The 144,179-nt window shown below is 47.6% G+C and overlaps 1 protein-coding gene and 1 long non-coding RNA gene across 4 annotated transcripts; one reads left to right on the top strand and one right to left on the bottom strand.

Moving 5' to 3' along the window:
• The first annotated feature begins 38,738 nt into the window (after positions 1 to 38,738).
• LOC139276360 (pannexin-3-like) lies at positions 38,739 to 118,060 on the top strand. 3 transcript variants are annotated; one of them, XM_070894217.1, is made up of 5 exons: positions 38,739 to 38,919; positions 65,591 to 65,730; positions 99,305 to 99,522; positions 111,521 to 112,212; positions 117,920 to 118,060. In XM_070894217.1, the coding sequence occupies exons 1-5, from the start codon at positions 38,739 to 38,741 to the stop codon at positions 117,985 to 117,987; spliced, it is 1,299 nt and encodes a 432-aa protein (XP_070750318.1). In that variant the 3' UTR covers positions 117,988 to 118,060. The 3 variants fall into 3 exon arrangements, 1 of the variants encoding a protein (XP_070750318.1); XR_011595916.1 differs by lacking the exons at positions 38,739 to 38,919; positions 65,591 to 65,730; positions 99,305 to 99,522; positions 111,521 to 112,212 and adding an exon at positions 114,311 to 114,442; XR_011595915.1 differs by lacking the exons at positions 38,739 to 38,919; positions 65,591 to 65,730; positions 99,305 to 99,522; positions 111,521 to 112,212 and adding an exon at positions 114,311 to 114,438.
• Positions 104,915 to 114,199, bottom strand: LOC139276361 (uncharacterized). The gene is made up of 2 exons (XR_011595917.1): positions 113,361 to 114,199; positions 104,915 to 108,865 (listed from the first exon to the last, which is right to left on the bottom strand). It is a non-coding gene; the product is annotated as an uncharacterized lncRNA (long non-coding RNA).
• Positions 118,061 to 144,179: the final 26,119 nt, after the last annotated feature.

Raw genomic sequence — 144,179 nt, forward strand, 5'->3', positions numbered from 1 at the left:
GTGTAACTGATCAATCACCAACATGCTGTGTCACTGATCAATCACCAATATGCTGTGTCACGGATCAATCACCAACATGCTGTGTCACTGATCAATCACCAACATGCTGTGTCACTGATCAATCACCAACATGCTGTGTCAGGGATCAATCACCAACACACTGTGTCACTGATCTATCACCAAAATGCTGTCTCACTTATCAATCACCAACATGCTGTGTCATGAATCAATCACCAACATGCTGTGTCAGGGATCAATCACCAACATACTGTGTTACTGAACAATCACCAACATGCTGCGTCACTGATCAATCACCAACTTGCTGTGTCACTGATCAACCACCAACATGTTGTGTCACTGATCAATCACCAAAATGCGGTGTCACTGATCAATCACCAAAATACTGTGTCACTGATCAATCACCAACATGCTGTGTCAGGGATCAATCACCAACATGCTGTGTCACTGATCAATCACCAACATGCTGTGTCACTGATCAATCACCAATATGCTGTGTCACGGATCAATCACCAAAATGCTGTCTCACTGATCAATCACCAACATGCTGTGTCATGAATCAATCACCAATATGCTGTGTCAGGAATCAATCACCAACATGCTGTGTCACTGATCAATCACCAACATGCTGTGTCAGGGATCAATCACCAAATTCCTGTGTCACTGATCAATCACCAACATGCTGTGTCAGGGGTCAATCACCAACATGCTGTGTCAGGGATCAATCACCAACTTGATGTGTCACTGATCAATCACCAACATGCTGTGTCACTGATCAATCACCAACATGCTGTGTCAGGGGTCAATCACCAACATGCTGTGTCAGGGATCAATCACCAAAATGCTGTCTCACTGATCAATCACCAACATGCTTTGTCATGAATCAATCACCAATATGCTGTGTCAGGAATCAATCACCAACATGCTGTGTCACTGATCAATCACCAACATGCTGTGTCAGGGATCAATCACCAAATTGCTGTGTCACTGATCAATCACCAACATGCTGTGTCAGGGGTCAATCACCAACATGCTGTGTCAGGGATCAATCACCAACTTGATGTGTCACTGATCAATCACCAACATGCTGTGTCACTGATCAATCACCAACATGCTGTGTCAGGGATCAATCACCAACATACTGTGTCAGGGATCAATAACCAACATGCTGTGTCAGGGATCAATAACCAACATGCTGTGTCACTGATCAATCACCAACAAGCTATGTCACTGATCAATAACCAACATGCTGTTTCACTAATCAATAACCAACTTGCTGTGTCACTGATCAATCACCAAAATGCTGTGTCACTGATCAATCACCACCATGCTGTGTCAGGGATCAATCACCAACATACTGTGTCACTGATCAATCACCAACATGCTGTGTCATTGATCACTCACCAACATGCTGTGTCAGGGATCAATCACCAACATGCTTTGTCACTGATCAATCACCAACATGCTGTGTCACTGATCAATCACCAACATGCTGTGTCACTGATTAATCACCAACATGCTGTGTCACTGATTAATCAACAACATGCTGTGTCACTGATCAATCACCAACATGCTGTCTCACTGATCAATCACCAACATGCTGTGTTACTGATTAATCACCAACATGCTGTGTCACTGATTAATCAACAACATGCTGTGTCACTGATCAATCACCAACATGCTGTCTCACTGATCAATCAGCAACATGCTGTGTCAGGGATCAATCACCAAACGACTGTGTCACTGATCAATCACCAAAATGCTGTATCGGGGATCAATCACCAACATGCTCTGTCAGGGATCAATCAACAACTTGCTGTGTCACTGATCAATCACCTACATGCTGTGTCACTGATCAATCACCAACATGCTATGTCAGGGATCAATCACCAACATGCCGTGGCATTGACCAATCACCAACATGCTGTGTCACTGATCAATCACCAACATGCTGTGTCAGGAATCAATCACCAACATGCTGTTTCAGGGATCAATCACCAACATATTGTGTCACTGATCAATCACTAAAATGCTGTGTCACTGATCAATCACCAACATGCTGTGTCACTGAGCACCCTCCAACATGCTGTCTCACTGATCAATCACCAACATGCTGTGTCACTGATTAATCACCAACATGCTGTGTCACTGATTAATGAACAACATGCCGTGTCACTGAACAATCACCAACATGCTGTCGCACTGATCAATCAGCAACATGCTGTGTCAGGGATCAATCACCAACAGGCTGTGTCACTGATCAATCAACAACATGCTGTGTCACTGATCAATCACCAACATGCTGTATCGGGGATCAATCACCAACATGCTCTGTCAGGGATCAATCAACAACTTGCTGTGTCACTGATCAATCACCAACATGCTGTGTCACTGATCAATCACCAAAATGCTGCGTCAGGGATCAATCACCAACATGCTGTTTCACTGATCAATCACCAACATGCTGTGTCAGGGATCAATCACCCACATGGTGTGTCACTGATCAATCACCAACATGCTGTGTCACTGATCAATTACCAACATGCTGTGTCACTGATCAATCACCAACATGCCGTGGCATTGACCAATCACCAACATGCTGTGTCACTGATCAATCACCAACATGCTGTGTCAGGAATCAATCACCAACATGCTGTTTCAGGGATCAATCACCAACATACTGTGTCACTGATCAATCACTAAAATGCTGTGTCACTGATCAATCACCAACATGCTGTGTCACTGAGCACCCTCCAACATGCTGTGTCACTGATCAATCACTAAAATGCCCTGTCACTGATCAATCACCAACATGCTGTCTCACTGATCAATCACCAACATGCTGTGTCACTGATTAATCACCAACATGCTGTGTCACTGATTAATGAACAACATGCTGTGTCACTGATCAATCACCAACATGCTGTCGCACTGATCAATCAGCAACATGCTGTGTCAGGGATCAATCACCAACAGGCTGTGTTACTGATCAATCACCAACATGCTGTGTCACTGATCAATCACCAACATGCTGTATCGGGGATCAATCACCAACATGCTCTGTCAGGGATCAATTACCAACATGCTGTGTCACTGATCAATCACCAACATGCCGTGGCATTGACCAATCACCAACTTGCTGTGTCATTGATCAACCACCAACTTACTGTGTCACTGATCAATCACCAAAATGCTGTGTCACTGATCAATCACCAAAATACTGTGTCACTGATCAATCACCAACTTCCTGTGTCACTGATCACCCTCCAACATGCTGTGTCACTGATCAATCACTAAAATTCTGTGTCACTGATCAATCACCAAAATGCTGTGTCACTGATCAATCACCACCATGCTGTGTCAGGGATCAATAACCAACATGCTGTGTCAGGGATCAATAACCAACATGCTGTGTCACTGATCAATCACCAACAAGCTATGTCACTGATCAATAACCAACTTGCTGTGTCACTGATCAATCACCAAAATGCTGTGTCAGCAATCAATCACCAACATACTGTGTCAGGGATCAATAAACAACATGCTGTGTCAGGGATCAATCACCAACATGCTGTGTCACTGATCAATCACCAACATGCTGTGTCAGGAATCAATCACCAACATGCTGTTTCAGGGATCAATCACCAACATGCTGTGTCACTGATCAATCACTAAAATGCTGTGTCACTTATCAATCACCAACATGCTGTGTCACTGAGCACCCTCCAACATGCTGTGTCACTGATCAATCACTAAAATGCCCTGTCACTGATCAATCACCAACATGCTGTCTCACTGATCAATCACCAACATGCTGTGTCACTGATTAATCACCAACATGCTGTGTCACTGATTAATGAACAACATGCTGTGTCACTGATCAATCACCAACATGCTGTCGCACTGATCAATCAGCAACATGCTGTGTCAGGGATCAATCACCAACAGGCTGTGTCACTGATCAATCACCAACATGCTGTGTCACTGATCAATCACCAACATGCTGTATCGGGGATCAATCACCAACATGCTCTGTCAGGGATCAATTACCAACATGCTGTGTCACTGATCAATCACCAACATGCCGTGGCATTGACCAATCACCAACTTGCTGTGTCATTGATCAACCACCAACATGCTGTGTCACTGATCAATCACCAAAATGCTGTGTCACTGATCAATCACTAAATTACTGTGTCACTGATCAATCACCAACATGCTGTGTCACTGATCAATAACCAACTTGCTGTGTCACTGATCAATCACCAATATGCTGTGTCACGGATCAATCACCAAAATGCTGTCTCACTGATCAATCACCAACATGCTGTGTCATGAATCAATCACCAATATGCTGTGTCAGGAATCAATCACCAACATGCTGTGTCACTGATCAATCACCAACATGCTGTGTCAGGGATCAATCACCAACTTGCTGTGTCACTGATCAATCACCAATATGCTGTGTCAGGGGTCAATCACCAACATGCTGTGTCACTGATCAATCACCAACATGCTGTGTCACTGATCAATCACCAACATGCAGTGTCACTGATCAATCACCAATATGCTGTGTCAGGGATCAATCACCAATATGCTGTGTCAGGGATCAATCACCAACATGCTGTTTCACTGATCAATCACCAACATGCTGCGTCACTGACCAATCACCAACATGCAGTGTCACTGATCAATCACCAACATGCTGTGTCAGGGATCAATCACCAACTTGATGTGTCACTGATCAATCACTAACATGTTGTGTCACTGATCAATCACCAACATGCTGTGTCAGGGATCAATCATCAACGTGCTGTGTCACTGATCAATAACCAACATGCTGTGTCAGGGATCAATCACCAACATGCTGTGTCACTGATCAATCACCAACATGCTGTGTCAGGGATCAATCACCAACATGCTGTTTCACTGATCAATCACCAAAATGCTGTGTCACTGATCAATCACCAAAATGCTGTGTCACTGATCAATCACCAACATGCTATGTCACTGATCAATCACCAACATGCAGTGTCACTGATCAATCACCAACATGCTGTGTCACTGATCAATCACCAACATGCTGTGTCAGGGATCAATCACCAACACACTGTGTCACTGATCTATCACCAAAATGCTGTCTCACTTATCAATCACCAACATGCTGTGTCATGAATCAATCACCAACATGCTGTGTCAGGGATCAATCACCAACATACTGTGTTACTGAACAATCACCAACATGCTGCATCACTGATCAATCACCAACTTGCTGTGTCACTGATCAACCACCAACATGCTGTGTCACTGATCAATCACCAAAATGCGGTGTCACTGATCAATCACCAAAATACTGTGTCACTGATCAATCACCAACATGCTGTGTCAGGGATCAATCACCAACATGCTGTGTCACTGATCAATCACCAACATGCTGTGTCACTGATCAATCACCAATATGCTGTGTCACGGATCAATCACCAAAATGCTGTCTCACTGATCAATCACCAACATGCTGTGTCATGAATCAATCACCAATATGCTTTGTCAGGAATCAATCACCAACATGCTGTGTCACTGATCAATCACCAACATGCTGTGTCAGGGATCAATCACCAAATTGCTGTGTCACTGATCAATCACCAACATGCTGTGTCAGGGGTCAATCACCAACATGCTGTGTCAGGGATCAATCACCAACTTGATGTGTCACTGATCAATCACCAACATGCTGTGTCACTGATCAATCACCAACATGCTGTGTCAGGGATCAATCACCAACATACTGTGTCAGGGATCAATAACCAACATGCTGTGTCAGGGATCAATAACCATCATGCTGTGTCACTGATCAATCACCAACAAGCTATGTCACTGATCAATAACCAACATGCTGTTTCACTGATCAATAACCAACTTGCTGTGTCACTGATCAATCACCAAAATGCTGTGTCACTGATCAATCACCAAAATGCTGTGTCACTGATCAATCACCACCATGCTGTGTCAGGGATCAATCACCAACATACTGTGTCAGGGATCAATAACCAACATGCTGTGTCAGGGATCAATCACCAACATGCTGTGTCACTGATCAATCACCAACATGCTGTGTCAGGGATTAATCACCAACATGCTGTGTCAGGGATCAATCACCAATATGCTGTGTCACTGATCAATCACCAACATGCTGTGTCACTGATCAATCACCAACATGCTGTGTCACTCATCAATCACCAACATGCTGTGTCACTGATCAATCACCAACATGCTGTGTCACTCATCAATCACCAACATGCTGTGTCACTGATCAATCACCAACATGCTGTGTCACTGATCAATCACCAACATGCTGTGTCACTGATCAATCACTAACATACTGTGTCACTAATCAATCACCAACACGTTATGTCACTGATCAATCACCAACTTGCTGTGTCATTGATCAACCACCAACATGCTGTGTCACTGATCAATCACCAAAATGCTGTGTCACTGATCAATCACCAAAATACTGTGTCACTGATCAATCACCAACATGCTGTTTCACTGATCAATCACTAACATGCTGCGTCACTGACCAATCACCAACATGCAGTGTCACTGATCAATCACCAACATGCTGTGTCAGGGATCAATCACCAACTTGATGTGTCACTGATCAATCACTAACATGTTGTGTCACTGATCAATCACCAACATGCTGTGTCAGGGATCAATCATCAACGTGCTGTGTCACTGATCAATAACCAACATGCTGTGTCAGGGATCAATCACCAACATGCTGTGTCACTGATCAATCACCAACATGCTGTGTCAGGGATCAATCACCAACATGCTGTTTCACTGATCAATCACCAAAATGCTGTGTCACTGATCAATCACCAAAATGCTGTGTCACTGATCAATCACCAACATGCTATGTCACTGATCAATCACCAACATGCAGTGTCACTGATCAATCACCAATATGCTGTGTCAGGGATTAATCACCAACATGCTGTGTCAGGGATCAATCACCAATATGCTGTGTCACTGATCAATCAACAACATGCTGTGTCACTGATCAATCACCAACATGCTGTGTCACTGATCAATCACCAACATGCTGTGTCAGGGATCAATCACCAACATGCTGTGTAACTGATCAATCACCAACATGCTGTGTCACTGATCAATCACCAACATGCTGTGTCAGGGATCAATCACCAACACACTGTGTCACTGATCTATCACCAAAATGCTGTCTCACTTATCAATCACCAACATGCTGTGTCATGAATCAATCACCAACATGCTGTGTCAGGGATCAATCACCAACATACTGTGTTACTGAACAATCACCAACATGCTGCGTCACTGATCAATCACCAACTTGCTGTGTCACTGATCAACCACCAACATGCTGTGTCACTGATCAATCACCAAAATGCGGTGTCACTGATCAATCACCAAAATACTGTGTCACTGATCAATCACCAACATGCTGTGTCAGGGATCAATCACCAACATGCTGTGTCACTGATCAATCACCAACATGCTGTGTCACTGATCAATCACTAATATGCTGTGTCACGGATCAATCACCAAAATGCTGTCTCACTGATCAATCACCAACATGCTGTGTCATGAATCAATCACCAATATGCTTTGTCAGGAATCAATCACCAACATGCTGTGTCACTGATCAATCACCAACATGCTGTGTCAGGGATCAATCACCAAATTGCTGTGTCACTGATCAATCACCAACATGCTGTGTCAGGGGTCAATCACCAATATGCTGTGTCAGGGATCAATCACCAACTTGATGTGTCACTGATCAATCACCAACATGCTGTGTCACTGATCAATCACCAACATGCTGTGTCAGGGATCAATCACCAACATACTGTGTCAGGGATCAATAACCAACATGCTGTGTCAGGGATCAATAACCATCATGCTGTGTCACTGATCAATCACCAACAAGCTATGTCACTGATCAATAACCAACATGCTGTTTCACTGATCAATAACCAACTTGCTGTGTCACTGATCAATCACCAAAATGCTGTGTCACTGATCAATCACCAAAATGCTGTGTCACTGATCAATCACCACCATGCTGTGTCAGGGATCAATCACCAACATACTGTGTCAGGGATCAATAACCAACATGCTGTGTCAGGGATCAATCACCAACATGCTGTGTCACTGATCAATCACCAACATGCTGTGTCAGGGATTAATCACCAACATGCTGTGTCAGGGATCAATCACCAATATGCTGTGTCACTGATCAATCACCAACATGCTGTGTCACTGATCAATCACCAACATGCTGTGTCACTCATCAATCACCAACATGCTGTGTCACTGATCAATCACCAACATGCTGTGTCACTCATCAATCACCAACATGCTGTGTCACTGATCAATCACCAACATGCTGTGTCACTGATCAATCACCAACATGCTGTGTCACTGATCAATCACTAACATACTGTGTCACTAATCAATCACCAACACGTTATGTCACTGATCAATCACCAACTTGCTGTGTCATTGATCAACCACCAACATGCTGTGTCACTGATCAATCACCAAAATGCTGTGTCACTGATCAATCACCAAAATACTGTGTCACTGATCAATCACCAACATGCTGTGTCACTGATCAATCACCAACATGCTGTGTCACTGATCAATCACCAATATGCTGTGTCACGGATCAATCACCAAAATGCTGTCTCACTGATCAATCACCAACATGCTGTGTCATGAATCAATCACCAATATGCTGTGTCAGGAATCAATCACCAACATGCTGTGTCACTGATCAATCACCAACATGCTGTGTCAGGGATCAATCACCAACTTGCTGTGTCACTGATCAATCACCAATATGCTGTGTCAGGGGTCAATCACCAACATGCTGTGTCACTGATCAATCACCAACATGCTGTGTCACTGATCAATCACCAACATGCAGTGTCACTGATCAATCACCAATATGCTGTGTCAGGGATCAATCACCAACATGCTGTTTCACTGATCAATCACGAACATGCTGCGTCACTGACCAATCACCAACATGCAGTGTCACTGATCAATCACCAACATGCTGTGTCAGGGATCAATCACCAACTTGATGTGTCACTGATCAATCACTAACATGTTGTGTCACTGATCAATCACCAACATGCTGTGTCAGGGATCAATCATCAACGTGCTGTGTCACTGATCAATAACCAACATGCTGTGTCAGGGATCAATCACCAACATGCTGTGTCACTGATCAATCACCAACATGCTGTGTCAGGGATCAATCACCAACATGCTGTTTCACTGATCAATCACCAAAATGCTGTGTCACTGATCAATCACCAAAATGCTGTGTCACTGATCAATCACCAACATGCTATGTCACTGATCAATCACCAACATGCAGTGTCACTGATCAATCACCAATATGCTGTGTCAGGGATTAATCACCAACATGCTGTGTCAGGGATCAATCACCAATATGCTGTGTCACTGATCAATCAACAACATGCTGTGTCACTGATCAATCACCAACATGCTGTGTCACTGATCAATCACCAACATGCTGTGTCAGGGATCAATCACCAACATGCTGTGTAACTGATCAATCACCAACATGCTGTGTCACTGATCAATCACCAATATGCTGTGTCACGGATCAATCACCAACATGCTGTGTCACTGATCAATCACCAACATGCTGTGTCACTGATCAATCACCAACATGCTGTGTTAGGGATCAATCACCAACACACTGTGTCACTGATCTATCACCAAAATGCTGTCTCACTTATCAATCACCAACATGCTGTGTCATGAATCAATCACCAACATGCTGTGTCAGGGATCAATCACCAACATACTGTGTTACTGAACAATCACCAACATGCTGTGTCACTGATCAATCACCAACTTGCTGTGTCACTGATCAACCACCAACATGCTGTGTCACTGATCAATCACCAAAATGCGGTGTCACTGATCAATCACCAAAATACTGTGTCACTGATCAATCACCAACATGCTGTGTCAGGGATCAATCACCAACATGCTGTGTCACTGATCAATCACCAACATGCTGTGTCACTGATCAATCACCAATATGCTGTGTCACGGATCAATCACCAAAATGCTGTCTCACTGATCAATCACCAACATGCTGTGTCATGAATCAATCACCAATATGCTTTGTCAGGAATCAATCACCAACATGCTGTGTCACTGATCAATCACCAACATGCTGTGTCAGGGATCAATCACCAAATTGCTGTGTCACTGATCAATCACCAACATGCTGTGTCAGGGGTCAATCACCAACATGCTGTGTCAGGGATCAATCACCAACTTGATGTGTCACTAACCAATCACGAACATGCTGTGTCACTGATCAATCACCAACATGCTGTGTCAGGGATCAATCACCAACATACTGTGTCAGGGATCAATAACCAACATGCTGTGTCAGGGATCAATAACCATCATGCTGTGTCACTGATCAATCACCAACAAGCTATGTCACTGATCAATAACCAACATGCTGTTTCACTGATCAATAACCAACTTGCTGTGTCACTGATCAATCACCAAAATGCTGTGTCACTGATCAATCACCAAAATGCTGTGTCACTGATCAATCACCACCATGCTATGTCAGGGATCAATCACCAACATACTGTGTCAGGGATCAATAACCAACATGCTGTGTCAGGGATCAATCACCAACATGCTGTGTCACTGATCAATCACCAACATGCTGTGTCAGGGATTAATCACCAACATGCTGTGTCAGGGATCAATCACCAATATGCTGTGTCACTGATCAATCACCAACATGCTGTGTCACTGATCAATCACCAACATGCTGTGTCACTCATCAATCACCAACATGCTGTGTCACTGATCAATCACCAACATGCTGTGTCACTGATCAATCACCAACATGCTGTGTCACTGATCAATCACTAACATACTGTGTCACTAATCAATCACCAACACGTTATGTCACTGATCAATCACCAACACGCTGTGTCGGGGATCAATCACCAACATGCTGTGTCACTGATCAACCACCAACATGCTGTGTCACTGATCAATCACCAAAATGCTGTGTCACTGATCAATCACCAACATGCTGTGTCAGGGTTCATTCACCAACAGACTGTGTCAGCGATCAATAACCAACATGCTGTTTCACTGATCAATCACCAACATGCTGTGTCAGGGATCAATCACCAACTTGCAGTGTCACTGATCAATCACCAAAATGCTGTGTTAGGGGTTAATCACCAACATGCTGTGTCATTGATGACTCACCAACATGCTGTGTCAGTGTTCAATCACCAACATGCTGTGTCACTGATCAATCAACAACATGCTGTCTCACTGATCACTCACCAACATGCTGTGTCAGTGTTCAATCACCAACATGCTGTGTCACTGATCAATCACCAACATGCTGTGTCAGGGATCAATCACCAACACGCTGTGTCACTGATCAATCACCAAAATGCTGTATCGGGGATCAATCACCAACATGCTCTGTCAGGGATCAATCAACAACTTGCTGTGTCACTGATCAATCACCAACATGCTGTGTCAGGGATCAATCACCAACATGCTGTGTCAGGGATCAATCACCAACATGCTGTGTCACTGATCAATCACCAACATGCTGTGTCATTGATCACTCACCAACATGCTGTGTCAGGGATCAATCACCAACATGCTGTGTCAGGGATCAATCACCAACATGCTGTTTCACTGATCAATCACCAACACGCTGTGTCAGGGATCAATGACCAACATGCTGTGTCACTGATCAATCACCAACATGCTGTTTCACTGATCAATCACCAACATGCTGTGTCAGGGATCAATCACCAACATGCTGTGTCAGGGATCAATCACCAACATGCTGTGTCACTGATCAATCACCAACATGCTGTGTCATTGATCACTCACCAACATGCTGTGTCAGGGATCAATCACCAACATGCTGTGTCAGGGATCAATCACCAACATGCTGTGTCACTGATCAATCACCAATATGCTGTGTCACTGATTAATCACCAACATGCTGTGTCACTGATTAATCAACAACATGCTGTGTCACTGATTAATCAACAACATGCTGTGTCACTGATCAATCACCAACATGCTGTCTCACTGATCAATCACCAACATGCTGTGTCACTGATTAATCAACAACATGCTGTGTCACTGATCAATCACCAACATGCTGTCTCACTGATCAATCAGCAACATGCTGTGTCAGGGATCAATCACCAAACGACTGTGTCACTGATCAATCACCAAAATGCTGTATCGGGGATCAATCACCAACATGCTGTGTCAGGGATCAATCAACAACTTGCTGTGTCACTGATCAATCACCAACATGCTGTGTCACTGATCAATCACCAACATGCTGTGTCAGGGATCAATCACCAACATGCTGTTTCAGGGATCAATCACCAACATATTGTGTCACTGATCAATCACTAAAATGCTGTGTCACTGATCAATCACCAACATGCTGTCTCACTGATCAATCACCAACATGCTGTGTCACTGATCAATCACCAACATGCTGTGTCACTGATTAATCACCAACATGCTGTGTCACTGATTAATGAACAACATGCTGTGTCACTGATCAATCACCAACATGCTGTCGCACTGATCAATCAGCAACATGCTGTGTCAGGGATCAATCACCAACAGGCTGTGTCACTGATCAATCACCAACATGCTGTGTCACTGATCAATCACCAACATGCTGTATCGGGGATCAATCACCAACATGCTCTGTCAGGGATCAATCAACAACTTGCTGTGTCACTGATCAATCACCAACATGCTATGTCACTGATCAATCACCAAAATGCTGTGTCAGGGATCAATCACCAACATGCTGTTTCACTGATCAATCACCAACACGCTGTGTCAGGGATCAATCACCCACATGCTGTGTCACTGATCAATCACCAACATGCTGTGTCACTGAGCAATTACCAACATGCTGTGTCACTGATCAATCACCAACATGCCGTGGCATTGACCAATCACCAACATGCTGTGTCACTGATCAATCACCAACATGCTGTGTTAGGGGTTAATCACCAACATGCTGTGTCATTGATGACTCACCAACATGCTGTGTCAGTGTTCAATCACCAACATGCTGTGTCACTGATCAATCAACAACATGCTGTCTCACTGATCACTCACCAACATGCTGTGTCAGTGTTCAATCACCAACATGCTGTGTCACTGATCAATCACCAACATGCTGTGTCAGGGATCAATCACCAACACGCTGTGTCACTGATCAATCACCAAAATGCTGTATCGGGGATCAATCACCAACATGCTCTGTCAGGGATCAATCAACAACTTGCTGTGTCACTGATCAATCACCAACATGCTGTGTCACTGATCAATCACCAACATGCTGTGTCAGGGATCAATCACCAACATGCTGTGTCAGGGATCAATCACCAACATGCTGTGTCACTGATCAATCACCAACATGCTGTGTCATTGATCACTCACCAACATGCTGTGTCAGGGATCAATCACCAACATGCTGTGTCAGGGATCAATCACCAACATGCTGTTTCACTGATCAATCACCAACACGCTGTGTCAGGGATCAATCACCAACATGCTGTGTCACTGATCAATCACCAACATGCTGTTTCACTGATCAATCACCAACATGCTGTGTCAAGGATCAATCACCAACATGCTGTGTCAGGGATCAATCACCAACATGCTGTGTCACTGATCAATCACCAACATGCTGTGTCATTGATCACTCACCAACATGCTGTGTCAGGGATCAATCACCAACATGCTGTGTCAGGGATCAATCACCAACATGCTGTGTCACTGATCAATCACCAATATGCTGTGTCACTGATTAATCACCAACATGCTGTGTCACTGATTAATCAACAACATGCTGTGTCACTGATCAATCACCAACATGCTGTCTCACTGATCAATCACCAACATGCTGTGTCACTGATTAATCAACAACATGCTGTGTCACTGATCAATCACCAACATGCTGTCTCACTGATCAATCAGCAACATGCTGTGTCAGGGATCAATCACCAAACGACTGTGTCACTGATCAATCACCAAAATGCTGTATCGGGGATCAATCACCAACATGCTGTGTCAGGGATCAATCAACAACTTGCTGTGTCACTGATCAATCACCAACATGCTGTGTCACTGATCAATCACCAACATGCTGTGTCAGGGATCAATCACCAACATGCTGTTTCAGGGATCAATCACCAACATATTGTGTCACTGATCAATCACTAAAATGCTGTGTCACTGATCAATCACCAACATGCTGTGTCACTGAGCACCCTCCAACATGCTGTCTCACTGATCAATCACCAACATGCTGTGTCACTGATTAATCACCAACATGCTGTGTCACTGATTAATGAACAACATGCTGTGTCACTGATCAATCACCAACATGCTGTCGCACTGATCAATCAGCAACATGCTGTGTCAGGGATCAATCACCAACAGGCTGTGTCACTGATCAATCACCAACATGCTGTGTCACTGATCAATCACCAACATGCTGTATCGGGGATCAATCACCAACATGCTCTGTCAGGGATCAATCAACAACTTGCTGTGTCACTGATCAATCACCACCATGCTATGTCACTGATCAATCACCAAAATGCTGTGTCAGGGATCAATCACCAACATGCTGTTTCACTGATCAATCACCAACACGCTGTGTCAGGGATCAATCACCCACATGCTGTGTCACTGATCAATCACCAACATGCTGTGTCACTGAGCAATTACCAACATGCTGTGTCACTGATCAATCACCAACATGCCGTGGCATTGACCAATCACCAACATGCTGTGTCACTGATCAATCACCAACATGCTGTGTCAGGAATCAATCACCAACATGCTGTTTCAGGGATCAATCACCAACATACTGTGTCACTAATCAATCACTAAAATGCTGTGTCACTGATCAATCACCAACATGCTGTGTCACTGAGCACCCTCCAACATGCTGTGTATCTGATCAATCACTAAAATGCCGTGTCACTGATCAATCACCAAAATGCTGTGTCACTGATCAATCCCCAACTTCCTGTGTCACTGATCACCCTCCAACATGCTGTGTCACTGATCAATCACTAAAATTCTGTGTCACTGATCAATCACTAAAATGCTGTGTCACTGATCAATCACCAACAAGCTATGTCACTGATCAATAACCAACTTGCTGTGTCACTGATCAATCACCAAAATGCTGTGTCAGCAATCAATCACCAACATACTGTGTCAGGGATCAATAAACAACATGCTGTGTCAGGGATCAATCACCAACATGCTGTGTCACTGATCAATCACCAACATGCTGTGTCAGGAATCAATCACCAACATGCTGTTTCAGGGATCAATCACCACATGCTGTGTCACTGATCAATCACTAAAATGCTGTGTCACTTATCAATCACCAACATGCTGTGTCACTGAGCACCCTCCAACATGCTGTGTCACTGATCAATCACTAAAATGCCCTGTCACTGATCAATCACCAACATGCTGTCTCACTGATCAATCACCAACATGCTGTGTCACTGATTAATCACCAACATGCTGTGTCACTGATTAATGAACAACATGCTGTGTCACTGATCAATCACCAACATGCTGTCGCACTGATCAATCAGCAACATGCTGTGTCAGGGATCAATCACCAACAGGCTGTGTCACTGATCAATCACCAACATGCTGTGTCACTGATCAATCACCAACATGCTGTATCGGGGATCAATCACCAACATGCTCTGTCAGGGATCAATTACCAACATGCTGTGTCACTGATCAATCACCAACATGCCGTGGCATTGACCAATCACCAACTTGCTGTGTCATTGATCAACCACCAACATGCTGTGTCACTGATCAATCACCAAAATGCTGTGTCACTGATCAATCACCAAAATACTGTGTCACTGATCAATCACCAACATGCTGTGTCAGGGATCAATCACCAACATGCTGTGTCACTGATCAATCACCAACATGCTGTGTCACTGATCAATCACCAATATGCTGTGTCACGGATCAATCACCAAAATGCTGTCTCACTGATCAATCACCAACATGCTGTGTCATGAATCAATCACCAATATGCTGTGTCACGGATCAATCACCAACATGCTGTGTCACTGATCAATCACCAACATGCTGTATCGGGGATCAATCACCAACATGCTCTGTCAGGGATCAATTACCAACATGCTGTGTCACTGATCAATCACCAACATGCCGTGGCATTGACCAATCACCAACTTGCTGTGTCATTGATCAACCACCAACATGCTGTGTCACTGATCAATCACCAAAATGCTGTGTCACTGATCAATCACCAAAATACTGTGTCACTGATCAATCACCAACATGCTGTGTCAGGGATCAATCACCAACATGCTGTGTCACTGATCAATCACCAACATGCTGTGTCACTGATCAATCACCAATATGCTGTGTCACGGATCAATCACCAAAATGCTGTCTCACTGATCAATCACCAACATGCTGTGTCACTGATCAATCACCAATATGCTGTGTCACGGATCAATCACCAACATGCTGTGTCACTGATCAATCACCAACATGCTGTGTCACTGATCAATCACCAACATGCTGTGTCAGGGATCAATCACCAACACACTGTGTCACTGATCTATCACCAAAATGCTGTCTCACTGATCAATCACCAACATGCTGTGTCATGAATCAATCACCAACATGCTGTGTCAGGGATCAATCACCAACATACTGTGTTACTGAACAATCACCAACATGCTGCGTCACTGATCAATCACCAACTTGCTGTGTCACTGATCAACCACCAACATGCTGTGTCACTGATCAATCACCAAAATGCGGTGTCACTGATCAATCACCAAAATACTGTGTCACTGATCAATCACCAACATGCTGTGTCAGGGATCAATCACCAACATGCTGTGTCACTGATCAATCACCAACATGCTGTGTCACTGATCAATCACCAATATGCTGTGTCACGGATCAATCACCAAAATGCTGTCTCACTGATCAATCACCAACATGCTGTGTCATGAATCAATCACCAATATGCTGTGTCAGGAATCAATCACCAACATGCTGTGTCACTGATCAATCACCAACATGCTGTGTCAGGGATCAATCACCAAATTGCTGTGTCAGGGATCAATCACCAACTTGATGTGTCACTGATCAATCACCAACATGCTGTGTCACTGATCAATCACCAACATGCTGTGTCAGGGATCAATCACCAACTTGCTGTGTCACTGATCAATCACCAACATGCTGTGTCAGGGATCAATCACCAACATGCTGTGTCACTGATCAATCACCAACATGCTGTGTCAGGGATCAATCTCCAACATGCTGTGTCACTGATCAATCACCAAAATGCTGTGTCACTGATCAATCACCAAAATGCTGTGTCACTGATCAATCACCAACATGCTGTGTCAGGGATCAATCACCAACATACTTTGTCAGGGATCAATAACCAACATGCTGTTTCACTGATCAATCACCAACATGCTGTGTCAGGGATCAATCACCAACTTACTGTGTCACTGATCAATCACCAACATGCTGTGTCAGGGATCAATCACCAACATGCTGTGTCATTCTACTTTCTTATGTCTTCCTGCATAGGTTCCCATCCCCCTGCCATATTAGTTTAACTCCTCCACAACAGCACTAGCAAACGCTCCTCCTGGGACATTGGTTCCGGTCCTGGCCAGGTGCAGACTGTCCGGTTTCTACTGGTCGCACCTCCCCCAAAACCGGTTCCAATGTCCCAGGAATTTGAATCCCTCCCTGCTGCATCACTCCTCAAGCCACGTGTTCAGCTGACCTGTCCTACGATTCCTACCCTGACTAGCACGTGGCACTGGTAGCAATACTGAGATTACTACTTTTGAAGTCCTACTTTTTAATTTAGCTTGTAGGACCTCATCCTTTTTTTACCTATATCGTTGGTACCTAGATGCACCACGGCAACTGGTTGTTCACTCTCCCTTTTCAGAATGCCCTGCACCCGCTCCGAGACATCCTTGACCCTTGTACCAGGGAGGCAATATACCATCCTGGAGTCTCGGTTGTGGCCGCAGAAACGTTTATCTATTCCCCTTACAATTGAATCCCCTATCACTATCGCTCTCGCGCTCTTTTTCCTGCCCTCCTGTGCAGCAGAGCCACCCACGGTGCCATGAACTTGACTGCTGCTGCCCTCCCCTGATGAGTCATCCCCCTCAACAGTACCCAAAGCGGTGTATCTGTTTTGCAGGGGGATGACCGCAGGGGACCCCTGCACTACCTTTCTTGCACTGCTCTTCCTGTTGGTCATCCATTCCCTATCTGGTTGTGCACTCTTTTCCTGCGGTAAGATCAACTCACTAAACGTGCTATTCACGTCATTCTCAACATCGTGCATGCTCCAGAGTGAATCCACCTGCAGCTACAGCGCCGCAATGCTGTCCGTCAGGAGCTGCAGCCGGACACACTGCCTGCACACGTAGTCGTCAGGAAAACTGAAAGCGTCCCTGACTTCCCACATAGTACAGGAGGAGCATAACATGTGTCTGAGCTCTCCTGCCATGACTTAACCCCGAGATAAACTGAATTTGGCAACAACAAGGCTAAAAGATTACTTACTGATAAAGAAAAGAAAAAGAAAAACTACTTACCAATCACCAGCCAATCACTTACCCCCTTGGCTGTGACGTCACCTTTCGATTTCTTTCTACTTCTTTTTAGCCTTCTATCCCTGCTGCTCGCACACGTCCTCTCTGACTCAGTGGGCCTCCTGTAGGCCTCACCGACGTCCCCGGAGTCCCTGCTGCTCGCACTCCCACCTCTCCGACTCACTGGGCCTCTTGTAGGCCTCACCTACGTTCCCGGACTCCCTGCTGCTCGCACTCCCACCTCTCCGACTCACTGGGCCTCTTGTAGGCCTCACCTACGTCCCCGGACTCCCTGCTGCTCGCACACGTCCTCTCCGACGCGCTGGCCTCCTGTAGGCCTCACCGACGTCCCCGGAGTCCCTGCTGCTCGCACTCTGGAATGCACTGCCTGAAAGGGTGGTGGAGGCAGACTCAAACACAGCTTTCAAAAGGGAGCTGGATAGGAACCCTAAATAATTTTTTTTACAGGGCTACGGGGAAAGAGTGAGGAGTGGGGCTAGCTGAGGTGCTCTTGCAGAGAACTGGCATGATCTCGATGGGCTGAATGGCCTTCTTCCGTGCCATAACTATTCTATTTCATGATTCTATCCCTTTAAATAACGCTTCTGGAGCCAGCTACTGGCTGCTTCTCTTTGTCGCTGTCTGGTCGAGGCGATAAAATAGACTGACGTCACGATCTGCCTGACATTGAAGTCCACGGTGGTCCCTCGCACCAGCGGTGCAGCGAGGGGGACGGCTGGATTCACTTCACCGCAGCGCTACTGCATCTGCGCCCCATTACCGCCCTCTGCAGGCGCTAACGGGAGGTGCAAACCAACTGAATTTCCCCCCTTTGTATCTGTCTTTACAGAAGAAGACACAAAAAACATTCCAGAAATAGTGGGGAACCAAGGTTCTAGTGAGAATGAGGAACTTAAAGAAATTAATAAACACTACTGGAGAAATTAATGGGACTAAAATCCGACAAAACCCCCTGAACCTGATGGCGTGCATCCTCGGGTTTTAAAAGTAGTGGCTGCAGAGATAGTGGATGCATTGATTTTGATATTCCAAAATGTCCTAGATTCTAGAACGGTCCCTGTGGATTGGAAGGTAGCAAATGTAACTCTGCAATTCGAGAAAAGAGGGAGAGAGAAAACAGGGTATGAGAGACTGTTAGCCTGACATCAGTAATAGGAAAAGTGCTAGAATCCATTATTATGGACATGGTAACAGGGCAAATGGAAGATTATATTGTGCCGAAAATTCCGGCCTCGCTGGGTGCCTACAGAGTGCGCATGGACCCGGCGAGGCCTCGCAAAAGCCGGTTCTCGGGGCGCGGTGCGCTTGTGCCAAAAACCGGCTTTTCCGATCTGTCAAGTTTACTCTGGACAGATCCTCCGCCGCCCCAGGAGAAGGACAACCGCGTGGGAGAGATCGGGCAATTTGACCAACTCATACCCAGCAAACGTCCTTCAAACTCTTACATAGAAACATAGAAAATAGCTTAGCTTACTTTTGCCAGCATAAGAATTTTAAACATATAAAAATAAAATGTAATCATACATTTTTATGTTAAAAACCCTGTCCATTAAGGTAAGTTTATTTTTAACCCTATTAAAACATATTTTAAAAAATGCCAAAAAATATTTTTTTTTCTAAAACATTTAATTAACTTTAATTTCAATTCATTTTAAATACGTGAGGTCTATTTTTATTATGTTGTGTTTTATATTTTAGGGGGTTATTCTCATTGATATTAATCATGGCTCCACGTGACTCCAGCATTTCCGTATGTACAGGGCGTCATCTCCCCGTGCGTCGGTGTATCTCCCTGTGCGCCGTGTATCTCCCTGTGCGCCGTGTATCTCCCCGTGCGCCGTGTGTCTCCCCGTGTGCCATTTATCCCCCAGTGCGTTGTGTATCCACCGTGCACTGTGTATCTCCCCATGCGCTGTGTGTCTCCCCGTGCACTGTGTATCTCCCCTTGTGCTGTGTGTCTCCCCGTGCACTGTGTATCTCCCCGTGCGTTGTGTATCTCTCCGTGCGTTGTGTATCTCCCCATGCACTGTGTATCTTCCCGTGCGCCATGTATCTCCCCTTGCATTGTGTATCTCCCTGTGCACTGCGTGTCTCCCCGTGCGCTGTGTAGATCTCTTAATTTTCAATGAAATGCGAACTCCGGTTGTAGTTTTAATGTAATTTTATTCTGGCAGCTGCAACAAGCTCTTGGCTTTAAGCCAGGCCTTTGTCATTCTGAGACCACATGGCCAAAATGGCTGTTCTTATACCTGGCTCAGTTTACAGAAAAGAACGCGCCTTCTTTGACCTTATTGGCTCAATTGATATACTGTTAACCTTTAATTGGCTCGCTACCAAAAGTCCTAAAATGTCAAGTTGATTGATGACTTAATGCAACATGCTCCCACTCACGTAGCAACTCTGACTGGGAAGTCTGTGAATTCTCGCAGCCTGTCTGAATGCAGCCTGTTTGAATTCTCTATCAATCCCCCCTTTGATTCGTTCACAAACTGAATCATAAAACATCAGGTATCACTAGTTAAACATTCTACAAAATAATTTCATACATGTTAATAGAGTTGCCTTCTAAAATTTGTTGATGTGTTTCGCCACATGTCCGGACTAGTAGCTTCCACACAAATTTACACCAACCCGAATTCCATCGTGGCCACAATGGAAGTCTGGTTTTAGTAGGTTAATTAACCTTATTCCAATTTAATCCAAATCAATATCTTAATTCAACCAGTAAACAACCTTCCCTTAAGCATAACATACCCCTGTGCCACGTACAGACGGTCTGCTGGGACCTGCAAGGTGTCTCACCTGCGGGACAGCAGCTACAGTCGCCTGGTCGCAACAACAGTTAATCAACATAAACAAACAATATAAAAGTAAAATAATTACAACAAATAGAATTAAACCTTCCACCAATGAAGTTCCTATTAAACCTAGCCATTCAGTGGCTCCGCTCCACAAAGTGAATGATGGGGGTTGCTTAAGTTTTTCTACATCCTTTTGGATATGTTCCATTAAGTGGGTCATTTCTTCGGAGGTATCTGGGATATATGTGTAACACTCAGTTCCGAGTAGGGCGCAAGTACCTCTCTTTTCAGCCAGGATGTAATCAAGGGCCAGTCTATTCTGTAGGGCTACTGTGCGGATTGCTACCATTTCTGCATTGATTTTAACTAGGGCCTCTGAGGTATCATTGGCTACCCGTTCCACAACGGATGCCATGTTAATGGATTCCCTTGCCAGTCTGGCGGTCCCATACCTGGGGATCAGAATGGCAAAGAACCTCTCTGTTTCTGTGATACTCTCTTAGGACAGTGTAAATGTTCTGACAGTGACTTTATATGATACATATATGGCACAATATAGGCTAAATAGCAGGATCCCGTCCAATTCTGGGACAACCAAGGGTAGGCCTTGTGGCCACACACCCAATAGGTGCCATTATAGGCAATGAATGTTATCTGTTTCTTTGGGGCCTGTCCAGGCTTTTCCATCTGTTTTATTCAGAATCCCCGTTACGTTAAGAATTCCCACATCAGCCCAGTTTGGACGATTCCGTGGCTTGATTACATTTTAATTCCGGGAGCAGTTACTATACCCCATATTTTGGCCTCCTTTGATGTTTCTAATCAGACAGACCGATTCCCCCGGTCTTCCTATTCCCGTTGTATTAGTGATAACAAAAACTGGGGGCCGTTTGGAATTATTGTACCATGGTTGGTATCCCCCTTCAAAGGTAGTCAGATTGTAACCTGCTGACTTCCATTTACGTGCCCAGTTTTCCGTATCCTGAAACGCATTGCCTGTTTTGTTTTGATTAATTATCCACTCAGCCATTTCCGAGACATTCAAGGGAACTGGCCTCAAGGGAATCCCTCCCTTTGAGTGAATAGGAATATGCGCACATACCCAACAACTAGAAATGTTACCTTGTTTGTCATAAATGTATGACATATATAAAAAGGTATTTACATATAATTCCCTTGCTATCCTACTATTTCCCTTTGGTGCAGAGGGTCGGCTAGTAAGAAGTAGGCCTATGCCGAGAATACCTACAATCAGTAATACAGTAAATTTATACATTTTGGTAAAAAGTAATTGTCCTTATTAGATTTCAGCTTCAGTTACAGGTGCTCGTTTAACGTGTGAAGCGTGGATCCAGGCTTTCTTTCCTTGGACTTTAACAGCTGCCTGGGTGGTCAATAACACTTGGTAAGGTCCCTCCCACTTGGCACCCAAAGGTTCTTTATGTAACTTTTTCACATACACCCAGACTCCCGGGATGATGTCGTGTCCTCCTTCGGGTGGATTACCCCAAGTTGCCGATACCTGTCGGGAAACAGAACTAATGGCATTGGTTAGGTTCTGATAGTATGATAACAAAGTGTCACTCATTAAGTGAACATCAGCTTTCCGTAAATCAATAGTTCCTGGCAGCGACATGGGTCTTCCTGTTATAATTTCAAATGGGCTTAGACCTGTAGTTCTGTTCGGGGTTGCCCTAATACTACATAGCACTATTGGTAGTGCCTGGGGCCATGGTGTTCCTTCTTGGTGATATTTGGCAAGCCGTTGTTTCAGAGTTCGATTCATTCGTTCTACTTGTCCTGATGATTGTGGATGATAAGGGCAGTGTAAATCCCACGTAATGTTCAGTAATCTACAGACTTCTTGACAGACAGCACCTGTGAAGTGTGTTCCCTGATCTGAGTCAATGCTACTCGGGACTCCCCATCGGGGAATGTAATCCTTACACAAGACCTTTGCAGTGTGATTGGCTGTGGCTCTTTTAGTTGGGACAGCTTCTACCCATCTAGAGAATCTGTCGACCATGACAAGAATGTTAGTGTATCCTTGGCATGAAGGAAGAGATATATAATCAATCTGCAGATGCTGGAATGGTCCGACAGGGGCAGAGGACCTCAGTTGGGGCATTACCGTGATAGGTCCAGAATTATTTTTCTGGCAGACCACACAGTGGTCTGCCATCAGCTGGGCATGTTTTTTAAATCCCCGATCCCACCAACTTTTCTGGAACCGTGCCGTCATCTGTTGTGAGGCCAAGTGTCCCCATGAGTGGATCTGTTGGGCTAAAAAAGGCATAAGTGCTTGTGGCGCGACTGGTTTGTCGGTAATTCTTTGTCTCCAGACACCATCTTCACATAGCTTAATTCCTGCCTCAATCCATGTCCATTTTTCCTCTCAGGAGCACTCGTCTTGCATTGTTTGAAGGTCTTGTGTCAGAGTCCTGAGTGCTTTCAATCTGCATATCTGTGTTGGTTCTTCTGGGGGAGTGCCCTGTGAGGCGGCATCTTTAGCTGTCTGGTCGGCTAGGGCATTTCCCTGTGCTTCCAAGGTATTTTCCTTGGTATGGGCCTTACACTTCAGGATGGACACTTCCTGAGGTAATTGTATGGCCTCTAGTAAGTCTCGGACTTCTTTTCCATTTCGGATAGGTGTACCAGCAGCAGTGAGGAATCCTCTTTTCCGCCATAGCAGGCTCCATCTGGAGTAGGCCACAATCATTCTTATCTTTAGCCCATATCGGGTGTTCCTTCAATTCTTCTTTCTTCAAAGTTCGAATTGACCATGTCACCCGACCATCCTCAAAATGCAACGATGAATCTACTTGGATTAGAACGTCCATTCCCAAAAGGAATTGATCTACTGGGCCTATCCAGACCGGCGTGGTTAGTTCATGTGGACCCAGCCCTATAAGTACCGGTGTTGTCCTTTTAATTTCCATTTTATGGCCTCCAACTACATAGGCTGTACGTACCCTACCATCCAACGGCAAAAATCTCCATATTGTAGTGGTAAGCATGTTAATTCCGCCCCTGTGTCTAAAAGACAGTCCACATCCTTATCGCCCACCCTCACAGTTATATATAGCCCATCTCCCCTCTGTTGTATTAGTGCGAGGAGAGGGGCCAGGGTGGGCTCTAATCGTTTTTTGCTATCCCAAGTAACTCCTTCTGTTGTTGTATTGTCAGTCGCTTAAATGCTTCTAAAAGGTCGTTATCTTATGACAAGCCTGATTTGTTGGCTGAATTGTATCCCTGGCTGCGTCCTCTTCCCCGGCCGCGACCTTGCTGTTTTGCCCTGCACGTCTTGGCCCAGTGACCTTCTTTCCCACAATAATGACATTTTCCGGGTAATTTTCCTAATAACTGTTTATCGGAATTCTCGGATTTCCATCCCATAGCCTGCACAGTTTGAACTTTAGCTCCCATATCCCGATCTAATTGGTTACATCGATCCACCAATGCTGCAAAGGTAGTTCCTCTACCTTCCCAGTCCGGTAACACTACCTTAAGCATTTTGGACAGTTCTGGCTTTAGACCTGCCACGAAAGCTGCTTTCATGGGTCCAAACACTTGTTCATCCATTTCCTCATCCGTATTATTCATACCCGAATGTTCTAGCCACGTGCATCTAAACCGCTCGTCATACTCCAGGACCTCCTCTGTTCCTTTCTGTTGGCAGGCTGCAATTTTTCCCCAGTCTGTCTTAGCTGGACTGAAGGCTTGCAGCCAGTGTTTAATCGCCTCCCACCCTGCATTTAATTCTTGCTCATCCTGCCCCAAAACTTCTTCTACCTTTTCGTGCAATTTTCTTCCTTGTGTTTTTGGCACCATTATGGTCAAAATTTGCACTCCGTCCCAGGGATGAAGTTGATATATATTTCTTAAGCGGTCCAATTGGTCCCACGTTTTCAATCCCCCTTTCTTTGGATTGGGCAATTCCTTGGACCATTTATCAATTTTCTCTGGGTTTGCCGGATCATGAAATAAGTATTCTGCATACACCCTTTTCCTCGTTTTTTTGGTTCCGTCCTCATCCGCAGTCTCTTCTGATTTGACTACAACTCATCTTTTTTTAAACGGGGCAAAGCGCACCCCTAATTCTTCATCCTCTGACCCTGTATCGTCGGAGGATTCAGAATCCGTATCTATTCCTCAGTCGTGTCCTCGGGTTTCCGCTTTTAATTTATCCAGACATAGGTACCCTGGGAATTGACCAATACATTTTCCTTTTCCTATTACTGTCTCTTGACCTAATGATTTTTTCCATTCTTTAATTTCACCTTTAAGATCTTTAACTTCCGCTTCCGACTTTTCAAGTTCAAGTCTTTTCTGTCGCAGCTGTGCACAAACAGCTTGCAATTGGTCCTTTGTACTGGTCAGTTCTCGATCATGTTGGGAACGCATTATAATTTCATTCCACTTTCGGATCTGTCCCATAATGGCTGGAGACCATGGGATTCGCTCTTTATTTTTCATACGGGTCGTTTTTCCCCAGACCCTTTTGATCTCGTCCAAGGACCATTGTCCTTTAGAGGTTCCGTACTTTTGTTCGATCTTAATACAGGTTTTAGAATAGTTGAATTTTTGCTCTATGTATTCTTTCAACTGTTCGAGGATTTCATCTATCGAAACCTCAGGTGGTGCCTGCCCACCTTTAACAGTTGAAGGCAATTCTTTGCTCTTATCTCCTGCTGCCATAATACTTATTTCTTTACTGGGGTCTCGAGTCATAGGCTTTCCAGCCGATCAGTGGGTCGGTGATTAATTAACAAACACACCGCCGAAGTTAGACGTCTATGGGACCTCGAACCGATTACCAACCAGAGGGCTCACAAACCGGGGGCTTTCGGAATCACGTAGAAGGAGAGACGAATTTAGACTTTTGACCGAGGACTTTTCTAAAGAGGAATCCTTACCTCAGTATGTAGGTCCGATGTCCAAAATTCAGTTTCTTCCCTCAGCGATCATGTTCGTGACGCCAAAATTGTTAGATCTCTTAATTTTCAATGAAATGCGAACTCCGGTTGTAGTTTTAATGTAATTTTATTCTGGCAGCTGCAACAAGTTCTTGGCTTTAAGCCAGGCCTTTGTCCTTCTGAGAACACATGGCCAAAATGGCTGTTCTTATACCTGGCTCAGTTTACAGAAAAGAACGCACCTTCTTTGAACTTATTGGCTCAACTGATATACTGTTAACCTTTAATTGGCTCGCTACCAAAGATCCTAAAATGTCAAGTTGATTGATGACTTAATGCAACATGCTCCCACTCACGTAGCAACGCTGACTGGGAAGTCTGTGAATTCTCATAGCCTGTCTGAATGCAGCCTGTTTGAATTCTCTATCACGTTATGTGTCTCCCCGTGCGCTGTGTATCTCCCCATGCATTGTGTATCTCCCTGTGCACTGTGTATCTCCCCGTGCGGCGTGTATCTCCCCATGCGTTGTGTATCCCCCCGTGCGCTGTGTATCTCCCCATGCACTGTGTATCTCCCTGTGCACTGCGCATTGAATGAAGGCCTCCGACCGCAATCGAAGGCGCCTCCGTGACCACCAGGTATTTTTGCAAAATGTTTTTGGGTCGGAGGCATTCGTCCGAAGGAAGCCTCTGACCGCAATTTTCTCCCCATTATGATTGGGCAGAGACAATTATGAAAGGGAAATCGTGCTTGACAAATCTGTGAAGAGTTTTTTGAGGTTGTAATTAGCAGGATAGATAAGGGGGAACTGGTGGATGTAGTATATTTGGGGATTTTCAGAAAGCATTTGATAAGGTGCCACATAAGAGATGATTATACAAAATTAGGGCTCATGGGATTGGGGGTAATATACCAGCATGGATTGAGGATTGGTTAATGGACAGAAAACAGAGAGTAGGAATAAACGGGTCATTTTTGGGCCAGCATGCTGTAGCTAGTGGGGTGCCGCGAGGATCAATGCTTAGGCCTCAGCTATTCACAATCTATATCAATGATTTAGAGGAGGGGGCTGAGTGTAATGCATCCGAGTTTGCTCACGTTACAAAGCTTGGTGGAAAAATCAGTTGTCAGGAGGATGCAAAGTGAGTGACCAAGAACATGGCAGATGGAATATAATGTGGAGAAATGTGAAGTTATCCACTTTGGAAGGAAACATAGAAAGGCAGATTATTGTTTAAATGGTGAGAGATTGGGAAATGTTGGTGTTCAGAGGGACCTGGGTGTCCTTGTACACCAATCACTGAAAGTTAACATGCAGATACAGCAAGCAATTAGGAAAGCAAATGGTATGTTGGCCTTTATTACAAGAGGATTTGAGTATAAGAATAAAGACGTCTTACTGTAATTATACAGGGCCCTGGTGAGACCGCACCTGGAGTATTGTGTACAGTTTTGGTCTCCTTACCTCAGGAAGGATATACTTGCCATAGAGGGAGTGCAACGAAGGTTCACCAGACTGATTCCTGGGATGGGGCGATTATCCAATGAGGAGAGATTGAGTAGACTAGGCCGATATTCTCCAGAGTTTAGAGGAATGAGGTGATCTCATTGAACAATCCAAAATTCTCAGGGCTTGACAGGGTAGTTGCCAAGAGGATGTTTCCCCTGGAAACCTGATTGGAGGGATTCAAACATGGAATTGCGGGAAAGATGGACACTATTTTGGGAGGCGACAACATGTTTAAGGACATTGGAGAGGAAATGGAGGATGGAGATGGGGCGGTAGTTTGCAAGGTCGGAGGAGTCAAGGGTTTTTTTTTAGGAGAGGGGTAATGACGGCAGATTTGAGGGAGGCAGTACCTGAGGAAAGAGAACAGTTAACAATGTCAGCTAACATGGGAGCCAGTTTGGAGTTCCACATGGGGATAAGGTCTAGGGAGCAGGAAGTGGGTCTCATGGACAGGATGAGAGCAGAGAGATCACGAGGCGAGATCGGAGAGAAACTGGAGAAAGATGCGCGTTCATGGCTCGGGCAGGGGGGAACCCGGTGGGCGAGGGGAAGGAAGGGAAGAGGCAGAGGCAGCTGATCAGACGGTCTCAATCTTAGAGACAAAGAGGTCCATGAGCTCCTCACACTTATTGTCGGAGGCGAGGGTGGAGGAGACAGGGGAGAGGGGCTTAAGAAGATGGTTAGCAGTAGAGAATAGAAGCCGGGGTTTATTTTTGCATTCCTGAATGATTCTGGAACAGTGATCAATTTTGGCAGATGAGAGCAGACCCGATAATGCTTTATCTGGTGTTGAATGATTAAACCAGTTGCCTGACATATCCATTGAAGTCTGCGCCCCTTGGACTGAAGGGAGCGAAGATGAGGGCCATACCAGGGGGGATGGTCAAGGTGAGAGAGAGGAATGGTTTTAATAAGGACTAGGTGGTGAGGGCGTGCTTGAACAGATCAGTAGCTGCAGAAATGTCGTGGTGAATGGTAGGTCAAAGGCTGGTCAGTTTGAAACATAGAAACATAGAAAATAGGTGCAGGAGTAGGCCATTCGGCCCTTCGAGCCTACACCGCCATTCAATAAGATCATGGCTGATCATTCCCTCGGTAGCCCTTTCCTGCTTTCTCTCCATACCCCTTGATCCCTTTAGCCGTAAGGGCCATATCTAACTCCCTCTTGAATATATCCAATGAACTGGCATCAACAACTCTCTGCGATCGGGAATTCCACAGGTTGGGGAGTTTACATGGAGGGAAAGATTAAGGGAGGATAGGAAGCTGGTGAACTCAGAGCGAGAACATGATGAATTGAGATGGAGGTAGAAATCACCGAGGATGAGAAGTCGCTCGGTGCTGAGGCTGAGGGAGGAAAGCAGTGAAGATATTGCAATGATAAAAACCCATATGGATTGTATCTGAACTCAGCTCCCAACATCCTTCTGTTCTGGTGTTGTGGTAGAATCGCTCACCACTGCCACTTTTATTCTCTTGCTATTTCTCCTGAAAATATTATAACCAGGAATAGTGGCCCTGAAATTCCGGTCAGAGGCTTCCCGCGGGCAATTGCCTCCGACCAGAGAATTTTTCCGAAAGTACCTGGTGGTCCCGGAGGTGCCCCGGATTCTGGTGATGTCATGTATGTACTTTTGGGATCACTAGCCACTAGATGGCGTCACTGTTGGAGGCCAGACATTTTGTATATTAATCACTTTGGGCCTGAATAAAGCAGAGCCAAGGTCATACCTCTTGGAGTTAAACAGTACTCAGTCTAACAGTTATTGTATACACAACATTTGGTGACGAGGCAACAAGAACCTTTGCATACAGAAATGAGCACAATTGGATTGTTGGAGCAATTTTTGGAAGGAGAAGATTGGGCAGACTTTGTGAGCCGTTTGAGCCAGTTCTTCATGGCCAACAAAATGGAGGAGGTCGGCGACGCAGATCGGCACCGGGCAGTGTTCCTCACGGTTTGTGGTCCAAAAATTTATGGTCTGATAAAGAATCTACTCCTGCCTTTGAGTCCAACAGAGAAGACATATGATGAATTGTGTACACTGGTACAGGACCACCTTAAGCCAGACGAAGGCATTATCATCTCGAGATACAGATTTTACACGCACGTTCGCTCAGAGGGCCAGAATGCGGTCGAATTCGTTGCCGACCTGAGACGTCTAACAGGACTGTGTAAGTTCGGGGCTGTGTTGGCAGACATGCTGCGGGACTTCTTTGTAATCGGCATCAACCACGAGGTGATCCTGCGTAAACTACTGGCGGTGGAGACGTTGGACTTGAACAGGACCATCACGATCGCTCAGTCATGCATGACGACGGATAGAAGTCTAAAGCAGATATCAGTGAAAAATCAAAACTCGGCAAGTACTGTAAATGTGATTGATTCGGCGTTCGGCAGAGCATCACATGGCAGGGCCTACCCGACTGCGTACGCAAAACCTGTGGCTGCCCAAAGTCCGCCAGCGGGAATGCATCCGATTTCTCCCTGTTTGCGTTGTGGGGAAAATCACCGGCACCAGCAGTGCCGATTTAAGCAATATAGTTGCAAAGGGTGTCTGAGAGTGGGGCATCTCCAGCGCAAGTGTCCGCAGATGAGCAAGCGTGCTGCGACACACCACATGGGGGATGATGGTCAGACTAACGTGGATCCTGATACGCAATCAAGATACCAGAGGAGGAAGTTTATGGACTGTACTCATTCCTAACTAAGAGCAAACCGATAATGATCAACGTGAAATTTAATGGGGTGCTGGTATCGATGGAACTGGACACAGGAGCGAGTCAATCGATAATGAGCCAAAGGACATTCGACAAGCTGTGGGATACTAAGGCTGTGAGGCACAGGCTGCATCCAGTCAATGCCAAGTTGTGCACATACACCAAAGAACACAATGGTGATCGGCAGTGCCACAATTAAAGTGTCATATGACAGTGCGGTTCACGAGTTACCGCTATGGATTGTCCCAGGCAATGGCCCAACGTTGTTCGGCAGGAACTGGCTTGAAAAAATCAGATGCGACTGGAACGACATCAAGGCGTTGTCATTGGAGGAAAATATATGTGCCCAAGTACTGAGCAAGTTCCCCTCGCTGTTCGAACCAGGCATCGGCAACTTCACGGGAGCCAAGGTACAGATCCACGTGGATTTGGATGCAAGACGCGTCCATCATAAAGCTCGGGCAGTTCCGTATATGATGAGGGAGAAGGTCGAAATCAAACTGGACAGACTCCAGCGTGAAGGGATCATATCACCAGTTGATTTTAATGAATGGGCTCGCCCCATTGCTCCTGTGCTGAAAAGTGATGGCACAGTCAGGATCTGTGAGGACTACAAGGCTACGATCAACAGGGTTTCGAAACAGGATCAGTACCTGTTACCGAAGGCTGATGACTTGATTGCAACGTCAGGCGGGGGGAAGTCGTTCACCAAACTGGACTTGACGTTGGCCTACATGACACAGGAGCTGGTCGAGACATTGAAGAGACTTATGTGCATTAACACATATAAAGAACTGTTTATTTATCATAGGTGCCCTTTTGGAATTCGCTCGGCTGCAGGAATATTTCAGAGGAACATGGAGAGTCCGTTCCCAGAACCGTCGTGTTCCAAGATGACATCCTGATCACAGGTCGCGACTCCGAGGAACATCTGAACAACCTGGAAGAGGGTCTACATCATCTGGACAAAGTGGGACTCAGACTGAAACGCTCGACGTGCGTCTTCATGGCACCAGAGGTCGAATTCCTGGGGAGGAAAATTGCTGCTGATGGCATCAGGCCCACGGCATCAGGCAAAAACCAAGGCCATCAAGAATGCACCCAAGCCGCAGAATATGATGGAGCTGCGGTCGTTCCTGGTTCTACTCAACTACTTCGGTAACTTCCTACCTAAATTGAGCACCTTATTAGAACCACTGCACATGCTGCTAAGAAAAGGTGACAACTGGATGTGGGGTGCGTCTCAAGACAGAGCTTTTGAGAAAGTCATTAATCTGCTTTGCTCTAATATGCTGCTGGTACATTATGACCCATATAAACGTTCAGTATTGGCCTGTGATGCTTCGTCATATGGAATTGGTTGCATACTCCAACAAACTAATGAGTCGGGTAAACTTCAACCAGTCGCATATGCTTCAAAAGTTTGTCGAAAGTGGAAAGAGACCACATCATGGTAGAGAAAGAAGCACTAGCCTGTGTGTATGGGATTAAAAAGATGCATCAGTACCTGTTTGGTCTTCGGTTTGAACTGGAGACAGATCACAAGTCGCTCATTTCACTGTTCTCCGAAAACAAAGGTATCAATACCAATGCTTCATCCCGCATCCGGAGGTGGGCGCTGACATTATCCGCTTATGATTATGTAATTCGCCATAGACCTGGCACCGGAAATTGTGTCGATGCTTTGAGCCGTCTACCGTTGCCCACACCGGAGGTGGAAACACCACAACTGGCAGACCTATTGTTAGTTATGGATGCTTTTGAGAATGAAGGAATCCCTGTCACGGCTCAACATGTTATGACCTGGACCAGCCAGGACCCAATTTTATCGGTGGTGAAGTTGTATCCTCAAAGGTGATTGGTCTGCCATACCCAAGCAAATGTGTGAGGAGACCAAACCTTACATTCGTCGCAAAGACAAACTGTCTATTCAGTCAGATTGTATACTGTGGGGAAATCGTGTTGTTATGCCCATGAAAGGGAGAGAGAAATTTGTACGTCAGCCACATAGCACACATCCCGGCATTGCAATGATGAAAGCCATTGCCAGGTCTCATGTCTGGTGGCTGGGAATTGACTCTGAGCTGGAATCATGTGTGCATCAGTGCAACACTTGCATGCAGCTCAGCAAAGCACCAGCGGAATCACCGCTGAGTCTGTGGTCATGGCCGTCTAAACCATGGTCCAGTATCCACATAGACTTTGCAGGTCCCTTCCTGGGGAAAATGTTGTTAGTTGTGGTGGATGCCGATTCAAAGTGGATAGAGTGTATAATCATGTCATCCAGCACATCCACAGCTACCATTGAGAATTTCCGTGTCATGTTCACGACACATGATCTGCCTGACATCGTTGTTAGCGACAACGGATCGTGCTTCACCAGTCAGGAGTTTCAAAAGTTCATGAAACTCAATGGTACCAAACATGTAAGGTCAGCACTATTCAAACCTGCATCCGATGGGCAAGCAGAACGTGCTGTCCAAATCATAAAGCAGAGTAAGAAGCGAGTAACCCAGGGGTCACTGCAGACCCACCTGTCATGCATACTGCTTAGATACAGGACAAGACCATACATGCTTACAGGGGTCTCGCTTGCTGAACTAATAATGAAGAGAGGTCTGAAGACCAAGCTATCTCTTGTACACCCTGACTTGAATAATCATGTTGAATATAGAAGACAAAGTCAGCAAGGGTATCACGATCGCGCAGCTGTGTCACACGATATTTCGGTAAATGATCCTGTATATGTTCTGAATAATGGTCAGGGTCCCAAGTGGATCGCTGGTACTGTCATGGCCAAGGAGGGCAACAGAGTATTTATTGTCAAGCTCAAAAATGGGCAAACATGCAGGAAACATGGATCAGACAAAGCTGCGGCACACAGATGAACCGGAACAGTCGGAGGAAGAGACAAGCGACGACCAACCAACCTACCCCCAGTCATCAGAGGACTCAGTGGTCATCAGTGAATCGGGACTTTCAATCACTGACATGCTCAATGAAAATGGACTTTCAATCCTTGACATGGCCATTGCCACTCAAACCAGGTCAGCCACCCAGCCACCAATCACAACAGACTCTGAACACTCACCCAAGGCTGGAGTTGAACTGAGACGGTCAACCCGGGAGCGTAAAACACCAGGCCGTCTCAATTTGAAAAAGACTGTGTTAATATCTCAGAGGGGGGTATTGTCATGTGTATATACTTTCGGGATCACTAGCCACTAGATGGCGTCACTGTTGGAGGTCATTGGGCTGCACACCAAGTATAAAAGGCCAGCCATTTTGTACATTAGTCACTTTGGGCCTTAATAAAGCAGAGCCAAGGTCATAACTTGGAGTTAAACAGTACTCAGTCTAACAGTTATTGCATACACTACAGGTGGGGAGGCCTTCTCTTCCCGCGATGCGGAGCGCGCTCCCGTCCTCCAGGTTCTCACGCAGAAGGTGCAGTCACGTGTGACTGCTCAGCCAATCAGGTACAGTATTCCACAGCTTTCATAGAAACATAGAAAATAGGTGCAGGAGTAGGCCATTCGGCCCTTTGAGCCTGCACCGCCATTCAATAAGATCATGGCTGATCATTCCCTCAGTACCCCTTTCCTGCTTTCTCTCCATACCCCTTGATACCTTTAGCCATGAGGGCCATATCTAACTTCCTCTTGAATATATCCAATGAACTGGCCTCAACAACTCTCTCATTAATAGCACTAGCAACTCTGTATCTACCAGTTCTCATTGCTATTAATTGAGAAAAAACCCAAACACAATAACACCAATTAAAAAATAAAAAACACACCTGACATAAAGTTAATCAATATCTCAGAGAAAAAAAATTCAGAATTTTTAAAAAGTTTTTTTAATTATGGTTTAAAATAAATTTAACATAGTGGGCAGGATTTTAAAAATAAAATGTGTATTTTTAATTTTATTTTTTATGTTTTAAGTGTGTTTTAAGACTCTTAATCCTGTAACAGTAGGCTATGCGCCTGCTTTTATCATGCGCAAGAGTTTTGAGGACATTTTCTGGACAAGATATGGGTAAATCCCGCAATCTTGCCCATGCAAATGTCCTCGCTCCCGAGATACGTTGGATCTGTCAAGCTCCAGCTTGATGGATTGGAAAAGCCGGTTTACAGCGCATGAGCATTGTGCACTGAAAACCAGCTTTTGCAATGCCTTCCCGGGTGCGTACACACCCCGTGCACACCTCGTGCACGCTCCGTACAGGCCCCGTACACGCTCCATTCACGCCCCGTACACATGCCATACACAGTCCGTACACACCCCGTACACAGTCCGTATACACCCCGTACACACCCCGTACACGCTCTGTACACACTACGTACACGCCCCGTACATGCTCTGTACACTCCCTGTACACACCCCGTACACATGCCGTACACATTCCGTACACACCCCGTACACTCTCCGTACACACCCCGTACACTCTCCGTACACACCCTGTACACACCATGTACACACCCCGTACACACTACATACACGCCTCGTACATGCTCCGTACACGCTCCGTACACGCTCCATTCACGCCCCGTACACGTCCCGTACACATGCCATACACAGTCCGTACACACCCCGTACACAGTCCGTATACACCCCGTACATGCTCTGTACACGCCCTGTACACACTACGTACACGCCCCGTACATGCTCTGTACACTCCCTGTACACGCCCCGTACACATTCCGTACACACCCCGTACACACCCCGTACACTCTCCGTACACACCCCGTACACACTACGTACACTCTCCGTACACACCCCGTACACACCACGTACACACCCCGTACACACTACATACACGCCTCGTACATGCTCCGTACACGCCCCGTACACATTCCGTACACGCCCCGTACACGTCCCGTACACATGCCATACACAGTCCGTACACACCCCGTACACAGTCCGTATACACCCCGTACATGCTCTGTACACGCCCTGTACACACTACGTACACGCCCCGTACATGCTCTGTACACTCCCTGTACACGCCCCGTACACATTACGTACACACCCCGTACACACCCCGTACACTCTCCGTACACACCCCGTACACACTACGTACACACCCCGTACACACCACGTACACACCACGTACACACCCCGTACACACTACATACACGCCTCGTACATGCTCCGTACACATTCCGTACATGCCCCGTACACGCCCCGTACACAGTCCGTACACGCCCCGTACACAGTCCGTACACACTCAATACACACTCCGTACACACCGTACATATCCCGTACACACTTCGTACACACCCAGTACACACCCCGTACACACCCAGTACACACATCCCATACACACACCGTACACACCCCTTACACACCCTGTACAGTCCCCATACACACTCAGTACACACTCCGTACACACCCCGTACACGCTCCGTACACACCCCGTACCCACCCCGTACACGTCCCGTACACGCTCCGTACATGCCCCGTACACGCTATGTACATGCTCCGTACACGCCCCGTACACACTCCGTATGGACTCGGGGAGGCCGGGATTTCTGGGCCAATAAGTTGGCAGTTCACTGTCTCTGTTACAGCCACTATATCCGATCCCTCCATTATTAATGATTCTACAACTCCAACTTTATTTTGAATGCTTTGTGCAATCATGTACATATCCTGTAGTCCTGACTCCAATTATTTGGAAATTTGATCCTTATCCTTTTTCCTGGTTTTCTCATTTAATTGTAATATGCCTTGCCAGTTATATATTTAGCTCTCACTATCTTATAGCCTCTTTATTTCTCTTTCTGGTCCTCTGACATTTTCTCATTATGACTGCCTCTGTTAATCCTGCACGCCCTCGTCAGTCTCTGCTACTCTTTGCTCACTCTCTGCCTATCAGTTTAAATCCTTCCCTCTTGCTCTGCACAAACACTCCTTAAGGCCATTTGGGTCAAGGCGAGTCCCATCCCCTTCATCTAATCTTTCCATGGTCCAGTCATCACTTCCTTTTCATTCTATTATGATCCTTTCTGTAAGACATGTATGGAATGCAGTATAGGCCATTCAGCACCCGGAGCCTGTTCCACTAGTCAGTTCAATCATGGCTGATCTGTATCTTAACTCAATTTACCTGTCTTGGTTCCCTATCCCTTAATACACCAGCCTAACAAAAATTTATCAATCTCAGTTTCAAAATTTTCAATTGACCCCCAGCCTCAACAGCTTTTTGGGGGAAGAGAGTTCCAGATTCCCACAGCCCTTTGTCCTGACATCACCCCTGAGCGGCCTGGCTCTCATTTTAAGGTCCTGTCCCTTGTTCTGGACTCCCCCCACCAGAGAATATATTTTCTCTCTACCCCATCAACTTCTTTAATCATCTTAAACACCTCGATTAGATCGCCCCTCAATCTTCTGTATTCAAGGGACCACAGTGCAAACTGCCATCAAAATTTAACTCTTTTAGGCCCCGGTATCATTCTGGTGAATCTGCACTGCTGCCCTCCAAGGCCGATATATTCTTCCTGAGGGGCGGGGCCCTGGACTGAACAAACGCCTCTAAATGGGATCAAAGCAGAGCATTATATCGCTGGACCATAACTTCCACCCAATGTTCTCTGCGAGTGCGCTTTGTTCTGTGCGATCCCGTTACATTTCTGCAAGGGAACAATTCCGATTACTGCGTGGCCGTGTGACCACACACCTCAGGGCGACACCCCTTTGTATTCCAGCCCCCGGAGATAAAGACCAACATTCCATCAGCCTTTCATTATTTGTTGTACCCGTTCACTAGCGTTTAGTGATTTATGTCTTAGGATCCCTGAATCTCTCTGCTTTGCCACAGTTTCATTTCTCATCATTTAGAAAATACTCTAATCTAGCTTAGGTCCAAAGTGGATGAGCTGACACTTCCTCACATTTGAACTCCATCTGCCACCGCTTTGTCCACTCCCTTAGTCCATCAATGTCCCTCTGGAACTTGGTGCTTCCATTTACATTATTTACTGAAACACCTAACTCAGTGTCAGCAAACTTGGATAAACGGCTCGCTATTCCTTCATCCAAGTCCTTTATAAACATAGTGAAGAGCTGGGATCTTGTCCACATGGAAAGAGCTCGTCCCAGTTTCGTGGGATCTAAATCTGGGACCTCAGACATTGCTTGGGAAAGCAATGCAGAATCTCCGAGTGCAGTTCTGATGAAGGCTTCACGGGGAAACCATCACTCCTCCGCTCTCCCCACAGATGTTGCCTGATCTGTTCAATGTTTCCAGCATTTTTTATTTTTCTTTCAGACTTCCAGCATCTGCAATATCCTGCGTTTTGCAGTGGATGATCCCTTGCAATACATTTGGTGTCCTTAATTCTCCAATTTCTCAGTGGATCTGCCTTCAATTCTACCCGCACACAAACTGCTTTGATGTGGTGATGCGTGCAGCCTACGGGCAGAAACAAGCTGGTTTAATTTTGTGAAGGTTGTACTTACCCTGAGCTGTGTGTGGAACAGGAGGCTGGGTCGCTCCATAAATAGCTGCCTCGCTCCATATTGCCTCAGAGATTTGCAGTGAAGCCTGTAATCTGACAGTGTTACTCTGTGTTTAGGGCTGGGTTGGTCTGGTTAAGATTACGTAGCTTCTGGGCAACAAGAAATGTGGCATCTGTCTCTCCTTCTCATTTACTGTAGTCGGTTCCACTATATCACAGGGTCTCTGGTTGCTGGCACAGTGAAGTTTGTTATTAGTCCTGGCCCAGCCCCTGCTCCTATATAATTTCCCAGCACGGCTAGTTCCATCAGCCCAATCGCTTTGCTGCTCCCTATTTTATTTTAAACAAAACTGACTGAACGAGTGTCGTTCTCGTTTTGTGAGTGCCTCTGGCCCTTTATTGCTGTATTTAAGTTTTGCAGCGCTCTGCCTGGCTCTCTGTGTCTCGATTGCTTTTCCCACTCTCAGTCATAATGTCTATTGCCAGTATAGCAACTGAATTTATTTTATCTGATTCTCTGATCCGGGAACCGAAGGATTCAAGGGCCAAGGGCTTGCGCCTGGAGCTGGCCACGGACCGAATGATCAAGTTTATCTCCGTGGGACTCCCTCTTCTCCTGGTCTCCGCAGCACTGGCAAAGGAGATCTCTCTCAGTGAGTCTCAATCCGTTGGCTTTCACAAATGGATCACTGATTGATGGATAATGGCTAGCTAATGGGCATTAATGATTAGCTAATGGATAATTAATGCATTGTTAATAATCTATGAATAATGGTTAGTTAAGGATTGGTTCTGGTTGTTTAATGCATTGTTTATGCTTGGTTGATGCTTATTGCGTGCTGAATGCTTACTTAATGTATATTTAATCGTCAGTTAATGCGTTTTAATGGTTAGCTAATAGCTGCTTAATGGAACATGAGAAACTAGGAATGTAGGAATTAGGTCATTTAATCGATTTCACATTCATCACAGGTAGTCCCTCGGAATCGAGGAAGACTTGCTTTCACTCCTGAAGTGAGTTCTTTGGTGGCTGGACAGTCCAATACGAGAGCTACAGACCCTGTCACAGGTGGGACAGATAGTCGTTGAGGGGAAGGGAGGGTGGGACTGGTTTGCCACACACTCTTTCCGCTGCCTGCGCTTGATTTCTGCATGCACTCGGCGATGAGACTCGAGGTGCTCAGCGCCCTCCCAGATGCACTTCCTCCACTTAGGGCGATCTTGGGCCAGGGACTCCCAGGTGTCGGTGGGGATGTTGTACTTTATCAGGGAGGCTTTGAGGGTGTCCTTGTAACGTTTCCGCTGCCCACCTTTGGCTCATTTGCCATGAAGGAGTTCCAAGTAGAGCACTTCCTTTGGGAGTCTCGTGTCTGACATGCGAACAATGTGGCCTGCCCAGCGGAGCTGGTCGAGTGTGGTCAGTGCTTCAATGCTGGGGATGTTGGCCTGAATGAGGATGCTGATGTTGGTGCGCCTTTCCTCCCAGGGGATTTGTAGGATCTTGCGGTATTTCTCTAGCAACTTGAGGTGTCTACTGTACATGGTCCATGTCTCTGAGCCATACAGGAGGGCGGGTATTACTACAGACCTGTAGACCATGAGCTTGGTGGCAGTTTTGAGGGCCTGGTCTTCAAACACTCTTTTCCTCAGGCAGCCGAAGGCTGTACTGGCGCACTGGAGGCGGTGTTGGATCTCGTCGTCGATGCCTGCTCTTGTTGATAGGAGGCTCCTGAGATAGGGGAAATGGTCCACGGTGTCCGGGGCTGCGCCATGGATATTGATGACTGGGGGGCAGTGTTGTGCGGTGAGGACAGGCTGGTGAAGGACCTTTGTCTTACGGATCTTGTTTAGCGTAAGGCCCATGTTTTCGTATGCCTCAGTAAATACGTTGACTAAGTCCTGGAGTTCAGCCTCTGTGTGCGCAGACGCAGGCGTTGTCCGTGTACTGTAGCTCGACGACAGAGGTTGGGGTGGTCTTGGATCTGGCCTGGAGACGGTGCAGGTTGAACAGGTTCCCACTGATTCTGTAGTTTAGTTCCACTCCAGTGGGGAGCTTGTTGAGTGTGAGATGGAGCATGGTGGCGAAAAAGATTGAGAAGAGGGTTGAGGCGATGATGCAGCCCTGTTTGACCCCGGTCTGGATGTGGATTGGGTCTGTGATGGATCTGTTGGTAAGGATCACAGCCTGCATGTCGTCGTGGAGCAGGCGGAGGATGGTGATGAACTTTTGGGGGCATCCGAAACGGAGGACACTCCATAGACCCTCGCGTTTGACAGTGTCAAAGGCCTTTGTAAGGTCGAAGAAGGCCATGTATAAGGGCTGCATTTTTCCTGCAGCTGTCACGCTGCAAAAATCATGTCCATTGTGCCCCGTAGGGGACGAAATCCGCACTGTGACTCCGGGAGGAGCTCCTCGGCCACAGGGAAGAAGATGGTTGAGGAGGACTCTAGCGACGACTTTCCCAGTGGCTGATAACAGGGAGAATCCTCTGTAGTTGCTGCAGTCGGACTTGTCGCCTTTTTTAAAGATGGTCACGATCACTGCATCCCTGAGATCCCCTGGCATTCTCTCCTCCCTCCAGATGAGAGGGATGAGGTGGTGTTTATTCAGTCTGCCTTTCTAGTTCCTGGGATGTGCTTATTCTCCCTGTTGAGACAATGTTCATAAAGGTATTTCATTTGTCCATAATTAAGGTTTTCTTGTATTATCCCACCCCCATGTTCATTTCAAGCTTTCCCCTTATACGAACAGGAGTAGGCCATTCAGCCCATCAAGTGTGATCTGCACCTCGAGTCCTTTGTCCCATATCCCTCAATACCCTCGCACAACAAAACATTATCGATCTCAGTTCGGAAAATTTCAATTTCAATCTACAGCCTTTTGGGGGAGAATGTTCCAGATTCCTTTTACCCTTTGCGTGAAAATGTCCTTCCTGATTTCACTTCCAAATTGAATTTTAAGATTATGCCCTTTTGTTCTGGAGTCCCACCAGAGGAAATCATTCATCTGCCTTATCAAATCCCTTTATCATTTTAAATTATCTCGATTAAACCAGTGCTCAACCTTCTAACATCAAGGGTTACAAATCAAGTCACAATTTAACACTTTAATACCTGACATCATTCTGGTGAATCAGCGGTGCAGTCCTCCAGATGAGGTCTGACCAAGGATCTGTACAACTGAGGCATCACTTTCTCACCTTTGAAATCTAAGCTCCTTCATTTAACAACCAACATTCCATTAGCTTTTGCTCATTACTTTTTCATAAGGGCATAAGAAATAGAAGCAGGAGTCGGCCATTCGGCCCCTCGAGCCTGCTCCTCCATTCAATGAGATCATGGCTGATCTTCTGCCTCAACTCCACTTTCCCGCCCGATCCCCATATTCCCCCAATTCCCTTAGTGTCCAAAAATCTATTGATCTCATCCTTGCATCTACTCAACGACTGAGTATTCACAGCCCTCTGGGGAAGACAGTTCCAAAGATTCACAACCCTCTGAGTGAAGAAATTTCTCCACATCTGAGTTCTAAATGGCCTTTAATTATAATGTTTTTCTATTTTTCCCTGATGTGGCCTTAATCACTAATGCCCTATTACCGTTATTAAACTCTGTCCCTTCCTGACACAACCTGCTTGATTTTAATAAATCGTTACTCTGCTCTACAGCCTTGACTTTTCTCTTCAGACATTAATTTACCGTTTCCTGAACTCTCCCTCCCCCTTATTAGTTTACAGCCCTATCTACCCCCCTAGGTCACTGGTCCCAGCCCGGTTTAAGAGAAGCCCATCTCGACGGAACAGCTCTCTCTTTCCCCAGTACCCATGAAACGATATCCCTTTCTCCCACACTACTCTTTCAACCACGCATTTAATCTGTTTGTCCCTTTGCCAATTTGTGCGTGGCTCAGGTAGTAATCCAGAGATTATTACCTTTGAGGTTTTGCTTTTTAATTTGTACCCTAGCTCCTCAATTCCCTCAGCAGAAACTCATTCCTAGTTATACCAATGTCGTTGGTTCCTATGTGGACCACAACAGCTCGATCCTTCCCCTCTGTTATGTTCAGAATAAATCCACAGGACTGTATCGCAAGCTCAAACTGTTGTGATCTTGGTCTCTTTAGTCAGACTCCAGAGTGGAGAAGCAGCATGGTGACCCAGGATGTGCACAGGTGACCTTTAGGTCTCCCATAGGTGTGCCCCCTAGTGGCAAATCTTACATTTTGGTGAGGTTTACATACATAACATCACTCCCTCTCAAAGTCTTATGTACAAGTTATTTGCAAGTTGAGGCGATCTGGCGCCCTGCATCCCCGGGTCGATCGCCTGGGTTGAAGTCGTGACGTGGTGGGTTCATCCTCGTGGTTGACAGCGAGGTCAATTGTGTTAGTGGGTCACTGGGGGCCAGGTCCTTTCACAGTGGTTCCTGTTTATCTGTAGTTTGCCGTTTGGTCTGGTCCAAATGTTTTACTCGTTAGCTCGGTACATGGTTTCACAATCAAACGCTCCGTTTTCATCACATACACTACATTCCCCCCCTTGGCTAATGGGGTGCTAGCGGCCCAACTGGGACCCTGAACATGGTCTATATCACTTATTCTGATGTCGCGTGGAGGGGCCGTGCGGTTATGGTGCATTCTCTGCTGATGGCAAATGGAACACTCGGTTCTGAGTGATCCTGTCTGGTGACTGCGTAGCACCCAGGATAGCCAGGTCTACAGGGAGTCTACCATGACATGCATGGTGCTGGGTTTAGTGATTTGGGCTGCCTGCTCCTGGCTATTGTCACTGACCCTGAGGTCTAGCAAGCCCAGGATGGCCGCAATAGCCTTGAGACTTTCGGTAGTGGTGGGAGGCCTAGTGGTCCCCGTGGACCTTGGGCCGTAGTATGGGGGCCCCCGACCACCGACTGTGTGTAGCTGCCCTGCCTTACTTTGCAACGTTGGGATGGGTCTTTCGTCTCTGCGATGGATAGGTTGTGACATCCCATCAGCAGTTCATCTTTGGCAGGCGGTAACATGGGATCCTGGCTGGACCAGGTCCTAAGCTGGGGGGCCATTACAGTTGACCCCTCGCTTTTAGCACTTCCATGACCTAGAAACATAGAAACATAGAAAATAGGTGCAGGAGCAGGCCATTCAGCCCTTCTAGCCTGCACCGCCATTCAATGAGTTCATGGCTGAACATGAAACTTCAGTACCCACTTCCTGCTTTCACGCCATACCCCTTGATCCCCCGAGTAGTAAGGACTTCATCTAACTCCCTTTTGAATATATTTAGTGAATTGGCCTCAACTACTTCCTGTGGTAGAGAATTCCACAGGTTCACCACTCTCTGGGTGAAGAAGTTTCTCCTTATCTCGGTCCTAAATGGCTTACCCCTTATCCTTAGACTGTGACCCCTGGTTCTGGACTTCCCCAACATTGGGAACATTCTTCCTGCATCCAACCTGTCCAAACCCGTCAGAATTTTAAACGTTTCTATGAGGTCCCCTCTCACTCTTCTGAACTCCAGTGAATACAAGCCCAGTTGATCTAGTCTTTCTTGATAGGTCAGTCCCACCATCCCGGGAATCAGTCTGGTGAATCTTCGCTGCACTCCCTCAATAGCAAGAATGTCCTTCCTCAAGTTAGGAGACCAAAACTGTACACAATACTCCAGGTGTGGCCTCACCAAGGCCCTGTACAACTGTAGCAACACCTCCCTGCCCCTGTACTCAAATCCCCTCGCTATGAAGGCCAACATGCCATTTGCTTTCTTCACCGCCTGCTGTACCTGCATGCCAACCTTCAATGACTGATGTACCATGACACCCAGGTCTCGTTGCACCTTCCCTTTTCCTAATCTGTCACCATTTATATAATAGTCTGTCTCTCTGTTTTTACCACCAAAGTGGATAACCTCACATTTATCCACATTATACTTCATCTGCCACGCATTTGCCCACTCACCTAACCTATCCAAGTCACTCTGTAGCCTCATAGCATCCTCCTCGCAGCTCACACTGCCACCCAACTTAGTGTCATCCGCAAATTTGGAGATACTACATTTAATCCCCTCGTCTAAATCATTAATGTACAATGTAAACAGCTGGAGCCCCATCACAGAACCCTGTGGTACCCCACTAGTCACTGCCTGCCATTCCGAAAAGTACCCATTTACTCCTACTCTTTGCTTCCTGTCTGACAACCAGTTCTCAATCCACGTCAGTACACTACCCCCAATCCCATGTGCTTTAACTTTGCACATTAATCTCCTGTGTGGGACCTTGTCGAAAGCCTTCTGAAAGTCCAAATATACCACATCAACTGGTACTCCTTTGTCCACTTTATTGGAAACATCCTCAAAAAATTCCAGAAGATTTGTCAAGCATGATCTCCCTTTCACAAATCCATGCTGACTTGGACCTATCATGTCACCATTTTCCAAATGCGCTGCTATGACATCCTTAATAATTGATTCCATCATTTTACCCACTACTGAGGTCAGGCTGACCGGTCTATAATTCCCTGCTTTCTCTCTCCCTCCTTTTTTAAAAAGTGGGGTTACATTGGCTACCCTCCACTCGATAGGAACTGATCCAGAGTCAATGGAATGTTGGAAAATGACTGTCAATGCATCCGCTATTTCCAAGGCCACCTCCTTAAGTACTCTGGGATGCAGTCCATCAGGCCCTGGGGATTTATCGGCCTTCAATCCCATCAATTTCCCCAACACAATTTCCCGACTAATAAAGATTTCCCTCAGTTCCTCCTCCTTAATAGACCCTCTGACCACTTTTATATCCAGAAGGTTGTTTGTGTCCTCCTTCGTGAATACTGAACCAAAGTACTTGTTCAATTGGTCTGCCATTTCTTTGTTCCCCGTTATGACTTCCCCTGATTCTGACTGCAGGGGACCTACGTTTGTCTTTACTAACCTTTTTCTCTTTACATACCTATAGAAACTTTTGCAATCCGCCTTAATGTTCCCTGCAAGCTTCTTCTCGTACTCCATTTTCCCTGCCCTAATCAAACCCTTTTTCCTCCTCTGCTGAGTTCTAAATTTCTCCCAGTCCCCAGGTTCGCTATTTCTGGCCAATTTGTATGCCATTTCCTTGGCTTTAATACTATCCCTGATTTCCCTAGATAGCCACGGTTGAGCCACCTTCCCTTTTTTATTTTTACGCCAGACAGGAATGTACAATTGTTGTAATTCATCCATGCGGTCTCTAAATGTCTGCCATTGCCCATCCACAGTCAACCCCTTAAGTATCATTAGCCAATCTATCTTAGCCAATTCATGCCTCATACCTTCAAAGTTACCCTTCTTTAAGTTCTGGACCATGGTCTCTGAATTAACTGTTTCATTCTCCATCCTAATGCAGAATTCCACCATATTATGGTCACTCTTCCCCAAGGGGCCTCGCACAATGAGATTGCTAATTAATCCTCTCTCATTACACAACACCCAGTCTAAGATGGCCTCCCCCCTGGTTGGTTCCTCGACATATTGGTCTAGAAAACCATCCCTTATGCACTCCAGGAAATCCTCCTCCACCGTATTGCTTCCAGTTTGGCTAGCCCAATCTATGTGCATATTAAAGTCACCCATTATAACTGCTGCACCTTTATTGCATGCACTCCTAATTTCCTGTTTGATGCCCTCCCCAACATCACTACTACTGTTTGGAGGTCTGTACACAACTCCCACTAACGATTTTTGCCCTTTAGTGTTCTGCAGCTCTACCCATATAGATTCCACATCATCCAAGCTAATGTCTTTCCTAACTATTGCATTAATCTCCTCTTTAACCAGCAATGCTACCCCACCTCGAGTGTATCTGTAGGCCGTTTCCACCCCATTGGTAGACAACGGTAGCCAATTGAGGGCATTGGTGCTGTTCTCAGTGCCTGGCCGTGGCAGATCATGTCACAGTGCACAGTGTTGGACATTCTCGAACCAACGCATTGATAATGGTGCCTCTGCTCTCCCAAACTTGTGGGATGGGCAGCTTGTCTGACTCGAGCACATATTGGGACACTTTTTGGTACGTCTCTTTAGTCCCGTGAATACAGGCTGCTGCCTTGGTTAACTTATTGGATACACATTCATAGAAACATAGAAACATAGAAACATAGAAAATAGGTGCAGGAGTAGGCCAATCGGCCCTTCGAGCCTGCACCACCAATCAATAAGATCATGGCTGATCATTCCCTTAGTACCCCTTTCCTGCTTTCTCTCCATATCCCTTGATCACCTTAGCCGTAAGGGCCATATCTAACTCCCTCTTGAATATGTCCAATGAACTGGCATCAACAACTCTCTGCGGCAGGGAATTCCATAGGTTAACAACTCTCTGAGTGAAAAAGTTTCTCCTCATCTCAGTCCTAAATGGCCTACCCCTTATCCTAAGACTGTGTCCCCTGGTTCTGGACTTCACTAGTTTGGGGCTCGCCCACTACTTTTGCTTGCTGCACAACACGCCCGACCCCATGCAGTAACGCATCACTTGCTACGAATACTTTGTTAGATACATATATGACCGGTTGGTGTTCGCCCGCTAATTTGGCTTGTTGTAAGGTACTCCCGAACCTATATAATGGTACATCATTGGCCGCGAAAGGTTACATAGTGCAAACAACTTATTGGAATGCAGTGGGTTCCTGGCCTTCTCAGCGGCCGCCCCTTTTCCTTTGCCCCAAACCCAGTCGTCTACCTTGCTGGGCGACACATTCCTCCATTCCGTTGGGCAACCTCCTGTGGTCTGGGCACTCTCTCGTCCCATGGTCTGAACGCCCTCTCGTCCATGTCCGTGATGCCAACTGCCGTGATCGTCCCCCACTAGCATCGAGGAGACGCATTCGGATCGTTTCAGCCGGTGTCCCACTCTGCTTGGTCGACCTGGAGCCTCTTCCATCGTGGCGAAGAGGTCGTCAGCTTCGGGTGGTGGGTACCATGCCTGTACCGCTGCTCGGTTGACCTTCACCCGCTCATGGTCATGATAAGCGGCCTATGCCTCGGGGATCCGCAAATGGATCTGCACTTCGATGCCTGGTTCAGCTGAAGATGCAGGTTTTCTCTGCCTCTGAGAAGGGGAGACGTCATTCGCCGGAGAAGGTACGCTGAGGTCTTCCATCGAATCTTCCCCATCCACCTCCTGCCAAGCAGCGTTGGCCCATCACCTGAAACAATCCACAGTGGTAAATCCTGCACTGCTCCTTCATGGGATACTCTTATGTCCACACTACCAATAATTGGTATCAGTTCCTTGGTGTAGGTACACAGTTTTGCCTGAATCGGGATCAGCTTGGGCCGCTGTGCTTTGTTGCCCCACAGCCTCTTGAATGCCTTCTGGCTCATGACTGATTGACTCGCCCCCGTGTCTAGTTCCATGGAGACTGGAGTGCCATTAATGTTAATAGTTGAACTTATCGGAGGGCTTTTGGTGGTGAAGGTGTGCATTCCATATACTTCCTCTTCATCCTCAGGTTGAGTTGCCTCTCCTGCTCGTTCAGCGTGATCCTCGCTGGATCGGTCGTCCTCTCCTGATTCTGCCATGTGGTGAGTCACAGGTCGTTTGCACATTCGCTGGAGGTGCCTCATTGTTCCACAGCCCTTGCACACATAGGGCTTGAATCGACATTGATGGGCTCTATGACTGTCCCCGCAGTGCCAACATGGTGTTAATGGATACGCATTCACGCCCCACGGAGGACTCTGAGTCACTCTAGGCCTAGGTCTGGCCTCTGCAGTCGTGTGGGTCCTGCCCTGTACAGTTCTGCCTGCTGAAAACATTATTTTATGCACAGTACTTGCCGGTGAGCTTCGATTCTGTGAAGATATCTGTTTCGTGTTATCGCTCATGGATATGAAGGCCTGGGCTATCGTGATGGCCTTGCTCAGATCTAGGGATTCGGCAGACAGCAGTTTGCGAAGAATGTCCTCGTGGCCAATTCCAAGAACGAAAAAGTCCCGCAACATTTCCCCCAAAGATCCTGCAAATTTGCACTGTCCCGCAAGGCACCTTAGGTCGGCGACTAAACTCACCACGTTCTGGCCCTCGGAGCGATGGTGCGTGTAAACGTGGGACCTGACCATCAGGATGCTCTCCTTTGGCTTGAGGCGTTCCCAAACCAGTGTACACAGCTCTGTGTAAGACTTGTCCGTTGGTTTGCCGGTGCCAGCAAATTTTTGAGGAGGCCATATATCGAAGACCCGCATACGGTGAAGAGAATCGCCCTGCGCTTGATCGCCATCTTAGCCTTGTCCAATTCGTTGCCCACAAAGTACTGGTCGAGACGCTCAACGAAGGCTTCCCAATCATCACCCTCAGCAAATCTCTCAAGAATACCAACGGCAGCCATTACCACGTGAAAGTTCATGATCCGTTACTTGTTGCTAATTTGTTATGTTCAGAATAAATCCACGGGACTGTGTTGCAAGCTCAAACTGTTGTGACCTTGATCTCTTTATTCAGACTCCAGAGTGAGGAAGCAGCATGGTGAATCACTTTTTATACCTGCTTGCCCCAGAGTGCACAGGTGACTTTTAGGTCTCCCGCATGTGTGCCCCCTAGTGGCAAGTCTTACATTTTGGTGAGGTTTACATTCATTTGTAACACCCTCTTTCTCCACGTTCTTCTCCAGTCGCGAGGAGATGTCCTTAACTCTGGCACCGGGCAGGAAACACAGTCTTCTGAACCCCCAGTCGCAGCTGCAAAGAACAGTATCTATTCTCCTTGACTGTATTACCCTCGACCATTACCACATTCTATTTCACTCTCCCCACTTCAATCGACTTCTTTACCACGGTGCTGTGGTCCATTTACACATTCTTCCCGCAGTCTTTGTTCCCATCCACACCTCGCACAAGGGCAAAGGCCAAGGCTCCTCCAGCACTGCTCCTGGGGTCCCCTTACCTGCCTGAGTCATAGTCACACCCTACTGTCTGTCACCACTCAACAAATCTAAAGGTGTGACTGCTTCCTGGTTCAAAGTGTCAAGCTAACTCTCCCCCTCCCTGCTGCATCATAATGTCTGCAGCTCAGACCTCACGGTAACATTTTGAACTGTGGATGCAGTTACCCGAGGTCACGCTGCTCTCCACAAACTCCCACATGCTGCATATGTGTCGCACCCCCCTGCACGGCCATCTCTATCTAACTTGTTTAATATATTTCATTAATTATAGTTTTATGTAATTAAATCACTTGGTTTAATTTTAGTTCTTTTTTAACAAAATAATTTCACTGTTTCAAATTATTAATTTAATAAAGTATTAATGATAAGCTCCTAGTTTTAAATACTTACTGCCTCAAGCTTCGAGAAACTACTACAAGTGTTAAAGGGTAGAAAGGAGCACCTCTTTCCCTCTCTGCATTCAACTATCCACCATCTTAGTGACTGCCTCAAAAAATTCAACTGAATTAGTCAGCGATGACCGACCCTTCGCAATCCATGTCCACTCGCTTTGATCAGCTCAGTCACTCTGTCTCTGATGATAGCTTCGAGCAATGTCCCCACAACTAGCATTCAACTGACAGGTCTGTAATTTCCCGGTTTCTTCCTCACTCCTTTCTTCAATAATACATGGACATCACTCAGTTTTCAATTCAAAGACACAAGACAGGTTTGAAAAATTATTACCCACGAACGGGCAATTTCTTCACCTGTTTTAATACCCTCAGGTTGAATCCGGTTCTGGAGATTTGTCTGTCAGAAGCCTCACTATTTTCTCCATTACCTATTTGTTTACTTATATTAAATTAAATAGTTCCTCCCCTTGACTTATTTTCAGGTTACTTGCATTGCCGGTATTGTTCCCCATTCCTTCACTGTGGAAGTGGACACAAATCCCTCATTTAACAAGTCTGTTATTTCTTTATTGTCCATTGCACCTGTCCTAAATGGCCCCACATCCCCCTTAACACTTTTTCGATAAATATATTTAGAAAAACACCTCCTTATGTATTCTTTTGTTGCTTTTTATATAAAACATAAGAAATAGGAACAGGAGTGGGCCATACGGCCCCTCGAGCCTGCTCCGCCATTTAATACGTTCATGGCTGATCCGATCACGGATTCAGCTCCACTTCCCCGCCCGCTTCCCATAATCCCTTATCGTTTAAGAAACTGTCTATTTCTGTCTTAAATTTATTCAATGTCCCAGCTTCCACAGCTCTCTGAGGCAGCGAATTTCACAGATTTACAACCCTCTGAGAGAAGAAATTCCTTCTCATCTCAGTTTTAAATGGGTGGCCCTTTATTCTAAGATCATGCCCTCTAGTTCTAGTCTCCCCTATCAATGGAAACATCCTCTCTGCATCCACTCTGTCAAGCCCCCTCATAATCTTATACATTTTGATAAGATCACTCCTCATTCATCTGAATTCCAATGAGGAGAGGCCCAACCTACTCAACCTTTCCTCATAAGTCAATCCCCTCATCTCCGGAATCAACCTAGTGAACTTTCCCTGAACTGCCTCCAAAGCAAGTATATCCTTTCTTAAATATAGAAACCAAAACAGTATGCAGTATTCCAGGTGTGTTCTCACCAATACCCTGTATAACTGTAGCAAGACTTCCCTGCTTTTATACTCCATCCCCTTTGCACTAAAGGCCAAGATTCCATTGGCTTTCCTGATCACTTGCTGTACCTGCATACTAACCTTTCATGCACCAGGACCCCCAGGTCCCTCTGTACTGCGGCACTTTGCAATTTTTCTCCATTTAAATAATAACTTGCTCTTTGATTTTTTTTTGCCAAAGTGCATAACCTCACATTTTCCAACATTCTATTCCATCTGCCAAATTTTTGCCCACTCACTTAGCCTTTCGATTCCTTTTGCAGATTTTTTGTGTCTTCCTCACACATTGCTTTTCCTCCCATCTTTGTATCATCAGCAAACTTGACCACGTTACACTCGGCCCCTTCTTCCAAGTCGTTATCATCATAGGCAGTCCCTCGAAGCGAGGATGACTTGCTTCCAGGCCAAAAAGCGATGAGTTCACAGGTGTTTCAATGAAGCACCCAAACTACAAACTTAAGGGTGGAAGATGCCTGTGCGTGGATTTTTTTAACGTGTGGTGGCCGTTGCACACCAGCCACCACATGGGTTTGGCAGAGCTAGGTCTTGGTCCAGTGGCAAGGGTTACCCAAGACGACTGGAGACCTGCTCTGCTGCACGGACCTAGTGCGCACACATATCGCAGTGTGGGCTGGCCCGTGCTGCCCCTGGACCCCTGGCCCTGAATTCACGCCTCGCCTGGGCCCCGATCACATCCCTCCAGTCTCTCACAGCTCCTTCGCTCGATCTCGCCGCTCCTGCTGCATCTGCTCATGCTCCAATCACCGACTTGGACCTTGTTGACGTCACTCTTCGCTGTCATTGCCCTCCTGCGCCAGCTCGCGCTGCTCCCTGAAGTGGTACGCCGCCACGCTGTCCAGGGGCCGCCGCCCGCCGCTTCTTTTATGGCCGCGAGCTGCCGCTGATGGTCTCTAGCAGGTCGGGGCCGCCAGGCTGCGAGATACTCACACATACACTCACACAATGCAGCTCACATACACACACGCTCATACACACACACGCTCACACACACACACACTCACACACACAGTGCAGCTCATACAATGAGATCACACACACACACGCTCACACACACTCTCTCACACACACACTCTCACACACACACTCACACACACAGTGCAGCTCATACAATGAGATCACACACACACACTCACACACACAGTGCAGCTCATACAATGAGATCACACACACACACGCTCACACACACTCTCTCACACACACACTCTCACACACACACTCACACACACACACATGCTCACACACGCACACACACACGCTCACACACACTCTCTCACACACACACTCTCACACACACACTCACACACACACACATGCTCACACACGCACACACACACGCTCACACACACACTCACACACAGTGCAGCTCATACAGTGAGCTCACACACACACGCGCACACACACATGCTCACACACTCACACACACACACTCACATGCTCACACACACATGCTCACACACGCACACACACACTCACACACACTTTGAAGCTCACACACACAGTGCAGCTCATACAGTGAGCTCACACACATGCATGCACACACACACATGCTCACACACTCTCTCACACACACACACTCACATGCACACATGCTCACACACACGCACACACACTCTCTCACAAACACAGTGAAGCTCACACACATGCATGCACACACACACATGCTCACACACTCTCTCACACACACACACTCACACATGCTCACACACACGCACACACACACTCTCACAAACACAGTGAAGCTCACACACACAGTGCAACTCATACAGTGAAGCTCACACACACACGCTCACACACACACTGAAGCTCACACACACAGTGCAGCTCATACAGTGAGCTCACACACACGCACATGCTCACACACACTCTCTCACACACACAGTGAAGCTCACACACTCTGAATGAGATTCTAACCAGATATAGAGCAGCATAGTTCTAGGGCTCAGTGCAGGAGCTCAGTGTGGAGGCACAGTAATGGCAGCATCACCTCAGGCTGACGGGAAGGTGTAGTGTAAATCTGGAGCCAGCCTCACCGCAGAGCAAAGTCAATTTAGACTCACTTCCTGTCGGGAGGCCCCAGCTCCAGGTATCTAACAACAAGGGCTCAGTGCCAGTGACTGCTTTACCCCGAGGCCACCGTCGTGGTGTGAATGCGGCCCAGTGCTCCGCGGTTATAGCACCACACCGCACAGGAGGAGGCCATTGGGCCCACCGTGCCTGTGCCAGCTCTGTGAAAGAGCGATCCTATCAGTCCCACTCCCTGCTCACTCCCTGCTCGCTCCCCACAGCCCAGTAAAGGGTCGGTGTGCGTAGGGAGGGGGTGATGTCGTGGGCTGGGAAACACGTCTGATGACAGCGATATTTTTCTCCTTTGTCTGATGAGTTACCTGTAACAGTGTGTGTGGGTGGGGGGAGGGGGGTGGCAACGCTGGGGCAGGAGACTCAAAATCCTCCCTCTCCCCGCCACCTCTCACAAAGGGCCACACGGACTCACATATTGGCCACCCCTGTATATAGGGCATACCCTCAAAGTGAAACACATTTTTTATGCTGTGTGAAAGTATGGCTTAGAGTTGATACTGCACTTATGATTTTATAAAACACTGGGGTTCCAGCGCTCTGTCGCAATGGTACGAGAAGCGTGTGACGAACAGGGGCGGACATGATTGAGGACTTGCCGGATTTAACCTTCCTCCAGCAATGGTTCTGATCAGGGCGGGGGGAGGACGGGGCCATTGACAATCTCCCCAGGCTCGGAGGTCCACTCCCCGGACAGGACCAGTCCTGTGTACGATCAGAGCACTGGGAGGATGTTCCTGGCTTCCCCCCCCGAGGCTGAGACTGGCGGTGAGGAGCCCATCCCATCTCGGCGAAAACAAGGCTCACGGGGCAGTACAAGAGACCATCGGAAACACCACGAGGGAAACCGAGGAGGAGGTGGAAACGACCAGGCTCTTTCGGGGCTAACGTTCATCCATCAATCTCCCCCTCAAATCACACAGACACTGCAGGCAGAGACTCGCAAAACGGGAAGTGTTAAAAACAATTTGCCCATTTCAAACCTTCGACTTGCTGCCACGACAAATTTCCAGCTCACGTGTCATTTGCCCACTCAGCCTGTCTATGTCCTTTTACAGATTTTGTGTGTCCTCCACACACATTGCTTTTCCTCCCATCTTTGTATCGTCAGCAAACTTGGCTACATTACACTCAGTCCCTTCTTCCAAGTCATTAATATAGATTGTAAATAGTTGGGGTCCCAGCACTGATCCCTGCGGCACCCCACTAGTTACTGATTGCCAACCCGAGAATGAACCATTTATCCTTACTCTCTGTTCTCTGTTCGTTAGCCAATCCTCTATCCATGCTAATATATTACCCCCAACCCCGTGACCTTTTATCTTGTGCAGTAACCTTTTATGTGGCACCTTGTCAAATGCCTTCTGGAAGTCCAAATACACCACATCCACTGGTTCCCCTTTATCCACCCTGTTCGTTACATCCTCAAAGAATTCCAGCAAATTTGTCAAACATGACTTCCCCTCCATAAATCCATGCTGACTCTGCCTGACCGAATTTTGCTTTTCCAAATGTCCTGCTACTGCTTCTTTAATAATGGACTCCAACATTTTCCCAACCTCAGATGTTCAGCTAACTGGTCTATAGTTTCCTGCTTTTTGTCTGCTTCCTTTTTTGAATAGGGGCGTTACATTTGCAGTTTTCCAATCTGCTGGAGCTCCTCAGAATCCAGGGAATTTTGGTAAATTACAACCAATTTATAACTCCCGTAGTTCACTGGATTAGGGGCACAGTAACATAGTGGTTATATTACTGGACTAGTTATCCCGAGGTCTGGACTAATGATCCAGAGACATGAGTCCAAATCCCATGGCAGCTGGGGAATTTAAAGTCAGTTAATTAATCAATCTGGAATAAAAAGCTGGTATCAGTAATAGTGACCATAAAATTCCCGGATTGTTATAAAAACCCATCTGGTCCTTAATGTCCTTTCAGGAAGGAAATCTGCCGTCCTTACCCGGTGTGGCTTATATGTGACTCCAGACCCAAAGCAATGTGGTTGACTCTAAACTGCCCTCTGAAACGGCCCAGCGAGACACTCTGTTGTACCAATCTGCCACAAAGTATATTAAGAATAAAACCTGACGAAGTACCTGGCTTCGAACTAAGCACCGGACACGACATAGGCACACCCAGGCCAATCGGCCCTGCAATTGGTGCCAAAATTGGGAGAGCTGTCCCACAGACTAGTCAAGCAACAGCCTGACTAAGTCATGCTCACAGAATAATACCTTTTATCCAACATCCCAGACTCCTCCATCACCATCCCTGGGCTCAGTGCTGGGACCCCCAGCTCTTTACAATATACATTAATGATTTAGATGAAGGAATTAAGTGTAATATCTCCAAGTTTGCAGATGACACTAAACTGGGTGGCGGTGTGAGCTGTGAGGGGAATGCTAGGAGGCTGCAGGGTGACTTGGACAGGTTAGGTGACTGGGCAAATGCATGGCAGATGCAGTTTCATGTGGATAAATGTGAGGTTATCCACTTTGGGGGAAAAAACGCAGACAGAATATTATCTGAATGGTGGCAGATTAGGAAAAGGGGAGGTGCAACGAGACCTGGGTGTCATGGTTCATCAGTCATTGAAGGTTGGCATAGCGAGGGGATTTGAGTATAGGAGCAGGGAGGTCTTACTGCAGTTGTACAGGGCCTTGGTTAGGCCTCACCTGGAATATTGTGTTCAGTTTTGGTCTCCAAATCTGAGGAAGGACGTTCTTGCTATTGAGCGAGCGCAGCGAAGATTCACCAGACTGATTCCCGGGATGGCAGGACTGACATATGAGGAGAGACTGGATCAACTGGGCCTTTATACATTGGAGTTTAGAAGGATGAGAGGGGATCTCATAGAAACATATAAGATTCTCACAGGACGGGACAGGTTAGATGCGGGTAGAATGTTCCCGATGTTGGGGAAGTCCAGAACCAGGGGACACAGTCTTAGGATAAGGGGTAGGCCATTTAGGACTGAGATGAGGAGAAACTTCTACACTCAGAGAGTTGTTAACCTGTGGAATTCCCTGCCACAGAGAGTTGTTGATGCCAGTTCATTGGATATATTCAAGAAGGAGTTAGATATGGCCCTTATGGCTAAGGGGATCAAGGGGTATGGAGAAAAAGCAGGAAAGGGGTACTAAGGGAATGATCAGCCATGATCTTGTTGAATGGTGGTGCAGGCTCGAAGGGCCGAATGGCCTACTCCTGCACCTATTTTCTATGTTTATATGTTTCTATGTCCTGTCCCACCGGCAGGACAGACCCACCAGGGGTGACAGCAGAGTGGTATACAGTCAGGAGGGAGTGGCCCTGGGAGTCTTCAACATCGTCTCCGGACCACATGAATGCTCATGATTTTAGGTCAAGCATGGGCAAGGAACCTTCTGCTGATTACCACCTACCGCCCTCCCTCAGCTGGGGAATCAGAACTCCTCCATGTTGAACACCATTTGGGTGAAGCACTGAGGTAGCAAGGGCATAGAACCTACTCAGGGTGACTGACTGAGCTGGCCGAGTCCTGAAGGACATAGCTGCCAGACTGGGCCTGCAGCAGGTGGTGAGAGAACCAACACGAGGAAAAACCTACCTGTTGCAGATGCATCTGTCCATGAAAGTAGCATCATCATAGGCGGTCCCTCGTATCGAGGATGACTTGCTTCCATGCCAAAAAGCGATGAGTTCACAGGTGTTTCAATGAAGGACCCAATATTCCAGGTCCCGAACTACATGTTGAAGGGTGGAAGTTGCCTGCACGTAGATTTTTTTAACGCGTGCTGGCCATTTCACACCAGCCACCACACAGGCTTGACAGAGCTAGGTCTTGGTCCAGTGGCAAGGGTTAACCAAGATGACTGGAGACCAGCTCTGCTGCACAGACCTAGTGCGCACACATATCGCAGTGTGGGCTGGCCTGTGCTGCCCCTGGGCCCTGGGCTCTTCTGGGCCCTGAACTCGGCCTCTCCCGGGTCCCGATCACATCCCTCTACAATCTCTTGCCGCTCCTTCGCCCTGACCTTGCCGCTCCTGCTGTACCTGCCCACGCTCCAATCACCGACCTGGATCTTGGTGACGTCCCTCTTCACTGCCGTAGCTCTCCTGCTGCAGCAGGTGCTGCTCCCTGGAGTGGTCCCCGCAACACTGCTCCTTCCGCTCCCCGGCCTGCTCCGATGGTGCTCGCAGGCCGGGGGCCGCTCTGCCTGCTGGGCTAGGCCACCACGCTGCGGGGAGTGGAAGGAGCCCTTAGCATTCCCTTAGAGTGTCTTGTGTGTGCCTTTGCCCATATGACTGATGTCATGCATTATCATCATCATCGGCAGTCCCTCGGAATCGAGGAAGACTTGCTTCCACTCTAAAAGTGAGTTCTCAGGTGACTGAACAGTCTAATATGGGAATTAAAATCTCTGTCACAGGTGGGACAGTCAGAGGTTGGAGGAAAGGGAGAGTGGGACAGGTTTGCCACACGCTCCTTCCGCTGCCTGCGCTTGGTTTCTGCATGCTCTCGGTGACGAGACTCGAGGTGCTCAGCGCCCTCTCGGATGCTCTTCCTTCATTTTGGGTGGTCCTGGGCCAGGGACTCCCAGTTGTTGGTGGGGATGTTGCACTTTATCAAGGAGGCTTTAAGGTGTCCTTGTAACGTTTCCTCTGCCCACCTGGAGATCGCTTGCCATGTAGGAGTTCCGAGTAGAGCGCTGCTTTGGGAGTCTCGTGTCAGGCATGTGGACAATGTGACCCACCCAACAGAGCTGGTCGAGTGTGGTCACTGCTTCGATGCTGGGGATGTTGGCCTGATCGAGGACGCTAACATTGGTGTGTCTGTCCTCCTAGGGGATTTGCAGGATCTTGCAGAGACTGCATTGGTGGTATTTCTCCAGTGACTTGAGGTGTCTAATGTACATGGTCCATGTCTCTGAGTCATACAAGAGGGCAGATATTACTACAGCCCTGTACACCATGAGCTTGGTGCCAGATTTGAGGGCCTGATCCTCGAACACTCTTTTCCTCAGGTGATCGAAGGCTGCGCTGGTGCACTGGAGGCGGTGTTGGACCTCGTCGTTGATGTCTGCCCTTGCTGATAGTAGGCTCCCAAGATATGGAAAATGGTCCACGTTGTCCAAGGCCGCGCCGTGGATTTTGATGACCGGGGGGCGGTGCTGTGTAGCGGGGTCAGGTTGGTGGAGGAACTTTTCCTTATGGATGTTTAGTGTAAGGCCCATACTTTCATTTCCTTCGGTGAAGGTGTTAACAATGGCTTGGAGTTCGGCCTCTGAATGTGCGCAGACCCAAGTGTCACCCACGTACTGTAGTTCGACAACAGAGGATGGGACGACTTTGGACCGAGCCTGGAGGCGGTGAAGGTCGAACAGGTTCCCACTGGTTCTATAGTTTAGCTCCACTCCAGCGGGGAGCTTGCTGAGGGTGAGACGGAGCATTGCAGCAAAGAAGATCGAGAAGAGCGTTGGTGCGATGACATAGCCTTGCTTGACCCCGGTCCGAACATGGATTGGGTCTGTGGTGGATCCGTTGGTCATCGGATGTCATCGTGGAGCAGGCGGAGGATGGTGACAAACTTTTGGGACAGCCAAAACGGAGGAGGTCGCTCCATAGTCCCTCACAGTTGACAATGTCGAAGGCATTTGTGAGGTCAAAGAAGGCCATGTACAAGGGTTGGTGCTGTTCGCTGCATTTCTCTTGTAGTTGACGCACAGTGAAGATTGTGTCCATTGTGCCCCTCAGTGGACGGAATCCACATTGCGACTCTGGGAAGAGCTCTTCAGCCACAGGGAGAAGGCAATTGAGGAGAATTCTAGCAACGACTTTCCCAGTGGCTGACAGCAGGGTGATTCCTTGTAGTTACCGCATTCGGATTTGTCTCCTTTTTTGAAAATGGTCACAATTATGATCGTGTTCTAGGCACTTTGTCGGGAGCAGGGTACCACTTGAGTTGGTTTTTCCTACCCTCTCTGCCAATCACGCCTCCCCAGACGACTGTGTCCTTACCGACTCTGGCGTTGAAGTCGTCGAGGAGGATCAGTTTGTCATCCGTAGGGACGTGGGACAGGAATTGTTCGAGGCTGGAGTAGAATTCCTCCTTAGAAACATAGAAACATAGAAACATAGAAATTTACAGCGCAGAAGGAGGGCATTTCGGCCCATCGTGCCCACACCGGCCGACAAAGAGCCGCACGGCCCTTCATCAGCATCCCTGAAGGTTACATATAAACCTGTGAACACTGACGGAAAGGCAAAGAGCACCCAGCCCAACCAGTCCGCCTCACACAACTGCGACACCCCGATACTGAAACATTCTACACTCCACCTCAACCGGAGCCATGTGATCTCCTGGGAGAGGCAAAAAATCAGATGAAAACCCAGACAAATTTAGGGAGAAAAAATCTGGGAAAATTCCTCTCCGACCCATCCAGGCGATCGACACTAGTCCAGATCACCCTGACCATATTCGATTCCCTGCAGTACTTACCATTATATCTGCTCCGTCCAACAAAAGGTCATCCAGTCTAATCCCAATTACCAGCTCTAGGTCCGTAACCCTGCAGGTTACGGCACTTTAAATGCCTATCCAACCATCTCTTAAAAGTGGTGAGGGTTTCTGCATCCACCACTCTTCCAGGCAACAAGTTCCAGACCCACACAACCCTCTGCGTAAAGAAGGCCCCCCCCCCCGCAAATCCCCTCTAAACCTTCCACCAACCACCTTAAAACTATGTCCCCTCGTAATAGACCCCTCCACCAATGGAAATAGACCCTTACTATCTACTATGTCCAGCCAATCTAATCTGTCCTCATAACTAAGGTTCTCCATTCCAGGAAGCATCCTAGTAAATCCCCTCTGCACCGTCTCTAGTGCAATCACGTCCTTCCTATAATACGGCGACCAGAACTGCATGCAATACTCCAGCTGTGGCCTAACCAAAGTATTATACAATTTAAGCATAACATCCCTGCTCTTATATTCTATTCCTCGGCAATAAAGGCAAGCATTCCGTATGCCTTCTTAACCACCTTATCCACCTGGCCTGCTACTTTCAAGGATCTGTGGACAAGCACTCCATCTACACTATTAAGTGTTCATCTACACTATTAAGTGGCCTACCGCCTAATGTGTAAACCCTTTCCTTATTCATCATCATCATCACAGGCGGACCCTCGAACGGGGATGACTTGCTTCCACGAGAGTTCAATGATGTTTCAATGAAGGACCCGATGTTCCAGTCCTGAACTCCAATTGAGGGGGTGGAAGATGCCTGTGCGTGGATTTGTTTAACCTGTGGTGACCATTGCACACCAGCCATCGCACGGGCTTGACAGAGCTAGGCCTTTATCCAGTGGCAAGGGTTAACCAGGACGACTGGAGACCAGCTCTGCTGTATGGACCTAGTGCGCACACAGATCGCAGTGTGGGCTGGTCCGTGCTGCCCCTGGGCCCTCGGCTCTTTATGTTTACAGTGTCACTGACTCACACATACACACAGGAATCTCCCCCTGTGTTTACAGTGTTACTAACACAAAGAGACTGGGGGAACTGCCTTCCCAACATTTTGAATTTTCAGCAAATAAGCCTGAAACAGTACAGAGCAATGTCGCCCAGAGCAATTTCAATCACAATTATTTCAAGTTTTTAACACAATCTTCAGAGAGTTATTTACATGATCCGATCAGAAAGCAACTGCATCCAATGTAAATGTTTTATAAATCCAAGCCACACACAAGCAAGAAAGAGACAAAAACCGAGATACGGCGAGTCTTGCTTCTGTACAGAAAAGCCTCGGGCCGGGCCGAAGGAGTTGAGTGGCCCCATCGCAGCTCCAGCCGGACCGTCAATGCTTCAGCTCCTCACTGACAGCACTCCATGGGTTTCTTCCATTGAGCCAAATACTCGAGGACAAACTTTGACAGCAAATAACCAGCAGAACAGTTTCAGGATTCCATACAGGACAAAGGCACAAATAAACATCCCAATCGCACCTTGGCTGGTAGGACCAGCAGCTCCTGCCACCTTCAGAGCGACACTATTCCTGAGGCTGACAGCACAGATAGTGGTGAGCGGCCCGGGTCTGGTGGTGTCTGTGCCGGGGGGATTCCTGTGGTGGTCGCTCAGCCAGCTCGCGGTGATGTGCCCCTCGCACAGCACCGTCTGTTCCTGGTGCAGCATGAGACCTCCAGGACCACAGATTGGGCCCGCAGGTTGGGCATGGAGACGGTCCGGATATAGGGGCCCCCATGCCGCATGCCGGCGGATCAGAGAGGCGTTGCCGTGACTGTGGAGCCTCCTGCTCCGCCTGCGCCCGGCCCTGCCCTGCGCCACCTCCGCCCGGCCCTGCGCCCATCTGAAGGCGTACGCCAAGTGCCGCTGCCCTTGAACTGGTAGCGCCGCTCCACCGCGAAACGTCGTCCTGTCCATGGCAAAGTTGCAGCCCAGCAGCAGGTCTGGGCCCAGCTTGGAGCGCACGGACAGAGTCCGGGAGTTGGGGAGCTGCCCTCCGGCCGCTAGGATCCGAGGTGACCCACACGAGGCACACTGAGCAAACGTGCGGAGGTGGCCGGAAAACCAGGTGCCCCCTTTACCACCGTCCCGTGTGGGACGAAGCTGATCTGACAGTGCGGCTTCTCGGATGGATTCGGGGGCTTTCTGAAACCGGGGTGTGTGATGATTCTGGAAGGAAGGTGAAAGGGACAAGGTTGATTTCAGCAGCGATTACAGGCTGCAAGCTGCACTGGTCCGACGGAGATTCTTGTAACAATTGACCCTGCAGGACGCGTTGGTTGCCGGGGATGGGGCAAATCAGCACCATATACAATCTGTCGGCCCTGGTCGCCCTCTGCTCCCTCCCAGGACAGGCCTGGACAGGTTGTCGGACCTTGGCATTCTGGTGGAATGCTGGTTTGTGGAGGAAGCGGCTGCGAAGAGCTCTTTCCCCAGCTCCATTGCCCAGGAGCTCTGCCAAGTCTCGTACTGAAATGGGGAGGAGATGGAATTGCCCCAGGACCTGGCCCTGCCCTCGCACCCGAAGCCCAGCCTGTTTCTGGATGTTCTCGATTATTCCTTTCCTTATTAGCCCTCCCAAAGTGCATCACCTCACACTTCTCTAATTAAACTCCATTTGCCACTGCTCTGCTCACCTGACCAGTAGATTGATATCGTCCTGCAGCCCATGACTTTCCTCTTTGGTCGCGTCTGTAGCTTCCAGTGTTGGGGCGTACGCGCTGGAGACCGTAACGCACTGGTTCCGGGCTAGGGGGAGCCGAAGGGTCATGAGGCGACTGTTTATCCCGCAGGGGGAGTCTCTGAGATGGCCCACTAGCTCGTCTTTTAAGGCGAAGCTCACCCCATGGAGGTGACGTTCTGCTTCTGGTTTGCCTTTCCAGAAGAAAGTGTAACCACCATCTTATTCCTTGAGCTGGCCTTCCCCTGCCCACCGGGTCTCACTTACGGCGGAGAAGTCTATGTCGAAACGTCAAAGTTCCCGGGTTTTCCATGAGGGTCCTGATGTTCCAGGACCCGAACTTCATTTTGAAGGGTGGAAGATGCTTGTGCATGAGTTACATAAGAACACAAGAAATAGGACCAGGAGTAGGCCATAAGGCCCCTCGATCCTGCTCCACCATTTAATTCGATCATGGCTGATCCGATCATTGACTCAGGTTCTTTTAACGTGGGGTGGCCGTTGCTCACCAGCTACGACACGGGCTTAGCAGAGCGAGGTCTTGGTCCAGTGGCAAGGGGGTCTGAAATGACTGGAGACCAGGCTCTGCTGTATGTGCCTAGTTGCCTACGGTGGGGTATGAGCCATCAGCTCGGCACTGAGCAGCACCCTGCGGTGAAGGGGTGGGAGAACCAAGGTGTGATAAGGGGTGGGGATGAGAGACGCTGGGGCCCTGCTACATTTTAGTTTCTCGAGGGGTCGTGAGAGAAGTCAGAGTGGCCACCGCCATTACCCATTACCATTGCATGAGCCTGGAGCAGCTGGAGGGAGTTTTAAACATCAGCGTCTCCCTGACAACAGTGCCAGCGTGAGCATAGAGCAGCTCCCCCAGGGGCTGCAGCAGGGCTGCTGGAAGGCTGCTGACTTTCAGTGGGGGACACTGCAGATGGTCTAGCTGGTCGACCTTGAGGAGCTGGTGTCTGGAAGTGAGAAATCGAGTGACGGTGTTTCTTTTTCTTCTTCTTCACTCTCATCTCTTTCTTCTTGGTCAACCACTGGCTGGCTGCATTTCTTGGGTGTGAAATGAGGAAGGCACAGGGGTGGAGTTGTGGTGAGGGGATTGTGGGAACACAGAGGTGCATGCAAGGAGGATAACATACGAGGATACCAGCATCTTGTATCCTTTCAGCCCCACTGCTGGCCAAGGGCTCAGCCATGCCCTGCCAGGAATGGCCTGCCCCGCCTCCTCCACGTGTGTGAGCTGAAGCTCGGAGTGGGAGTTGTGCCTCGTGATTGGTGCAGATTGTTGGTGGGTGAGTGGTTGGGGATGGGGGGAGTTGTGTATTGAGAAGTGTGTGAGGCTAGTGGTGCAGTTGGTAGGAGACAGCTTTTGAAGATGCATTCACTGACCTTGACCACTGGTCTGAGGGCATGAAACCTCTTTGGACACTGGAGCCAGGTGGTGGGGGTGACACTGTTGGCAGTGATGGCCTCGGTGATACGTTCCACATCCTTCTTTCTGGAGAACTTCCTGACCCCTGTGTGTAGAGGACCAGTCTTGCAGTGTTGGTCCCCTGCACAAAGCTGGAGTGCTGCGTGCGAGATCCTGGGTGCCCCTTCCCTGACTTGCTGAGCCATTATTTTAGGTGCGGAAGGGAATTCAGCTTTAAGAGCAGAAGACTCCCACTTGAGAATTCTTGAATATATTTTTTTCCTACAGCAGTTGAGCTGTAAGGGCTAAAAACTGCACATTTTTTTTTACATTATTTAAATTTTTTTCATTTCAGAAGGCATTGCCCCTTTGAGAGACTGACAATGCTTTCTGAGAGGCCGTTCTCGTTGCAATGACACTTCAGCGACACTACATTGTGGCCTCGTGCAATGCCACCAGAAACCGCGTCACACAATGGATGAAGCGCTGGGCTAATGTTAATCAGGACCCGGTCCCGATTATCCGGTCCGGCCAGCACCATTCTCAGCACCATTAACACCCGGCCGTGTTGGCACTGGCTGCTCCGGTGGTGGGCACGGATTTCTAGGCCATAGCGCTGGAACGCTTTCCGAATACATCCTAGGAATTAATTGCCTCTACTAATTGAACTATTCTGCTTCTCCCAGTCGATGAGAACATTAAAATCTCCCATTGTACCCACATTATTTTGCTGGAGTTCTTTTCTCTAGAAAAGAGGAGATTGAGGGGTGACCCGATAGAGGTGTTTAAGATTAAGAAAGGGGTTCGATAGGGTAGGCATAGAGAAGATGTTTCCACTTGTGGGGGAGACCAGAACTAGGGGCCATCAATATAAGACAGTCACTAATAAATCCAGTAGAGATTTCGGGAGAAACATCTTTACCCAGAGAGCGGTGAGAATGTGGAACTCGCTGCCACAGGCAGTGGTTGAGGCAAATAGTATCGATGCATTTAAGGGGAAGCTGGATAAACACATGAGGGAGAAAGGAATAGAGGGCTATGCTGGTGGGGTTAGAGGGAGAAGGCAGGAGGAGGCTTGGGTGGAGTATAAACACCGGTATAGACCAGTTGGGCCGAATGGCCTGTTTCTGTACCATGTAACTATGCAAATTGTCCCATTGGATGCGAGATGTGACACCATTGTTTATGGAGAGAGAGCAGAATAAACCAGGTAACTATAGTGTTTAATGACCGTTGTGGCCAAATCAGAATACATAATTCAAGGTAGAGTTCGTGAGCATTTTTAAATACATCAGTTTATCAAGAAAAGCCGGCACGGAATTGTTTGGCCAATTAGAGAATTTTGAGGAGACTCTCGCTAGACAAAGAGATTGCGGTAGATATTGTGCACATGAGTACTCAGATCGCTTTTGATACGATGTCTCACAAAAAGCTTGTTTGGAAATTCCAGGCTCATGTACCTCTGTGTGAAAATTTTTCTGCAAATTGCCCTGTTCAGTGATGATCCTCACTCTGCCCCTTTATTACTGGTTCATCAACAAGTGCAAACAATCTTTCAACTTTTACCCTCAAAATCTTTCTTAATTATCAAAGCATCCTTTACTTCCTCTATCTAATGAAAAAAGCAGCAACGTGTTTAGCCTTTCTTTATAACCACCCCTCTCATTCCCATTCTAGTAAATCTTCACATCATGTGTTGCATGGCTCCAATACCCTTCCTTTGCTTGGTGGCCAAGAACTGAACATTATCCTTCAATTGTAGCCTAGCTTGTACAAACAAAACTTCACTTACTTACCTTCATATTTAGTGCCCCTCTGTATAAAACACAGAATCAATTTGCATGGTCTACCTACACCCCCATCTTTCCATTGGTGCCTGATACCTGAAAGGGAAAAGTTACTGGTCTCCAGTGTGATTGGTCAATCAGTAATACGCCATTGTGCTCTAGGCCGGCATATGATTGGTCAATCAGTAATACCAGCGTGGGCAATAATCGGAAGCCCTACGGCCAGACTCCGACGGAGGGAAGTAGATGAAAAATCATATTTTCACTGTCTATTTTTCAGAATCACAAATCACCTGTTTCCCTCCCAGTAACTTCTCGCTGAAACAGGCCACGTACGTGGACTTGTACTGTTGGGAGACTCTCCTCCATCATCAGCTCCAACCCAGCGGCAATGTGCAGACATCACTCTGGATTCACAAGGTACTGAACACACTGGACACTAATGTCCAATATTAATCCTTTACCAACAATGGGGGTGAGGTTGAACAGGAACAACAGTGTACCCGTACACATTGAAGGGGATAGTTAGTGAAAGCATGAAAACAGGTGCTAAGTGAGTGCTGTGCTAATAAGACATGCCTGTTTGAAAGTCTGGTTTTAGCCTGCAATGTTTGGGCTAATTGATTATGATCGTGATTTAAACTTGCCTGGAGGTGCTAGCATTCAAGTGCTGGTTGTCCGCTCACTCACTTCCAGTGAAGGTATGGTGTGGGCTGGCTGACACACAACAAAATGTCACCTGTGGCTCACCGAAGCTCCCTCTCCTCCACATCCACATGCTGTCTTGGTGCGCCATGGGGAAGCTTCATTTAAAGATCATATGGATGAACTACAACAATTGTACATCGCTGTGTGGCGTAAAAATAAAAAAGGGAATGTGGCTCAACCGTGGCTAACAAGGGAAATTAGGGAAAGTGTTAAATCCAAGGAAGAGGCATATAAATTATCCAGAAAAAGCAGCAAACCTGAGGACTGGGAGAAATTTATAATTCAGCAGAGAAGGACTAAGGGTTTAATTAGGAAGCGGAAAATAGAGTATGAGAGGAAGCTTTCAGGGAACACAAAAACTGACGCCAAAAGCTTCTATAGATATGTGAAGAGAAAAAGATTAGAAAAAGAGAAAAAAAGAAAAAGAAAAAAAAAGAAAACTTCTCCCTTATCGCTAGACCCTCGGTCCCCTAGAATTTCCGGAAGGTTATTTGTGTCTTCCTTCGTGAAGACAGAAACAAAGTATTTGTTCATTTGGTCTGCCATTTCTTTGTTCCCCATTATAAATTCACCTGATTCTGACTGCAAGGGACCTACGTTTATTTTCACTAATCTTTTTCTCTTCACATATCTATATGTTCCCGGCAAGCTTACTCTATTTTCCCCATCCTAATTAAAGCCTTAGTCCTCCTCTGCTGAATTCTAAATTTCTCCCAGTCCTCAGGTTTGCTGCTTTTTCTGGCCAATTTATATGCCTCTTCCTTGGATTTAACACTATCCTTAATTTTCCTTGTTAGCCACGATTGAGCCACCTTCCCCATTTTATTTTTACTCCAGACAGGGATGTACAATTGTTGTAGTTCATCCATGTGATCCTTAAATGTCTGCCATTGCCTATCCACCGTCAACCCTTTAAGTATCATTCGCCAGTCTATCCTAGCCAATTCACGTATCATACTGTCGAAGTTTCCTTTCCTTAAGTTCAGGACCCCAGTCTCTGGATTAACTGCATCACTCTCCATCTTAATGAAGAATTAGAAACATAGAAACATAGAAAATAGGTGCAGGAGCAGGCCATTCAGCCCTTCTAGCCTGCACCGCCATTCAATGAGTTCATGGCTGAACATGAAACTTCAGTACCCCCTTCCTGCTTTCTCGCCATACCCCTTGATCCCCCGAGTAGTAAGGACTTCATCTAACTCCCTTTTGAATATATTTAGTGAATTGGCCTCAACTACTTTCTGTGGTAGAGAATTCCACAGGTTCACCACTCTCTGGGTGAAGAAGTTTCTCCTCATCTCGGTCCTAAATGGCTTATCCCTTATCCTCAGACTGTGACCCCTGGTTCTGGACTTCCCCAACATTGGGAACATTCTTCCTGCATCTAACCTGTCCAAACCCGTCAGAATTTTAAACGTTTCTATGAGGTCCCCTCTCACTCTTCTGAACTCCAGTGAATACAAGCCCAGTTGATCCAGTCTTTCTTGATAGGTCAGTCCCACCATCGCAGGAATCAGTCTGGTGATTCTACCATATTATGGTCACTCCTCCCCAGGGGGCCTCGCACGACCAGATTGCTAATTAATTCTCTCTCGTTACACAAGCCCCAGTCTAGGATGGCCAGCTCTCTAGTTGGTTCCTTGACATATTGATCTAGAAAACCATCCCTTATACACTCCAGGAACTCCTTCTCCACAGTAATGCTACCAGTTTGGTTAGCCCAATCAATATGTAGATTAAAGTCACCCATGATAACTGCTGTACCCTTATTGCATGGGTCTCTAATTTCCTGTTTGATGCCGTGCCCAACCTCACTACTACTGTTTTTTGGTTTTGTACACAACTCCCACTAACGTTTTCTGCCCTTTGGTGTTTCACAGCTCTACCCATATAGATTCCACATCATCCACGTTAATGTCCTTCCTTACTATTGCGTTAATCTTCTCTTTAACCAGTACCGCTATCCCATCTCCTTTTTCTTTCTGTCTATCCTTCGTGAATATTGAATACCCCTGGATGTTGAGTTCCCATCCTTGGTTACCCTGGAGCCATGTCTCCGTAATCCCAATTATATCATATCCGTTAACAGCTATCTGTGCAGTTAATTCATCCACCTTATTACGAATGCTCCTCGCATTGAGACTCAGAGCCTTCAGGCTTGTTTGTTCTCCTAATCTGAGGAAGGACGTGCTTGCTATTAAGGGAGTGCAGTGAAGGTTCACCAGACTAATTCCTGGGATGGCAGGACTGACATATGAGGAAAGACTGGATCGGCTAGGCTTATCCTCACTGGAATTTAGAAGAATGGGAGAGGTTCTCATAGAAACGTATAAAATTCTGACGGGAGTGGACAGGTTAGATGCAGGAAGAATGTTCCCGATGTTAGAGAAATCCAGAACCAGGGGACACAGTCTAAGGATAAGGAGTAAGCCATTTAGGACTGAGATGAGCAGAAACTTTTTCACCCAGAGAGTTGTGAACCTGTGGAATTCTATGCAACACAAAGTTGTTGAGTCCAGTTCGTTGGATATAGTCAAAAGGGAGTTAGATATGGCCCTTATGGCTAAAGGGATCAAGGGGTATGGAGAGAAAGCAGGAAAGGGGTACTGAGGTGAATGATCAGCCATGATCATATTGAATGGTGGTGCAGGCTCGAAGGGCCGAATGCCCAACTCCTGCACCTATTTTCTATGTTTCTATGTTTCAGCACAACCACCAATCCACCACTGCCGCTGTCTGATACAACTGACGTAACTTGTTGTACAGAAACCAGAAGTTCTGCCATACAACTGTTACAGCTTCAGGCTTGCTGTAGATACCTTCTCGGGTTTGGTGGTGTCAAGTGCTCCTGTAACTGGTCTGAGTGTCGTACAATTATTGGAGTTGACTCACACTGCCTTATATCTAATTAACTGATAGCTTATCCAGGGATGTAATACAAGCCTTGTGATCTGGGCTGGACATTTGTGTCTTTCACACATGTATTTCTTCATTCTCTCCTGAGGGATCAGAAGAAGTTTGGTTTAAAGTTTAAGCTGCTTTATTCGACAGTAAGGTGAGGCTTGCAGAGCCATAGATATTATCAGAGTCACTTAGTTGAATTGGCACAATTTATATCCACATAATGCGACATAACAAAGATCACACAACACCAATCCCACATTGCTGGGTTAGAATAATCCCCTTGCATTGTGTCCTGGAGCCCAGGGAGGCCCTCTCTCCCTGCAATCCCTGCCTTTGCATCCAGAAGCCAAATGACTGGCATTTGGTGTCTGTGATCAGATTTTTAACGGCCTCTCCCATTGTGTCAAAAAAGCTCATCCCTCAAACAGCCTGGCAAAGATCAAAGCTTTCCAACAATTGTAAGGGGTCAATAATCAGGGGGCATCGCTTTAAATAATTGGTAGAAGGATTAGAGGCGAGTTGTACGATGATGGTTTTGTCCCGGATTAATTTGTAATGAGCAAGAACAGTTATTTAACACTACCGGCTACTTCTCTGAGTTCGACTCTGGAAAAAAATGACAAGGCACCAATAAGTATAGTTCCCACTTTGTGTGACAGCCTTTACTGAATACTGATCAAGCTGTTATCAACATTACACTTATCAGTCTGTCCCTTGAGCTGCGAAGCTACGTTATAGTTACCAGTTCCTCAGTTCCCTGCGTGCTCACGATCGTTCCAGTGGTCTGACGGGTTCATGGAGTACAACTTCTGATAACTGACCAGGTCACCTTTCTCTGACCACTGCAGCCTGCCGTCCTTCGTTGTCTGTGGGTTTATCACACCTTTTCTCAGGTGTTGTTTCCATGGCTACCTGTCACTCATCAAATCCTTCCTTTGATCCATCGATGATCTATCTTCTTTGTGAACACACATTTAGCACTTTAGTACCTGGACTATTGTCTTGTCTAGCTCTACCTTGGACCTCACTATGTTTAGTATCGTTCTTTACATTTAGCATGTCACATAGCATGATACAGCACAGGAGGCCATTCGGCCCATCGTGCCTGTGCCGGCTCTGTGAAAGAGCGATCCGATTAGTCCTACTCCCCCGCTCTTTTCTTGTAGCCATTGAAATTTTCTCCCCTTCAAGTGCTTATCCTATCCTCTTTTGAAAGTTACCATTGAATCTGTTTCCACCACCTTTATGGCATTGCATTTCAGATCATAACAACTCACGTTATTAAAAACAAATCTTCCCTCTGGTTCTCTTGCCAGTTACCGTAAATCTCTGCCCTCTGGTTACCGACCCGCCTGCCACTGCAAACAGTGTCTCTTTATTTACCCTCTCAACACCATTCATGATTTAGAACACATTTATCACATCTCCTCTTGACCTGCTCTGCTCTAAGGAGAACAATCCCATTTTCATTAGTCTCATATCACTGTGCCATAATTTTGTAATTCCCCATCTACCGCCATGGTTACCAGGGCTGGTGGGAGGAGGAGGGCATTGTGATCCATCAACTTCCCAGGGAACAAGGAAAGCAAAGAGAGAGCATGAAAGAATGTTGGCAAGTAAAATCATGCAAAACCCAAAGATGTTTTATAAATACAGTAAGAGCAAGAGGATAACTAGAGAAAGAATGGGGCCTATTAGAGATTACAAGGAAATCTGTGTGTGGAGGCAAAAGACGTTGAATACATTGTAACATGTGCTTACTATACAGTATAAATGCACACAAGGCCCATACTTGAGAGAAGATCACTCTGTGACCAGTTACCTTTATTACCAAGACTTCAAGACCCGGACGATGGGTGGAGCTTCCCCTTTTATACCGGAAAGTCCAGGTTAGGAGTGTCTCCCACAAGATCGCCCCTTGTGGTCAATGTTCTCAAGGTGTACAACTTAGGTCAGCTTATACATGGGTTACAATGACAGTTGAATACATGACATCACCTCCCCCGCAAAGTCTTATTGGGATCACAGGTTAAGTCTCTCTGGTGGTTTACGCTCCCTTGTAGAGCGCCTGAGTTGGGGCTCCGGTTGTTGGGCGCTGGCCTAAGTGTCTGCTGTTTGCGGTGCCTCAGGCCTGTCCAGACTGCTCACAGTGACTGGGCTCTCCTCCACTTGGTTCTGGTGTTCGGTCACCTGTGATGGAGTAAACTCTACATCGTGTTCTTCCTCTGCTTCTTCTATGGGGTTGCTGAACCTCCTTTTAATTTGATCCACTGTTTGCGGCAGATTTGTCCATTGGTAAGTTTAACTACCAAAACCCTATTCCTCTCTTTGGCAATCACAGTGCCGGCAAGCCATTTGGGCCCTGCAGCGTAATTAAGGACAAAAACAGGATCATTGACATCAATACATCGCGCCCTTGCATTCCTGTCATGGTAGTCACATTGTGACTGACGCCTGCTCTCAACAATTTCTTTCATTGTAGGATGTATAAGGGATAACCTGGTTTTGAGCGTCCTTTTCATTAGCAGCTCTGCGGCTGGAACCCCTGTGAGCGAGTGTGGTCGGGATCTATTAGCCAACAGGAGGCGTGATAAGCGGCTTTGTAGGGAACCCCCAGGGATTCTGAGCATCCGCTGTTTGATTATCTGCACTGCTCGTTCCGCCTGGCCATTTGAGGCCGGCTTGAACGGTGCTGTTCTGACATGGTTGATTCCATTGCCTGCCATGAAGTACTGGAATTCAGTGCTTGTGAAGCTGACCAAGAAGTCCGGTAGACATTGCCCGTAGACTTTCTACCGTAGCAGAGAATGTGCTTGAATTTAAAAGGGCACACTCAATCCATTTGGAGTAGGCATCTACTACAACCAAAAACATTTTTCCCATGAAAGGACCTGCGTAGTCCACATGGATGTGTGACCATGGCTTGGCAGGCCAGGACCAGGGGCTAAGGGGGACTTCCCTGGGTGCGTTGCCCAGCTGAGCACACGTGTTGCACCTGCGAACACAAAGTTTCAGGTCTGCATCTATCCCTGGCCACAAAACGTGTGACCTGGCAATTGCCTTCATCATGACAATGCCCGAGTGCTCATTGTGAAGTTCTCTGATAAACACCTCTCTGCCCTTCTGGGGCATGACTACTCGGTTTTCCCACAATAGGCAATTGGCCTGAATCGAGAGTTCATCCTTGCACCTATGAAACGGCTTAAACTCTCAGGGCATGCCCCGTACGTGGCTGCCCAGTCCCCATTCAGGACACATTGCTTAACTAAAGACAGTAGCGGGTCTTTATTTGTCCAGACTTTAATCTGACGGGCTGTCACAGGTGAGCCTTCGCTTTCGAAAGCTTCAACAGCCATGACCATCTCAGCATCATGTTCAGCTGCCTCCTCAGTGGTGGCTAGTGGGAGCCTGCTGAGTGCATCAGCGCAGTTTTCAGTGCCCGGTCTGTGCCGAATTGGTAGTCATAGGTGGCTAACGTAAGTGCCCACCTCTGTATGCGGGCCGATGCATTCGCATTTATGGCCTTGTTGTCAGCCAAAAGGGACGTTAGGTGTTTGTGATCTGTCTCCAGCTCAAATTTCCTGCCAAACAGGTACTGGTGCATTTTTATTACTGCATATACATGCTAACGCTTCCTTTTCTACCATCCCGTAGCCCCTTTCTGCCTGGGACAGACTTCTGGAGGCATAAGCTACCGGCTGTAACTGACCCTTGGCATTCACATGCTGCAATACACAACCGACCCCATAGGTCGACGCATCACACGTTAAAACTAGTTTCTTACAAGGGTCATATAATGTTAAAAGTTTGTTGGAGCATAACAAATTGCGTGCTGTATCAAAAGCCCTTTCCTGGTTGTCACCCCAGACCCAATCGCGACCTTTGCGTAGGAGCACATGTAGCGACTCTAACAGCGTGCTCAATTTGGGAAGAAAGTTGCCAAAATAGTTCAGCAGCCCCAGGAACGAACGCAGCTCCATCGTGTTACGGGGTCTGGGTGCTCTCTGGATCGCTTCCGTTTTGGACGCAGTAGGTCTGATCCTTCCTCCCCAGGAATTCTACCTCTGGAGCTAAGAAGATGCACTTCGCCTTTTTCAGTCACAGCCCTACCCGGTCCAGTCTGCCTAGCATCTCCTCCAGGTTGTGGAGGTTGTCATGTATTCAACTATCATTGTAACCCATTTATAAGCTGACCGAGGTTGGACACCTTGAGAACATTGACCACAAGTGGGTGAACTTATGGGAGACACTCCGAATCTGGACTTTCCAGTATAAAAGGGGAAGCTACACCCACCTTCATCACTTGAGGTCTTGGTAATAAAGGTAACTGGTCAAAGAGTGACCTTCTCTCAAGTATGGGCCTCGTGTGCATTTATACTGTATCGTAAGGACATATCATTGGCGACGAGAAACTGGGATTTAAACCACGCGAGCATGGCCACTAGCAGCACAGAAGAGAGGTACTGTGTTGGTGATGATTGGAACGACTTTATTGAGAGACTACAGCAAAGTTTTGTCCCTAAGGAATGGTTGGGACAGGATTCGGCCGACAAACGCAGGGCTCATCTCCTGACGATTTGTGGATCCAGAACGTACTCCCTGATGAAGGACCTTCTAGCGCCAGAGAAGCTGGCAGACAAGATGTTCGAAGAGCTCAGTAAGTTGATCGGGGAACACCTTAAACCGGCGAGCAGCATGCACATGGCGAGACACTGGTTTTACACGCACCTGCGGCGAGAAGGGCAAAGCGTTCCAGACTTCGTGGCAGACCTCCGGCGACTGGCGAGCCTATGTAAGTTCCCAGATGCATGCAGAGCGGAGATGCTACGAGACTTTTTTATTGAGGGCATCGGGCACGCTGGGGTTTTCAGGAAACTGATTGAGACCAAAGACTTGACCTTGGAAGCGGCGGCTCTGCTAGCCCAGACATTTATCTCAGGGGAGGAAGAGACCAGAATGATGTATGACAAAAATCTTGGCTCAAATGCAGCAAACGACCAGGGAGTCAACGTTGTTAACGGGGCACAAAGTTCTCTAGGGAGACAAGGGCAATCAGACATGCCAGCATGTAGCCGAACCCAAAGAGGGAATTCAACAGAGATAATGGCTAGCTGAACGTCGATTCATGCCATCGCAATGGACAATGTGGCCAGTAATGGGGCCATCAACACCTGTCAATGGCGTGCTTAAGGACAGTTACAGAGAGAGTCAGAGATGATTGACTGGTAATGGACCTTTTGTTTCCAACAACGGAGCCTCCAGCTCATGCTGGAGGTGTGGAGGCAAACACCCAGCCAGAGCTTGCAGATATCAGCAATATACCTGCTGAAACTGCAACGTCAGCGGTCACTTGGCGCGTATGTGCAGGAAGCCTGCAGCCAGGTTGATGTACGAGGAGGACGGGCCCGATGTAAGCCCTACGAGGCCAAATGAATACTGGGGGAAATTGCTGCAAGCTGAAGTTCAGCTAGTTCATGTGGAGCACATATACAGTTCATACACCAGGACGCCACTGATAATAATGAAAGTGCTCCTCAGTGGCATCCCAGTGTTAATGGAGCTGGACACGGGGGCCAGCCTGTCCCTGATGAGTATCAAACAGTTCGAAAGGTTGTGGGTGTCCAAGGCCAGGAGGCCAAAATTATTGCTGATTGACGCACAGCTACGGACATATACAAAGGAGATCATTCCGGTGCTAGGCAGGCCCATGGTAGTCATGACCCACAAAGATTCAGAAAACAGTTTGCCATCTGGATTGTCCCAGGGGACAGTCCCGCACTACTGGGGAGGAGTTGGCTTGCTGTCATGAACTGGAAATGGGGCAATGTCAATGCAATCTCTTCTGTGGAGCGAGTATCATGCTCACAGGTCCTTGGCAAATTTGACTCATTATTTAAACCCGGCATCGGCACTTTCATGGGGGCCAAGGTAGTGATTCACTTAAACCCGGACGCCAGGCCAGTACACCACAAGGCCAGAGCGGTGCCATACGTAATGAGGGAAAAGATAGAATGCGAATTGGAAGGCATCATCTCGCCAGTCGAATTCAGTGATTGGGCGAGCCTGATCGTGACGGTGCTCAAGACGGATGGGTCGGTCAGGATATGTGGCGATTACAAAGCCACCATCAATCGGGTGTCACTCCAAGACCAGTACCCACTACCGAGAGCGGAGGACCTCTTTGCGACGCTATCCGGTGGCAAACTTTTTTCAAAATTGGACCTCACCTCAGCTTACATGACCCAGGAGCTGGCGAGTGAGTCGAAGAAGCTGACCACCATCACGGCACCCAAGGGGTTGTTTGAGTTTTACAGATGTCCATTCGGGATTCGTTCAGCCGCCACAATCTTTCAGCGAAATATGGAAAGCCTCCTCAAGTCGATTCCAAGGATGGTGGTTTTTCAAGACGACATCCTCGTCACGGGTCGCGATACTGAAGAACACCTCCTCAACCTGGAGGAGGTGCTAGGCAGACTGGACCGGGTAGGGCTGCAACTGAAAAAGGCGAAGTGCGTCTTCTTAGCTCCAGAGGTAGAATTCCTGGGGAGGACGGTAGCAGCAGACGGGATCAGACCCACTGCGTCCAAAACGGAAGCGATCCAGAGAGCACCCAGACCCCGTAACACGATGGAGCTGCGTTCGTTCCTGGAGCTCCTGAACTATTTTGGTAACTTTTTTCCCAAATTGAGCATGCTGCTAGAGCCGCTACACATGCTCCTACGCAAAGGTCGTGATTGGGTCTGGGGGGGGACAGCCAGGAAAGGGCTTTTAATACAGCACGCAACTTGTTATGCTCCAACAAACTGTTAACGTTATATGACCCGTGTAAGAAACTTGTTTTAACGTGCGATGCATCGTCTTATGGGGTCGGGTGTGTATTGCAGCATGTGAATGCCAATGGTCAGTTACAGCCGGTAGCTTATGCCTCCAGAAGTCTGTCCCAGGCAGAAAGGGCTACGGGATGGTAGAAATGAAGCGCTAGCATGTGGATATGCAGTAAAAAAAATATACCAGTACCTGTTTGGTAGGAAATTTGAGCTGGAGACAGATCACAAACCTCTAACGCCCCTTTTGGCCGACAACAAGGCCATAAATGCGAATGGATCGGCCCACATACAGAGGTGGGCACTTACGTTAGCCGCCTATGACTATACAATTCGGCACATACCGGGCACCGAAAACTGCGCCGATGCACTCAGCAGGCTCCCACTAGCCACCACCGAGGGGGTAACTGAGCATGATGCTGAGATGGTCATGGCTGTTGAAACTTTCGAAAGCGAAGGCTCACCTGTGACAGCCTGTTAGATTAAAGTCTGGACAAATAAAGACCCGCTACTGTCTTCAGTTAAGCAACGTGTCCTGAATGGGGACTGGGCAGCCATGTACGGGGCATGCCCTGAGGAATTTAAACCGTTTCATAGGTGCAAGGATGAACTCTCGATTCAGGCCAATTGCCTACTGTGGGGAAACCGAGTAGTCATGCCCCAGAAGGGCAGAGAGGTGTTTATCAGAGAACTTCACAATGAGCACCCGGGCATTGTCATGTTGAAGGCAATTGCCAGGTCACACGTTTTGTGGCCATGGATAGATGCAGACCTGGAATTTTGTGTTCGCAGGTGCAACACGTGTGCTGAGCTGGGCAACGCACCCAGGGAATCCCCCCTTAGCCCCTGGTCCTGGCCCGCCAAGCCATGTGGACTACGCAGGTCCTTTCATGGGAAAAATGTTTTTGGTTGCAGTAGACGCCTACTTCAAATGGATTGAGTGTGTCATTTTAAATTCAAGCACATCCTCTGCCACGGTAGAAAGTCTACGGGCAATGTTCGCCGCCCATGGTCTACCGGATGTCTTGGTCAGCGCCAATGGCCCGTACTTCACAAGCACTGAATTCCAGGACTTCATGACAGGCAATGGAATCAACCATGTCAGAACGGCACCATTCAAGCCTGCCTCAAACGGCCAGGCGGAATGAGCAGTGCAAATAATCAAACAGGGGATGCTCAGAATCCAAGGGGGTTCCCTACAAAGCCGCTTATCACGCCTCCTGTTGGCCAATAGATCCCGAACACACTCGCTCACAGGGGTTCCACCCGCAGAGCTGCTAATGAAAAGGATGCTCAAAACCAGGTTATCCCTTATACACCCTACTATGAAAGAAATTGTTGAGAGCAGGCGTCAGTCACAATGTGACTACCATGACCCTGTTTTTGTCCTTAATTACGCTGCAGGGCCCAAATGGCTTGCAGGCACTGTGATTGCCAAAGAGGGGAATAGGGTTTTGGTAGTTAAACTTACCAATGGACAAATCTGCCGCAAACATGCGGATCAAACTAAAAGGAGGTTCAGCAACCCCATAGAAGAAGCAGAGGAAGAACACAATGTAGAGTTTACATCACCACAGGTGACCGAACACCGGAACCAAGTGGAGGAGAGCCCAGTCACTGTGGGCAGTCCGGACAGGCCTGAGGCACCGCAAACAGCAGACACTCAGGCCAGCGTCCAACAACCGGAGCCCCAACTCAGGCGCTCTACAAGGGAGCGTAAACCACCAGAGAGACTTAACCTGTGATCCCAATAAGACTTTGGGGGGGAGTGATGTCATGTATTCAACTATCATTGTAACCCATGTATAAGCTGACTTAAGTTGTACACCTTGAGAACATTGACCACAAGGGGGTGAACTTGTGGGAGACACTCCTAACCTGGACTTTCAGGTATAAAAGGGGAAGCTCCAGCCACCTTCATCACTTGAGGTCTAGGTAATAAAGGTAACTGGTCACAGAGTGACCTTCTCTCAAATATGGGCCTCGTGTGCATTTATACTGTAGAGTAAGAACATATCAGAGGTGTCCTTCAGTATTGCGACCCGTGATGAGGAGGCTTTCCATATTTCGCTGAAAGATCGCTGCGGCCGAACGAATCCCGAACGGACATCTGTAATACTCAAACAACCCTTGTGTGTCATGATGGTGGTCAGCTTCTTCGACTCGCCAGCTCCTGGGTCATGTAAGCTGAGGTCAGGTCCAATTTTGAAAAACGATAGCGTCGCAAAGAGGTCCTCCGCTCTCGGTAGCGGGTACTGGTCTTGGAGTGACACCTGATTGATGGTGGCCTTGTAATGGTCACATATCCTGACCGACCCATCCGCCTTGAGCACTGGCACGATCGGGCTCACCCAGTCACTGAATTCGACTGGCGAGATGATGCATTCCCTCAGCAGGCAGTCCAATTAGCATTCTATCTTTTCCCGCATCACGTACGGCACCGCTCTGGCCTTGTGATATACTTGCCTGGCGTCCGGGTTTATGTGAATCACTACCTTGGCCCCCATGAAAGTGCCGATGCCGGGTTGAAATAATGAGTCAAATTTGTCCAGGACCTGTGAACATGATACTCACTCCACAGAAGAAATTGCATTGACATCGCCCCATTTCCAGTTCATGACAGCAAGCCAACTCCTCCCCAGTAATGCGGGACCGTTCCCCGGGACAATCCAGGATGGCAACCTGTTCTCCGAATTTTTGTGGGTCACGACTACCGTGGCGCTGCCTAGCACCGGAATGATCTCCTTTGTATATGTCCGTAGCAGTGCATCAATCGGCAATAATTTTGGCCTCCTGGCCTTGGACACCCACAACCTTTTGAACTGTTTGATACTCATCAGGGACTGGCTGGCCCCCGTGTCTAGCTCCATTAATACTGGCGTGCCATTGAAGAGCACTTTCATCATTATCGATGGCGTCCTGGTATATGAACTGTATATGTGCTCCACATGAACTCGCTGCAGTTCAGCTTCCAGCGATTTCCCCCAGTATTCATTTGGCCTCGTAGGGCTTACATCGGGCCGGTCCTCCTCGTAAATCAACCTGGCTGCAGGCTTCCTGCACATACGCGCCAAGTGACCACTGACATTGCAGTTTCTGCAGGTATGTTGCTGATATCTGCAAGCTCTGGCTGGGTGTTTGCCTCTACACCTCCAGCATGAGCTAGAGGCCCCATTGTTGGAAACAAAAGGTCCATTACCAGCCGATCGTCTCTGACTGTCTCTGTAACTGTCCTTAAGCGCACCATTAACAGGTGTTGATGGCCCCATTACTGGCCACATTGTCCATTGCGATGGCATGAATCGCCGTTCAGCTAGCCATTGTCTCTGTTGAATTTCCCCTTTGGGTTCGACTGCATGCTGGGGCATGTCCGATTGCCCTTGTCTGCCTAGAGAATTGTGTGCCGTGTTAACAATGTTGACTCCCTGGTCGTTTGCCAAATTTGAGCCAAGATTTTTGCCATAAATCATTCTGGTCTCTTCCTCCCCTGAGATAATTGTCTGGGCTATCATAGCAGCTGCTTCCAGGGTCAAGTCTTTGGTCTCAATCAGTTTCCTGAAAACCCCAGCATGCTCGATGCCCTCAATAAAAAAGTCTCGCAGCATCTCCACTCTGCATGCATCTGGGAACTTACATAGGCTCGCCAGTTGCCGGAGACCTGCCATGAAGTCAGGAAAGCTTTGCCCTTCTCGCCGCCGGTGTGCGTAAAACCGGTGTCTCACCATGTGCATGCTGTTCGCCGGTTTAAAGTGTTCCCCGATCAACTTACTGAGCTCTTCGAACCTCTTGTCCGCCGGCTTCTCTGGCGCTAGAAGATCTTTCATCAGGGAGTACGTTCTGGATCCACGACCCATCAGGAGATGAGCCCTGCATTTGTCGGCCAAACCCTGCCCCAAACATTCCTTAGTGACAAAACTTTGCTGTAGTCTCTCAATGAAGTCGTCCCAATCATCACCAACACAGTACCTCTCTCCTGTGCTGCTAGTGGCTATGCTCGCGTGGTTTAAATCCCAGTTTCTCGTCGCCAATAATATGTCCTTACTATACAGTATAAGTGCACACACGGCCCGTACTTGAGAGAAGATCACACTGTGACCAGTTACCTTTATTACCAAGACCTCAAGAGCCAGACGGTGGGTGGAGCTTCCCCTTTTATACTGGAAAGTCCAGGTTAGGAGTGTCTCCCTCAAGTTCGCCCCCTGTGGTCAGTGTTCTCAAGCTGTACAACTTCGGTCAGCTTATACATGGGTTACAATGATAGTTGAATACATGACACATTGCATCTGTTTTCACAAAAGAGAGAGGCAAAGCAAAGGTTTGGTCATCATCAGTGTTTACATCTCTACAAAGGTTCAGTATCGTTTCCATTGGGTTTGGGTTTCTCTACAGATTAACAGACACATTTTAAACAGGAGTCTCCAAGGTTCTTACAGCTTACAGGAAGTGAATATACAACTTTCGTGTTTTTAGCGTTTTATACAGAATTCCTGGGCCATACAGTGGTTTTCAAGCCCTACAGAGTTGGGGAAAACTTTTTTCATCCAGAGGGTGGTGAGGGTCTGGAACTCGCTGCCTGAAAGGGTGGTAGAGGCAGAAACCTTCACCACCTTAAAAAGGAATTAGATATGCACTTGAAGTGCAAGCGTGGACACGATGGGCCAAATGGCCTACTTCTGTCCTGTAAATTTCTATGTTTCTATGTTAATTTCTATGTAACCTATAGGGCTACAGACCTGGAGAGTGGGATTGGGCTAGAGAGCTCTTTTTTGGCCGGCACAGACGCGATGGGCCAAATGGCCTCCTTCTATGTTATAAATGTATTTGATTCTATGATTAGCAACTCTTCCCAATACTTAGACAAACTATCGAGTTTCTTATTGTTGGATCTCTGGAAGAAGAAACTGCCAATTAACATAATGGTGCTGAAATTCCGATGTCCCGGGTCCATACGAAGTTCCTATGGACCCGGGAAGGCATCGGAGAAGCCGGGTTTCGGCACCCAAGGCGCATGCGCTGAACACCAGCTTTTCCGATCTGTCAAGTTTCTGGCTTGACAGATCTCGCACAGATCGGGAGCAAGGACACTTGCAGGGCCCTGCAAATGTCCTTTAAAATCTTGCGTCTGAAAAAGCAGGCGTATAGCTTAAACACAAGTGTTTAAAAATACATAAAAATATTTTAAAATAAAGTTATAAAAACACATTTAATTGTTAAAAACCCTCCCCACTACGGTAAGTTTATTTTAAGGCATAAATTTAAAGAACTTTTTAAAAAGTCGGGAAAATATTTTTTTAAATAAGAACTTTAATTTAAATTAATCTTAACTATGTAGTGTATTTTCTATTTTTTATTGTGTTTTGGGTGTTTGTGGGGGGGTTTCTCATTCATTATAATAGGAGTTCCGGACTTACGGAACTCCAATTACTACGAATGAGAATATACTACACCTGATTGGCTGCTCAGAGCCATGTGTCTCCAGCTCCCGGCCTGCGCACGTCCCCACGTGCACGCGCTGCGACGCGCAGTCACGGGCGACCTCAGGCTCGGAAGTTCCAACGGGCGCAGCAGCAACAGGTAAGTGCACATCTTTTTTCCCTTTTTCAGTCGTTTGCCCGCGGGAAGACCTCGACCGGGATTTCTCGGCCAATAACTACCATTCCTCTCTTGTTAAACTTCTCAGAATACTCTTCACTTTTAAAACCCACACCATTAAAAATTATTCTTTTCAAATCCTTAGTGAAAAAAAGTTTGTAAATTTCAGAAATGTGACATCAGCCTTGTCCAGACCGAAACCACCGTGTCTGGCAGCCAGGATAAATTCACATCGTGCCTTCAGTTCCAAGCCCCTTCCTCACTGCTCACCCAGGCTGTTTTCTTATTCGTTCTTGGGATGTGGGCATCGCTGGCAAGGCCGGCATTTATTGTCCATCTCTAATTGCCCCTTGAGAAGGTGGTGGTGAGCCGCCTTCTTGAACCGCTGCAGTCTGTGTGGTGAAGGTGCTCCCACAGTGCTGTTAGGGAGAGAGTTCCAGACTTTTGACCCAGCAACGATGAAGGAACGGCCGATATATTTCCAAGTCAGGATGGTGTGTGACTCGGAGGGCAACTTGCAGGTGGTGGTGTTCCCATGCGCCTGCTGCCCTTGTCCTTCGAGGTGGTAGAGGTCGTGGGTTTGGGAGGTGCTGCCGAAGAAGCCTTGGCGAGTTGCTGCAGTGCATCTTGTAGATGGTACACACTGCAGCCACGGTGCACCTGTGGTGGAGGGAGTGAATGTTGAAGGTGGTGGCTGGGATGCCAATTAAGCGGGCTGCTTTGTCCTGGATGGTGTTGAACTTCTTGAGTCGAGCATCACTCCCCTGACTTGTGCCTTGTAGATGGTGGAAAGGCTTTGGGGAGTCAGGAGGTGAGACACTCGCTGCAGAATACCCAGCCTCTGACCTGCTCTTGTTGCCACAGTATTTATGTGGCTAGTCCAGTTAAGTTTCTGGTGACCCCCAGGATGTTGACGGTGGGGGATTCGGCGATGGTAATGCCGTTGAATGACAAGGGGCGGTGGTTAGATATGTTGGAGGTGGTCATTGCCAGGCACTTGTGTGGCGCGAATGTTACTTGCCACTTATCAGCCCAAGCCTGAATGTTGTCTAGGTCTTGCTGCAGGTGGGCATGGACTGCTTCATTATCTGAGGAGTTGCGAATGGAACCTAACACTGTGCAATCATCAGCGAACATCCCCACTTCTGATCTTTTGATGCAGGGAAGGTCAATGATGAAGCAGCTGAAGAAGGTTGGGCCAAGGGCACTGTCCTGAGGAACTCCTGCAGCGATGTCCTGGGGCTGTGATGATTGGTCAAAGAGCTGGGTTTTAAGGAACGTAGTAAAGAAGGTTAGAGAGGCGGAGAGGTTTAGCGAGGGAATTGCAGAGCTTGGGGCCCAGGCAACAGAAGGCACGGCCACCAATGGTTGAGCGATTATAATTAGGGATGCTCAAGAGGTCAGAATTATAGGAATGTAGATATCTCAGGTGCTGTGTGGCTGGAGGAGATTACACAGATAGGGATGGGCGACGCCATGAAAAGATTTGAAAATAAGGATGAGAATTTTGAAATTGAGGCGTTGCTTAACTGGAAGCTAGTAAAGGTTTGTGAGCACAGAGGTGATGGATGAAGCGAAACTTGGTGCGAGTTAGGACATGGGCAGCCGAGTTTTGGATGACCTCAAGTTCATGTAGGGTAGAAAGTGAGAGGCCAGCCAGGAGTGAGTTGGAATCGTCAAGTCTAGAGGTAACAAAGGCAGGGATGTACTGAGGCAACATAAGAACATTAGAAATAGGAGCAGGAGTCGGCCATACAACCCCTCGAGCCTGCTCCGCCATTTAATACAATCAAGGCTGATCCAATCATGGACTCAGATCTACTTCCCTGCCCACTCCCCATAATCCCTTATTCCCTTATCGGTTAAGAAATTGTCTATTTCTGTCTTAAATTTATTCAATGTCCCAGCTTCCACAGCTCTCTTGAGGCAGCGAACTCCACAGATTTACAACCCTCTGAGAGAAGAAATTCCTCCTCATCTCAGTTTTAAATGGGCGGCCCTTATTCTAAGATTATGCCCTCTAGTTCTAGTCTCCCCTATCAGTGGAAACATCCTCTCTGCATCCACCTTGTCAAGCCCCCTCATAATCTTATACGTTTCGATAAGATCACTTCTCAATCTTCTGAATTCCAAGGAGTAGATGCCCAACCTCCTCAACCTTTTCTCATAAGTCAATCCCCTCATCTCCAGAATCAACCGAGTGAACCTTCTCTGAACTGCCTCCAAAGCAAGTATATCCTTTCGTAAATATGGAAACCAAAACTGTACGCAGTATTCCAGGTATGGCCTCACCAATACCTTGTGCAACTGCAGCAAGACTTTTATACTCCATCCCCTTTGCAATAAAGGCCAAGATTCCATTGGCCTTCCTGATCACTTGCTGTACCTGCATACTAACCTTCTGTGTTTCGTGCACAAGTACCCCCAGGTCCCGCTGTATTGCAGCACTTTGCAATTTTTCTCTATTTAAATAATAACTTACTCTTTGATTTTTTTTCTGCCAAAGTGCATGACCTCACTCTTTCCAACATTATACTCCATGTGCCAAATTTTTGCCCACTCACTTAGCCTGTCTATGTCCTTTTGCAGATTTTGTGTCCTCCTCACACAAGGATGGAGATGGGCAATGTTACGGAAGTGGAAATAGGCAATCTTAGATGTGCCATGGATATGTAGTCGGAAGCTCATTTCAGGGTCTTCCATCTTCCTTTGTGCTAGGTATGACTCCAGCCAGTGGAGAGTTTTCCCCCTGATTCCCATTGACTTCAGTTTACTCGGGCTCCTTGATGCCACACTTGGTCAAATGCTACCTTGATGTCGAGGGCAGTCACTCTCACCTCACCTCTGGAATTCAGCTCTTTTATCCATGTTTGGACCGAGGCTGTAATGAGGTCTAGAGCAAAGAGGTCCTGGAGGAACCCAGACTGGACATCGGTGAGCAGGTTATTGGTGAGTAAGTGTCATTTGATAGCACTGTCGACGTCACCTTCCATCACTTTGCTGATGATTGAGAGCAGACTTATATGTCCTGCTTTTTGTGGACAGGACATACCTCGGCAATTTTGTCGGGTAGATGCCAGTGTTGTAGCTGTACTGGAACAGCTTGGCTAGAGGAGCGGCTAGTTCTGGAGCACAAGTCTTCAGCACAACAGCCGGGATGTTGTCGGGGCCCATTGCCTTTGCTGTATCCAGTGCGCTCAGCCATTTCTTGATATCACTTGGAGTGAATCGAATTGGCTGAAGACTGGCTTCTGTGATGGTGGGGACCTCAGGAGGAGGCCAAGATGGATCATCCACTCGGCACTTTTGGCTGAAAATGGTTGCAAACGCTTCAGCCTAGTCTTTTGCACTCATGTGCTAGGCTCCATTATCATTGAAGATGGGGGTATTCCTGGAGCCTCCTCCTCCCGTTAGTTGTTTAATTGTCCACCACAATTCACGACTGGATGAGGCAAGACTACAGAACTTTGATCTGATCCATTGATTGTGGGATCGATTAGCTCTGTCTATACCAAGCCGCTTCTGCTATTTAGCATGCATGTAGTCCTATGTTGCAGCTTCTCCAGGTTGGCACCTCATTTTCAGGTTCGAAGGACAAATTTTTGGGGATCAAGGGTTATGGCGAGAAAGCAGGAAGGGGGTACTGAAGTTTCATGTTCAGCCATGAACTCATTGAATGGCGGTGCAGGCTAGAAGGGCTGAATGGCCTGCTCCTGCACCTATTTTCTATGTTTCTATGTTTCTCTATGTTTACGCCTGGTGCTGCTCCTGGCATACTCCTCTACACTGCTCATTGAACCAGGGTTGGTTACCCTGGCCTGATGGTAATGGTAGAGTGAGGGATATGCCAGGCCATAAGGTTACAGATTGTGGTGAAATATAATTCTGCTGCTGCTGATGGCCCACAGCACCTCATGGATGCCCAGTTTTGAGCTGCTAGATCTGTTCTGAATCTATTCCATTTAGCATGGTAGTAGTGCCACACAACACGATGGAGGGTGCCCTCAGTGTGAAGACAGGACTTTGTCTCCACAATGACTGTGCGGTGGTCACTGCTACCAATACTATCATCGGCAGATGCATCTGTGACAGGTATGTTGGTGAGTACGAGGTCAAGTAGGTTTTTCCCTCGTGTTGGTTCTCTCACCACCTGCGTCAGGCCCAGTCTGGCAGCTATGTCCTTCAGGACTCGGCCAGCTCGGTCAGTAGTGGTGCTACCGAGCCACTCTTGATGATGGACATTGAAGTCCCCCACCCAGAGTACATTCTGTGCCCTTGCTACTCTCAATACTTCTTCCAAGTGGTGTTCAACATGGAGGAGTACTGATTCATCAGCTGAGGGAGGGCCATAGGTGGTAATCATGCTTGACCTGAAGCCATGATACTTCATGGTGTCCAGAGTCAATGTTGAGGGTTCCCAGGGCCACTCCCTCCCGACTGTATACCATTGTGCCGCCACCCCTGGTGGGTCTGTCCTGCCGGTGGGACAGGACATACCCAGGGATGGTGATGGAGGAGTCTGTGCCATTGACTGAAAGGTATGATTCTGAGAGTATGATTGTTAGGCTGTTGCTTGACCAGTCTGTGGGACAGCTCTCCCAGTTTTGGCACGAGTCCCCGGGTATTAGTGAGGAGGACTTTGCCGGGTCGACTGGGCTGGGTGTGCCGTTGTCGTGTCTGAAACCGGTGCCGAGGTCGATGCCGGGAGGTCTGTCCGGTTTTATTCTTGTTATTGTTTCTTGTAGCGATTGTGTACAACGGAGTGTCTCGCTGGGTCTTTCAGAGGGCAGTTAAGAGTCAACCACATTGCTGTGGGTCTGGAGTCACCTATAGGCCAGACCGGGTAAGGATGGCAGATTTCCTTCCCTGAAGGAGCTTAGTGAACCAGATGGGTTTTTACGACATAACCACTATGTGTATAATGGACAATAAGGAAATGGCAGACTTGTTAAATGTAGACTTTGTATCCATTCTCACAGTGGAGGAAGAGGACAACATAGCAGTGGTACAGGGGAAACAAAAACAACCTAAGGGGAGAAACTTAGTTCATTTAAGATACATTTTTAAGATGGTAATGGAGAAAATAATAGGATGTGAGGCAGACAAATCTCTGGGACCTGATGGTGAGAAAATTGCAGATGAGTTCGTCATAATTTTCCAAATCTCCCTGGATTGAGAAAGTGTGTCTTTGGTTTGGAAAATTGCAAATATCAATCCATTATTTAAGAAGGGAGAAAGAAATCAGGAAACTACAGACCTGTCCGTATAGAATCAGTTGTGGGGAAGTTACTGGGATGTGTTACCATGGACAGAGTGACAACGCTTGGAAAACCAGCCTCAGCATGGAAGTGTGAAGGGTAGGTCATGTCTGACTGATCTAGTGAGGTCACTGGCATGGTGGATAGGGTTGTGTCTTTGGCGGCTCTCTGCGGACTTCCAGAATGTATTTGATTAAGTTCCACACAAGAGATTATTAGAAAAAATGAGAGCTCACGGAATTGGAGATAACTTTGTGATTTGAGTTGGTATTTGGTTGAGAGATACTGTTGGGATGTGACATGTGACATGTGGCTCTGTCTGGGGCCTCAGCCTTTCACCACACACATCAATAACTTGGATGAAGGAATAGAGAGTAGTGTATCCAGCTTTGCAGATATTGAATGGTCCTGAAATTCTGTTCGGAGGCCTTTCAGACGAACGTGTGACTGCTCAACCAATCAGGTACAGTATTCCACAGCTTTCCATTAATAGCAATGGGAACTCCGTATCTACCAGTTCTCATTGCTGTTCATGGGAAAAAACACAAACACACTAAACACCATAATAAAAAAAAAATACCTCACATAATTAAAATGAATTGAAATTAAAGTTAATACAGTTCTTAAAAAATATTTTTTTTTCTGATTTTTAAAAAAATTTTTGTAATTAGCGTTAAAAATAAATTTACATTAGTGGACAGAGTTTTTAACAATAAAATGTGGTTTTTCAATTTAATTTTATTCTGTTTTTGTATGTTTTAAAACTCTTACGCCTGTGAAAGTAGTCTATATGCCTGCTTTTATCAGGTGCAAGTGTTTTGAGGACATTTTCTGGACAAGATATGGGTAAATCCCGCAATCTTGCCCGTGCAAATGTTCTCGCTCCCGAGATACGGAGAATCTGTCGAGCTCCAGCTTGACGGATGGAAAAGCCGGTTTTCAGCGCATGCGCATTGTGCACTGGAAACCGGCTTTTTTGATGCCTTCCCGGGTCCATACACGCCCCGTACACACCCCGTACACGCTCCGTACACGCCCCGTACACGCTCCGTACACGCTCCGTACACACCCCGTACACGCCCCGTACACACCCCGTACACGCTCCGTACACGCCCCGTACACGCTCCGTACACGCTCCGTACACACCCCGTACACGCCCCGTACACACTCTGTACGGACCCTGTACACGCCTGTACACACACCGTGCACGCCCCGTACACACCCTGTACAAACCCCGTACACGCCCCATACACACCCCGTACTCGTTCCGTACACACCCCGTACTCGTTCCGTACACGCTCTGTACACACGCCGTGCACAGCCCATACACACCCCGTACACACTCTGTACACACCCCGTACAGGCTCCTTACATGCCCTGTACACACTCCGTACATGCCCTGTACATACCCCGTACACACCCCGTACACGCCCCGTACCGACCCGAGAGGCCGGGATTTCCAGGCCATTAACTCATTATTTAGAAGGGGGGATAGTAAAACCAGAAAACGGCAGACCTGTCCGTTTCTACAGGAGGAATAATAAGTTGTGTGGATGGGAGCCAGAAGTTACAAAGGGACATAACTAGTGGCAAAAATTGGGTGTCCATTTACATAAATCACTAAAAGCTAGTACAAAGGGCCGGATTTTCGGCTCTCGGGGTTTTTCGGTGAAGACGGTATCGATACGTGAAACTTATCGTTTTTAGCCCGAACTTTGGGTCTTTACGTCGGTAATGAGAGCGTTGCACAAGCATTAGGGCGCAAAAATTGCGAGTTTTGCCAAATTTAGTCCGGGGCCGGGAGCGCTGCGAGAGAGGCCTTGGGAGGGGGGGAAAATTGCAAAAAACATTCCAAAACCATTTACAAGATCTAATCTATCGAATCGGTGAAAAAAAGTAAAAAATAAAAACTCTAACTTACCCTTTTGGCAAGTTTTCACACTTACCGCTGCTGGCAGGGCTGCACCGACAGGTGTGACCAGTCGCTATTCTAGGCACGGCGTACGGGTCAGGAGAGAGCTGAACGTCCAACGGTAACGCAATCCGCGCCGTTACATGTTGGCGCACCTCTCCCCGGTGCTATTTGGAAGCGCCGCCGCAAACGGCTACCCGAGGATCCCACCTGGGCTTTGCGACCGGGCTTTCAGAGAGTACACAGGGGAGGGAGTAGAGAGTGGAGGGAGTACAGAGTGGAGGGAGTACACAGGGGAGGGAGTACACAGGGGAGGGAGTACAGAGTGGAGGGAGTACACAGGGGAGGGAGTACACAGGGGAGGGAGTAGAGTGGAGGGAGTACACAGGGGAGGGAGTACACAGGGGAGGGAGTACAGAGTGGAGGGAGTACAGAGTGGAGGGAGTACACAGGGGAGGGAGTACAGAGTGGAGGGAGTACACAGGGGAGGGAGTACACAGGGGAGGGAGTAGAGTGGAGGGAGTACACAGGGGAGGGAGTACACAGGGGAGGGAGTACAGAGTGGAGAGAGTACACAGGGGAGGGAGTACACAGGGGAGGGAGTACAGAGTGGAGGGAGTACACAGGGGAGGGAGTACACAGGGGAGGGAGTACACAAGGGAGGAAGTTCTGCTTTAGTTGTACCGAGCCTTGGTCAGACCCGTGTTCAGTTTTGGGCACCGCACCTCAGGAAAGATATATTGGCCTTTGAGAGGATGCAGTGCAGATTCTCCAGAATGATACCGGGATTAAAGGCTTAACATAGAAAATAGGTGCAGGAGCAGGCCATTCAGCCCTTCTAGCCTGCACCGCCATTCAATGAGTTCATGGCTGAACATGAAACTTCAGTACCCCCTTCCTGCTTTCTCGCCATAACCCTTGATCCCCCGAGTAGTAAGGACTTCATCTAATTCCCTTTTGAATATATTTAGTGAATTGGCCTCAACTACTTTCTGTGGTAGAGATTTCCACAGGTTCACCACTCTCTGGGTGAAGAAGTTTCTCCTCATCTCGGTCCTAAATGGCTTACCCCTTATCCTCAGACTGTGACCCCTGGTTCTGGACTTCCCCAACATTGGGAACATTCTTCCTGCATCTAACCTGTCTAAACCCGTCAGAATTTTAAACGTTTCTATGAGGTCCCCTCTCATTCTTCTGAATTCCAGTGAATACAAGCCCAGTTGATCCAGTCTTTCTTGATAGGTCAGTCCCGCCATCCCGGGAATCAGTCTGGTGAATCTTCGCTGCACTCCCTCAATAGCAAGAATGTCCTTCCTCAAGTTAGGAGACCAAAACTGTACACAATACTCCAGGTGTGGCCTCACCAAGGCCCTGTACAACTGTAGCAACACCTCCCTGCCCCTGTATTCAAATCCCCTCGCTATGAAGGCCAACATGCCATTTGCTTTCTTAACCGCCTGCTGTACCTGCATGCTAACCTTCAATGACTGATGTACCATGACACCCAGGTCTCGTTGCACCTTCCCTTTTCCTAATCTGTCACCATTCAGATAATAGTCTGTCTCTCTGTTTTTACCACCAAAGTGGATAACCTCACATTTATCCACATTATACTTCATCTGCCATGCATTTGCCCACTCACCTAACCTATCCAAGTCACTCTGCAGCCTAATAGCATCCTCCTCGCAGCTCACACTGCCACCCAACTTAGTGTCATCCGCAAATTTGGAGATACTGCATTTAATCCCCTCGTCTAAATCATTAATGTACAATGTAAACAGCTGGGGCCCCAGCACAGAACCTTGCGGCACCCCACTAGTCACTGCCTGCCATTCTGAAAAGTACCCGTTTACTCCTACTCTTTGCTTTCTGTCTGACAACCAGTTCTCAATCCACGTCAGCACACTACCCCCAATCCCATGTGCTTTAACTTTGCACATTAATCTCTTGTGTGGGACCTTGATGAAAGCCTTCTGAAAGTCCAAATATACCACATCAACTGGTACTCCTTTGTCCACTTTATTGGAAACATCCTCAAAAAATTCCAGAAGATTTGTCAAGCATGATCTCCCTTTCACAAATCCATGCTGACTTGGACCTATCATGTCACCATTTTCCAAATGCGCTGCTATGACATCCTTAATAATTGATTCCATAATTTTACCCACTACTGATGTCAGGCTGACCGGTCTATAATTCCCTGCTTTCTCTCCCTCCTTTTTTAAAAAGTGGGGTTACATTGGCTACCCTCCACTCGATAGGAACTGATCCAGAGTCAATGGAATGTTGGAAAATGACTGTCAATGCATCCGCTATTTCCAAGGCCACCTCCTTAAGTACTCTGGGATGCAGTCCATCAGGCCCTGGGGATTTATCGGCCTTCAATCCCATCAATTTCCCCAACACAATTTCCCGACTAATAAAGATTTCCCTCAGTTCCCCCTCCTTACTAGACCCTCTGACCCCTTTTATATCCGGAAGGTTGTTAGTATCCTCCTTAGTGAATACCGAACCAAAGTACTTGTTCAATTGGTCTGCCATTTCTTTGTTCCCCGTTATGACTTCCCCTGATTCTGACTGCAGGGGACCCACGTTTGTCTTTACTAACCTTTTTCTCTTTACATACCTATAGAAACTTTTGCAATCCACCTTAATGTTCCCTGCAAGCTTCTTCTCGTACTCCATTTTCCCTGCCCTAATCAAACCCTTTGTCCTCCTCTGCTGAGTTCTAAATTTCTCCCAGTCCCCGGGTTCGCTGCTATTTCTGGCCAATTTGTATGCCACTTCCTTGGCTTTAATACTATCCCTGATTTCCCTAGATAGCCACGGTTGAGCCACCTTCCCTTTTTTATTTTTACGCCAGACAGGAATGTACAATTGTTGTAATTCATCCATGCGGTCTCCAAATGTCTGCCATTGCCCATCCACAGTCAACCCCCTAAGTATCATTCGCCAATCTATCCTAGCCAATTCACGCCTCATACCTTCAAAGTTACCCTTCTTTAAGTTCTGGACCATGGTCTCTGAATTTACTGTTTCATTCTCCATCCTAATGCAGAAATCCACCATATTATGGTCACTCTTCCCCAAGGGGCCTCGCACAATGAGATTGCTAATTAATCCTCTCTCATTACACAACACCCAGTCTAAGATGGCCTCCCCCCTAGTTGGTTCCTCAACATATTGGTCTAGAAAACCATCCCTTATGCACTCCAGGAAATCCTCCTCCACCGTATTGCTTCCAGTTTGGTTAGCCCAATCTATGTGCATATTAAAGTCACCCATTATAACTGCTACACCTTTATTGCATGCACCCCTAATTTCCTGTTTGATGCCCTCCCCAACATCCCTATTACTGTTTGGAGGTCTGTACACAACTCCTACTAACGTTTTTTGCCCTTTGGTGTTCTGCAGCTCTACCCATATAGATTCCACATCATCCAAGCTAATGTCTTTCCTAACTATTGCATTAATCTCCTCTTTAACCAACAATGCTACCCCACCTCCTTTTCCTTTTATTCTATCCTTCCTGAATGTTGAATACCCCTGAATGTTGAGTTCCCAGCCCTGATCATCCTGGAGCCACGTCTCCGTAATCCCAATCACATCATATTTATTAACATCTATTTGCACAATTAATTCAACCACCTTATTGCGGATACTCCTTGCATTAAGACACAAAGCCTTCAGGCTTGTTTTTTGAACACCCTTTGTCCTTTTAGAATTTTGCTGTACAGTGGCCCTTTTTGTTCTTTGTCTTGGGTTTCTCCGCCCTCCACTTTTCCTCATCTCCTTTCTGTCTTTTGCTTTTGCCTCCTTTTTGTTTCCCTCTGTCTCCCTGCATTGGTTCCCATCCCCCTGCCATATTAGTTTAAATCCTCCCCAACAGCACTAGCAAACACTCCCCCTAGGACATTGGTTCCGGTCCTGCCCAGGTGCAGACCGTCCGGTTTGTACTGGTCCCACCTCCCCCAGAACCGGTCCCAATGCCCCAGGAATTTGAATCCCTCCCTGCTGCACCACTGCTCAAGCCACGTATTCATCTGCGCTATCCTGCGATTCCTACTCTGACTATCACGTGGCACTGGTAGCAATCCCGAGATTACTACTTTTGAGGTCCTACTTTTTAATTTAGCTCCTAGCTCCTTAAATTCGTTTCGTAGGACCTCATCCCTTTTTTTTACCTATGTCGTTGGTACCAATGTGCACCACGACAACTGGCTGTTCTCCCTCCCATTTCAGAATGTCCTGCACCTGCTCCAAGACATCCTTGACCCTTGCACCAGGGAGGCAACATACCATCCTGGAGTCTCGGTCGCGGCCGCAGAAACGCCTATCTATTCCCCTCACCATTGAATCCCCTATCACTATTGCTGTCCCACTCTTTTTCTTGCCCTCCTGTGCAGCAGAGCCAGCCACGGTGCCATGAACTTGGCTGCTGCTGCCCTCCCCTGATGAGTCATCCCCCTCAACAGTACTCAAAACAGTGTATCTGTTTTGCAGGGGGATGACCACAGGGGACCCCTGTACTACCTTCCTTGCACTACTCTTCCTGCTGGTCTTCCATTCCCTAGCTGGCTGTGGACCCTTTCCCTGCGGTAAGACCAACTCACTGCACGTGATACTCACGTCATTCTCAGCATCGTGGATGCTCCAGAGCGAATCCACCCTCAGCTCCAACTCCGCAACGCGGACAGTCAGGAGCTTGAGGTGGACACACTTCCCGCACACGTAGTCGTCAGGGACACCGGAAGTGTCCCTGAGTTCCCACATGGTACAGGAGGAGCATAACAGCCGACCGAGCTCTCCTGCCATGACTTAACCCTTAGATACACTTAAATTGGCAACAACAATGTTAAAAGTTACTGACTGATATACGAAGAAAAAGAAAAATTATTCACCAATCACCAGCCAATCACTTACCCCCTAGGCTGTGACGTCACCGTTGTTTCTTTCTTTGCCTTCTCCCTGTAGCTGCACCGGCACGCCTCTCGCCGACCCCGGACTCGTGCTGCTCCGAGCTCCCGCCTCCTCGACTGACTGCTCGAACTGCTCGACTCCCGCTGGCCTTTATAGGCCTCTCGCCGACCCCGGACTCGCGCTGCTCCGAGCCCCCGCCTCCTCGACTGACTGCTCGAACTGCTCGACTCCCGCTGGCCTTTATAGGCCTCTCGCCGACCCCGGACTCGCGCTGCTCCGAGCCCCCGCCTCCTCGACTTACGAGAATTACGAGGATTGGTTGCACAAACTTGAATTGTATTCTCGTTATGTTAAACTTGTATGGGACCCTGGTCAGGCCGCATTTCGAGTACTGTGCACAGTTCAGATCTCCATACTATGAAAAGGACAGAAACACTGGAGAACATGCAAACAGGATTTACAAGGATGTTACCAGAACTGAGAGATTGCAGCTATTAGGAAAAATTGAACAGGTTGAAGCTTTTTTCTTTAGAAAAGAAAAGACTTAGAGGAGGAACTTAGCACAATCACAATCACTAAGGAGGTGGTATTCAGTAAGATAATGGGACTAAAGGAAAATAAATCCCCTGGACCTGATGGCTTGCATCCTAGGGTCTTAAGAGAAGTAGCGGCAGGGATCGTGGATGCATTGGTTGTAATTTACCAAAATTCCCTGGATTCTGGGGAGGTCCCAGCAGATTGGAAAACTGCAAATGTAACACCCCTATTTAAAAAAGGAGGCAGACAAAAAGCAGGAAACTATAGACCAGTTAGCCTAACATCTATGTTTGGGAAAATATTGGAGTCCATTATTAAAGAAGCAGTAGCAGGACATTGGGAAAAGCAAAATTCAGTCAGGCAGAGTCAGCATGGATTTATGAAGGGGAAGTCATGTTTGACAAAATTGCTAGAATTCTTTGAGGATGTAATTCTTTGAGGGTGGATAAAGGGGAACCAGTGGATGTGGTGTGTTTGGACTTCCAGAAGGCATTTGACAAGGTGCCACATAAAAGGTTACTGCATAAGATAAAAGTTCACGGGGTTGGGGGTAATATATTAGCATGGATAGAGGATTGGCTAACTAACAGAAAATAGAGAGTCGGGATAAATGGTTCATTCTCGGGTTGGCAATTAGTAACTAGTGGGGTGTCGCAGGGATCAGTGCTGGGACCCCAAATATTTACAATCTATATTAATGACTTGGAAGAAGGGACTGAGAGTAACGTAGCCAAGTTTGCTGACGATACAAAGATAGGAGGAAAAGCAATGTGTGAGGACACAAAAAACCTGCAAAAGGACATGGACAGGCTAAGTGAGTGGGCAAAAATTTGGCACATGGAGTATAATGTTGGAAAGTTATGCACTTTGGCAGAAAAAAAATCAAAGAGCAAGTTATTATTTAAATGGAGAAAAATTGCAAAGTGCTGCAGTACAACGGGGCCTGGGTGTACTTGTGCATGAAACACAAAAGGGTAGTATGTAGGTACAGCAAGTGATCAGGAAGGCCAATGGAATCTTGGGCTTTATTGCAAAGGGTTGGAGTATAAAAGCAGGGAAGTCTTGCTACAGTTTTACAGGGTATTGGTGAGGCCACACCTGGAATACTGCGTGCAGTTTTGGTTTCCATATTTAAGAAAGGATATACTTGCTTTGGAGGCAGTTCAGAGAAGGTTCACTAGGTTGATTCCGGAGATGGGGGAGTTGACTTATGAGGAAAGGTTGAGTAGGTTGGGCCTCTACTCATTGGAATTCAGAAGAATGCTGGGACAAGCAAAAACCAGATAAAAACCCAGGCCAATAAGGGAAAGAAAACCTGGGAAAATTCCTCTCCCACTCATCCAGGCGATCGAAACTAGTCCAGGAGATCACCCTGGCCGTATTCGATTCCCTGCAGTTACTTACCATCGTATCTGCACCGTCCAACAAAAGGTTATCCAGTCTAATCCCAATTACCTGCTCTAGATCCGTAGCCCTGCAGGTTACAGCACTTTAAGAACCTTTTAATTGTGGTGAGGGTTTCTGCATCCGCCACCCTTCCAGGCAGCGAATTCCAGATCCCCATAACCCTCTGCGTGAAGAAGCCCCCTCCCCCTCAAATCCGCCCTGAACCTTCCACCAACCACCTTAAAACTATGCCCCCTCGTAATTGACCCCTCCACCAATGGAAATAGGCCCTTGTTATCTATTATGTCCAGGCCCCTCAAAATTTTGTACACCTCAATGAAATCTCCTCTCAACCTTCTCTGTTCCAATGAAAACAAACCCAGCCTATCCAATCTGTCCTCATAGCTAAGATTCTCCATTCCGGGCAGTATCCTAGTAAATCTCCTCTTCATCGTCTCTAGTGCAATCACATCCTTCCTATACTACAGCGACCATGCAGTACTCCAGCTGTGGCCTAACCAGAGCATTATACAATTTAAGCATAACTTCAAGGCAAGCATTCCGTAAGCCTTCTTAACCACCTTATCTACCTGGCCTGCTACTTTCAGGGATCTGTGGACAAGCACTCCAAGGTCCCTTTGTTCATCTACACTATTAAATGGCCTACTGCTTAATGTGCATATCCTTTCCTTATTAGCCCTCCCAAAGTGCATACCTCACACTTCTCCGAATTAAATTCCATTTGCCACTCCTCTGCCCACCTAACCAGTAGATTGATATCATCCTGCAGTCCATGACTTTCCTTTTCATTATCAACCATACAGCCAATTTTAGTGTCATCTGCAAACTTCTTAATCATACTCCCTATATTCAAATCTAAACCGTTGATATATACCACAAAAAGCAAAGGACCCAGTACTGAGCCCTGCGGAACCCCACTGGAAACATCCTTCCAGTCACAAAAACATCCATCAGCCATTACCGTTTACTTCCTACCTCCAAGCCAATTTTGGATCCAACTTGCCACTTTTCCCTGTATCCCATGGGCTTTAACCTTCGTGACCAGTCTACCATGTGGGACCTTATCAAAAGCTTTGCTAAAGTCCATATACACTACATCGTATGCACTACCCTCATCGACCCTCTTGGTTACCTCCTCAAAAAATTCAATCAGGTTAGTCAAACACGATCTTCCCTTAACAAATCCGTGCTGACTGTCCCTAATTAATTCTTGCCTGTCCAAATGTAGATTTATCCTGTCTTTCAGGATTTTTTCCAATAATTTTCCCACCACTGAGGTTAGGCTGACAGGCCTGTAATTACTCGGCCTATCCCTTTCTCACTTCTTCAACAAGGGTACTACATTAGCAGTCCTCCAATCCTCCGGCACCATGCCCAGATCCAAAGAGGACTGGAAAATGATGGTCAAGGCCTCTGCTATTCACTCTTTTAATTCGCTCAACAGCTTGGGATACATTTCATCCGGGCCTGGGGACTTATCTACTTTCATAACTGCTAAACCCCTTAATGCCTCCTCTCTCACTATGTTTATTTCATCCAGAATATCACACTCCTCCTCGATAGCAGTATCTGCATTGCCCCTTTCCTTTGTGAAAACAGATGAAAGTATTCATTAAGAACCTTGGCAACATCTTCCACCTCCACACAAAGATTACCCTCATGGTTTCTAATAGGCCCTACCCTTTCTTTAGTTACCCTCTTACTCTTCATATATTTGTAGAACATCTTAGGTTTTCCTTAATTTTATTGGCCAAAAATTTTTCATGCTCTCTCTTAGTATTCCTAATATCCTTTTTAATTTTATCTCTTAACTTTCTATATTCCTCCAAAGATTCTACAGTATTTAGCTGTCAGTATATGACATAAGCTTCCCTTTTTTTCTTTATCCTCCCCTGTAAGTCCCTGGACATCCAGGGGGCTCTCGAATTGTTATTCCCACCCTTTTTCTTTAAGGGCACATGTTTAGCCTGAGCATTCCGGATCTCCTCCTTGAATTCCTCCCACTGTTCCGACACTGATTTACCCACAAGTAGCTGTGGCCAAATCACTTCTCAACTTAGCAAAGTTAGCTTTCCCCAATTTGGGACTTTTATTCCAGGCTTATCCTTGTCCTTATCCATAACCAACTTGAATCTGAATGAATTATGGTTACTGGCACCCAAGTGCTCCCCCACTAATACCCCTTCAAGCTGCCCAGCTTCATTCTCCAAAACTGAATCCAGAACCAGGATTGTTACATACTGACTCTTGAATGCATTTTAAGAATTCTGCACCCTCTATACCCTTCACACTAAATTTGTCCCAATCAATATTAGGATAGTTAAAATCCCCTACTATTGCTACCCTATGGTTTTTGGACTTCACAGCAATTTGCCTACATATTTGCTCCTCTATCTCCCTCCCACTGTTTGGGGGGTTTATAATACACACCCAGCAGTGTGATCGCCGCTTTTTTATTTTTCAATTCAACCCTTGTGGCCTCATTTGATGATCCCTGTAACATATCATCCCTCCTCACAGCTGTAATAGTTTCTTTAATCAATACTGCGACCACCCCCCCTCTTTTTATCCCCCTCTCTATCTTGTCTAAATATCCTGTAACCAGGAATATTGATCTGCCAAACCTGCCCCTCTTTCAGCCATGTCTGGGGTGATCTAATCAGGTTGGTTAAAATGATAAAGTGATTTGATAGGGCAGATACAGAGAAGCTATTTACTCTGGTGGGGAAATCCAGACAAAGAGGGTATAATCCTCAAATTAGAATTAGACTATTTAGGAATGAAACCAAGAATCATTTTTTCACACAAAGGGCAGTGGAAATCTGAAATTTATCCAAAAGGCTGTGGATGCTGGGACGATTGAATTTTCAATGCCTGGATCGCTAGATTTTTGTTGGGTTGGGGTATCAAGGGATACGGGGCAAAGATGGGTAACTGGGGTTGAGGTACAGATCAGTCATGGTCTAATTGAATAGTGGGACAGGCTTGAGGGGCTGAATGGCCTCCTCCTGTTCCTATCAATCTATACCTCATGATCCGTGGCTCTGTACACCTATTATGCGTTTGAATCCTGTATATTTTTGTTCCCTGTGTATTTTGTAAATAAATGGACTGTATTTTAGCCTGCACAAACAATCTAACGGTGGGATATTTCCTTAACTGACCGGTATTCCTGGCTAGCCTCCCACATTCTACCCTACTTAAACTTGAGGTCATCCAAAATTTGCCGGCCTGTGTCCTAACTCGCACCAAGTCACGCTCACCCATCACCCCTGTGCTCACTGACCTACATTGCTTCCCGGTTAAGCAGCGTCTTCATTTCAAAATTCTCATCCTCGTTTACAAATCCCTCCATGGCCTCGCCCTTCCCTATCTTTAATCCCCCGACATGTCTGCGCTCCTCAAATTCTGCCCTCCTGAGCATCCCTGATTATAATCACTCAATCGTTAGTGGTCGCACCTTCAGCTGCCTGAGCCCTGAATTCTGGAACTCCCTCCTGAAACCTGTCCGTCTCCCTACCTCTCTTGCCTCCTTTAAGGCGCTCCTCAAAACCTATCTCTTCGACCAAGCTTTTGGTCACTTGCCGTAATTTCTTCTTATGTGACTCGGTGTCAAATTTATCTGATTTGTCTTGTAACACTGCTGTGAAGCATCTTGGACCTTTTCACTACATTAAAGATGCTATATAAATAAAAGTTATTGTTATTGTAATTTACAGACCATCTTACAGTCTGAAGTAAGGAATATCGCATTGACAGGGTTAAACTTTAGAGGTCAGCTCTGCCAATCTCAAACGCAATCACATGCTTGGAATTTTCCTCACAGAACTCCCGTACTGGTGATCGGAATGACTGGGATTCCCTTACTGTTACAGGTGTTCCCGTACTCCCTGCTGGTGATCGGAATGACTGGGGTTCCCTTACTGTTACAGGTATTCCCGTACTCTCTACTGGTGATCGGTATGACGATGTACCTTCCTGCTTTGATCTGGAAAGTATTTGTTACTCCGTCCCTCATCGCTGATCTACTTTTCATTATTGATGAGTTGGACAAAGCCTACAATCGCTCGATTAAAGTGGCTCAACTGATTGTGAAGAAACACGAGAACAGCCCCAACGCCAAGAGTCTGATCCAGGAGGAGTTGGACAGGTAGAAAACTATTCCTCTCACTGGCAACAAAATGGCCAAAAACATGCACTGGCTACAACCTGTTGGTCTCACCAATGGAAAACTGACAGGATGAGTGGAACTGATCGTTGATACAGAGAGTGAATGGGGACAGAGCTGATCATTGATCGAGTGAATGGGGACAGAGCTGATCATTGATCGTGTGAATGGGGACAGAGCTGGTCATTGATCGAGTGAATGGGGACAGAGCTGACCATTGATCGAGTGAATGGGGACAGAGCTGATCATTGATACGGTGAATGGGGACAGAGCTGATCACTGATCGAGTGAATGAGGAAAGAGCTGATCATTGATCGAGTGAATGAACTGAGCGGCTGAGTGAGTCTTGTGCTGGGAAATGCTGATGATGCAGTAAGTAAAGGGATGTAGACAGGCTAAGTGAGTGGGAAAACATTTGGCAGATGGAGTATAATGTGGGAAAATGTGAGGTTATCCACTTTGGCAGAAAAAATAGAAAAGCAAATTATAATTTAAATGGAGAAAAATTGCAAAGTGCTGCAGTACAGAGGGACCTGGGGGTCCTTGTGCATGAAACACAAAAAGTTAGTATACAGGTACAGCAAGTAATCAGGAAGGCAAATTGTTGTGGAGTATTAAAAATATAACACTCAACACAAGGTCCGTATATAGAGAAAATAATTATTTATTAAAACCTGGTATATCAAGGGAGAACCAGTTGCATCAGTACTGGATGCTCTAATCACCGGTCTCATGGAGCAACCTGTGCTGTCACATTTTATACATTCAAAATACAGTCAAAATAATGAAACTATGCGGGGAAGTGTTTCATTGGTTATTTGCCACCAGCCCCCGCCCACCTGCTATTAATACATACAGTTACAGTAATTTTATTGGTTACTACAGTTATGGCCACTGTAGCTGGGGAGGCCCCCTATGCATTATGTGTTACATCTCTGTGAACTTGTTCCCAGGCTCTAACTCCTAGACTGTGTCCTTGACACGTACATCTGGCTATCCTCATTTCAAAGGGACTCTGTTTTCTGCTATCTTGTGTGACTCGAAAATGGCTGCCTCAGCTTATTATCTCTGTGAGCTGTCTACATTTGTCTTGTGTGTGCTCTCGCGAGTGTTATCTCCTCAGACCTTAGTCCTAGCCTCTTGTGAGACTCGTTCTTTGTTTCAGCCTAATTGCTAGAATGTGGGACTCAGCTATTCCCCCATTCAGCCTTTCTCTCAGCCTTTCTTGCTTTAGGTTTTAACTTTACCAAATTACTTTTCCCCTGAATAGGTTTTTCGCTACTACAATCCCCCATTTGATCAGGTGGTAACCCCAAATACTCACCATGAACAATAATTTTCCTTTCCCTGTTTTGATTTGTGTGTCTCCCGCCCCGGTTTCGCTGATCAGGTGATAGGATTAGGACATTCACGACTCATATCATATCGTGCCGTCTTTGTGTTTGATTACCCCTTTTTGAATCTAGCAAAGGCTTTCTGTGTTCTTTCTAAAGGGCCTTGGCCAATGTTTTCACTCTGCGTCTCTTGTATTTGCCTGTACATTCTCCCAGGAGTTCAAGCACCACTATCAGCTGCACTAGGACTAACACATGGGATATAATTCTGATCCAAGGGTGTATATTTAGATTCAGTCCGAAATGGTAGAGTCGAGAATACCACGGCGGGTCAGTCAGTTCTTTATCAGTGTCCTTTTCTGGTTTGTCAATTTGTTCCTTCAAGACAACATACGTCCTTCATTGGTCAAACATACTCCTTTCCAGTGTCGTCTGCTCTTCCCTCGGTTTAGGGATCGATTGTCCTTGTGGTTCTCCAAAATCTTTATACCCCGCTTTTATCGTATCTCCCATTGTTCCGTCGATGGTCTCTTCCTTCAGCTCCGGGTATATTGTATATCCTTCTATGTTGATCTTGTGTTTAGGCTTCATACAGAAGTCAGGGCATTCGATGGGACACATTATCACCCCTCCCACAGTCAGGTTAGCGACTGTTGTGCTGACGCACCACCATTGTCTCCTTGTGATGCCGCTATAGTCGCATAGTCCAACGCCCATGGTGTGATGCTTAGGACGCATCCCTCTTTTTGGCCGTATCCACAGTCATCTTTTCCCTCCTGAAACGACTCTCGACATAACACAACTTGGTTATTCTTATAATAATGTGTTATAGATATACCCTTGGTCTTATTCCCATTTTTAATATATTACTGATGCAGCTTGTGATACCTCACTCGTGTTTGGTTTCTTACTTCCCCTATGTTGGTAACTTTGTATAGACTTTGTCCTTCAGTAAGTCTATACTGGGGAATGTTTACTATGAACCCTATTATATTCTGGTGGCCAGTGGCACATCTATTCTCGGGGTACCCATGCGGGGCTATTCCTCCGAATCTGACAAGCTTGAATAGGATTTTTATCCAGCGTCCAAGTTTTAAAAACATTGTTAGTTATCCAGTCCGGGACCTTCCCGTTCTGTAACTGTTCCAAATTATGTTCCACTGAGGCCAGCATCCATGCTCCATACCCCGCACACACACCGGCCGCACTTGCCTTAGCGGTTCGGTCGTTCAGCAGGTTAATGGTCCTTGCATGGTCTTTTCAAGTGTGGGCTACTTGCAGTATTTCCCTCTCGTCCCATCCCCTAATTGGGCCTGTAGCTGGTTGTTAGCATCCCCTCTTTCTGACAGCCCCTTTAAGATACGGGTTAATGTACTGACTTGCTCATCTATGGCCTAAAGATCTATCTTGTTAACTGTTGCGACCCTGGTCGCTAGCTCACGTCTACCATTTCTAATACACCCCTTTTCCTCCTCGTCTTTCGGGTCACCACAAGTTTCATGGTGTTCGGCTCTGGCCTCTCTAAGGCTCGTAATGTCAGATTCTTATATAGTGCAACTGTTCTGGGCCCGCAGAAACTGGGGATAGTTCGATCCGTCTGGTTTAAAAATATTGTACTCACCTGCTGTCACACCCCGAAGTGGATTCTGTCTTTTGTTCATTTTATTACTAGCTCTCCTGGAACACCCCTGGTCATATTGGGGTACTCCAGGGGTTCCGATGGGGGGGCAGTAGTAACAAGGACTGGGAGAGGGAAAAATGCACTCAGAAGGAAGGGGTGCAGATAAGGTGCACGCCACGGGACATTGAATGGGGCAGTGGTGGTGGGTGCACCTCGGGGAACAACCTCTCAACACCACTCACCACAGGTTCCATGTGTGCATTTAGAGGGCGGGCACAACTTTTGCTTGTCCTCTCCTGGCTGAGGTACTCCTGAGAATTCAGTGTCCCGTGGCGTGCACCTTATCTGCACCCCTTCCTTCTGAGTGCATTTTTCCCTCTCCCACCCCCAGTCTATCTGACATACCGAGGTCTTGTTTACCCAAATTGTCAACTTTGTATGGGTCCATGTCCATGGGTTTTTCAAGCCCTTTGTCCACTGTTTTAGGTACAGCATTCCGATGCTGCACTTTAAGTCTATTTCTGTTTCAACCGCCACCTTTAGCTTTCCGGTCTCACACCCAACGTCACCCGAATCCATGTAATACATGCCTTGCTGTCCCTCAGTCGGTGGTCCCCGTGTTTGTGTCCTGGTAGCTTCTCCCAGGCTAGTGAGGATTAAGGCGCCTGTCAGAATCCTTACAACGAGCCACATTCTTTTCTGTTGAGAGATTACAGCCTGGTGTCCCAAGGGTTAAATTCTTATAATTTCTATTTCAACCGGATTGATGGCACACCGTTTCTCCGGGCATGTGCCCATTTCCAGCTCCATTTTATTATGGCCAGTACTAATATTACAAATATACATCCTAATCCTCTAAAAAGTCCATCTGTCAGTTCGTCCTTCCGCTTCTTATACTCGAAAGCGTATCTTAAGGAGTGTTTTACTGGGTTCCGCCATCTGTCGTACCTTTATATTCTTTCAGCTGGGACCAGTGCTTCCGTCGACCCCTACCTTTCATATTCACGCAAGCGCACCTATCTCCACTAATTAATACCTTGTATGGTCCGTGCCACCTAGGTGCGAACCCTGGTTTCTCTGCCACCTCCTTAACCATTACCTTCGCCTCACCTCGGGGATTATAGCCGAGGCGGTTATCTCACCGCCTTCTTCCTCCTTCTGCCTTTCCCAGACCTCCTGTCACATACCTTTCTCACTCAATTCCCTCACATACTTCCTGATTCTGTCTCATAGGGGGTCAAAGTCAGCTCTTCCTGTCACTATTCCTTCTGGTACCCTCATTGCGCGTCCGGTCATTAATTCATACAGGGTTAATCCCATGGTTCGGTTTGGTGTGGCACGCAGCCTCATTAATATTGTCGGTAGGAGTTCAGTCCATGCCTGCCCTGTTTCCTGTATTGCCTTGCTCAAGGCGGTTTTAAGGGTCCGATTCATTCTTTCTACCATCCCTGAACTCTGGGGTTGATATGTGATGTGAAACTTCTGCTTAATACCAAATATTCTACAAGTTTCTTTCATTACTTGACCCATGAAATGAGTTCCTTGATCCGAGTCAATTTGGGTGGGTATCCCCCAGCGGGGAATTCCCTCCTCTGCTAGGATCCGTGCTGCGGTGGTGGCTGTGCAATTCAGACAAATGAAAAATTCATTAATTCCCACCTCAAACATTCCGCAGTCAAGAACCCACAAGCACTTTTCATTTAAAATCAGACATTCACACCAGTTTTTCATTCAACAAAGCTTATTCATTCTATTGTTTGGCCGGCTCTATTTTTGGATCTCATCCATCATTTAACATAGTCACTATCAGTTTTTTTTATGGTCGTCTGAAAAATATCTACTAAGGGAGCAGTCTGCCACCCACCACCCCCCCAAGTCCAGCATATCTTTACATGCCATATTCAGTTTTGGTACGCCTACCCTTATATTGGTTTTACTGTATTCTCAGATACTGACCGTCTCCCTACTTGGTTTCACCTAAACTCGGCGTCTATGGTCTCACCAACTTTTTATCGATTTAAACTGTATTCTTGGATACTGATTGTCACCCTAATCAGTTTCCCCTACCTCTAGAGCCTGCAATCCCATTGACTCAATTATCGATTTATCTGTATTGTAAGATACTGATGGTCCCTCTAACTGGTTCCCCTTGAACTTAGAGGCAACTCTCACATCGATATCTTATGATAGTGTCGATCGTGACTTCCTAATTCCCCAAGTCTTTTACAGGCCTTTCACAGATTCAGTTCCCCCGGGCAACAGACACGTCACGTAACAGCTCACATCGGATTATGAGTGGAAGTTCAAATATACTCACTCATGATGGATCTGTATACGCCCGTCTGTAGGCTGCCCCATGTATCCTGCCGACTGCGCCAAAATGTTGTGCATTATTTAAAATATAACACTCGACACAAGGTCCGTATATAGAGAAAAGAATTGTTTATTAAAACTTGATATATCAAGGGAGAACCGGTTGCATCAGTACCAATACTGGATGCTATAATCACCGGTCTCATGGAGCAGCCTGTGCTGTCACATTTTATACATTCAAAATACATCAAGATAATGAAACTACATAGGGCAGTGTGTCATTGGTTATTTGCCACCAGTCCCTGCCCACCTGCTACTAATACATACAGTTAGTGATTTCATTGGTTACTACAGTTACAATAATTTCATTGGTTACTACAGTTATGGCCACTGTGGCTGGGGAGGCCCCCTATGGGTTATGTGTTACATCTCTGTGAACTTGTTCCCAGGCTCTAATTCTTAGACTGTGTCCTTGACACGTACATCTGGCTATCATCATTTCAAAGAGGCTCTGTTTTCTGCTATCTTGTGTGACTCAATAATGGCTGCCTCAGCTTATTATCTCTGTGAGCTGTCTACATTTGTCTAACACTCTCAGGACTGTTATCTCTCCAGAGAATTTCTCTGACCTTAGTCCTAGCCCCTTGTGAGACTCGTTGTTCTTTGTTTCAGCCTAATTGCTAGAATATGGGACTCAGCTATTCTTCCATGAATACATTCAGCCTTTCTCTCAGCCTTTCCTGCTTTAGGTTTTAACTTTACCAAATTACTTTTCCCGATTAGGTTTTTTGCTACGACACAAATGGAATGTTGGCCTTTATTGCAAGGGGGATAAATATAAAAGCAGAGAAGTCCTGCTACAACTGTACAGGGTATTGGTGAGGCCACACCTGGAGTACTGCATACAGTTTTGGTCTCCGTATTTAAGAAAGCATATACTTGTATTGGAGGCTGTTCAGAGAAGGTTCACTGGGTCGATTCCGGAGATGAGGGGTTGACTTATGAAGATAGGTTGAGTAGGTTGAGTCTATACACATTGGAGTTCAGAAGAATGAGAAGTGATCTTATCGAAACCTATAAGATAATGAGGGGGCTCGACAAGGTAGATGCAGAGAGGATATTTACACTCATGGGGGAAACTAAAAGTAGGGGACATAGTCTTAGAATATGGGGCTGCCCATTTAAAACTGAGATGAGGAGGAATTTCTTCTCTCAGAGGGTTGTAAATCTGTGGAATTCTCTGCCCCAGAGAGCTGTGGAGGCTGGGTCATTGATTATATTTAAGGCAGAGATATAGACAGATTTTTGAGCGATAAGGGAGTAAAGGGGTACGGGGAGCGGGCAGGGAAGTGGAGCTGAGTCCATGATCAGATCAGCCATGATCTTATTGAATGGCGGAGAAGGCTCGAGGGGCCAAATGGCCTACTCCTGCTCCTATTTCTTATGTTCTTATGTTGTTAAGTAGGGCTGCATCTGTGGAGAGAGCAAAGTGACCAATGCCTGGGTCTGGGCATTAGTGTGGCTGCTGACAGGTTCAGCATCGCGATTGGGGGCAGCAGCAGCCCAAAGGCCCAAGCCTCCAAAGCTCTGCTGTAAACAAAAGAACAGGCAAATAATAATCTCCGCCGGGTGCTCCCAGGCCGGGCCCCATCTCCTTTGGGTGCTCCCAGGCGGGCCCCGTCTCCTTTGGGTGTTCTGACCCTTTGGTCCACAGAGAGTGTCGGTGAGATTCTCCATATTGGAGGAATGTGAGATTGAACTTCAGAAGTAGGATAAGAAAGATTTGCATTTCTATAGCGCCTTTCATGACCTCTGGATGTCCTAAAGCTCTTTACAGGCAATGAAGTACTCTTGGAGTGTAGTCATTGTTGTAATGTCGGAAATCCACAGCCATTTTGCGCACAGCAAGCTCCCACAAACAGCAATGTGATAATGACCAGATAATTTGTTTTAATGTTGTTGGCTTAGGGATAAATATTGGCCCTGGACACCGGGGGAAACTCCCCTGCTTTTCTTCAAAATAGTGCCAAGGGATCTTTTACATCCATCTGAGAGAGCAGAATGGGCCTCGGTTTAACGTCTCATCTGAAAGGAAGTGGTGGAGAATGAGCATCAGCAGCAGCAAGGGCAGCTGTGGATGGAGCTGCCAGGGGTGAGCAGAGGTGGGAGCAGCAGAGGTCGCAGGTCGCAGGAGGCACTACCCACCTCACAGGGTCTATAGAGGTTCAGCTTCCCTGAGCTGTCAGAGAAGCAGTGCATCCGGAGGCTGAGATTGTGGCATCAGATCTGCAGCCTCCTCGATGAAGACCTGCTCCCTGTTGGACCTGGTGGCCACTGGCTGTGAAAGTCCTCAATTTCTTTGCCTCTGGTTCCTTCCAAGATGCTGCTGGAGACATAGTGAGGCTCTTGCAATCGGCTGCATGTAAATACGTAAGACAGGTGACGGAAGGATTGTTTGCCGGGGCTGGGAGGTATATAAACTTATGATGACAATGTTAGAATGAGCGATCACCCAGCTTGCCATCTCTGGCTGGCTTCCCCAATGTGCAGGTTGCCATCGATTGCACACACATGATAATCCGAACACGCCCTGATCAACCAGGGGCATTCCTCAACCGTAAGGAATTTCATTCCATCACTGGTGTGCAACCACAAGAAAAGGTTCATGCAGGACCGAGCCAGATTCCCTGGGCACTGCCATGGTGCAGTCCAACATGTTACGACCTGGAACCTCCCTTACAGGGGGGGTGCGAGGTGACAAAGGACACCCCCTTTAAAGCTGGTTGATGACACCTCTGAGGAACCCACCAATGAGAACCAGAAGCTACAACTCCAGCCAGATGCATCATCGAGAAGCCATCAGCATGCTCAAGTTGTGCTTCAGGAGCCTGGACAGGTCTGGAGATGCCTTTCAGTACTCAACAGCCAGGGTCTGCCACAAACTTATAAACAAAACTTGAGCGTGACCACGCTACCAATCATCGTGGTCTACACGACATAGCACAGCAGCGAAGACTAGAGGTGCTGGAGGAACAAGCCGTTCAGCACTCTTCATCTGATGAGGATTACAATGGCGAGGAGCCTTTTGCTGACGATGACAGACCAGCCAATCACAGTACTGCTCGGGATAGTCACTCACACTGGAGCAAAATCATACACGAAGTTCTGTAACCAAACATCCACTGGTTCCTTATCCACCAATTGGTGTCAGTCAATTCCTATTTCCCCTTTCAGCACCAAACAACTGAAAGGTAGAATGAGCACTCACCATGCAATCAATGGATGCAGGGGAATGTTGTCAGAAGTTAAATATATAATTGCTCCAAAAATACTTATGCTAACAGAGGTTCAAAGGTGCTCATGTGCTTACCCCCAGTGAATGATACAGCCTTTCTCTCCCTATCCCAACTACTCCTAGGTGGTGCAACTCCTGTGGCTTCAGCAGAGGTAGAGGCAAGCTGCTCTGTTTCTTCCTCTGACCTCTGAGAGCCCAGCTAAGGACTGCTCCACCTGCACCTGTGAAGGGGCAGACTGGGCGGGGGGGCGAGAAGGCAGCATGTTGGGTGCTGGATGAGGGATGGGATAACATGTGCAAACGCTTTGAGCACCCCCCTACCCCCAAGGCCAGCGGCCCATCACTCCTGCCTCTCTGTGGGAGAGCAGCTTGGAGATCATCAGTGACGCCTTGTTAACCCACATTTAATCTGAGTGCCAGCATGTGGAAGCCGGTAGACATGTTGCCGTTGAAAGTTTGCATGGTCACTGCGTGGGACTGCAGGGACTGATTAGATTGCCGCAATTCAAGTTCCAAAGAAGACGACACTCTAATCATTGAAGGCATCCTCGCAATGGCAGCTGTCCCTGTCACCATTATCTGCTCGTGCTCACTTGTGCCGTGTGATTCACTAGGTGACATCCCACCTGACTGTCCAGCAGGACCCACCGAAGTGCTGGTATCTGCGCTGGTACCCGGCTCACGTGTGTCCTGTGACGATACAACCTCCGCAGGAATCAGCATCAGTGAAGGGCAGGGGCTGCTGATCATCGAGTGATGGCCCTAGAGGAGAGAAGAGACGGCTAAGATTTAGTGATGGAACTTCACAAATATTGAATGCACATGATTAAAGTGATCATACTTCATTCTGTGCTGAAGTCACCTCGAGCTGACTTTGTCTTGTAAGAGATGTGGGTCTGAGAGATTAATTCTGTCACCCTGCACCAACGCACGACCAATCTCACCAACTCCGGTGCGTAGGTAGGCAGAGATGCCGCTAACGAGGGGGAAAAAGAATGCTATCCAAAGCTAGAGTTCCCTGGATGACTAAAATAATTAAGATTAAAATGACACAGAAAAAGGAGGCTTATGATAAATGTCAGGTTAATAATATGGTAGAGAATCAAGCTAAAGGTACAGAGGAGAACCGAAAAAGGAAATAAGAGGGGCAAAGAGAATGCATGAGAAAATTTTAGCGGGTAACATAAAAAGGAAAACTAAAGTCTTTTATAAACATATAAATAATCAAAATATAGTCAAAGGAAAGGAGCAAAGAGGAGACCCTCTTGTGGAGACAGAGGGCACGGCTGAGGTACTAAATAAGAACTTTGAATCTGACTTCACAAAAGAAGAGAATGCTGCCAGTAAATGAGAAGGGGGAAGAGAAATTAAATAGGATAAAAATTGATAAAGAGGTACTGAAAAGTGGCAGTGCTCAAAGTAGAAAAGTCACCCGGTCTGGATGGGATGCATCCTGGGTTACTGAGGGAAGTCAGGGTGGAAATAGTGCAGGCTCTGGTCACCATCTATCAATCCTCCTTAGATATGGGAGCGGTGCCAGAGAACTGGAGGGTTACAAATGTTACACACCTGGAGAGTGATAAACGTGGGAACTACAGGCCAGTCAGTCTAACAGTGATGGGAAACTTTTAGAAACAATAACCTGGGACAAAATTAATTGTCATTTGGAAGAATATGGGTTAATAAATGACAGCAAGAACGGATTTGTTAAAGGGAAATCATGCTTGACTAACTTGGTTGAGTTATTCGATGAAATAACAAAGATAGTTGTTGAGGGTAATGTGGTTGGTGTTGTTTATATGGATTTTTTTAAAGGTGTTTGATAAAATACCACATAATACACTTGTTAACAAAATTGTAGCCAATGTAATTAAAGGGGCAGTGGCAGGGTGGTTATGATTTGGGTAAGGGACAGAAAGCAGAGAGTAATGGTGAACGGTTGTTTTTCAGACTGAAGGGATGTATACAGTGATGTCCCCCAGGGATCAGTATTGGGACCACTGTTCTCTTTGATATAGATTAATGAACTGGACTTAGTTATACAGGGCATAACTTCAATGCCAAAATGCTTGGAAAAGTAGTAACCAGTGAGGACGATAGTAACAGACCACAGGAGGACATGGACAGACTGGTGACATGGGAAGGCACATGGCAGATGAAATTTAATGCAGAGAAGTGTGAAGTGATGCAGTTAGGAAGGAAAAATGATGAGAAGCAACACAAACTAAATGGTGCAATGTTAAAGGGTGCACAGGATCAGAGAGACTGTGCTAGTTATTTCAGAGAGCTGACACAGGCATGACAAGCCAAATGGCCTCCTTCTACGCAGTATGGTTCTAATTTCCAAATCAGAGTACAGCTCCACAATCTGTGGAGGTCCACCTCTGGTCCTGGCACTCAGTCTCCCTACATTCTGCGTTCTGTGCTCCTGCAAGGGATACTACAGACCTATGAGTGTCTGTGAGGCATGTGTGCATCCGGGGGACGATCAGGCAGGCGCATCATGAGTGGTACCGGCTTGCATTTGAGGAACGTGTTGACAGTGCGATTGGAGGACAATCGATGGAGCTGAATGAGGTGCTATCAGATCACATGAGGATTGGAGTGGCTGGCAGCGGTGGATGGAGGAAGGGGAGGTGAGGGTGTGAGGGGAGTGAGTGTGAGAGAATAAGCATGTAAACCGGAGTGTGAGGAGTGGTGTGAATGGAGTATGCTTAACAAGACAGAGTGCAAGGGATTGCACTGCAGGATGCATCTGCAACTTTGCTCACCTTTCCTGACCCGGTCAAGTCATTGAAACGTTGCCAGCACTGGATCCAGGGCTGCATGGCGACGTTCCTGCTACTCACCTCCTGAGCCGCCTCCAGCCATGCAGGCTTTGTGGGGGCAGCAGGTTTCCTTTTCCCATTGATGGGGAACAGGACCTCCCTCCTAGCCCTTACTGCAGCCAGCAGAACATCCAGGGACGGGTTGCCTAAGCTGTATTGCCAGGCATAACAACATTTCTCTTTCAATCAGCATTGTTGCAATCCCCAAACCTCCTCCTGCGTGATCCGGGCCGTTCAATAGTCAAGGTGAAATTGCCGAACGTGCACAGTGGAGACGCGAAACCCAGATGTACAACGATAAACAGGCCACCCTGCTGGAATTGGACATTAGCAGGTTGTTGAGCATTTGTTACATGCTATCGCCCCCACCTCCCTCCGATCCTGGCTCCCTGTTAATATTGGGGCGTTTAGCACTCATCGTGCATCTGGAAATGATGTGATTCCTTGCAGAATATGAGGTTTCTGAGGGTGTGCAGCTTCTGACTCCATTCATTGTAAAGTTAGACACAGTATAAGGAAATGCTTCATAAATGCATTGGTTGTTTAGTTCCCACAGTCACTTTCTTTCTGTTTGTTATTGTGTTGAAAGGGTTCGAAGGGAGAAGTTATTTGAGTTCCCGCTCCTGAGGCGTTACCTGGCCTGCAAGAGTCGCTCCCATTACTTCGTCTGCATGTACTACATGAGGCAGCTCCTGCTGCTGGTGTTTATTGCTGCCGCCTGCCTCTACCTCATCTATTGCCACTTGCCAGCATTTTTCCAGGATCAGTTCAATTGCTCCATTAAATCGGGACTCCTAGCCAATGACCCAGACATCCCGGCTGCGATCCAGTGCAAGCTGACCTCTGTGATTATATTCAAGATGATCAGTGTGGTTAATGGTGCTGTGTACATGCTCCTAGTGCCCATGATTATCTACACTCTACTGCAGCTCTGTTACTGGGATAAGCAATTCCTGGCTGTGTATGAGGTGCTTCCCGCGTTTGACCTGGTCAGTCAGAAGATGTTGGGCTGTGCCCTGAATGACCTCAACGTCATTCTCCATTTCCTGCGAGCAAACATTAATCAGCTACAGTCGTTTAATCGCCTGGCGGTGCTGTGCATCGTGAAGGATGTGGGTGCAGGGGGGCACAGCTATACCCTGGTCGATATGATGACACTACTCGTGGGACTGGAAAACTACACACAGGAAGGTGGCAGCTGCACCAATGCACGCTCAGAAAATGGGGCTGTCGGTCTACAGCATCGGGGGTATTTGAGCCCTCCGCGAGAAGAGCAGCAGGGTAAGTGACAAAGCGACGTTACTGTACCATTACTTGCAATTTCACACTAAAACCCTAAATCCACAACAAACACTGTGGCAACAAATCAGATAACAGCAAGAGAGTATTACAGAGCTGCCAATAACAGGAGAGCTAAAAATCAGTGACTCCATCATCTGCAGAATAAACAGCATCCTGAATACCTGCTCCATTCTAACACCGGATCTAACATACACTACCACAATAGCTAACTGCACTATGACACCGGATCTAACCACACACTAACTACTGATCTAACCACCACTAACTACTGATCTAACCACAGACTAACTATTGATCTAACCACACTCTAATTACTGATCTAACCACACACTAACTACTGATCTAACCACACACTACACAATAGCTAACCACACTAACCAATGGTCTAACCACACTGTAACACCTGATCTAACCACTCTAACACCCAATCTAACCACACTAGGGCCCAAGTTTCGGCTGGAGTTGCTCCAATTACTACTTTAGTTTGGAGTATCTTAGAAATCGCAATTCTCGGCATTTAGTTTGCTCCAGTTCTAGTGAGTTAGTTTAGTTTTGTTTTAGTTCCGTTTTTTTTCAAAAGGGAGTGTGTCCAGCCACTTAGGCCTGTTTTGCAAGTTTAGGCAGCGAAAACTTACTCCAAACTAACTTAGAATGGAGTAAGTGTCCACTTTTGTAAGTTCTGAAAAACCTTACCTAGAGTTAAGTTCAGTGCAGGCACAGCTAGAGACGGGGGTGGTGGGAAGCATTAAACACGAAGGACTAAAGCATTAAACACATCACTTAAAATGGCCTAAAACCTCTTGCGATTATATTTTGCCTTATATCTGCTGAGTGAGGACAGTTGTTTCTCATTTTATAAATAAGCAAGTGTAGGCTCCCGGCTGAGGCAGACACATCATCAACAGGGGGGGGGGAATGGAAGTTAGAGGATTTTCCAAAGCACTAAACATCTTCACAGCAATATTAAAGAAGCATAAGTACATTTAAAGCATTAAGCACTAAACAAAGCATAAAAAGTAACAAGCAATTAATTAACAAATAAAAAATAGAAGGAACCCTGCACCTAAAGCACCAAGACCAAAGTAATAAGCAGCCAATCAATAACAAATAAAAAACAGAAGTCCTACCTTTATGTGAAGGGAAGGAGTTTCTGTCCATGTCTCTCTCTCTGTCTGTCAGTGTCTCTCTGTGTTTCTGACAGTGAGGGGTGGGGGGAGAGGGAGGAGGGGTTGAACAGGAGGGAGGGATGGAGGTTGAACGCCTGGGGGAGGCATAGAGGTTTAGAGAGGGAACTTCAGAGCTTAGGGCCTCGGCAGCTGAAGACACGGTTGTCAAGTGGGATGCAATGAAAATTGGAGATGTTAAGGAGGCCAGAATTGGAGGAGCGCAGATATCTCGGAGGGTTGCAGGGCTGGAGGAGGTTACAGAAATAGGGAGGGATGAGGCCATGGAGCGATTTGAACACAAGCCGTAATGCAGATCCATGTCCATGTGAAAAACGTCACTGTCATTGTAACTTAATTGAAGTAAATTTTCACTGCAGTTTACCTAGCCTGTACACAGCCTGAATGTGCTCTTTATCAGCTCTGTATCCCATTAATTTATGTTTGAAGTCCAGACTCATCCATTTCAATATGTTGCTGGCAAGATATCTGTATGCAGCAGTACATTTCAAACAATGAAACTTCCCGATTGCTCATTTAAAACCTCATTCGGCCCGCAGCTCCCCCACCTCCCATACTTTGTATATTTTTAGAGTTTTATGTTTACAGTGCATTACCAATTGTACTATTTATTATTTGCAGGCTTTATGAAACATTAGAACAAAATAATCCCTTAAAATGTGCTGCCAGTAAATACACTTCATAGAGTAACAAAAACAGAGACCACACAGGCTCTGTCACAGTGGCAATTGTAAAATCCTATCTTTACACTTTTACACGCTATGAACGCGGCAGCGGGCCTTCAGAGCCTCGGGAGGAGGGGGGAGGCTGAACGCGGCGGCTGATTCTACTGCGCATGCGCGATCACGGCAATCCCGATCCTACTGCGCATGTCCAGCATCCCAGCACAGGACGCTGGCTCCGCCCACAGACCCAGTCGCCACACCACGCCAGCAGGGGGGTCGAAAGCCCGGGACAGCGGCTAAAATCGGCCCGAAGATTTTTGGCGCACTTCCAAGCGTGGAAAACTAGCACAGCTCTGGCAAGTATGCCAAAATTGCGCCCTATATCACCTGATCTAACCATACATTACCACACTAGCTAACGACACCAACACCCGATCTAAGCAAACTATAACACCAGATCTAACCACACACTAACTACTGATCTAACCACACTATAACACCAAATCTAGCCACACACTAACTACTGATCTAACCACACTATAATACCGGATCTAACCACACACTAACTACTGATCTAACCACACTAACACCTGATCTAACCACACTAATACCTGATCTAACCACACACTAACTACTGATCTAAGCACACACTGACTACTGATTTAACCACACTAACACCTGATCTAACCACACACTAACTACTGATCTAACCACACTCTAACTACTGATCTAATGACACTATAACACCGGATCTAACCACTCACTAACTACTGATCTAACCACACTATAACACCGGATTTAACCACACACTAACTACTGATCTAACCACACTAACACCGGATCTAACCACACACTAACTACTGATCTAACCACACACTAATTACTGATCTAACCACACACTACCTACTGATCTAACCACACACTAACTACTGATCTAACCACACTATAACACCGGATCTAACCACACACTAATTACTGATCTAACCACACACTACCTACTGATCTAACCACACACTAACTACTGATCTAACCACACTATAACACCGGATCTAACCACTCACTACCTACTGACCTAACCACACACTAACACCTGATCTAACCACTCTCTAACACCTGATCTAACCACACATTAACTACTGACCTAACCACACACTAACACCTGATCTAATCACTCTCTAACACCCGATCTAACCACACACTAACTACTGACCTAACCACACACTAACACCCGATCTAACCGCACACTAACTACTGACCTAGCCACACACTAACACCTGATCTAACCACTCTCTAACCACACTCTAACACCTGATCTAACTTCCTCATGTTTAACTAGATTAAAAAAGAAAAAAGATGAAACTACACATCTGAAATGAAAAAGATGGGAATGTACTGCAGGACCCAACAGTATCTCTTAAATCGAAATGATGGCTACCAGTTTGGATGGAGCCTGTTCACTGGCCCTGATGAAGTGTGTGAGAGATGGTGTGATGCATGTAACAGGACTACAAAGGCCGGAGTTTGCATTGAAACATAAGAACATAAGAAATAGGAGCAGGAGTGGGCCATACCGCCTCTCGAGCCTGCTCCGCCATTCAATACGATCATGGCTGATCCGATCATGGACTCAGCTCCACTTCCCCACCCGCTTCCCATAACCTTTTATTCCCTTATCGCTCAAAAATCTGTCTATCTCCACCTTAAATATATTCAATGACCCAGCCTCCACAGCTCTCTGGGGCAGAGAATTCCACAGATTTGCAACCCACTGAGAGAAGAAATTCCTCCTCATCTCAGTTTTTAATGGGCGGCCACTTATTTTAAGATTATGCCCCCTAGTTCTGGTCTCCCCTATCAGTGGAAACATCCTCTCTGCATCCACCTTGTCAAGCCCCCTTATAATCTTATACGTTTCGATAAGATCACCTCTCATTCTTCTGAATTCCAATGAGTAGAGGCCCAACCTACTCAACCTTTCCTCATAAGTCAACCCCCTCATCTCCGGAATCAACCTAGTGAACCTTCTTTGAAATGGCTCCAAAGCAAGTATATCCTTTCGTAAATATGGAAACCAAAACTGTACGCAGTATTCCAGATGTGGCCTCACCAATACCCTGTGTAACTATAGCAAGACTTCCCTGCTTTTATACCCCGTCCCCTTTGCAATAAAGGCCAAGATTCCATTGGCTTCCTGATCACTTGCTGTACCTGCATACTAACATTTTGCGTTTCATGCACAAGGACGCCTAGGTCCCACTGTACTGCAGCACTTTGCAATAATAACTTGCTCTTTGATTTTTTTTTCTGCATGACCTCACACTTTCCAACATTATACTCCATCTGCCAAATTTTTGCCAGCTCACTTAGCCTGTCTATGTCCTTTTGCAGATTTTGTGTGTCCTCCTCACACATTGCTTTTCCTCCCATCTTTGTATCATCAGCAAATTTGGCTACGCTACACTCGGTCTCTTCTTCCAAGTCGTTAATATAGATTGTAAATAGTTGGGGTCCCAGCACTGATCCCTGCGGCACCCCACTAGTTACTGATTGCCAACCCGAGAATGAACCATTTATCCTGACTCTCTGTTTTCTGTTAGTTAGCCAATCCTCTATCCATGCTAATATATTACCCCCAGCCCCGTGAACTTTTATCTTGTGCAGTAACCTTTTATGTGGCACCTTGTCAAATGCCTTCTGGAAGTCCAAATACACCACATCCACTGGTTCCCCTTTATCCATCCTGTTCGGTACATCCTCAAAGAATTCCAGCAAATTTGTCAAACATGGTTTCCCCTTCATAAATTCATGCCTGACCGAGTTATGCTTTTCCAAATGTCCTGCTACTGCTTCTTTAATAATCGACTTCAACATTTTCCCAACCACAAATATTAAGCTAACTGGTCTATAGTTTCCTGCTTTTTGTCTGCCTCCTTTTTTAAATAGGGGCGTTACATTTGCAGTTTTCCAATCTGCTGGGACCTCCCCAGAATCCTGGGAATTTTGGTAAATTACAACCAATGCATCCACTATCCCTGCCACTACTTCTCTTAAGACCCGAGGATGCAAGCCATCAAATCCAGGAGATTTATCTGCTTTTAGTCCCATTAGCTTACTGAGTACCACCTCCGTAGTGATTGAGATTGTGTTAAGTTCCTCCCCCCCTATAGCCCCTTGACTGTCCACTGTTGGGATATTGTTTGTGTCCTCTACCGTAAGGACTGATACAAAATATTTGTTCAGTGTTTCTGCCATCTTCATGTTCCCCATTACTAATTCCCCGGTCTTGTCCTCTAAGGGACCACCATTTACTTCAGCCACTCTTGTTCTTTTTATATACCTGTAGAAACTCTTGCTATACACAGCGCCTGATCAAGCCAGAAGGACACCTCAAAGTGCTTTACAACCAATTCATTATTTTGAAGACCACTCACTTTTGCTTCACAAACGCAGCAGTCAATTTGCACACAGCATGGTCCCCAAAACAACAAATGGGACAAATGACCAGTCTTTGACAGTGACAATTGATGATGGATGTTGCCCAAGAGACTAGGAGATCTCCCTGCTCCTGTTTGAATAGTGCCCTGGGATCTATACACCCAGCTGAGAGAGCAGAGCAGCCCTCATTTAATGCCTCATCCAAAGCTCAGCTCCGCCAGCAATGCAGAGCTCCCTGAGTGCTGCACTGCAGTGTGAGCCAAAATGATGGCCTCAGAGTCATGGAGAGGGCTTAAAACCCACAGCAGCAAAAGTCATCACCTGAGGCAAACAGGCAATTATTACAGTGTATTTTATTAATAGGATGGTTATTGATAACCCATCTTTCTGATTATAATCCAGGTCGGTTTCAAACAAGGGAGATTACAGACTGGACCTGTGGAAATCCCCAGAGCTCCTCAAGTTGCTGAGAGCATAACAGCAACGACACATTAGGATTCCGAAATGTATTTGTAATAAAACTATTAAAGTCCATTCACAGGATATGTGCTTGAAGGATTATTCTCATGTAAATACAATTCAGGGTGGATTGTACATATCACCTGCTCTATGCAGCGAGATGTATCCATTGCCTATATATGAGGCAGAGTACAGGATGCGTCTGTATATTCCCTGGACCATGGGGTAGGAGTTCTCTGTACTATAGGGTGTTGATCGTGTACTACCTGTACCATGGGATGGGGTTGAAAACATTGGTGGGAGTAGTTTATAGATGCCCTAACAGTAATCGTAGTGTTGAACAGAGTATACATCAGGAAATTAGAGGAGCATGTAACAAGGGTAATGCAATAATCCTGGGGCTCTTTAATCTTCAGATAAACTAGGCAAACCAAAAATTCGCAAAGGTAGCTTGTAGGCAAGTTCATGGAATACATTTGAGGTAGTTTTGTAGAGCAGTATGTCGAATCATCATCATCATAGGCAGTCCCTCGGAATCGAGGAAGACTTGCTTCCACTCTTAGAATGAGTCCTTAGGTGGCTGAACAGTCCAATACGAGAGCCACAGTCTCCGTCACAGGTGGGGCAGATAGTGGTTGAGGGTAAGGGAGGGTGGGACTGGTTGCCGCACGTTCTTTCCGCTGCCTGCGCTTGATTTCTGCATGCACTCGGCAATGAGACTCGAGGTGCTCAGCGCCCTCCCGGATGCACTTCCTCTACTTAGGGCGGTCTTTGGCCAAGGACTCCCAGGTGTCGGTGGGGATGGTGCACTTTATCAGGGAGGCTTTGAGGGTGTCCTTGTAACGTTTCCGCTGCCCACCTTTAGCTCATTTGCCGTGAAGGATTTCCGAGTAGAGAGCTTGCTTTGGGAGTCTCGTGTCTGGCATGCGGACAATGTGGCCTGCCCAGCGGAGCTGATCAAGTGTGGTCAGTGCTTCAATGCTGGGGATGTTGGCCTGGTTGAGGACGCTAACGTTGGTGCGTCTGTCCTCCCAGGGGATTTGTAGGATCTTGCGGAGACATCGTTGGTGGTATTTCTCCAGCGACTTGAGGTGTCTACTGTACATGGTCCATGACTCTGAGCCATACAGGAGGGCGGGTATTACTGCAGCCCTGTAGACCATGAGCTTGGTGGTAGATTTGAGGGCCTGGTCTTTGAACACTCTTTTCCTCAGGTGGCCGAAGGCTGCGCTGGCGCACTGGAGGCGGTGTTGGATCTCGTCGTCAATGTTGATAAGAGGCTCCCGAGGTATGGGAAATGGTCCACATTGTCCAGGGCCGAGCTGTGGATCTTGATGACTGGGGGGCAGTGCTGTGCGGCGAGGCAGTCTGGTGGAGGACCTTTGTCTTACGGATGTTTAGCATAAGGCCCGTGCTTTCGTACGCTTCCTTCTGCACTTTAGATTTCTATGTTTCTATGTTCTGCCCGCCTGACCAGTTCATTGATATCTTCCTGCAGTTTATAGCTTTCTTTTTCATTATCAACCACACAGGCAATTTTAGTATCATCTGCAAACTTCTTAATCATATCCCCTACATCAAGTCTAAATCATTGATATATACCACAAAAGCAAGGGATCCTGTACTGAGCCCTGCGGAACCCCACTGGAAACAGCCTTCCAGTCACAAAAACATCCGTTGCTTCCTGCCTGTGACCCAAATTTGCAAGATTGTAAGAGCTTTTACATGTATGCAGAAAGGAAGAGATTAGTGAAAGTAAATGTGGGTCCCTTAGAGGCAGAGACAGGAAAAATTATAATGGGGAATAAGGAAATGGCAGAGACATTAAACAAATATTTTGTACCTGTCTTCACAGTAGAAGACACAAAGAACAGGTGGAAATCGTGTGGCAGAAATGCTACTTGCTACTCACCAGCCCAAACCTGGATGTTATCCAGGTCTTGCTGCATGCGGGCATGGATTGCTTCATTATCTGAGGAGTTGCGAATGGAACTGAACACTGCAGTCATCAGCAAACATCCCCACTTCTGACCTTATGATGGAGGGAAGGTCATTGATCAAGCAGCTGGAGATGGTTGTGCCTAGGACACTGTCCTGAGGAACTCTTGCAGCGATGTCCTGGGGCTGGGGTGATTGACTTCCAACCACCACAACCATCTTCATTTATGCTAGGTATGACTCCAGCCAGTGGAAAGTTTTCCCCCTGATTCCCATGACTTCAATTTTACTCAGGCTCCTTGATGCCACACTCGGTCAAATGCAGCCTTGATATCAACGTCGGTTACTCTCGCCTCACCTCTGAAATTCAGCTCTTTTGTCCATGTTTGGATCTAGACTGCAATGAGGTCTGGAGCTGAATAGTCTTGGCAGGACCCAAACTGAGCATTGGTGAGCAGGTTAGTGGCAACACTTGATAGCACTGTCGACGACACCTTCCATCACTTTGCTGAAAGACTGAAGGGGCGGTAATTGGCTGGATTGGATTTGGCTTGGTTTTTATGGACAGGACATACCTGGGCAGTTTTCCACATTGTCGGGTAGATGCCAGTGTTGTAGCTATACTGGAACAGCTTGGCTAAAGGTGCAGCTAGTTCTGGAGCACAAGCCTTCAGCACAACAGCCGGGGCCCAAATCCATTGCTGTATCCAGTGCGCTCAGCCGTTTCTTGACATCACGTGGAGTGAATCGAATTGGCTGAAGACTGGCTTCTGTGATGGTGGGGACCTCAGGAGGAGGCCAAGGTGGATCATCCACTTGGCACTTCTGGCTGAAGATGGTTGCAAATGCTTCAGCGTTGTCTTTTGCACTCATGTGCAGGGCTCCACCATCATTGAGCATTGGAATGTTCATGGAGCCTCCTTCTCCCATTAGTTGTTTAATTGTCCACCACCATTCACAACTGGATGTGGCAGGACTGCAGAGCTTTGATCTGATTGTGGGATCGATTAGCTCTGTCTATACCATGCTGCTTCCGCTGTTTAGCATGCAAGTATATCTGTGCTACAGCTTCCCCAGGTTGGCACCTCATTTTTAGGTACGCCTCGTGCTCCTGGCATGCTCTTCTACACTCCTCATTGAACCAGGGTTGGTCCCTGGCTTGATGATGATGGTAGAGTGAGGGATATGCCGGGCCATGAGGTAACATATTGTGGTGGAATACCATTCTGCTGCTGGTGATGGCCCACAGCGCCTCATGAATGCCCAATTTTGAGCTGCTAGATCTGTTCTGAATCTATCCCATTTAGCACGGTGGTAGTGCCACACAACACAATAGCAGGTGCCCTCAGTGTGAAGACGGACTACGTCTCCACAAGGAGTGTGCAGTGATCACTGCTACCAATGCTGTCATGGACAGATGCATCTGTGACAGGTAGGTTGGTGAGGACGAGATCAAGTAGGTTTTTCCCTCGTTTTGGTTCTCTCACCACCTGCCGCAGGCCCAGTCTGGCAGCTGTGTCCTTCAGGACTCGGCCAGCTCGGTCAGTAGTGGTGCTACCGAGCCACTCTTGGTGATGGACATTGAAGTCCCCCACCCAGAGTACATTCTGTGCCCTTGCTACTCTCAGTGCTCCTTCCAAGTGGTGTTCACCATGGAGGGGTACTGATTCATCAGCTGAGGGAGAGCGGTAGGTGGTAATCAGCAGGAGGTTTCCTTGCCCATGCTTGACCTGAAGCCATGAGACTTCATGGAGTCCGGAATCAATGTTGAGGACTCCCAGGGTCACTCCCTCCCTCCCCACTGTATACCACTGTGCTGCCGACTCAAGAACTGTGATGGAGGAGTCTGGGACACATGCTGGCTGAGTCATAGTCACAGAATTGTACCTATGTCAAGGTGTTGCCTGTGGGACAGCTCTCCCAACTCTGGCACGAGTCCCCAGAAGTTAATGCGGAGGACTTTACCGGTACTGGGCTGGATTGGTCCGTTGAGTCCGAATCCAATGCCTAGATGCATACATGAGGGAGATGGGACTTGGAGGGGCGGGGTGCGGGGATATGGTGGGAAGAGATAATTAGAATGGGAGAAACCTTGGATGTAAACATAAACAGCAGATTGGACAAGTTGGGTCAAATGGCCAGTTTCTGTGCTGTATGGCCGTATACATCGCTCTGTGTGATGGGGGAGGGGCCGATGGGGAACACCGTGAGCGATAGGGGAGGGGCCGGAGGTCACTGAGTGATGGGGGAGGGGCCGGGCGTCAATGAGTGATGGGGGAGGGCTGGGGGGTCAGTGAGTGATTGGGGAGGAGCCAGGGGTCACTGAGTGATGGGAAAGGGGCCAGGGGTCAGTGAGTGATGGGGAGGGGCCAGCGTCACTGAGTGATGGGGAGGGGCCAGGGGTCAGTGAGTGATGGGGCGGGGCCGGGGGTCAGTGAGTGATGGGGAGGGGCCGTTGGGGGAGGGGCCGAGGGTCAGTGAGTGATGGGGAGGGGCCAGGGGTCAGTGAGTGATGGGGGAGGGGCCTGGGGTCAGTGAGTGATGGGGAGGGGCCGATGGGGGAGGGGCCGGGGGTCAGTGAGTGATGCGGGAGGGGCCGGGGGTCATTGAGTGATGGGGGAGAGGCCGGGGGTCACTGAGTGATGGGGGAGGGGCCGGGGGTCACTGAGTGATGGGGGAGGAGCCGGGGGTCACTGCGTGATGAGGGAGGGTCCGGGGGTCAGTTCTTGCGAGGTTCCATTGTCGGGTGAAGAGAAACAATCCTGGTCCTCCTCGCCTGTGACGAAACGACAGAATCACCTTTAAAGTTAGCTGTGAGGACCTCCTGTGGCCCTCGGCCCGGCACCCAGCAGGTTTGGCCTGGCAGGGAAGCCAATGCAGCTCCCTCGCTCATGCCTCTCCCAGCTGAAGTTCCTCACACCCCCAGCCAAAGTTCCTGACCTTAGCCCTGGTCCCTGCCATACATGATGCGTTGTGTAGGGGTCACGGATTGTTGACAGGTTTATTGGGTATAAAGTGAATCGTGACTATTTACTATAAACTATTTACAATCTATATTAATGACTTGGATGAAGGGACCGAGTGTAGTGTAGCCAAGTTTGCTGATGACACAAAGATGGGTGGTAAAGCAAATTGTGAGAAGGACACAAAGAATCTGCAAATGGATATAGACAGGCTAAGTGAGTGGGCAAAAATTTAGCAGATGGAGTATAATGTAGGAAAATGTGAGGTTATGCATTTTGGCAGAAAAAATAGAAAAACAAATCATAATTTAAATGGAGAAAAATTGCAAAGTGCTGCAGTACAGAGAGACCTGGGGGTCCTTGTGCATGAAACACAAAAAGTTAGTATGCAGCTACAGCAAGTAATCAGGAAGGCCAATGGAATGTTGGCCTTTATTTCAAGGGGGATAGAGTATAAAAGCAGGGAAGTCCTGCTACAACTGTACAGGGTATTGGTGAGGCCACACTGGAGTACTGCGTACAGTTTTGGTCTCCATATTTAAGAAAGGATATACTTGCATTGGAGGCTGTTCAGAGAAGGTTCACTAGGTTGACTCCGGAGATGAGGGGGTTGACTAATGAAGGTAGGTTGAGTAGTTTGGGCCTATACACATTGGAATTCAGAAGAATGAGAAGTGATCTTATTGACCATATAAGATAATGAGGGGGCTCGACAAGGTGGATGCAGAGAGGATGTTTCCACTCTTCGGGGAAACTAAAACTAGGGGGCATAGTCTCAGAATAAGGGGCGGCCCATTTAAAACTGAGATGAGGAGGAATTTCTTCTCTCAGAGGATTGTAAATCTGTGGAATTCTCTGCCCCAGAGAGCTATGGAGGTTGGGTCATTGAATATATTTAAGGCAGAGATAGACAGATCTTTGAGCGATAAGGGAGTAAAGGGGGGGAATGGGCAGGGAAGTGGAGCTGAATCCATGATCAGATCAGCCGTGATCTTATTGAATGGTGGAGCAGGCTCGAGGGGCCCAATGGCTGACTCCTGCTCCTATTTCTTATGTTCTTGTTCTTATGGCAGTGCCGTGACTTCCGGACTTCATCCACCCAACGATGTCCCCTGTAACACATGCAACGAACTTCCCAGAAATCCGGTTTGGGTGTAAAGGGTGTTGGAAGAACATGATATGTCTTCCCTGAGTTCCCTCTCTCCCGTCCGATCTCCCTCCCGCTTCCCCATCTCTCTCTCTCCCCGTCTCTGTCTTTCTCTTCCCCATCCGTCTCTCTCTCTCTCTGTCTCTCTCTCTCCCCCCATGTCTCTCTTTCTTCCCTCCATTTCTCTCTCTCCCCTGTCTCGTCTGCCAACTCTTCCCCCATGCCCAACTCTCTCCTCCTCCCTGCCCGACTCTCTCTCTTCCCATCACCCCCCCCCCAGTCTCTCTCTCTCTCCTCCATCTCCTTCTCTCTCTGCACCCCAGTTTCTCTCTCCTCTCAAGTCTCACTCTCTCCTCCCTCTCTCTCTGCCCCCCAGTCTCTCTCTCCTCCCACAGTCTCCATCTGCCCCCCAGAATCTCTCCGCCCGCATAGTTTCTCTCTTCCCAGTCTATCTCTCCCCTCCAGTCTCTCTCCACACCAACCCCCCAGTCTCTCTCTCCCCCCATCTCTCTCTCCACCAGACTCTTCCACCCCCAGTCTCTCCCTCTCCCCCAATCTCTTTCCCCCCCCCATTCACTCTCTCCCCCGCAGTCTCTCACCCCCCCACTCTCTGTCTCTCTCTCTCCCCTCCCCAGACTCTCTCTCCCCTTCAAGTCTCTCTCCACTTCCCAGTCTCCGTCTCTCTTCCCCCCCACATCTCCTTCTCCACCCCAGTCTCTCTCTGCCCCCCAGTCTCTCTCTCCCCCTCAAGTCTCTCTCCACCCCCCAGTCTCTCTCTCTCTCCCCTCAGGCTCTCTTCCCCCCCCCCAGTCTCTCTCCCCTCCAGTCTCTCTCCCCCCCTCTCTGTGTCTCTCTACCCCTCCAGCTTCTCTTCCCCCCCAGTCGCTCTCTCCGCCTTCCCCCCAGTCTCTCCCCCCAGTCTCTTAAGTGCTCCCACCTCCAGTCTCTCCCTCTTTCCGCCCCCCCAGTCTCTTGCTCCCCCCCAGACTCTCTCTCACCCCCCCCAATCCCATGCGCTCGCCCGCCCCCCCCCCCCGCCTCTCCCCCTCCCCCCACCTCTCTCTCCTCCCCCGCCTCTTTCTCCTCCCTCCCCTCCTGTTACGTATTGATGCTTGGGGTCACCAGAGACCAGGGGGTGCCACTGTTGGAGGTCTTCAGGCTGTATGCGCTTGTGGTGGTCACTGGTATATAAGCGCGGGTACCATGTCACGCGGGTACCTTGGGCGTGAATAAAGGTGGATCAGGTTTACACCTGAGGCCGTTTACAGTAACAAGACATTTGGCGACGAGGTAACTTAAGAACCTTCGCATGTACAATGGGCACTATTGGAATTCTGGAGAGATTTGCGGAGGGCGAGGATTGGGCGGATTTTATCGACCGCCTGGATCATTAGTTTGTGGCCAACAAAATGGAGGGAGACGCTGTCGTAGTTTTCCTCAGTTTGTGATCTGAAAATTTAGGGCCTCATGAAGAACCTTCTCTTGCCTTTATGTCCAATGGACAAAGAGTACGAGGATTTGTGTGCTTTGGTGCGTGACCATCTTAAGCCAAAAGAGATCATCATCTCACGCTATCGCTTCTATACGCATGTTCGTGCCGAGGGCCAGGATGTGTCGGGATTCGTCACTGACCTACGACATCATGCTGGGCTGTGTAAGTTCGGGAACATGTTGGAAGACATGCTACGAGATTTCTTCCTGATAGGCATCAACCATGATGTGATTCTTTGGAAGTTATTGGCCAAAGAGAAGCTGGATTTGAGAAAGGCCATCGCGACTGCCCAGGCATGCATGACGACTGATTATAATTTGAGGCAGATATCATCGAAGATTCGGAGCTCCACGGCTGGCACTGTAAGCAAGATTGTGTCGTCTTCTGGCAGAGCTGCTTATGGCAGGGCCTACTCGACTGCTTATGTGAAACCTGTAGCTGCTCAGAATCTGCCAACTGGTACAAATCTGATTTCACCCTGTTAGCGTTGTGGGGGCAATCATCGGCCTCATCAGTGTCGGTTTAAACAATACGTCTGTAATGGCTGTTCGAGAGTGGGGCATCTTCAGAGAATGTGCCCACAACTGAGCAAGCGTGCTGCCGCTCATCACATGGCTGATGATGACCAGTCCAGTGCTGGCCCGGATACACGACCCGGGGAGGAAGTGCATGGTCTGTATTCATTCTTGGGAAAGAGCCAGCTGATAATCGTTAATGTGAAGCTGAATGGCGTGCCTGTATCAATGGAGCTGGACATGGGTGCAAGTCAGTCGATAATGAGCCAAAGGACATTCGACAAGCTGTGGGACACTGAGGCTGTGAAGCCTAAGCTGAGTCCAGTCAATGCCAAGTTGCGTACTTATACTAAGGAACTCATACCGGTGATTGGCAATGCAGTAGTCAAGGTGCCATATGATGGTGTGGTTCATGATCTGCCATTATGGATCATCCCAGGTAATGGTTCAATGCTGTTTGGCAGGAATTGGCTTGAGAAAATCAAGTGGAACTGGAATGATGTCAAAGCATTGTCCTCGGTGGATGACACTTCGTGTGCTCAAGTGTTGAAGAAGTTTCCTTCTTTGTTTGAACCGAGCATTGGTAATTTTACTGGAGCCAAAGTGCAGATTCACCTGGATTCTGATGCAAACCTTGTCTATCATAAAGCTCAGTCTGTTCCTTACATGATGAGGGAGACGGTCGAAATTGAGCTTGACAGACTCCAACATGAAGGGATCATATTACCGGTCGAGTTTAACGAGTGGGCCAGTCCCATTGTTCCTGTATTGAAGAGTGATGGCACTGTCAGGATTTGTGGAGATTACAAGGTTACGATTAACCCATTTTCAAAACAAGATCAGTATCCATTACTGAAGTCTGATGACTTGTTTGCCATGCTAGCTGGTGGAAACTAGATCTGATGTCAGCCTATATGACACTGGAGCTTGTCGGCACTTCGAAGAAACTTACCTGCATGAACACCCACAAAGGAATGTTTGTCTACAACAGGTGTCCTTTTGGAATTCGTTCTGCTGCAACCATATTTCAGAGGAATATGGAGAGTCTACCGAAGTCCATTCCTAGAACTGTCATGTTTCAAGATGACATTCTGGTCACAGGTCATGATACTGCTGAACATTTGAACAATCTTGAAGAAGTCCTACATTGTCTGGACAAAGTGGGACTCAGGCTGAAATATTCGAAGTGTGTCTTCATGGCACCTGAAGTTGAATTCCTGGGGAGGAAGATTGCTGCTGATGGCATCAGACCTACTGATTCGAAAACCAAGGCCATCAAAAATGCACCGAGGCCTCAGAATGTGATGGAGCTGCGTTCATTCCTTGGGCTACTCAACTACTTCGGTAATTTCTTACCTAGATTGATCACTTTATTAGAGCCACTGCACATTCTACTCAGAAAAGACAACAACTGGGTCTGGGGTATGTCTCAAGATAAAGCCTTTGAGAAAGCTAAGAATCTGCTCTGTTCAAACAAGTTGCTTGTTCATTATGATCCATGTAAGCGTCTTGTATTGGCCTATGATGCTTCATCATATGGGGTTGGCTGTGTACTCCAACAAGCAAATGAGTCGGGTAAGCTGCAACCTGTTGCGTATGCTTCGAGAAGTTTGTCAAAGGCGGAAAGAGCTTACAGCATGGTAGAAAAAGAAACTTTACCTATGTGTGTATGGGGTCAAAAAGATGCATCAGTACCTGTTTGGTCTTCATTTTGCACTCAAAACGAATCACAAGCTACTCATTTTATTGTTTTTGGAAAACAATGATATTAATACCAATGCATCGTCCCACATCCAGAGGTGGGCTTTGACGGTGTCTGCCTATGATTATGTTATTCATCACAGACCGGGCACTGAGAATTGTGCCGATGCACTGAGTCGTCTGCCTTTGCCCACATCTGATATGGAGATGCCTCAACCTGCAGATCTACTGTAAGTAATGGATGCTTTTGAGAGTGAAGGAACCCCTGTCACTGCTCAACAAGTTAGGATCTGGACCAGCCATGACCCTATTTTATCGGTTGTGAAATGTTGTGTCCTCAGTGGTGAATGGTCTGCAATACCTATGGAGATGTGTGATGAGAGCAAACCTTACAACTGTCACAAAGATGAGCTATCCATTCAGTCGGATTGTTTACTGTGGGGTAATCGTGTCATTATGCCTAAGAAAGGTAGAGAAAAATTTGTACGTGAACTACATAGCACTCATCTCGGTACTGTCATAATGCAAACCATTGCTAGGTCTCATGTGTGGTGGCCTGGAATTGACTGGGAACCACGTGTGCATCAGTGCAATACTTGCATGCAGCTAAGTAAAGTCCAAGCGGAATCTCTGCTGAGTCTTTGGTCGTGGCCATCTAAAACATGGTCAAGGATCCACCGATTTTGCGGGCCCGTTCATGGGAAAGATGTTTTTTGTTGTGGTGGATGCATATTCAAAGTGGATAGTGTTATATATGTATACTTGTATTTACTCTGTACAGCCACCAGAGGGCTCATTCTCTGGAGTCCCAAGGGATCTCATAATCCCTTGGGAGCACAGATATTTAAGGAGGCTTCACAGGTTGGAGAGGCACTCTGGAGATCTGCAATAAAAGACTACGGTCACACTTTACTTTGAGCTCACAATGTTCAGTCTGACTCTTTCTCCATACACAACAACTGGCGACGAGCTACAGATAGCGAACCCAAAGATGCAGAGAACAGTGGGCATCCTGGAGAAATTCTTGGAGGAAGATGATTGCGAAACTTTCGTGAAGCGAATCGACCAATACTTCATGGCCAACGAGCTAGATGGAGAAGAGAGCGCTGCCAAACGAAGAGCGATCCTCCTCACCGTCAGTGGGGCACCAACGTATGGTCTCATGAAGAATCTGCTCACTCCAGTGAAACCCACGGAGAAATCGTACGACGATTTGTGCACACTGGTCCGAGAGCATTTGAACCTGAAGTAAAGCATTCTGATGGCGAGGTACCAGTTCTACACCTACAAAAAGTCTGAAGGCCAGGAAGTGGCGAGTTATGTCGCCGAGCTGAGACTCCTGCAGGACATTGCGAATTTGAAGGCCATTTGGAGCACATGCTTAGAGACTTTTCCTACTTGGCATTGGCCACGAAACCATACTTCACAAGCTTTTGACTGTAGAGACCCCAACCTTGAGTAAGGCCATAGCGATAGCCCAGGCATTCATTGCCACCAGTGACACTACGAAGCAAATCTCTCAGCACACAAGTGCTGCTACAAGTACTGTGAACAAAGTGATGTTATTTTCGAATCATAATGTACAGGGCAGGTCAAACATACCTGCAGCTACACGTCTGCAGAAGTCTCAGAGTCCACCATCAAGGGTGATGAATGCAAGGCCATTAACACTTTGTTGACGCTGCGAGGGTGATCATCGTTTCCAACGAGTGTGCAGGCGAGCTGCAAAGCCTGTTAAACCTGAAAACCACCATGTTGCAGAGGAGGACAGATCCACGGAGGATCACGACGAACCAGAGCCCCAGATGGGGGAGGCAGAGGTACATGGAGTGCACACATTCACCACGAATTGTCCCCCGATAATGCTGAATGTTGAACTAAATGGACTCCCGGTGTCAGTGGAGCTGGACACGGGCGCGAGCCAGTCCATTATGGGCAAAAAGACTTCGAAAGGTTGTGGTCCAGGCCAGTCTTAACTCCAGTTCCCACAAAACTAAGAACTTACACGAAAGAACTGATTCCTGTAAATGGCAGTGCTACCGTAAAGGTCTCCTATGATGGAGCGGTGCACAAGCTACCACTTTGGGTGGTACCGGGCGATGGTCCCACGCTGCTCGGCAGGAGCTGGCTGGGAAAGATGCGCTGGAACTGGGACGACGTCCGAGCGCTATCGTCCGCTGACGACATTTCATGTGCCCAGGTCTTAAACAAATTTCCTTCGCTGTTCAAACCAGGAATCAGGAAATTCCAAGGAGCAAAAGTGCAGATCCACCTAATTTCGGGGTGCGACCCATTCATCACCAGGCGAGAGCAGTACCGTACATGATGAGAGAAAGAGATCGAGCTAGATCAGCTGCAAAGAGAGGGCATCATTTCCCCGATCGAGTTCAACGAGTGGGCCAGTCCTATCGTCCCAGTCCTCAAGGGAGATGGCACCATCAGAATCTGTGGCGATTACAAAGTAACTATCAATCGTTTCTCCCTGCAAGACCAATACCCACTACCAAAGGCCGACGACCTCTTTGCAATGCTGGCGGGAGGAAAGACGTTCACGAAGCTGGATCTGACTTCAGCCTACATGACGTAGGACCTGGAGGAATCATCGAAAGCCCTCTCCTGCATCAACACGCACAAAGGTCTTTTTGTTTATAACAGATGCCCGTTTGGAATCCGATTGGTGACGGCGATATTCCAGAGAAACATGGAAAGCTTAATGAAGTCAGTCCTGCACACCGTGGTCTTCCAGGACGACATCTTGATCACAGGTTGGAACACAGTCGAGCAACTGCAGAACCTGGAGGAGGTTCTTAGTCGACTCAATTGCTTGGGGCTCAGGTTAAAATGCTCGAAGTGCGTTTTCCTGGTGCCTGAAGTGGAGTTCCTGGGAAGGAGGATTGCGGCGGACGGCATCAGGCCCACCAACGTAAAGACGGAGGCAATCGAGAACGCACCGAGGCCACAGAACATGACGGTGCTGTGGTCATTTCTGGGACTCCTGAACTACTTTGGTAACTTCTTATCGGGTCTCAGCACACTATTAGAACCGAACCACTACATGTCTTACGACGAAAAGGCGATGAATGGGTTTGGGGCAAAAGCCAAGAAAATGCCTTTGTAAAAGCAAGAAAATTGTTATGCTGAAACAAATTGCTTGTGTTGTATGATCCATGTAAACATTTGGTACTAGCATGTGATGCGTCGTCATATGGCGTCGGGTGTGTATTGCAACAAGCTAATGATTTCGGGAAACTGGTTGCTTATGCATCCAGGAGTCTGTAGTCATGGCAGGAGAACTCGGACACGTGTTATGCTCCTCCTGTACTATGTGGGAAGTCAGGGATGCTTCGAGTGTCCCTGATGACTACATGTGCGGGAAGTGCATCCGCCTGCAGCACCTGACAGACCGCGTTGCGGGACTGGAGCTGCGGGTGGATTTACTCTGGAGCATCCACGATGCTGAGAATGACGTAAATAACATATTTGGTGAGTTGGCCACACCACAGGCAAAGTGTACACAGCCAGAGAGGGGATGGGTGACCAACAGGAAGAACAGTGGAAGGAAGGTAGTGCAGGGGTCAGCTGCAGTCATCCCCCTGCAAAACAGATACACCACTTTGGGTACTGTTGAGGGAGATGACTCATCAGAAGAGAGCAGCAGCAGCCAAGTTCATGGCACCGTGGGTGGCTCTGCTGCACAGGAGGGCATAAAAAAGAGCGGGAGAGCTATAGTGATAGGGGATTCGATTGTAAGGGGAATAGATAGGCGTTTCTGCGGCCGCAACCGAGACTCCAGGATGGTATGTTGCCTCCCTGGTGCAAGGGTCAAGGATGTCTTGGAGCGGGTGCAGGACATTCTGAAAAGGGAGGGTGAACAGCCAGTTGTCGTGGTGCATATAGGTACCAACGATATAGGTAAAAAACGGGATGAGGTCCTACAAGACGAATTTAGGGAGCTAGGTGCTAAATTAAAAAGTAGGACCTCAAAAGTAATAATCTCAGGATTGCTACCAGTGCCACGTGCTAGTCAGAGTAGGAATCGCAGGATAGCTCAGCTGAATACATGGCTTGAAGAGTGGTGCAGAAGGAAGGGATTCAAATTCCTGGAACATTGGAACCGGTTCTGGGGGAGGTGGTACCAGTACAAACTGGATGGTCTGCACCTGGGCAGGACCAGAACTAATGTCTTAGGAGGAGTGTTTGTTAGTGCTGTTGGGGAGGGGTTAAACTAATATGGCAGGGGGATGGGAACCTATGCAGGGAGACAGAGGGAAGTAGAATGGGCGCAGAAGAAAAAGATAGAAAGAAGAAAAGTAAAAGTGGAAGGCAGAAAAACCCAGGGCAAAAAGCAAAAAGGGCCACATTACAGCAAAATTCTAAAAGGGCAAAGTGTGTTAAAAGGACAAGCCTGAAGGCTCCGTGCCTCAATGCAAGGAGTATTCGTAATAAGGTGGATGAATTAACTGCGCAGATAGCAGTTAACGGATATGATGCAATTGGCATCACGGAGACATGGCTCCAGGGTGACCAAGGCTGGGAACTCAACATTCAGGGGTATTCAACATTCCGGAAGGACAGACAGAAAGGAAAAGTAGGTGGGGTGGCATTGCTGGTTAAAGAGGAAATTAATGCAATAGTAAGGAAGGACATTAGCTTGGATGATGTGGAATTGGTATGGCTGGAGCTATGGAATACCAAAGGGCACAAAACGCTAGTGGGAGTTGTGTACAGACCACCAAACAGTAGAAGTGAGGTTGAAGACAGCATCAAACGAGAAATTAGGGATGCGTGCAATAAAGGTACAGCAGTTATCATGGGCGACTTTAATCTACATATTGATTGGGCGAACCAAACTGGTAGCAATGCGGTGGAGGAGAATTTCCTGGAGTGTATTAGGGATAGTTTCCTGGACCAATATGTCGAAGAACCAACTCGAGGGCTGGCCATCCTAGACTGGGTGATGTGCAATGAGAAAGGACTAATTAACAATCTTGTTGTGCAAGGCCACTTGGGGAAGAGTGACCATAATATGGTAGAATGCTTTATTGAGATGCAGAGTGACACAGTTAATTCAGAGACTAGGGTCCTGAACTTAAGGAAAGGTAACTTCGATGGTATGAGATGTGAATTGGCTAGAATACACTGGCGAGTGATACTTAAGGGGTTGACGGTGGATAGGCAATGGCAAACATTTAAAGATCACATGGATGAACTTCAACAATTGTACATTCCTGTCTGGAGTAAAAATAAAACGGGGAAGGTGGCTCAACCGTGGTTAACAAGGGAAATTAAGGGTAGTGTTAAATCCAAGGAAGAGGCATATAAATTGACTAGAAAAAGCATCAAACCTGAAGACTGGGAGAATTTTGTAATACAGCAGAGGAGGACAAAGGGTTTAATTAGGAAGGGGAAAATAGAGTATGAGAGGAAGCTTGCTGGGAACATAAAAACTGACTGCAAAAGCTTCTATAGATATGTGAAGAGAAAAAGATTAGTGAAAACAAATGTAGGTCCCTTGCAGTCAGTTTCAGGTGAATTTATAATGGGGAACAAGGAAATGGCAGACCAGTTAAACAAATACTTTGGTTCTGTCTTCACGAAGGAAGACACGAATAAACTTCCGGAAATACTCGGGGACCAAGGGTCTAGTGAGAAGGAGGAACTGAAGAAAATCCTTATTAGGTGGGAATTTGTGTTAGGGAAATTGATGGGATTGAAGGCTGATAAATCCCCGGGGCCTGATAGTCTGCATCCTAGAGTACTTAAGGAAGTAACCCTAGAAATAGTGGATGCATTGGTGATCATTTTCCAACAGTCCATCGACTCTGGATCGGTTGCTATGGACTGGAGGGTAGCTAATGTAATGCCACTTTTTAAGAAAGGAGGAAGAGAGAAAATGGGTAATTATAGACCGGTTAGTCTGACATCAGTAGTGGGGAAAATGTTGGAATCAATTATTAAAGATGAAATAGTAGCACATTTGGAAAGCAGTGACTGGATAGGTCCAAGTCAGCATGGATTTATGAAAGGGAAATCCTGCTTGACAAATCTTCCAGAATTTTTTGAGGATGTAACGGGTCGAATGGACAAGGGAGTACCAGTGGATGTGGTGTATTTGGACTTTCAAAAGGCTTTTGACAAGGTCCCACACAAGAGATTGGTGTGCAAAATTAAAGCACATAGTATTGGGGGTAATGTACTGAAGTGGATAGAGAGCTGGTTGGCAGACAGGAAACAGAAAGTCGGGATAAATGGGTCCTTTTCAGAATGTAGGGTAGTGACTAGTGGGGTGCCGCAGGGCTCAGTGCTGGGACCCCAGCTATTTACAATATATATTAATGATTTGGATGAGGGAATTGAGTGTAATATTTCTAAGTTTGCAGATGACACTAAGCTGGGAGGCAGTGTGAGCTGTGAGGAGGATGCTAAGAGGCTGCAGGGTGACTTGGACAGGTTAGGTAAGTGGGCAAACGCGTGGCAGATGCAGTATAATATGGATAAATATGCGGTTATCCACTTTGGTGGCAGATTAGGAAAAGGGGAGGTGCAACGAGACCTGGGTGTCATGGTACATCAGTCATTGAAAATTGGCATGCAGGTACAGCAGGCGGTGAAGAAGGCAAATGCAATGTTGGCCTTCATAGCTAGGGTTTTGAGTATAGGAGCAGGGAGGTCTTACAGGCTCGAAAGGCTGAATGGCCTGCTCCTGTACCTAATTTCTATGTTTCTATGTTACTGCAGTTGTACAGGGCCTTGGTGAGGCATCACCTGGAATATTGTGTTCAGTTTTGGTCTCCTAATCTGAGGAAGGACGTTCTTGCTATTGAGGGAGTGCAGCGAAGGTTCACCAGACTGATTCCCGGGATGGCACGACTGACATATGAGGAGAGATTGGATCGACTGGGCCTGTATTCACTGGAGTTTAGAAGGATGAGAGGGGATCTCACAGAAACATATAAAATTCTGATGGGACTGGACAGGTTAGATGCAGGAAGAATGTTCCCGATGTTGGGGAAGTCCAGAACCAGGGGACATAGTCTAAGGATAGGAGGTAAGCTATTTAGGACTGAGATGAGGAGAAACTTATTCATTCAGAGAGTTGTTAACCAGTGGTATTCCCTACCGCAGAGAGTTGTTGATGCCAGTTCATTGGATATATTCAAGAGGGAGTTAGATATGGCCCTTACGGCTAAAGAGATCAAGGGGTATGGAGAGAAAGCAGGAAAGGGGTACTGAGGTGAATGATCAGCCATGATCTTATTGAATGGTGGTACAGGCTCGAAGGGCTGAATGGCCTACTCCTGCACCTATTTTCTATGTTTCTAAGTTTCTATGTTTAAGGCTGAGAGTGCGTACAGCATGATTGAAAAAGAAGCATTAGCGTTTGTCTATGCGGGTAAAGAAAATGCATCAATACCTGTTTGGGCTAAAATTCAAATTGGAAACTAACCATAAGCAACTTATATCCCTGTTTTCCAAGAGTAAAGGGATAAATACCAATGCTTCGGCCTGCATCCAGAGATGGGAGCTCACATTGTCTGCATACAACTACGCCATCCGCCACAGGCCATGCACAGAAAACTGTGCCGATGCTCTCAGTAGGCTGCCATTGCCCACCACAGGGGTGGAAATGGCGCAGCCCGCAGATCTAGCCATGGTTATGGAAGCATTTGAGAGTGAGCAATCACCCATCACTGCCCGGCAGATCAAAACCTGGACAAGCCAGGACCCCTTATTATTCTGGTCAAAGGCTGTGTGCTTCACGGGAGCTGGTCCAGTGTCCCAGTGGAAATACAGGAAGAGATAAAGCCGTTCCAGTAGCGCAAAAATGAAATGTCTATAGAAGCAGACTGCCTTCTGTGGGGCAATCGAGTAGTGGTCCCCAAGAAGGGCAGAGGCACCTTAATCAATGACATCCACAGCATCTACCCAGGCATCGTAATGATGAAAGCGATAGCCAGATCCCATGTGTGGTGGCCCGGTATCGATGCGGATTTAGAGTCCTGCGTTCACAGATGCTCGCAGTTAACCAATGTACCCAGGGAGGCGCCGCTAGGTTTATGGTCTTGGCCCTCCAAACCGTGGTCTAGGGTACACGTCGACTATGAAGGCCCGTTCTTGGTTAAAATGTTCCTTGTGGTTGTAGACACGTACCCTAAGTGGATCGAATGTGAGATAATGTCGGCTAGCACGTCCGCTGCCACTACTGAAAGCCTGCAAGCCACGTTTGCCACACATGACCTACCTGATGTCCTGGTGAGCGACAACGTGCCATGTTTTACCAGTGCTGAGTTCAAAGAATTCATGCCCATAACGGGATCAAACGTGTCACATCTGCCCCGTTTAAATCAGCGTGCAATGATCAGGCAGAGAGAGCAGTGCAAACCATCAAGCAAGGCTTGAAGAGGGTAACTGAAGGCTCACTGCAGATTCACCTATCCCAATCCTGCTTAGCTACCACATGAGACCCCACTCACTCACTGGGATCTCACCTGCTGAACTGCTCATGAAAAGAGCACTTAAGACAAGGCTCTCGTTAGTTCACCCTGATCTACATGAACAGGTAAAGAGCAGGCGGCTTCAACAAAGTGCATATCATGATAGCGCAAATATGTCACATGAGATTGAAATCAATGATCCTGTATTTGTATTCAATTATGGACAAGGTCCCAAGTGGCTTCCCGGCACAGTCATGGCCAAAGAGGGGATCAGGGTGTTTCGGGTCAAACTTTCAAATGGACTCATTCACCGGAAACACTTGGACCAAATCAAACTCAGATTCAGGGACTATCCTGAGCAACCCACCTTGGACCCTACCTTTTTTGATTACCCAACATACACACCAGTGGCAACCGGCACCACGGTTGATCACAAAGCAGAACCCATCATCCACAGCAGCCCAGCAGGGCCCAACACACAAGGCAGCCCAGCAAGGCCAACTGCACAGCAGCCCAGCGAGGGCCCAACAAATGATTCAACAACACCAGCTTTCACACTGAGACGATCAACCAGGGCAAGAAGGGCCCCAGATCGACTTACATTGTAAATAGTAACACTATTGACTTTGCGGGGGAGTGTTATTATATATGTATCCTTGTATTTACTCTGTACAGCCACCAGAGGGCTCATCCCCTGAAGTCCCAAGGGATCCCATAATCCCTTGGGAGCACAGGTATTTAAGGAGGCTTCACAGGTTGGAGAGGCACTCTGGAGACCTGCAATAAAAGACTAAGGTCACACTTTACTTTGAGCTCACAGTGTTCAGTCTGACTCTTTCTCCATACACAACAGATAGAGAGCATTATTATGTCATCCAGTACATCTACAGCTACTATTGAGAGCCTTCGTGTCATGTTTGCTACTCATGGTTTGCCTGACATTGTTGTGAGCAACAACGGACCTTGCTTCACAAGTCTCGAGTTTCAGGAGTTGATGAAACTCAATGGTATTAGACATGTGAGGTCAACTCCATTCAAACCTGCTTCTAATGGTCAAGCAGAGTGTGCTGTTCAAACGATAAAGCAGAGTATGAAACGTGTAACTCAGGGTTCACTGCAGACTCGTTTGTCATGTATATTGCTCAGTTACAGGACAAGACCTCATGCGCTTACTGGGGTTTCCCCTGCCGAACTACTGTTGAAGAGAAATGTCAAGCCAAGCTTTCCCTTGTTCATTCTGATCTGAATGATCGTGTTGAAAACAGCTGTCAAAGTCAGCAATGGTATCATGATCATGCTGCTGTGTCACGTGACATCTCTGTCAACGATCCGGTTTATGTACTGAACTATGGTCAAGGCCTAAAGTGAATCGCCGGTACTGTTACAGCCAAGGAGGGTAACAGAGTATTTATTGTCGTGCTCAAGAATGGGCAAACATGCAGGAAACATGTTGATCAGGTAAAACTGGAACCGTTTGAGGAAGATGCAGTCAGTGACCAACCAACCAATGTTCATTCATCAGAGGACTTCGCTGTCATTACTGAACCTGAATCTTCAGTCTCTGATGTGGTCATTACCACTCCCATCCAATCGGTTACTCAGCCTTCAGTCACAACTGACTCAGAATGCTCGCCTTGAACGAAAGTTGAACTGAGACGATCAACTCGTGAGCAGAAAGCCCCAGACCGTCTTAATTTGTAAATAGATTGATATTAAGATCTTGAAAGGGGATGCTGTTATGTATTGATGCTTGGGGTCACCAGACACCAGGGGGCGCCACTGTCAGAGGTCTTTGGGCTGCATGCGCATGTGCGCGGTCACTGGTATATAAGTGCGGGTACTATGTCACGTGGCTACTTTGGGCGCGAATAAAGTTGGATCAGGTTTACACTTGAGGCCGTTTACAGTAACAAGACTACATAAGAACATAAGAACATAAGAATTAGGAACAGGAGTAGACCATCTAGCCCCTCGAGCCTGCTCTGCCATTCAATAAGATCATGGCTGTTCTGGCCGTGGACTCAGCTCCACTTACCTGCCCGCTCCCCATAACCCTTAATTCCCTTATTGGTTAAAAATCTATCTATCTGTGACTTGAATACATTCAATGAGCTAGCCTCAACTGCTTCCTTGGGCAGAGAATTCCACAGATTCACAACCCTCTGGAGGAAGAAATTCCTTCTCAACTCGGTTTTAAATTGGCTCCCCCGAATTTTGAGGCTGTGCCCCCTAGTTCTAGTCTCCCCGACCAGTGGAAACAACCTCTCCGCCTCTATCTTGTCTATCCCTTTCATGATTTTAAATGTTTCTATAAGATCACCCCTCATCCTTCTGAACTCCAACGAGTAAAGACCCAGTCTACTCAATCTATCATCATAAGTTAACCCCCTCATCTCCGGAATCAGCCTAGTGAATCGTTTCTGTACCCCCTCCAAAGCTAGTATATCCTTCCTTAAGTAAGGTAACCAAAACTGCACGCAGTACTCCGGGTGCGGCCTTACCAATACCCTATACAGCTGCAGCAGGACCTCCCTGCTTTTGTACTCCATCCCTCTCGCAATGAAGGCCAACATTCCATTCGCCTTCCTGATTACTTGCTGCACCTGCAAACTAACTTTTTGGGATTCATGCACAAGGACCCCCAGGTCCCTCTGCACCTCAACGTGTTGTAATTTCTCCCCATTCAAATAATATTCCCTTTTACTGTTTTTTATCCCGACGTGGATGACCTCACACTTTCCGACATTGTATTCCATCTGCCAAACCTTAGCCCATTCGCTTAACCTATCCAAATCTCTTTGCAGCCTCTACACAACCCGCTTTCCCACTAATCTTTTTGTCATCTGCAAATTTTGTTACACTACACTCTGTCCCCTCTTCCAGGTCATCGATGTATATTGTAAACAGTTGTGGTCCGACACCGATCCCTGTGGCACACCACTAACCACCGATTTCCACCCCGAAAAGGACCCATTTATCCCGACTCTCTGCTTTCTGTTCGCCAGCCAATTCTCTATCCATGCTAATACATTTCCTCTGACTCCGCGTACCTCTATCTTCTGCAGTAACCTTTTGTATGGCACCTTATCGAATGTCTTTTGGAAATCTAAATACACCACATCCATCGGTACACCTCTATCCACCATGCTTGTTATATCCTCAAAGAATTCCAGTAAATTAGTTAAATATGATTTCCCTTTCATGAATCCATGCTGCGTCTGCTTGATTGCACTATTCCTATCTAGATGTCCCGTTATTTCTTCCTTAATGATAGTTTCAAGCATTTTCCCCACTACAGATGTTAAACTATTGAGTCATTATACCCCGCAACCCGCAGTCTCTCCCCCGCCCCCCTCTCTCTGCCCCCAGTCTCTCTCTCCATCTGTCTCCCAGACTCTCTCCCCCCGACAGTCTCTTGACCCAATTTCTTTCTACCCCTCTCCCCCCAGTCTTTCTCTCTCTCCCTCCCTCCCCCGTGTCTCTCTCTCCCCCCCTCCCCCGTGTCTCTCTCTCCACCCTCTATCTCTCACTCTCTCCTCCTGCCCGCCTCTGTCTCTCTGCCCCCCCAGTCTCTCCCACCCACCCCAATCTCTCTCTCCCCGCCAGTCTCTCGCTCCCCCCATCTCTCTCTCCCCACCCCCGACTCTCATCCCCCCTCTCTCTGTCTCTCTCCCTCATCCCCCCGACTCTCTCCACCATACCCCTCAGTCTCTCTCTCGCCCCACCCCCAGTCTCTCACTCCGCCTCAGTGTCTCTCACCGCACCGCCCCCCCCACCAGCCTCTCTTACTCCCCGCCAGTTTCTCTGGCCCTCTCGCTCTCTCTCTCTCCCCTCCAGTCTTTCCCCTCCCACCACCCCCCAATCTCCCTCTCTCTCTATCTCTCCCTGCTAGTATCTCTCCCACCCCATCTCTCTCTTCCCCCCGCCCCAGTCTCTCTCTCCTTCCAGTCTCTCTCAACTCCCAGTCTCTCTCTCCATCTGCGCCCCAGACTCTCTTCCCCCCTCAGTTTATCTCCCCCCAGTCTCTCTCTTGCCCCAGTTTCTCTTGCTCCCCCCTCCTCCCAGTCTCTCTCTATCTGCCGCTCCCCCAGGACTCTCCCCCATGTCTCCCTCCCCATGCCAGCCTCTCTCTCTCTCTGCCCCCCGTGTGTCTCCTCCCAGTCTCACTCTCCCCGCCAGTCTCTCTCTCCCCACCCAAGTCTCTCTCCCCGCTAGTCACACTACCCCACCCTAGTATCTCCCCCCCAGTCTCTCACTCTCCCCCACGCTCTCACACCCCCCCAGTCTCTCACTCGCCCCCCAGTCTCTCACACCCCACAGACTCTCTCCCCCATGTCTCTCAAACTTCCGCCATCCGAGTCGCTCTCCTCCCAGTCTCTCTCCCCTCACCCCATTCTCTCTCCCAACCCCAGTCTCTCTCTCCCCCTCAAATCTCTCTCCACCCCCATGTCTCTCTCTCTCTCCCCAGGGTCTCTCCCCCTCAGTCGCTCTCCTCCTCAGTCTAGCTCCCCCCCTGCCTTCCCCCAGTCTCTAACTCCTCTCCCCCCCGTTTCTCTCTCTCTCCCTCCCCCACAGTCTCTCTCTACCTCCAATCTCTCGCTCTCACCTCCCCCCCAGTCTCTTCCCCCCTCGCCTGCCTCTCCTTTCTCCCCCCATTGCCGCTCCCTCCTCCCCCCATCTTTTTCACATTTCTCCCCGGCCTTCCTCTCCTCCACCCTGCCCACCTCTCTCCTCCATCCCGCCCGCCACTCTCTCCCCTCCATCTGCCTCTCTCCTCCCCTGCCTCTTTCTCCTCCCCCCCCGCAGTTTCTCTCTCTCTCTCCCCCATCTCTCTCTGACCCCTGTCTCTCAAACACCCGCCATCCCAGTCTCTCTCTCTCCACCCCCAGTCTCTCACTCCGCCTCAGTCTCTCTCACTCCCCCGCAGTCTCTCTCCCCCTCTAACTCTCTCCAAGCCTGTCTCTCTCCCACCCCCAGTCTCACACTCTCTCTCCACCCTCTCTCCATCTGCGCCCCAGACTCTCTCCCCCAAGTCTCTCTCTTCCCCCAGTTTCTCTCTCCCCCCCTCCCCGCAGTCTCACTCTCTCTCCCCCCCTCCCCATGTCTCTCTCTCTCCCTCCCCCCCAGCCTCTCTCTCTTCACCCTCTCTCCATCTGCCACCACTCTCCTCCCCCTAGATTTTCTCCTGCCGCCCCCCCGTCTCTCTCTCTCCCCACCTCCCCCCTGTCTCCCGCCTCTCTCTCTCTCTCCACCACCGCGCCCCCCCCCCACTCCCCATGACTCTCCCCCTCTCTCTGCCCGCCCCCCGTGTCTCTCTCCCTGTAATGACGCAAGAGTCCAGTTACTGTAAACTCACTCAGGTCAACCTGATCCATCTTTATTCCAGCCCAAGAGTGCCAGCGTGACAAAGAAACACAGTTTATATACAGGTGACCAAGCACACATGCCACATGCGTACAGCCCGATGACCTCCGACCATGGTGCCCTCTGGTGTCCGGTGACCCCCAAGCATTAATACATAACAATACCCCCCTTTTAAAATCTTAACAACAGTCTTTTTACAAATTAAGACGGTCTGGGTTTTCCTCTCACGAGTTGATCATTTCAGTTTAACTTTGGCTCTGGGCGAGTGTTCTGAATCCATTGAGACTGAGGGCTGAGTAGCCGATCTGATGGGAGTGGTCATGACCACATCAGAAACTGAAGGTTCAGAGTCAGTAATGTCAGCAGAGTCCTCTGATGAGTGAACAATGGTTGGTTGGTCACTGACTGCATCTTCCTCACTCGGTTCCAGTTCATCTGTGTGCCGCAGATTAACCTGGTCAAGGTATTTTCTGCATGTTTGCCCATTCTTGATCACGACAATCACACTCTGTTACCCTCCTTGGCTGTAACAGTGCCGGCAATCCATTTTGGACCTTGACCATAGTTCAGCACATAAACCTCTCTCTCTCTTCATCTGCCCCCCAGACTCTTTCCCACTCAGTCTCTCCCCGCCCCCACAGTCTCTTCCCCCAATTTCTCTCTCCACCTAATCTCTCCCTCTCGCCCCCCACCCCCCCAGTCTCTCTGCTGCCCCCACCCGCCTCTCTCTCCTCCCCCGGCCTCTTCCACCCCCTCCCCCCTGCCTTCCTCTCCTCCACCCACCCGCCACTCTCTCCCCTCCCCCGCCTCTCTCCTCCCCCCACCTCTTTCTCCTCCCTCCCCCCCAGTCTCTCTCTCTCCACCCTCTCTCTCCATCTGCAGCCCAGATTCTCTCCCCCCTCAGTCTCTCTTCCCCCAGTTTCTCCCTCTCTCCCAGTCTCTCTCTCTCTCCTCGCCCCCACCCCGTGACTCTCCCCCACTCTCTCTCCCCCTGCCCATCACTCTCTCTCTGCCCCCCAGTCTCTCTCTCTCCCCAGTTTATATCTTCCCCCCCCCCGTCTCCCCAGTCTCTCTCTCTCCCCTGTCTCTCTCCACGCTAGTCACTGTCCCCCCACCCCAGTATCTCTCCCCCCCCCAGTCTCTCTCTTCCCCCGTCTCTTTCTCTCCCCCAGTCTCTCACTCCCACCCAGTCTCTCCCCCGGCCAGACTCTCTTGCCCCCTTCCCCACAGTCTCTCCCCCCAATCTCTCAAGCTCCCACCATCCCAGTCTCTCTCCCCTCCCCCAGTCTCTCTCCCCCTCTCTCTATCTCCCCCCCAAGTCTCTCTCTCTCTATCCCCCAGTCTCTCTCACCCCCCAGTCTCTCTCCCCCCAGTCTCTCACTCCCCCCCAGTCTTTCTCCCCGCTTCTGTCTCTCTCTACCCCCAGTCTCCTTCCCCCACCGAGTCTCTCTCCCAGTCTCTAACTCCTCCCACCCCATCTCTCTCTCCCCGCCACCCCCGTATCTCTCCCCCCCAATCTCTCTCTCTCCCCCAATATCTCGCTCTCACGCCCCCCCCAAGTCTCTCTCCCCCCCTGCCCGCCTCACTCTTCTCCATCCCGCCACCTCTCTCCTCCCCCCGCCTCTTTCACCCCTCCCACCCACCTTCCTTTCCTCCACCCTGCCCACCTCTCCCCTCCACCTGCCTCTCTCCTCCCCGCCGCAGTTTCTCTCTCTCTCTCCCCCATCTCGCTCTGACCCCAGTCTCTCTCACCTCCCCAGTTTCTCCCCCCCAGTCTCTTCCCCCAATTTCTCTCCCGCAGTCTCTCTCTCCCTTCCCTGTGTCTCTCTCCTCCCTCTCTCCCTCCCCCTGCCCTCCTCTCTCTCTTCACAGTCTCTTTCTCCCCACCCCCGTCTCTCATCCCCCCATTGTCTGTCTCTCCCTCACCCCCCGAATCTCTCCACCACACTCCCCAGTCTCTCTCTCTCTCTCCGCCCCCAGTCTCTATCACTCCACCTCAGTCTCTCTCCCCCGCTCTCTAACTCTCTCCACGCCAGTCTCTCCCAACCCGAGTATCTCTCTTCTTCCCAGTCTCTCTCTCTCTCCACCCTCTCTCTCCATCTGTGCCCCACTCACTCCCCCCAGTTTCTCTCTCCCCCCTCCCCCGTCTCTCTCTCTCTATCCCCCCCTCCCCGTGTCTCTCTCTCTTCAACCTCTCTCCATCTGTCCCCACTCTCCTCCCCTAGATTTTGTCTCTCCCCCCAGTCTCTCTTCCCCCAGTTTCTCTCTGCGCCCAGTCTCTCTCGCTCCCCCCCCCGTCTCTCTCTGCACCGCCCCCCACCCCGTGACTCTCCCCCACTCTTTCTCCCCCATGTCTCTCTCCCCCTGCCTGCCCCTCTCTCTCTCTGCCCCCCAGTGTCTCTCTCCCCCCAGTGTCACTCTCCCCATCAGTCTCTCACTACCCACCCCAGTCTCTCACACCCCCCACAGACTCTCTCTCCCCCCAGTCTCTCCAACTCCCGCCATCCCAATCTCTCTCACCGCCCGTCTCTCTTTCTCTCTCTCTACCTCTCTCCTCCCGAGTCTCTCTCCCATCCCCAGTCTCTCTCTTTCCCATCGTCTCTCTCTCTCCCCCTCAAGTCTCTCTCCACCCCCAAGTCTCTCTCTCT

Source organism: Pristiophorus japonicus, chromosome 11 (assembly GCF_044704955.1).
Source record: "Pristiophorus japonicus isolate sPriJap1 chromosome 11, sPriJap1.hap1, whole genome shotgun sequence".
Taxonomy (NCBI): Eukaryota; Metazoa; Chordata; class Chondrichthyes; family Pristiophoridae; genus Pristiophorus; species Pristiophorus japonicus.

What these genes read in the sequence shown, in the direction of transcription:
- LOC139276360 (XM_070894217.1), top strand. Translation starts at nt 38,739, where the DNA reads ATGTCTATTGCCAGTATAGCAACTGAATTTATTTTATCTGATTCTCTG. An exon ending in GGCAAAGGAGATCTCTCTCA is followed by an intron (nt 38,920 to 65,590) that starts GTGAGTCTCAAT and finishes TCTATTTTTCAG; the next exon opens with AATCACAAATCACCTGTTTC. An exon ending in TCCGCGAGAAGAGCAGCAGG is followed by an intron (nt 112,213 to 117,919) that starts GTAAGTGACAAA and finishes ATTATAATCCAG; the next exon opens with GTCGGTTTCAAACAAGGGAG.